The sequence below is a fragment of the Esox lucius genome, chromosome 19, assembly GCF_011004845.1.
Source record: "Esox lucius isolate fEsoLuc1 chromosome 19, fEsoLuc1.pri, whole genome shotgun sequence".
NCBI classification, from domain to species: domain Eukaryota; kingdom Metazoa; phylum Chordata; class Actinopteri; order Esociformes; family Esocidae; genus Esox; species Esox lucius.
Window position 1 is genome coordinate 13,530,460 of NC_047587.1, and position 144,179 is coordinate 13,674,638.

A 144,179-nucleotide genomic window follows, 5' to 3' on the forward strand; every position below is an offset into this window, starting at 1 on the left:
GAAAGAGATTAGAGACCCTAATTGACAGACAAAACAAAAGAAGATGAGAGCTTTGTTAATTTCATAAAAGCTTTTGACTCAGTTTAGTGTGATGGTGCGTTGAACAGATTAATGGAAAGCGGTATCATTGACAAATACAAAATATGTTGTTAAGAAGTCAGGGTGTTCCCAACGTGCAGCTACAATTAGGAACAAACATTTCTCCCTTCGCGGCGTGGAGGTGAGAGAGGGAGGCGGCTAGAGCCCCACTCTTATTTACCATGAATCCATCTTTTGGAAAGTGCACTAGAGAGTGCACTGGAGTCTGCAGCCCTCTGCCTCACCCGGCTGGACTCGGAAAACAAATATCTGGTGCTCACAAAACGGGATATACTTCCACCTGAGACTCTGCACGTAGAACCTTTCAAACGTATTCTCTGAATACAAGGCAGAACACAAAAGAGCTGAATTTCAAGCTGTTTATACTTTCTATGAACACTTAAGCTCATCTCAAACCATGTATAGCAAAACCCCCATCTACAGAGAGATAAACCCAAATAACCTGTTGATTTTGAGGCTCTGTTCACAAACCCAAACAGAACCCATATTGCAACGGAACTGATAGCCAACCAAAAAATAAGAAAACAAATAGATAACATCTCACAGGCTGGAAAGAAGCAACAATTCTACTGTGCGCTGAATAGCGTCTGAAAACCTGTGACTGACCAAAAATCAACAGCCAAATGCTAATTATAGATTCTAACCATGAAGCTCAACCACGAAGCCCAAGGTAAAGATGATACAAATTGCTGCACCCAATATTAAAATGGCAGTGTTTCTCTCATCTTTCTAAAACTCTGTGAAAATTAAGCAGGTTAAGGGGGCTGTGCTTTTTCATGAACATACAAACAGGAAATAAATACTCAGAGGCCCAAGTACCACAGGAATGAAAGTCTTGTAATTCAATGTATTTCACATCACAACATTCACATCATTCATCATGTGACAGCTTCTACTAATCTCAAATCATATTGAATGTATACTATACACTGATCTCAAATCATATTGAATGCATAATATACACTGATCTCAAATCACAATGAATGTATAATATACACTGATCTCAAATCATATGGAATGTATAATATACACTGATCTCAGATCATATTGAATGTATAATATACACTGATCTCAAATCATATTGAATGCATAATATACACTGATCTCAAATCACAATGAATGTATACTATACACTGATCTCAAATCATATGGAATGTATAATATACACAGATCTCAGATCATATTGAATGTATAATATACACTGATCTCAAATCATATTGAATGTATAATATTCATGACACCAATAGGCACTTCCAGTAATTCTGGCAATAGAGGAGTTACAGTATAGTGTCTACATTACAAAATGGTAAAAATAAATAATGTATATCTAAAAGAGTTGTTTGTTTTTATATTTCTTTACTATACAGCATATATATATATATATATATATATATATATATATATATATATACACTCACCTAAAGGATTATTAGGAACACCATACTAATACTGTGTATGACCCAATTTCGCCTTCAGAACTGCCTTAATTCAACAAGGTGCCGAAAGCATTCTTTAGAAATGTTGGCCCATATTGATAGGATAGCATCTTGCAGTTGATGGAGATTTGTTGGATGCACATCCAGGGCACGAAGCTCCCGTTCCACCACATCCCAAAGATGCTCTATTGGGATGAGATCAGGTGACTGTGGGGGCCTTTTCAGTTCAGTGAACTCATTGTCATGTTCAAGAAACCAGTTTGAAATGATTCGAGCTTTGTGACATGGTGCATTATCCTGCTGGATGGGTACATGGTGGTGATAAAGGGATGGACATGGTCAGAAACAATGCTCAGGTAGGCCGTGGCATTTAAACGATGCCCCCCACACCATTACACCACCACCACCAGCCTGCACAGTGGTAACAAGGCATGATGGATCTCATTCTGTTTACGCCAAATTCTGACTCTACCATCTGAATGTCTCAACAGAAATCGAGACTCATCAGACCAGGCAACATTCTTCCAGTCTTCAACTGTCCAATTTTGGTGAGCTTGTGCAAATTGTAGCCTCTTTTTCCTATTTGTAGTGGAGATGAGTGGTACCCAGTGGGGTCTTCTGCTGTTGTAGCCCATCCGCCTCAAGGTTGTGCGTGTTGTGGCTTCACAAATGCTTTGCTGCATACCTCGGCTGTAACAAGTGGTTATTTCAGTCAAAGTTGCTCTTCTATCAGCTTGAATCAGTCGGCCCATTCTCCTCTGACCACTATCATCAACAAGGCATTTTCGCCCACAGGACTGCCGCATAATGGATGTTTTTCCCTTTTCACACCATTCTTTGTAAACCCTAGAAATGGTTGTGCGTGAAAATCCCAGTAACTGAGCAGATTGTGAAATACTCAGACCGGCCTGTCTGGCACCAACAACCATGCCACGTTCAAAATTGCTTAAATCACCTTTCTTTCCCATTATGACATTCAGTTTGGAGTTCAGGAGATTGTCTTGACCAGGACCACACCCCTAAATGCATTAAAGCAACTGCCATGTGATTGGTTGATTTGATAATTGCATTAATGAGAAATTGAACAGGTGTTCCTAATAATCCTTTAGGTGAGTGTATGTATATATATATATATATATATATATATAGTACAAAAATGGAGCATAAAACAGGAAGGAAATTAAGTTTTACTTAACAAATACTGTGAATTGTTTATTAATATTATGACATATCTTCCTTGTGTACGTATTGCTACATGTGGTAAGTGCAAGGTACTGGTGAGAGAAAAAAACTACCATTAGTCGTATAATCATCATGAAGTGTCAACTATATAAAAAATACAAGTCTCATTTTCATGTTTATAGGATTGTTAAGCTTGTTTGGTTCTCATTATAAATGATAAAACATGTTGTTTACAATAATCATGGCAAATAAAAATCATTTAAGACAGAGGAGTATAATAACACACTGGAACATTCTAGAAACGGGTCTTTTGGTATTGGGGCTGGAATGGTCCGACAGACATAGTAAAAGAAAAGATTGACCGATCAGTGATCACCGTATGATCGCGAACCAACACGAGCAATGACACAGTCACCAAAACAGGACAGGTTTTTCAAAATAAGAAAGAAAACTCTACAGTTTTACGTGTCGAATGTCTCTTAGTTTTTCTGCTTATCCGTCAATCTGGCGGGTCATGCTGACAGAGAAACAGAGCGTTATATGTTCAACACACCTGTCTTTCAAGACCTTTTACTCCGAACAGCAGGGACCACCTGAGAGGCAACATGACAGGGAATTAATTGAAAAGGGACCCGTCTGCGTCACCTGCCCGTCTTACCCCACGGACACCTTGGACTCACAGAGAGTCTCTGGGTATCAGTACCTGATTCCCTGATTAGAAGGAAAGGATGAAAACCAGAAGGGGTTTTGACCTATGGGGATTGGGCAGCTGTGCTCCACATCAACAGGCAAAGTACAAGCGTTAAAGATGTGCATAGGTTAATAAATCCAAATAGCTCACTGAATGGACTGTCCGTCCAATTAAGCCTCTGCAGATCGACCTTGCTCTTCATGAGAGAGAGAGAGAGAAAAAGAGAGGCACACTTTTACAGGAGTGTGCCAGGAATTTATCAACCGAGACACACCTTCAATATCTGTTGTTATTCCTCTCTAAGTTCACAGAAAAATTGGCATAATTCCAAAATATTGCATTTGGAAGGCCGGAAGCACTGGGAAGTATTAGAAAATGCGGAGTTTCAATTGATAATACTCTCTTTAGAAGTGACATAGCATCATAGTAGGGCTGCAGACAAGTGCACGCACACACAAACACTCAAATACACACACACACACAAACGCGCACACACACATACTAGAATCTTCAATGAAGTCACGTCTATCTTATTTATCATGGTCATTTTGCTATATGGAAGGCGGTGGATTAAACTACATAAACCTGGATTTTAACCAAAAGATACATTTCAAAAGTTCCCTAACACAACTTAAACCTGTAAAAGCTACATATAGCATACACATAATTTTATAAGCTTTACATACACCTTCTCCAAGTACTGTGATTACAGCATGAGATCTCATGTGTTAGTGCCCTGAACAGCTTATCCCATCAAAAATGAGTAAAAGAAAAAATTACAAATAAACCTGATTGAGGAAGGTCATATAAAAGAACCACGTCAAATTTGGAATGAGATGAGAGGGAACCCAGAATGTCCAATGAGCGTGGGCTACCGTTGGTCTCACCCGGCAGGCTGCACACCTAGCCTCAATCATTCACAGTGGTAGTGTAGTTAGCACGGTGTCTGATAGAGCTACACATGGAGGAGCTTTGTCATTGATCAGTTCTGTGTACTCATATTTACAGTGGTAGAGGAGGGTGTCGGCCTGCTAATAATTAAAGTCTCCAGGTGGGAGGTTGGGGAAGGGCTGGGTTGTTTATACAACCTTTATTTTACATGGGAATCAGGCAGAGGTCACCGAGGCCACTTTTGCAGATTATCCCTGCATCAAGACATCAGTGTCAGCACACCCAATTAGGAGGGGACACCCAAGGGGAAGGGGACACCCAATTATCAGGAAGCCCCCAATATGAATTGGCCACCCAATAACGCTGGGACATCCAATTAGGAGAGGACACCCAATGTTCCCGTCTCAGAAAATCGCCAGAGGCCAGAGGGACAATCCCAGGCTGTTCACTGATGACGGAGGCCTGAGCTCTCCAACTGCATCACGAGGTGGCCTCAATTTACATGGAAACCACTACTATTCCTTATATAGTGTACTAATTCTGAGCATAGCTCTTGACAAAAGTAGTGCCCTATGAAGTGAATAGTGTGCCATTAGAACACTCCTTGTCTGTGAAAGCTAGGACCACTATGTGCCATTCCACTCTCTCCCTGGAAACAGTCTCTACAGATGTCTTAATTTGAGGGTAGTATGAATTGTTAGCTATGTGGATTTCAATTGGAGGACATACATGTAAATACATGTAGCTTTGTGTGTGTGTGTGTATGGGGAGGCCTGAAACAATAATAATAAGTACAATAAGTACAAATATCTTGTCTCCTGGTGAACAATGTAATCAGCCAATCTGTGTGTTAGTAGACAGAATAATCCTGATTAGTGGCTACTGATTTTAGTGTTTAGTTGGGGGATTCTAATCTCTGAACAAAGCCACTGTTCAAATGTACACATGTGGAGTAAAGTGGCACAAGCATGTCCTGATCGGTCAAGTACGCCAGGTGAAGTGATAGCTACTCGAGGGTCCTTAATATGGATACAGGAACAGTTTTAGTTTTTCAGTAAAACACAAGACAAAAAGACTTGAGGACTACAGGACAGGATGAATAAAGGACTAAAGAATTGGATGGATAGAGGACAGGAGAATACAGGACAAAAGGACTAAAGGACAGCGTGACTAGATGACAGGAGGACATGGGGATATGTTGACTAGAGGAAAGGAGGACTAGAGGACAGGAGGACATGGGGATATGCTGACTAGAGGACAGGAGGACATGGGGATATGTTGACTAGAGGAAAGGAGGACTAGAGGACAGGAGGACATGGGGATATGCTGACTAGAGGACAGGAGGACATGGGGATATGCTGACTAGAGGACAGGAGGACATGGGGATATGCTGACTAGAGGACAGGAGGACATGGGGATATGATGACTAGAGGACAGGAGGACATGTGGATATAATGACTAGAGGACTGGAGGACAGAAGGACAAGATACTTGGAGGACAGGAGGACCAGAGGAGAGGAGGACCTGGGGATATGATGACTAGAGGACAGAAGGACATTGGGATATGACTAGAGGACAGGCGGATCGGAGGACAAATGACATGATGAATAGAATAAATAGAAATTCCAGAGGACGTGAAGAATAGAGGACAGAGGGACAGGATGACTAGAGGCCAAGATGACTAGAGAAGGTTAGTATTAGAGGAAAGAATGACTAGAGGACATTAAAACCAGAAGAGAGGAGGACTAGAGGACATTAGGACTAGATGAAAGGAGAACTAGAGGACATTAGGACTAGATGAAAGGAGAACTAGAGGACATTAGGACTAGATGAAAGGAGAACTAGAGGACATTAGGACTAGATAAAAGGAGGACTAGAAGACATAAAGACTAGATCAGAGGAGGTTTAAAGGACATAAAGCCTAGATGAGAGAAATACATTAGGACTAGATGAGAGGAGGACTTGAAGACATTAGGACTAGATGAAAGGAGGACTAAAGGATATTAGGACTAGATGAGAGGAGGACTAGAGGACATTAGAACTAGATGAGAGGAGGACTAGATGAAATTAGGACTAGGTGAGAGGAGGACTAGAGGACATATTTGCTATTGTGATTTACAGTAAAAGTGTAAGATACGCCGAGGGATCAATGAGACATTTTGTTTTTATGATGGAAAAAAATTATTTTAGAAAGACGATTTGAGCTTCATTGTTTAGATTCACTTATCAATCCACAAAGTTAACCAGTCAAATGTTTGTGATCTCATTTCAGAGAAAAAAATAAAACAGTTTTACTAAGACTTATTAGACACAGAAAAAAATACTTAAAATACCCCACCTAAATTAAACACAGGTGAGTCCAGTTGAACGTGAAATTTGAGTATAATTGCATTCAGAAAATATTTCTTTAATATAAATTTGCAGCAGTCTCTGCAGTCCGTGTTTTTCTACAACGGGTTTTCATGACCAAGTCTCCAACCACTCTTGACGGTAGCAAAACGCATTTGGTAATCTGGTTGTAGTTAGGTATATCCTGTATTGCAACAATGGACAGTTCTTCCAGAGGCCAGATGACTGAGTTCTCTGAACCTGAAAGGTATTCTTTTGTTTTATATATAAAATGTGTAAAACACCAGTAGATATCCCCCTCCCTGTGTTATATTTTCATTAGGCACAAATTTCCCATACTTCTACAGTGTTGTGTCTAAGTGAATGTGCTGGCAACAAAAAATATCAGTCAAAGTTTATATGTCTATAGGATAGAAAAGTTCCTTTCACGTTCTTGCAAGGGTCAATGGCTGCCATAAATCTATCCTATGACTGTTTGGGGCCCTCACTCAAGCCCCGCTTCTTCCTTCAATTATATTCACTCTGGCCCTGGCTCTTTCTGTAGTCCTTCCTCTGCAGTTTCAGACTCTTCCTGCGGGGGTGCTGGCCACTCCTCAGTGTCTTCCTCATCCGGCCCCTCCCTTTCCTCTTCTGGCTCCTCCCCCTCCACCACATCCTCCCTGCTCCCTGGCTCCTCCTCCTCTTCATGGATGGATAGGATTGGCTCAGCTACATTACTTTGCTTGGCGGTTTCTTCAGCAATAACCTTCTTCCACATCTCATGGTTGTCCATCAGGTGTTGGGTGATCTGACAGAACACTTTCCTCCTCTTCTTGGGAGTGGTTTTCTTCTTCTCTATACAAAGGTTTTTGAAAACATTACATATTTACAGTACCTATTCATGCATTGAGTTGAACAGTTGATAGATAATTCCTATAAAAATATAAATTAGGCTAAGTCTGCCACATTAGAATCTATTGCTCCTCTCAAGCAGGTAAAAGACGTAACATTCTTACGCGATGCCTCAGAGCTAGTTGACCGATCCTCATCCTCTGCCGTGTCCTCCTCCTCCTGCTCCTCTTCCTCGTGCTCGTCGTCATCCTCCTCCTCTGGGTCTGGCTCCACCCAGCGTCCGGGCATGAGAGCTGCGGAGTCATAGGAGTTACAAAGTGGTCCCACGATGTGGGTGATGAAGGACTCCTGGAGCTTGGCCAGCTGGGGAGCAGACCGGTCCATGAAGGGGCTGATGGGGAGACCCTGACTGGCCTCGTCGTCACCCTGTCGAACCAACAGCCGCGTTAGTATTCCAGTAAAACTACATTCATGTGTTCAGTGAATCATTTGTTCATTGGTTCATCATTCATTTGGTAATCATGAACTCCTCCATTTGTTCATTCATGTCAGGGCGGTTGGGGGAGGACCTAACTGGACTCTGTGTCAACACGTGCATCTCTGCATCAACACAACATTCTCTACATCTGGAAGAAACTAGAGACCCATGATTTCCTCAAGGAGCTTCACTAGACTCACAGCCAGGAGGGCCACATGCTGATATCACCAAACCTGTCAGTTCAATGTTCTCCTGTCCTGGAAATGACTTTCAAATCAAGTTGAAATGTAGCTTGGGACTGTCTAGTGGTCCAAACCACTGCTTCTGGAACTCCTCTATCTGATGTCACACATCTCCATGGCAACATGGAATACAGACAACAAAAAGAGAGCAAGGACTCGTGGCTTGTTGCCACAGAAACAGGCCATGTCAGTGTCAATGCCAATGGCGTCAGTGTACCAGACAGCCTGTACAGTCAGGTGCTGGTTTCATATGAAGGCACAAAGAGAGAGATGGCATGAAGGAGGAGATCTTGGGGATTATCTGGGATTTGATTTTCATGGGTTGAGACAGTTCCTTCCTCTAAGGTTCATCCAACAAAGTCCCTCCCATTGTTGGCTGAGCAATAATAGGAGAAAAAAAGAAATTGGACCAAAAGCTCTGGGAACTGGCTAATAAAACCAGACAGTAGAAACAGCTCCCTTACTGTGGAAGTAGAATAAGACAGTAGAAAATTCTGACTGACCTGGTTAGTAGAACAATAAAACAGCATAAACAGCTCTGTGACTAGGCTATCAAAACCAGAAGACAGCACAAACCTTTCTGGTGGTCAGACTTTTGAGGGAGAGGAGAAAGCAAACAACCCACAAGCATATCTAATCATTACTGACACTTTCATTTGTCTATTATGGAATGTTAAAAAGCATGGCAACAGAGACAGTGAGAGGGACATGGTTTTCATGCACATGCACACACACACACACACACACACACACCCTTGTTTTACTATATTTGTGAGGACTGTTTTGGGACCAACATGTATTTCCATAAAAAATCTTGACCCAAACACTACACCTCATTATAACCTTAACACACAAACACATCCACACGTTCAGATCATATTAAAAATAAATAGAGGAAAAGGTGGGAAGTTTTAAACTAGCACAAAAAGCTATTCATATAAGTGATGACCAGCAAAATCACTTATCATCTGCTCCACACAAGTAAAGTAATACACACACTCACCAACACACACACAGAGAGATGCTCCTCCACTTGAATGTGAGAGCCTGTTACCAGGCATCCTAAGAGCATCAACATTTCAATATTGCCTCCTATCCACCATATTGCCTCCTATCCACCATATTGCCTCCTATCCACCATATTGCCTCCTATCCACCATATTGCCTCCTATCCACCATATTGCCTCTTATCCACCATATTGCCTCCTATCCACCATATTGCCTCCTATCCACCATATTGCCTCCTATCCACCATATTGCCACCTATCCACCATATTGCCTCCTATCCACCATATTACCATATTGCCTCCTATCCACCATATTGCCTCCTAGCCACCATATTGCCTCCTATCCACCATATTACCTCCTATCCACCATATTGCCTCATATCCACCATATTGCCGCCTATCCACCATTGTCAGTGTCTTTGAAAGAGCATTTTGCCAGGCTTCCCTAACACAGACTCCATTCCCATTCAAAATTGTAATTGTTCAAAGTTGTCTATAAAGGTCGTGTAACCTCAGCAGTTGACATAAAGTGCTTTTACAAAACACCTAGCCTGAAACCCCAAGGAGCAAGCAACAAGTGTTGAAGCACAGTGGCTAGGAAAAACTCCCTCTACCAGAAGAACCATGGTTCTAAACGTTGGCTTCATTAGACAGCCGAGATGCCTGAACAGCTTTGGTTATCAATTTATACTTGAAATCCTAATATTCTGGAGCCTGGGCCCTGTTAAGAGGCTGACAGTATACTGCCTTCAGATTGCAGGCCTACGAAAGGCGTGGGCAAGGAAGCTCCTCCGTGAACTGCATTCCAAGGGTTCCAATATATCTGACCACATGCGTGAATACAAAATGCCACCAAATAAATAAATAAAATTATTATGCTTACTGCTTTTAACATCATAATGGCCAAAAGACTGGATATAACTTGTAATTTCAGTCATACGAGACATGATAGTCCAACAAGCACAATGCAATCTGCAATCTGCAGAGAGGGAATACTTGTTTCACTCATTAAAACGCAAATCAATTTATAACATTTTTTACATGTGTTTTTCTGGATTTTGTTGTTGTTATTCTGTCTCTCACTATTCAAATAAACCTACCATTAAAATTATAGACTGATCATTTCTTTGTCAGTGGGCAAACATACAAAATCAACAGGGGATCAAATATTTTCCCCCCTCACTGTAACAGGTGTGAATCTGATTGGCTATGGATACACACAGCTTATGAATAAACATCAACATTGCAGAAAAACCCATTGCAGGCGTATCACCTGTTCTATTGACGGTGACAATTTGTTTGAAATCTGTAACAGATATCTGGGAAATTGCAGGCATAAGTGAGGAGAATGAAAGAATGTCGTCGTAACGAGGTCTAATATTGAACAATTACATTTAAGTATTACATTTGATGCTCTTATCTAAAGCTAATAAAAATTGTTAATGCATTAATTTTATTACTGCACTGGGTTGTTGTTGGACTCAATCCCAACTCTACAAGCGCTACAGTCTTTTATGCAAATAGTTTTTTCTGTTTGCCTTGTACCTTTACAATATATATTAATGTTTAACACTTAAAAAAGTTCCACTGTAGTTCAGTATCAGATAAGCCGTGTAATTACTACTACTAGCACTACTACAGTACTACTAATACCACTACTATTACTACTGCCACTACTACTACTACCACTACTACTACCACTACCGCCACTACCACAACCGCCACTACTACTACTACCACTACTACCACTACCACTACCACTACTGCCACTACTACAACTACCACTACTACTACCACCACTACTACTACTACCACTACTGCCACTACTACTACTACTACCACTACTACTACCACTACTACCACTACTACCACTACTACTACCACTACTGCCACAACTACTACTACCACTACTTCTACCATTACTACTACTATTACGACTATTACTACTACTATTACAACTATTATTACTACTATTGTCAGTAATAATATTAACAGTGTACACATTCTATCAGCACATACAGAACAGCCCTCTAGTCTTGTGAATCTACCTTGTGTTTTATCATTGCTCAGTTATTCCATTGGTTGTTAGTTCTGAGAAACGGCCAGAGAGTTCTGAGAAACCTAAATATTTCCTCAGGAATTAATGCGTGTGACAAAGTTCACTTGAAAATTCATGTGTCCGTGGATTTTCTTTGTAGTCGACATGCTGAGACGGTTGCATCAAGGAGACAAGCATCACTTGCATTTGTCTTGAAAGGCGCTGGTAAGCCGGGGCTGGTCTGCAGACATCGACAGACTAAAAAACTGTGTTTGCCAGTGTATGTGTGTGTCTGTGTTTATGTGATAAAGAATGTATTGAACCTGTTCATAGAACTCGTCCACGATGCCCTGGGTCCATTGTAAATGCAGGTCCTTGTGCTTCAATGGGCCGTTGATGTCAGCCAATTTGATGCACATCTGACAAACCAGCAGCCGGTCATTCTCATTGGACCAATCAATGCCCCGTGTCACGTCATCCACCACCTGTAGCAACAGACAGAAATCATTTATTCTTCAGATACATTTAATGTCTTATTGTTGCTTTAAAAGTGAAATATAATTTGTGTGGGTTGGAAAAGAGATATATGTACTGGCATTGTATCAATATGAAGTATGTCTGATGGGAAAATGTGAGACGTGAATAACTCTGACGGGAATATGCCTGACGGAATGTCTGACGGGAATGTCTGACAGGAATATCACTGATGGCAATATGTCTGACGGGAATATCACTGATGGGAATATGTAAGACTGGAATATAGTTGTGCTCAAAAGTTTGCATACCCTTGGAGAATTGGTAATATACAGCAAAAAAGTCGAAAAGGAAGGTTTTGTGTGAGGAACAGAGGAGTTAAAATTGAGAGACCACAGCAAATTGAACGCTTCTGTTCCTCACTCAAAACTGTTCTTTTCAACCTTTTTGGAAAGGAAAGAAAAAGGTGAAGTGGACTCTTAATATAATATATATACAGCTCCGGAAAAGATTAACACATACAACCCAAATAGATGGCCTTAGTTTGATACTCAGATGCCTAAGACCTTCACACAGTACTGTACATGGGAAAACCATGGAAACAACATCAAATTGTAATGAGACATTTGAAACAGTGTCTCTAGAACACATTGTATGCACGAAAGTCAAGAACACATCATGTGACACATTCTGAGTCACTTCACTCAGAATGAAACATAAAGTTTTTAAGAAGTACGCTTCAGTATTCTCTATGTTGGACTCCTATAATCCACACTGCCAATATGTAGCTTCTCTGCTGTGTGCAATTGCTCTGATAACTTCTAACACTTGAAACAAGTTGAATAATTCTCTGCCCAAAACCCGATCCTCAACCCTCCTAATATGTTTTGGGTTAATTTGATGTTCAATGTCTCTAAATATTTTAATTTTTCTAATTTAATGACCTAAATAAGAAGCAAACTGGGTATAAATAAAATTAACATCATATGTTTTCAACGTCCTGTACACAATTTGTAGCATCAGTGTTCTTTGGGATCCCCGGGCTGTTTTCGCTGTATAAAACACATAATATTGATTTTTTTGGTTGTTTTGGATGATACTGAGGTCACTATAACATGCAATTTTATAACCATCAAACAACTGCACACTGCTTTAGGGCCTGAAACTTACAGAACTATACCTGTAGTATCGTGAGAGGGAGGGGAAAACATAATTCCCACGAGAACTTTGATAGTTCACCCAACACAGGGGAGGAGCTTACATATAAAAGCTTGCACAGCAGCCTTCTAAACCATTTCTCTTGGTGCTCAGTGGACTCTTTACCTTTAATGAGACTGAACCTCAGGTTGTCCAACAACCACCAACAGAAAAGTGGAATAATATAATGGAATAAAACAATAATAATGGAAGGTTATTATGGTCCGTCTCCCCACTTTAACGACAGCGTAGACTTAGTGCTGCTAATGTAATCAAAATGGTTCGAAGCCCCACCAGACATGCTGTCAGCCATGTCCAAGACAGAAAATCTGCATTTGAGATCTTTGTAACTCCATCAAAGGATATACTTGAGATGACAAACTGGTAGTACTCAGAGGTGCGTGTATGGAGACAGTTGGAAAGGCTTGGATGTGACCCACTTGCAGGCATACATTGGGTTGCTCATTTTGGCAGGAGTGTATAAGTCAAAAGGAGAAACAAAAGCAAGGCTTTGGAATGCTTTGACACTGGATGGGTAATGTTCCCAGCCACCATGTCTCTAAACGTGGCAGGTGAAAGGTCTGTCCTAGCAGATATAACTCCAAGACCAGCATCACCTGTGTGAAATGCAAGAAATGTCATGTGCACAGACAAACTGGAATATACCTCCTGATGGGCTGTGGGAAAAATAATATGCTGTTCATATTCTGTCTATGCTGTTCGTATCCTGTCAAACCCATTTTTGGAGAAAAAATAACTTTTTATACTATCTCACACAGTATACACATTCGCATACAGTAGCATAGAACAATCCCTGACACAAGGCTCAAAGTTTTTATAGTTGTTTTTTGTAAATAAAGAACTGTTATGTGTTCCTCACTGATGTTCTGATGATGATGATGATGTTCTGTTTTACAAATAAAATCCTTCTAAATGTTTGTAAATTGTGTTTGTTTTTCCTGGGGTCAAATTGACCCCAAGGATAAAAGACGTTAGGAAATTTGAGGCTACCAGGAGGGTTAACTGAACAGATTCCTCATTTCTAGGTGCACTTAAGGGGCTTTGGTGTATAAGAGGCAATCTAGAGTCCTCTTGTCCTAACGCAATAACCCCTAAGTTAAATACACACACATGGGCAGAGAAGACCGCTATCATCTCAGCGTCCTATGACCTACAACCCGTGAAACTGGCAGCAGCTACATCAGCAGCTAATCCAACAGGGATTTGAACAAGAGCTTGATTCGGTTTCTAGGATTTAAAGGGAGAGGAGTTAGCTGAGTGTGTGTTTGTGTTGCGTAGCATTGTGGTAGCTTTAATCCCACAGACATTATCACACACACACACACACACACACACAGTTAATAGGCATATCACTGCTACCTTTGGTGGCAGGCCAGTAATGTGCTGTGTGAACTGGCAGTGATCACCCACCCCTAAGCAGTGCTTCTACACACCACAGTGGAGAGACTCAGCCCACCACCAACCAATCACAGCAGCAGAATTCTGTCCGCAAATATGATTTCCTGAAAAGCTGCAGGGTGGATGCCTCTATTATCCTATGTCAGCTTAGGTAATAATAATACAAGGACAGTTGAGGTCCAGATATGTACTGGGACGCATAATACTGTTCCTCAAAAGCCTTCTGAAATGACATCTAATGGATTTCCTGGAACCACTGGGTCTGACTGTGGGATTTATTGCTATTGGGTGACATGCTAATGTGTAGAGGAGGGGATAGAGGCTTATGGGCTCTTGCAGAGACAGTATACTGCCCATATCACCAAAATTCAGGGTAGACAGTAGTACTTTCACATTCAACATTCTACAAAACCTAGAAAATTCTTAAGCTACATTCATCATAGATCAGTGAGGAATCATTCATTGATCAGTTGATTTATTCATTTTTACCTTGGCATTAAACTCTGCCAGGAAGTCAAAATGTTTCTTGAGGTCAGTGGCGAGGATGGCCTCGATGACCAGGAAGCGGAAGCGTTTGAACTCCACATGGTCCAGGTTGACCAGGAAGTTATACTCCGGACGGGACATGAACAGGTTCCAGGCTGAAGCGGCGTGGTGGTTCTCCAGGACCGACCGGTCGTTATACAACACCGCCTGAAGAGGGAATGAGACAGAGGGACAGGGCAACGAAAGAGAGGGAGGGGCAGGCGGAATTGGAGGAAGAATTAATGTGACCTTGTGGCACTGAGAACGTACAGCTAGACTTACAAGACTCAGAAAAATGACGTAAGTGTAAAAAACACAACTAACATTTGAACACGAAATTCCCTGGCCATCAACTGTTTCTACCCCCCCCACACAGTGGTCTTGAGCCACCCATCTGGGCACACCCTGACAAGTTTCCATGCCAGTCACTCAGTGTTGAACGGCCCTGAGGGAGGGGATTCACCTGGGGGGCACTGGTGGCCACCAGAAAGGCGTTGGTGCGTCCCGGGTGGTCGTAGTCGTGCATGGCCGCCGCCACGTACAGAGCCATGAGCTCCAGGGCCGGGATGAGCCCCGACAGGCAGCCGTAGCCATCCTCTGACACAGCGTAAGTCTTTGACACCAGGAAACCCATGTGACTGTGCGTGATGCCGCTGTCAGAGTCTGTCAGTGAGGGAGAGAGGGATGAGGAAACAAGCCCTGAGCACTGCCAATAAACTGTCATGAGTACTACCGGAACACTGATGAGTTCCACCGGAACACTGATGAGTTCTACCGGAACACTGATGAGTTCTACCGGAACACTGATGAGTACTGCCGGAACACTGATGAGTACTACCGGAACACTGATGAGTACTACCGGAACACTGATGAGTACTACTGGAACACTGACCAGTACTACCGGAACACAGACAAATACTATCGGAACACTGATGAGTACTATCGGAACACGGACTAGTACTACCGGAACACGGACCAGTACTACCCGGAACACGGATCAGTCCTACCGGAACACGGACCAGTACTACTGGAACACGGACCAGTACTATCGGAAAACACGGACCAGTACTGTCGGAACACGGACCAATACTATCGGGACACCGACCAGTACTACCAGAACACGGACCAGTACTACCGGAACACTAACCAGTACTATCGGAACACGGACCAATACTATAGAGACACGGACCAGTACTACTGGAACACAGATCAGTACTACCAGAACACGGACCAATACTATAGAAACACGGACCAGTACTACTGGAACACAGATCAGTACTACCAGAACACGGACCAATACTATCGAAACACGGACCAGTACTACCGGAACACTAACCAGTACTATCGGAACACTGACGAGTATTGCCAGAACACTGACCTGTACTATCAGTACAGGTACCTTCCTGATTCCCACTATTCTAACAAAACATTAGTTATCTATACAGTGGTTGCTAGGCGAGATTGGTACACCCAGTTTGGCTCATTAGTGTAAAAAAGGATCCTGGCCAGCTTACCACAAAATGCCCTTATGAAGATCTCAGGCGGAATTAGGGTGGCAATTTCACGCTTGCTCTTGCACTGCTGAACTTCAAATAGGATATTGTACACAAGGGGTGCATACTGTACCAAAGGAAAACCTGTTTTATTTTTAAGTGCACTACATGTTGGCCTTAGTTCTCCTAAAAAGGTAGTGGCCTATATTATAAGGATCAGGGTGCCATTTGAATGCACACAGATGCTGGAGTCACACCTCTACTCTCGTAAGAATAGCTGAGAGCATTGATCTAGCGGTGCCGGTATTTTTAGACTTCAGAAAGATATGATCTAAATAGTCCTTAACTGTAATAACATTTCACATGGGTTTAAATCTAGAATCTGGAGCCATGAATCTGACAGGTCTGTCTGTGATTTTACCACTAGAGACAATACTTTAAATGACAAAAAACCTTTCTCTCCAGTGTAGGACATCAATCCAACAATGCTTTTTTTTTTTACCCCAATGCTGAACTGTCATCTCTTCACAAATGTTTTAAACCGCAGGGCGACAAGTCAGGCTGACTTAACAAATTAGTTTGTTTACCTTTTCTTTTTTTTACGTGTAAACCTACTAAGAGTCCAAGCAAATGTAGCATTGTTTTACTGGACTACACCTACTATCTGGTTCTAGTGCACATTATATAAACACACATCTCTCAATGTGAGAATGAATTAACTGCCCAGTGAGATTGTTACTTCTTAGATGTTAATAGTCTGTTATCCCCAGCATTATGTCGTTGACTTGTTGCCATATTTGTGGCCAATACCACAACCAATTGAAGGGGAAAACCACTCATTAAAAACCCTTCTTTTAACAGCCCATTAGAAACAATGCTCAATAACAGACATTGATTTTGATCATGATATAAGTAACCACGCCACTAACTGTAGAAATCTGGAAACGTTCAAGTAGTTCCTTTAAGCAGGAGCCAAACACGTCTCCATGGTTCACATTGGCCTGCATTAAGTGTCGTGGAATGAAGCCCCTGGCACTCACCCGAGTCGCTGGTGGAGCCGTGGTCAGAGATCAGGTTGGGCAGGCCAGGCACTGCCTGTGTGGTGAGGTACCACACGGCGTGGAGAACGTCGGTGGCGTGGATCCTGTTGTGATCTGGTCAGAGGGGCAGGCTATTTGTTATTGTTAGCTGTAAATGTACCTTTTTTCAATCATTTATACACAGCTACCAAGACCAGAGGGAGTAAGAACGAGAGATGGAGAGAAGTTTCAGTAGTCTCCACTAGGGTGCACCATTGTGTCATTTGGGTTTTTACAGTAATATAACAATGAATGGAGAGCGTAGAGTGTACTCTTGACTATATGAATGAACATTTGGAAAGAAAAGGAGTGAAACACTGCCCTCTAATGGGTGGTGTCTTTTAATATACTGTACATATAATACTGTATATATTACATTTAAAAACATACAATAAACATTTAAACTCCAGTTTCCCAGCCACAGATTAAGCCTAGTCCTGGATCCTCCACTGAATGACTATGTGGCCTAGGACTAGGTTTGTAACCTCTGCAAAGCTGTGGATAAACTGAGTTCTTACAGGGTATGTCTCTGTAGCCATTCTCCAAAGCATGGAAGTAGTTCATGAATTCCTGAACAGGGATCTTGAAGGTCTCAAACAGGCCCGTGTCTTCAAATAACCTGTGAGAGACCTTAATAACACAAATATCACACGAACAATCACTGCCCTGCTCTCATACATACAATCACATTACACACTGTTTACTGACACTAGGACTGCTCCAGTGGTCTGACACATGGCTGGCTATCAGCCCATCCAATTGGCTCACCTGGCTGAGGATCCGCCCACACTGGCCCTGGGTCTTCTCCACCAAGCTGAAGATGGGGAAGTTCCAGTTGTTGAGTTGGCTCATCAGAGGCTCTAAGCCCTCCATCACTAAGGGCTCCGGGGCCAGGAGGGGCTGGTCCTAAAATAAACACGTTATGATACATCGTAAGGAGGTCATTCACCCGTATCACATGTCTCTTAGCTGCATTGACCACATCACAAATACTTTCCGTCCGTGTCCTCCAGAGATCATACTACATGCATGTTATAAAGGGGTCACGGATTGTCATTACACTGAACACTCTGGCTTTGTAAAACTGATTGCCTGCCGACATGCCCCCCTCGCGAGAGAATTCATGTCTGTTCAACTTGTCAATGTTTAAGACGTTGTTTTCTTTAGGTGGTTGTGCCTCTGCTTCAACTTCATTCTTCACATCCACGTCATTCTCAAAACCCATTGGATGCCTCCTCTTTCACCATCTGATCCAATTGGCTTTGAGAAGGAGACGAGTTGGCGAGGAGAGAGAGGACGTAAGGAATCAAGGGAATGCTAGTAAAGTCCTCCGCCATGGAAGGAGTATCCTCTGCGGTCCTTACCTCAGGAGGTAGCATGAGGAGGCTTTGGGGGGTGCTTTTGGCCCCCTCCGCGTCCCCCTCCTCCGCCTGCACTACGTCACTGCTGTCACTGTGATTGGCCTCGTGGGTACTGTCGTAGTCGGACGACGCCACCGCCTGATCCTCTGATGGTGGGACAGAGGGAGACTGTTACCGTGGAGTCAGGACTCCTCTGGGGTAGCCCGACATCAGATGTGTTAATATCGTGTTTTCTTCCTTCGCCACGGAGACATGGCAAAGCAGTTGAGCACTGCCGCAAATCATGACACACTGCTGCAAACTGTGTAACACACCTTATTACATCCACTCAGGAGTCATCATTTCACACAATGACTACCCTCTCCAGCTCAATTCCTCTGGTGGTTGCATAGCCAGCCCAGCACAGAACAAGCTCAGGAGTGTTGAAATGGAGTGTGTTTGTGTGCTGAGTAAGTCTGGCATCGATGACCATCTTAGCCAGAGGAGGTATACAGCCTGCTGGACATACCTGTCCGGTGAACCCGCTCCCCTTTCTCTGTGGAGGCGTCTCCATGGCCTGGCTTGATGAACGGCCTCCCACAGCTGTGAAGACAGGAGGATAGGTCTGAAGCCTGCTTTCTGAAGCCTGCTGTCTGAAGCTCTGTCTGAATCTCTCTGTCTGATGCCCTCTGTCTGAAGCTCTGTCTGAATCTCTCTGTCTGATGCCATCTGTCTGAAGCTCTGTCTGAATCTCTGTCTGATGCCATCTGTCTGAAGCTCTTTCTGAAGCTCTCTGTCTGAAGCTCTCTGTCTGAAGGAGGCTATAGTACATGCGTGTCTTTATTAAGTGACAGGCCAAAAACATGGCCTGTGGCTTCGATCAACACAACCTTTTTAATAAAAAATGTTGATTAAAATACAACAACAAACAGCACACACACACACACAAATGCACAAAGACATTCTGACCAACACTGACACACAATGGACACAAGGAAGAAGTGTGTTCAGAGAAATACAGTGTTAGGCTGTGGACAGGCCAGCAGGCACTGCGTTAATGGACACCAGAGCAACGGCCAATAGGAGTGTTAATGGACCCCAGGGTAACGGCCAATAGGAGGGACAGCGAGGAGGAGGGTCTCCCTCTGTAACGGCTGAAAGATCAAAGAGATCCCTTCCTAATGGCACCGTTGCAGCTCTGGCGTCTACTCTGTTCCATGACCCAGATTCTAGTCTATTCTAACCAGTTAATTGGAAGACATGTGAGTATCACTTCATGCCAGAGGGAGGTGTTTTACCAATCGTTTCATCATGCGATCTGAAATCAAGTTCATCTCTCTAGCTCTCCTGTTCTCTGTCTACCAGACTGTCTGTCTGTCCCTCTGTCTGTCTCTCTGTTTCTTTTTCTCAGGTTTCTCATTCAGTTCAAATTTGATAAGCTTTAATATGGCAGGAATAACATGGTCACTGTTGAGGAAAGAACACAGATAGTTGTAGCTATAAGAACAATAATGGTTCAAGTAGATATAATGAATGTAGATATGACACAATGTATAACTACTATATACAGTATCCAAACTACACACACTACATAATACTAAATATCACTACGTACACATACACACATAAAACCAAATACACAACATAAAACATACACACATAAAACCAAATACACAACAGGAATTCCATTAACTGTATTTTTGGACATGAAAAAAACAGAAGCATGTAAATTTGTTGGATTTAAATTATTAAATACACACAAACACACACACCCACACATACACACTTCTGCTAATAAGTTTGCATACCCTGGCAGAAATTGAGAAATATTGGCATTGATTTTGAAACTATGACTGATCATGCAAAACAAATCTTATTTAAGGATAGTGATCATATTAATCCATTTATTATTATTTATTATAGAAGAATTATTCGGGATACAAAGAAAAACCCACAGGTAACCTCAGGAGAAATACAGGCTGCTCTGGAAAAAGACGGTGTGGTTGTTTCAAGGAACACAATACAAAGATACTTGAAAAAAAATGAGTTGCATGGTCGGGTTGCCAGAAAGAAGCCTTTACTGCACCAATGCCACAAAAAAGCCTGGTTACAATATGCCTGACAGCTTCTGGCACACTGTAATTTGGAGTGACGAGACCAAAATAGAGCTTTATGGTCACAACCATAAGCGCTATGTTTGGAGAGGGTTAGGGTTAGGGGGGGTGAGCTCTAAAGGCACGGGGAAAAATGTGAAAATTGATGGCAAGATGAATGCAGCATGTTATCAGAAAATACTGCCAGACAATTTGCATCTTTCTGCATGAAAGCTACGTATTGGACGCTCTTGGACTTTCCAGCACGACAATGACCCTAAGCACAAGGCCAAGTTAACCCTCCAGTGGTTACAGCAGAAAAAGGTGAAGGTTCTGGAGTGGCCATCACAGTCTCCTGACTTTAATATGATCGAGCCACTCTGGGAAGATCTCAAACATGTGGTTCATGCAAGACGACCAAAGACTTTGCATGACCTGGAGGCATTTTGCTGAGACGAATGGGCAGCTATACCACCTGCAAGAATTTGGGGGCCTCACAGACAACTATTACAAAAGACTGCACGCTGTCATTTATGCTAAAGGGAGCAATACACAGTATTAAGAACTAAGGGTATGCAGACTTTTGAACAGGGGTCAGTTCATTTTGTTCTTTGTTGCCATTTTTTGTTTTATGATTGTGCTATTCTGTTCTGACCTACACTAGAGTGTGAATCCCATAAGACATAGGTCTTCAACCCTTTCCTGGGGACCCTCCAGCCCTTCCATCTATTAGATGAATCCCAGAGCTAGCACTTTAATTAATTAACAAACCCTTACCTGTTGAATCAGGTGTGCTATTTCAGGGCAAAAACGAAACTGTGAGATGGCTGGGGGGTCCCCAGGAGAGGGTTGAAGACCTATGCTATAAGAAATGGCCTGCTCACCCATGTTTTCTTTACAAATGGTACATATATTACCAATTCTCCAAGGGTATGCAAACTTCTGAGCACAACTGTATACATAAAGCTCCAGAAAGAATTAAGAGACCACTGCACCTTTGTCTTTCCTTTCCAAAAAAGTCGAAAAGGAAGGTTTTGAGTGAGGAACAGAAGGCTTAAAATTAAGAGACCACTGCAAATTGAACGCTTCTGTTCCTCACTCAAAACGTTCCTTTTTAACTTTTTTGAAAAGGAAAGAAAAAGTGCAGTGGTCTCTTAATTTTTTCCAGAGCTGTATATATACAATATATGCACATATATCTTTTGTTTGCTTTTTTAGTCAATTAATCCATCAATCACAGGTCACAAAATCTTTGATCTCTGATTAGCAGCATTTTTACAGTAGACTTCTCTTTAAAAATGTTGTGTGATTACCCGTGGTTGCAGCAGTCAGTAACTGCTGTGTGTGTTCGTGAGAGTGTTACAGTTTCTCGCTGCGCGTACAGAAAACCAAACTCAGTTCTTCAACTTTCATTAAAAACAGTGAAATCCGTTTGAAACCTTTTCAGCCGACCAACAGCCTTTTTGGCCAACTACCTGGACCCCCCTGAGAATAATGGGGTTATTATTCTGTTACAACTGTCCTCCCTGCCAAACTATCAAACCTTTTTATATTCCACACCTGCTAGACATTACACACACACACACACACACACACAAACACAAACACACACACACTCGCTCATGCTGGCCTGACCTTCCTGTGCCAACTGAAAACACAACAGCCCTGTCTGTGTAAAAGGCCAGGGACCATTAGGTTGAGGGGTGGATACCTACCTACCGATGCACCAACTTAAAAATGCACCAGAGCCATTTTCTCGGAACCAGATCCACTATGGGCCTTTGACTCAGTGTGAGACCTTGGTTTAAAGTGGCAATCCGCAGTTGAAGGGACAACAACGCCCATTGTGGGGCTGGAGAAATGTACCCACTGAAAGTCTTGGACGGAGCTAGATTTAGTCAGAATTGCGGCTAAATCACACGTTTAAGATTCTGAAGAGTTTGCTGTGTAACTTATAACACTCTCACTATCTCTGTTGTTCATTCAGTAAACCGGATCTTGTTTGGACTGCAGATTTAACTGTTTGGCAACGGTTGGCATTTCCTCTACCTTTGGCCCCAGGTTCTACAACATTTGGGAGGAGGAATGTTAATTAACACCTGAAATGCGTCAGAAGGTTACAAGATACAAAGGAGAGCTGCTGAGAACAGCTGAACTTGTGGAGTTGAGAGGTTGCCGCTGTCCTTAAAATAACCGCCATCTGAGGCTGGATGGGTTATCTGGAAATCCCTGAAGGGTTGCATTGTTATTTGATTGTTTCAGAGGGGGTACATGTGAAGGTGGAGGCAAGTTAAAATAGGGGTGGAGGAGGACAGTTAAAAGGGTGGTGGTGTGGAGGAATAAACAGAAGAGTCTGTAACTTGTTTTATATTCAGTCTTTAATCCTCAAATCTCTTAATTATGATATTATTACCAAGAGAGTTTTTCCATTCAGTTAATCCAAGTCACCGTTCAGTGACGTACCGACAAAAGCAGAAGTTGGAAAGCTTCGTAGTTGGAAAGGTATCGTCTCCTTATCGGTCCAACCAATCTGGATAAAGATCTGCATCTGGAGGGCCTTCAACTTCAATCAATTTCAATAGCCTACATCTCTGCCACTGCACTGCATGTTACCACGCACACACACACACACACACACACACACTGGCTGTTGTTATCTTCCCCACATCTGGAGTCGGAGTAGATTACTGGAAGCAGAAAATAATGGTTGGTCTGTTTACCATGGCACCAGGGTCCTGTTCATTTGGGCTCCCCACCAATGCTAATCTGTAAGCCTGCTGAGAAACAGAGAAAGCTGCCTGTCTGCTGGAACGGAGGGGGATTGCTGGGGCAGACTGCAGCCGAGAGAGACAGGGGGTGAGTGTGTGTGTGCGCATGTGTGTGTAAGCTTGTCCAGGTGGGGAAGAATTGAAAGCCAAGGACTTAAGGTCAATGGTAATCGCTATTTGGAGTTTAACAGATGCAAGTCTGACTCCAAGTGTTGCGTGTTCGATCACAGTGCCAGATAAAGTAGTTCCGGTCATTTCTGTTTAAAGACTTTTCCTAATCTTAACCCTTAACATTACCACTCAGAATTTATATGTAAACTTAACCCCAAACTCAACCACTCTGAACAAGTACATAAACCTAACTCTAACCTGAAGATTTCAAGGGTGCCTAGACTGTCTCATCCTCCTGCAGCAGGTATCTCACAGTTGAGTGCCACCCCACGGTGGGTGTGGTTAGTGTTGAGTCCAGCAGGGTTACAGTAGCTGGGAAGAAGCGGTTCCCGAGCCTGCTGGTGCGGGAACAAATAGACCTGTATCTTATTGCTTTATTATTTTTTTTCTTAATTCTTACTACGTAGATGTTGGGAGCCATGTCATAAGAACTTCATTGTGCAGGATGACGCTGTGTTATTCGGTGCATTTGACAAATGAACTTTGAAACAATGCAGACATTGCTTGTGCTGGAGGTCTACAATGCCTGGGAGCTGGGCACCAGTGATGTGCTGGGCGGTTTTCACCACCTGTTGCTGGGCCATCCAGTCGGCCACAGAGCATCTGCCAAACCGCACTGTGGCGCAGTTAGTCAGCATGCTCTCGATTGTGGAGCGGTAAAAGTTCACAAGCATCTTGGAAGACAGGCGGGCGTTCTTCAGCCTCCTCCAAAACTACAAGCGCTGCTGCAGCTTTTTGACCAGAGCTGAGGTGTTGATGGTCGAAGAGAGGTCCTCAGAGATGTGGACAACCAGGAATTAGAAGATCGACACATGCTCCACCTCAGTGCCATTGATGAGAATTGGGGCCTGACTGCAGCCTTTAGAGTTTCTGTAATCCACAATGAGCTCCTTGGTTTTCTTTGCATTGAGGGCCAGGTTGTCATCAGTGCATCATGCCACCAGGCGCTTGATCTCCTCCCTGTAGGCTGACTCATCATAGTCACTGATCAGGCCTACTACCGTTGTGCAGTCTTCATACTTGACAATGGTGTTTGAACTGTGTTCAGAAACGCAGTCGTAAGTGAAGAGGGAGTACAGGAGGGGTCTCAGCACACAGCCTTGTGGAACACCAGTGTTCAGTATCAGGGAGGAGGTGATGTTGCCTATCCTGACAGACTGGGGTCTGTTGGTTAGGAAGTCCAAAGTCTAGTTACAGAGAGAGGGGCTTAAGGTGGTCCAGGACCAGTCTTTCGAAGAACTTCATGATTTTGGGGGTGAGAGCGACAGGTTGGAAGTCATGAGCCCTGGAACAACATGGTATATGGTTCTGAATTGAATATGTGTTATCTGGGAGAGCTTATTTCATACCTCCGATCATTATTGCGGTATTTTTGGTCATGGGTTGTAAATAGGGTGATTTATTTTTCTACTTTGGGTGATTTAATGTTCTACTTTGTGTGTCTAGATGTGCCTTATGTCATCAAAGTCACTCACCTTCAAACTTAGAATTTCATCATGTATACTGTAAACAACATATGACATATACAGATCAAAGGGGAAGGTTTGAAAAAATCTATTCACAAAACTATTTCCTGACTGCAGATTTAAGATCAGGAAAACAATTGGAAGTTATGAGAAATTACCCATAACATAAAGATGTCACAAAGGGTCATGAGTGAAAGCATGTGAGATAATGCAGTCATATTTTTTCACTTCCTAATATTATCCCTTGTCTTGCCTTTCTCTATCTAGTCTACTCCATGGCTTGGTTACCTTGTGAATTCAATCAAGTTAGACGGCTGAGGAGTGTGTTCCTTCCGGCGTGTAAAGATTCCAGTATAGACTTCCTGATTGAGAGGGAAGTGTGACAACAACCAGTAGACCATTAGCTGCGGCTCAGAAGATATACACTGTGCCTTCGGAAAGTATTCAGACCCCTTCATATTGGCCGGATATTTTTTAACAATGCAAATAGCATTTGGCAAATGAAAGGTGTTATATATCTGTGATATAAATGTATTAAAGTTTAATGAAAATACATGTGTGTTCCTGCATGTGTTTTCGTCTGAGAAGCCTTTGTGTCTGTTACAAGCATGTTGAGGGTCAAAGAAAAAAATGAACATGAGAACATGAAAGAAAATACGTTCTCTGTTCTGTCACAGTGAATATTTTACAGACAATTACAACCACAAGACACTCTCTCATCAATTATTTTCAATGTAGATGCAGTACTCTCTCACACACACATTCTACATCATCTTTTTCTGTCTCTTTTGTCCAACACACACACACTCAATCAGGCTTAAAGGGGAAGTTCAAACTCCCAGACTAACAGTGATAAGGTCAGTCATGCCTTTTATATTTGTATTTTGTGGTGATATAAATATACAACTGTTCTTGTCTAAAAAAAGAGCATTTCAGTTTGTTTTGTAGTTTTTCCCTGTTTGCGATTTTCACTGGACCCTGGAAGAGCTCTGCTGCGTGGGCAAAAGTCAATGGGGATACAAATAAATTAACCCATTTATAAACAAACTACGAACACAGAACAAGCGAACAAAAGGCCACATGTAAAAATGGGTGCTTAACTCATTTATATTTAACTCTTCAGATCAACTAATCGTTCAAACACAGGCAATGTTGCAGTAACAAATCCCTGGGAAACGTTGTCCGTGTACTGCACAACACCATGACAACGTCTTCTATTTAGGGAACACCGACTCACACACTCTCACTCTTCCAGGATGCATGTGAACTACAGTACGAGGAATAACACCAAAACATCATGACAGAGAGAAGAGAGCACTGTGTTTTCTTGGCATCATGTGTAACTCTTCCTCATACGACCCCGCACACACACACACACACACAAATAACTGTTTTACCTAACCCCTAACCCCAACTGTAACCATAACCTAACTAGAACCTCAATAACCAAACTGTGCCTTATTTTAACCTAATCCAAAATCTAATTCTAACTCTAATTCTGACCTTAACCGCAAGAATAAGGTTCTTGTTAAAGTAAGAACCAGACAAATGTCCTCACCTTGCATGATTTTCCTTGTGTTACTGTCTCAGTGAGGACACACACACACCTAACGCATTCTTCAATGGAAAATGGTTTTGCCTTTAACCCCCCCAAGACACAAACAAAATAAAGGTGGTCCGACAGGAGCAGCCCACATACCCTTTTGAGTGTTTTTTCAGGGAATGTACCCTGAAAAAGAATTGAGAATTAATCAACACGGCCAGGTAGGTCACCGAGCACAGACCTGACATCTGTCTCTCCACTGCTACTGCATTACAGACTGTCTTCCATGTCTTAGTTATTCAGGTTAATGTCTTCAGCTGGGGGCAGGGGACATGCTCCATTTCCCTGAGTGACAATCTGCTGGCCTAAGCCGATTCTTGGATGCTGACAAGCAGAATACGATACCGGGTTTAACACAATATGACGCTGGGCTTGGGGTTTAACATTCCCACAATGATGCTGGGCTTAACATGACAACAATATGATGCTGGGTTTAACACGACCACAATATGACGCTGGGTATAACACGACCACAATATGACGCTGGGTTTAACACGACCACAATATGACGCTGGGTATAACACGACCACAATATGACGCTGGGTTTAACACGGCCACAATATGACGCTGGGTATAACACAACCACAATATGACGCTGGGTTTAACATTACCATAATATGACGCTGGGTTTAGAATGACCACAATATGATGCTGGGTATAACACGACCACAATATGACGCTGGGTTTAACATTACCATAATATGACACTGGGTTTAGAATGACCACAATATGATGCTGGGTATAACACGACCCCAATATGACGCAGAGTACAACATGACCACAATATGACGCCGGGTTTTACACAACCACAATATGATGCTGGGTTTAAGACAACTACAATATGACCCTGGGTTTTACACGACCACAATATGACGCTGGGTTTAACATTACCATAATATGATGCTGGGTTTAGAATGACCACAATATGATGCTGGGTATAACACGACCCCAATATGACGCAGAGTACAACATGACCACAATATGACGCCGGGTTTTACACAACCACAATATGATGCTGGGTTTAAGACAACTACAATATGACCCTGGGTTTTACACGACCACAATATGACGCTGGGTTTAACATGACCACAATATGACGCTGGGTTTAACACAACCACAATATGACGCTGGGTTTATCATGACCACAATATGACGCTGGGTTTAACATGACCACAATATGACGCTGGGTATAACACGACCACAATATGATGCTGGGTTTAACATTACCATAATATGACACTGGGTTTAGAATGACCACAATATGATGCTGGGTATAACACGACCACAATATGACGCTGGGTTTAACATTACCATAATATGACGCTGGGTTTAGAATGACCACAATATGATGCTGGGTATAACACGACCACAATATGACGCTGGGTTTAACATTACCATAATATGACGCTGGGTTTAGAATGACCACAATATGATGCTGGGTATAACACGACCCCAATATGACGCAGAGTACAACATGACCACAATATGACGCCGGGTTTTACACAACCACAATATGATGCTGGGTTTAAGACAACTACAATATGACCCTGGGTTTTACACGACCACAATATGACGCATAGTTTAACACAAACACAATATCACGTTGGGTATAACATTAAAGTGAAGTGAACCGATTGAACTCCAGTATCGTACTAACTAAAGGACTCAACACCGCAAAAGAGAATTAGAGCTAAGGTAATTATTAGCAGAAGAGACACAGCTACAGTTATTATTACACCCTTACAAAATAAAGTCATAGTTATTCTTACAAATACTATTTCAAAGTTTCTTTATTACCCTAAATAGTATGGTTCTTCAAAAAAACTTAAATGTGTCAGCCCTCCAGGACTGGAATTAAACAGCAATTGGGTTTAAAACCCTTATTGGCATATTGCCCAAGGTGCTTTTCCTGTGAATTTTTGAGGAAGCAGTACCATCTATGTTGTTTGCTAGGGACATAGAAACAGCTGTTGCATTCATTCATGACCTTTTAACAATTCACTTAGTGGGATTCTAAGTGAATAGTTAAAGTAAATTATTCAAGACTATGTAATACAGTGGGGAGAACATGTATTTGATACACTGCCAATTTTGCAGGTTTTCCCACTTACAAAGTATGTAGAAGTCTGTCATTTTTACTATAGGTACTCCTCAAGTGTGAGTGATGGAATCTAAAACAAAAATCCAGAAAATCACATTGTGTGATTTTTAAGTAATTAATTAGAATTGTATTGCATGACATAAGTATTTGATACATCAGAAAAGCATAACTTAATATTTGGTACAGAAACCTTTGTTTGCAATTACAGAGATCATACGTTTCATGTAGTTCTTGACCAGGTTTGCACACACTGCAGATGGCCCACTCCTCCATACAGACCTTCTCCAGATCCTTCAGGTTTCGGGGCTGTCGCTGGGCAATACAGACTTTCAGCTCCCTCCAAAGATTTTCTATTGGCTTCAGGTCTGGAGACGGGCTAGGCCACTCCAGGACCTTGAGATGCTTCTTACGGGAGCCACTCGTTAGTTGCCCTGGTTGTGTGTTTCGGGTCGTTGTCATGCAGGAAGACCCAGCCACAACCCATCTTCAATGCTCTTACTGAGGGAAGGAGGTTGTTGGCCAAGATCTCGCGATACATGGCCCCATCCATCCTCCCCTCAATACGGTGCAGTCGTCCTGTCCTTGCATGGAGCCCTAGACCGAGGGAGAATGACCGTCATCTTGAACTTCTTCCATTTTCTAATAATTGCGCCAACAGTTGTTGCCTTCTCACCAAGCTGCTTGCCTATTGTCCTGTAGCCCATCCCAGCCTTGTGCAGGTCTACAATTTTATCCCTGATGTCCTTACACAGCTATCTGGTCTTGGCCATTGTGGAGAGGATGGAGTCTGTTTGATTGAGTGTGTGGACAGGTGACTTTTATACAGGTAACGAGTTCAAACAGGTGCAGTTAATACAGGGAATGAGTGGAGAACAGGATGGCTTTTTAAAAAAAAACTAACAGGTCTGTGAGAGCCGGAATTCTTACTGGTTGGTAGGAGATTCAAAATATTTATGTCATGCAATAAAATGCTAATTAATTATTTAAAAATCATACAATGTGAATATAAAAATTACAGACCTCTACATGCTTTGTGAGTAGTAAAACCTGAAAAATAGGCAGTGTATCAAATACTTGTTCTCCCCACTGTACATATTTCATAAAGCTTTTTTGTACCATCAATCTTCCAAAATGAAGTTTATTTTACTCTAGTGAATGACACATCTTTACAGTGCTAATATACTTCTTGAAATAACACAAAATGTTTCCTAAAAATATTAGACTAGTTAACACTATACACTCACCTAAAGGATTATTAGGAACACCTGTTCAATGTCTCATTAGTGCAATTATCTAATCAACCAATCACATGGCAGTTGCTTCAATGCATTTAGGGGTGTGGTCCTGGTCAAGACAATCTCCTGAACTCCAAACTGAATGTCAGAATGGGAAAGAAAGGTGATTTAAGCAATTTTGAGCGTGGCATGGTTGTTGGTGCCATACGGGCCGGTCTGAGTATTTCACAATCTGCTCAGTTACTGGGATTTTCACGCACAACCATTCCTAGGGTTTACAAAGAATGGTGTGAAAAGGGGGTGAAAATGCCTTGTTGATGCTAGAGGTCAGAGGAGAATGGGCCGACTGATTCAAGCTGATAGAAGAGCAACTTTGACTGAAATAACCACTCATTACAACCGAGATATGCAGCAAAGCATTTGTGAAGCCACAACACGCACAACCTTGAGGCGGATGGGCTACAACAGCAGAAGACCCCACCGGGTACCACTCATCTCCACTACAAATAGGAAAAAGAGGCTACAATTTGCACCAGCTCACCAAAACTGGACAGTTGAAGACTGGAAGAATGTTGCCTGGTCTGATGAGTCTCGATTTCTGTTGAGACATTCAGATGGTAGAGTCAGAATTTGGCGTAAACAGAATGAGAACATGGATCCATCATGCCTTGTTACCACTGTGCAGGCTGGTGGTGGTGGTGTAATGGTGTGGGGGGCATCGTTTAAATGCCACGGCCTACCTGAGCATTGTTTCTGACCATGTCCATCCCTTTATGACCACCATGTACCCATCCTCTGATGGCTACAAATTGGTTTCTTGAACATGACAATGAGTTCACTGTACTGAAAAGGCCCCCCACAGTCACCAGATCTCAACCCAATAGAGCATCTTTGGGATGTGGTGGAACAGGAGCTTCGTGCCCTGGATGTGCATCCCACAAATCTCCATCAACTGCAAGATGCTATCAATATGGGCCAACATTTCTAAAGAATGCTTTCAGCACCTTGTTGAATCAATGCCACATAGAATTAAGGCAGTTCTGAAGGCGAAAAGGGGTCAAACACAGTATTAGTATAGTGTTCCTAGTAATCCTTTAGGTGAGAGTATACTGTGTGCTAAAAAATTACACGTCTGCAGGCTTGAGATGGCAATATCCCATTTAGATAACCACAGACCCTACATAAAGGACCACACATTTTATTGTAAAGGTTCTTAATAAGATTTTCCTTAAACAAAGTTGTGTACACAAAAAAGGTTTTTGGTAGGGATGTTTGGCTGTTCCTCTAGGAGAACCCTTCTGGGGATTCCTGTTTGAATCCAATTTCGGTTCCTGGTTGAACCGATGAAAAAACATCATGGCGTCATGAAGAGGGTAGAGGTCAGAACCATAGCCTACCTGCAGGTGAGTGGTTCGTGGAAGGGTTTGATGCTAATGCTGGACCTGCGTACTGGTCCAGGCTCGATGGTGGGCAGACCCGTAGCTGAGGTGGTGGTGGTCCACGAAGAAGAGATCCTTCTCAGGCCAGGGTGAAGGCCACGACGCAGACGCTGCAACACACAGCATTATAAAGTCAGATACATGTTAGATAAGACATGCAACACACAGCATTGTACAATCAGATACATGTTAGATAAGACATACAATACCTCAACATTATATAGTTAGATACATGTTAGATAAAAAATACAACACTAAATTTTATATAGTTAGATCCATGTCAGATAAGACATACAACATACAAATGATATACTTTGATACATGTTAGATAAGACTTACAACACACAACGTTATACAGTAAGATACATATTAGATAAAACATATAACACACAGCGTTATATAGTTAGATACATGTTAGATAAGACATAAAACACCAATGTTATACAGTCAGATACGTTAGATAAAACACACAACACAAAATGTTATATAGTTACAAACAAGTTGAGACACTGTACAAATTGTGAATAAAAAAAGGGAAAGGAATAATTTACAAATCTCATAAACTTATATTTAATTCACAATAAAATATAGATAACATATCGAATGTTGAAAGTGAGACATTTTTTTATGTCATGCCAAACATTGGCTCATTTTGGATTTCATGAGAGCGCACATTCCAAAGAAAGTTGGGCCAGGTAGCAATAAGAGGCCAGAAAAGTTAAATGTACAGATAAGGAACAGCTGGAGGACCAATTTGCAACTTATCATGTCTATTGGCAACATGATTGGGTATAAAAAGAGCCTCTCAGAGTGGCAGTATCTCTCAGAAGTCAAGATAGGGCAGAGGATTACCAATTCCCCCAATGCTGCTGCGGAAAATAGTGGAGCAAAATCAGAAAGAAGTTTCTCAGAGAAAAACTGCAAAGAGTTTGAAGTTATCATCATCTACAGTGCATAATATCATCCAGAGATTCAGATAATCTGGAACAATCTCTGTGCATAAGGGTCAAGACCGGAAATCCATACTGGATGCCTGTGATCTTCGGGCCCTCAGACGGCACTGCATCACATACAGGAATGATGCTGTAATGGAAATCACAACATGGGCTCAGGAATACTTTCAGAAAACATTGTCGGTGAACACAATCCACCGTGCCATTCGCCGTTGCCAGCTAAAGCTCTATAGGTCAAAAAATAAGCCGTATCTAAGCAGGATCCAGAAGCGCAGGCGTTTTCTCTGGGCCAAGGATAATTTAAAATGGACTGTGGCAAAGTGGAAAAGTGTTCTGTGGTCAGACAAATCAAAATTTGAAGTTCATCTTGAAAAACTGGGACGCCATGTCATCCGGACTAAAGAGGACAAGGACAACCCAAGTTGTTATCAGCGCTCAGTTCAGAAGCCTGCATCTCTGATGGTATGGGGTTGCATGAGTGCATGTGGCATGGGCAGCCTACACATCTGGAAAGGCACCATCAATGCTGACAGTTATATCCAAGTTCTAGAACAACATATGCTCCCATCCAGACGTCGTTTCTTTCAGGGAAGACCTTGCATTTTCCAACATGACAATGCCAGACCACATACTGCATCAATTACAATATCATGGCTGCATAGAAGAATCCAGGTACTGAAATGGCCAGCCTGCAGTCCAGATCTTTCACCCTTAGAAAACATTTGGCGCATCATAAAGAGGAAGGTGCGACAAAGAAGACCTAAGACAGTTGAGCAACTAGAAGCCTGTATTAGATAAGAATGGGACAACAATCCTATTCATAAACTTGAGCAACTTCTCTCCTCAGTCCCCAGACGTTTGCAGTCTGTTATAAAAAGAAGAGGGGATGCCACACAGTGGTAAACATGGCCTTGTCCCCACTTTTTTGAGATGTGTTGATGCCATGAAATTTTAAATCAACTTATTTTTCCCTTAAAGTGATACTTTTTCTCAGTTTAAACATTTGATATGTCTGTGTTGTATTCTGAATAAAATATTGAAATTTGAAACTTCTACATCATTGCATTCTGTTTTTATTCACAATTGTACAGTGTCCCAACTTTTTTGGAATCGGGTTTGTAGATATATATGTTAGATAAGACATACAAATATATACTTAAATACATGTTAGATAAGACTCACAACACACAACGTTATACAGTAAGATACATGTTAGAAAAAACATACAACACACAACATTATATAGTTAGATACATGTTAGATAAGACTAGCAACAACACAATATTATACAGTTAGATAAGACATACAAGACACAACTTTATATACTGTAGTTAGATACTTGTTAGATAAGATATGATTATATAGTAAAACATTTTCAGCAGTGCTCAACAGATTCAAGACTCAGTTGTGTGAGGACGGCTTGGAAGAGGCTGATTAAAAATGTATTACTGTATAGCATTACTGTATGACAATCAATTGTATTTTCCAATACATTTTCCAATGATCCAATGTCCTTAAGTACATTAGTTATTCTTTAAATGTGGATAATGGGACAAAGAGGATTGTTGTTTCTTTCCAGATACATACACTACTGTTCAAAAGTTTGGGGTCACCTAGAAATGTCAATTTTTCCATGAAAACAAACATGAAATTAGTTTGAATAAGAAATAGAGCAAAATAAAAAGGAAATTCAGTAATTGACAAGGTTGAAATAATAATTGTGTCCTTCAGACCTTGCTTTTGTCAAATAATCCTCTATTTGCAGCAATTATTACAACCTTGCAGACCTTTGACATTATACAACCCTGTTTCCAAAACTGTTGTGATGCTGTGTAAAATGGAAAGAAGAATAGAATGCAATGATGTGCAAATCATTAAATCCGTAGATTCAATAGAAAAAAGTACAAACACAACATGTTGAAACAGAGAAATGTTATTGTTTCTTGAAAAAGGGAAACAAAAGTCTGGAAAAGTAATGTAAGGCAAAGAAAATCCTGGTGGAACATCTTACAACTAATTAGGTCAATTGGCAACAGGTCAGTAACATGATTGGGTATAAAAAGAACATCCCAGAGAGGATGAGTCTTTCAGAAGTAAAGATGGGGTGGGGTTCACCACTCTGTGAAAGACTGCACAGGCAAATAGTGCAACAGTTTTTCAATGCAAAATTGCAAATAATTTGTGGATATTATCATTTACGGCACATAATATCATTAAAAGATTCAGAGAATCCGGATAAATCTCTGTACGCAAGGGACAAGGCCAAAAACCAATATTGGACAGATGTGATATTCGGGCCCTGAGGCAACACTGGATTAAAAACAGACACGATTCTGGAGCGGACATTACTACACGGGCTCAGGAATACTTCCGGAAACTATTGTGAACACAGTACAGTGCTGCATCCACAAATGCAAGATAAAACTCTACCACGCAAAGAGGAAACCATATATAAACAAGATCCAGAAATGCAGCTGCCTTCTCTGGGCCTGAGCTAATTTAAGATGGACTGAGGCAAAGTGGAAAAATGTCCAGTTGTCATACAAATCAACATTTAAAATAATCTTTGGGAATCATAGACGCCGCATCCTCCGGACTAAAGAGGAGAGGGGCCATCCAGCTTCTTATCAGCACACAGTTCAAAAGCCAGTATCCGTGATGGTATGGGGGTGCATTAGTGCACGTGGCATGGGTGACTTGCACATCTGTGAAGGTACCATTAAATGCTGAACAATATATACAGGATTTGGAGCAACATATGCTGTCATTCACTTGACATACACAATTGACTCATCTTTTCAGGGAAGGCCTTGCTTATTTCAGCAAGACAATACCAAACCACATTCTGCACATATTACAACAACATGGCTCCATAGCAAAAAAGTCTGAGTGCTAAACTGGTCAGCCTGCAGTACAGACCTGCCACCAATGGAAAAATGTGTGGCATTAAGAAATGAAAAACACGACAAAGGAGACCCCAAACTTTTCAGCAGTTGAAATGAAATGTATCAAGCAAGAACTTTCAAAACTCCAGCAATTGGTTTGCTCAGTTCCTAAACACAGAGTATTGTTAAAAGAAGAGATGATGCAACACAGTGGTAAACATGCCTCACTCCCAACCTTTAAAATGTGTTACTGGAATCTAATTCAAAATGGGCATGAACTTTTTTTAGCATTTGATATTGTTGTCTTTGAACTATTTTCAATTAAACATAGGGATAAATGATTTGCACATCATTGTATTCTTTTTTTTTTTTTACATTTTCCGCAGCATCACACAATTTTTGGAAACTGGGTGGTAGTTTGTTAAGGAAATCTGAAGAAGTAGTATACCACATTGTACAAGGTCTTCAGTTTCTTGGCAATTCTTTGCATGCAACAGCCTTCACTTCTCAGAATGAAGAATAGACTGACGAACTGAAGAAGAAAGTTCTTTGTTTCTAAACATTTTGAGCCTGTAATCAGCCGATACTCAACTAGTCTATAGAAGGACAGTTTTATTGCTTCTTTAATCAGCACAACAGTTTTCAGCTGTGTTAACATAATTGCATATGGATTTTCTAATGATAAAGAGCATTCTGATATGTCTTTTAAAATGATGAACTTGGATTAGCAAACACAACGTGCCATTGGAACACACGACTGGTGGTTGCTGATAATGGGCCTCTGTACACCTAGGTAGATAGCATTAAAATCAGCTGTTTCCAGCTACAATAGTCACCTACTGTACAACATTAACAATGGCTACAGATCAATTTGATGTTATTTTTAATGGACATAAAAAAAATCTCTAGAAAACAAGGACATTTCGAAGTGACCCCAAACCTTTGAGCTGTAGCGTACATACAGATGTGTTGAGATCTGAGAGATCAAAGAGTGTGCTCACTCTGGGGACGGTTGTGGGAGTTAACGGTTCGCCATCATGGCTTTGTGCCATGGGCCACATTTTAATGAGATTCTCTGTCTCTGCACAACCCCCCATCCAGCAACCCAAACCATTCCTATAAGCAGCCCCCTTACTTCATCCAGCACCCACTCCCTTATCCAGCCCCCCTTCTAATCCCTGGGATTCCCAATAGCTACGCTGCCATCTGTTCTGCGACAGTCGGTATTATGTTGGCAGAGCTCTCTCATGTTGCTTCCTGCACCTTCTGCCTGTCTGTCTGTGTCTGTCCGCCCAATGCCTGTCTGTCTGTCTGACAGCCAGTCCGCCTGTCTGTCTGTCTGACAGCCAGTCCGCCTGTCTGTCTGTCAGACAGCCAGTCCGCCTGTCTGTCTGTCTGACAGTCGGTCCGCCTGCCAGTCAGTTTGCATGACTGTCTAGCTGTAAGCTTGTCTGTCTGTCTGCTCAGCCGGCTCAACTTGAAAAGTCATGCAGTCAAATACAGCAAACACAGGAGTTCTATGATGTTCTCGGATAGTTGTTAGATTTTTTGGTTAATTTAGATGTTTCTCGTTATGTGTTAATGGTTCCTGTGTAGAGCGTGTTTAGTTGGAGTTTCAAACAGTTTTGTTAATGATGATGTGTTTGATATTCATGTTATTCACGGTGGAGATTCTTCTCCGTGGTCATGAACTCAAGCCAGACAGTTTTCGGTGCCTCAGCATATTACAAACACATTAGAGCATTCAGCATTTTGGAGTTGTGTGTGTGTGTGGGGAGGGGGCTTGTGAATGTGTGTTAGCCTGTGTACTGTATATTCACGCATACATGTGTGTATGTTGCCTGCGTGTGTCTGTAAATGCGTGCCTTACGTGCATTTAGAATTTCACACGAGTTTCGCTCCATAGAAATACATTACTATGCACCACAGTGGATGTTAAAACTTTTTTTAAAAGCAAGCACAGCAGCAGAGGACTTTCCACCACACACACAAGAAACACACTCATACACACACAAGACACGCAAACCAATACACAGCACCACCACTAACCACGCTCCCGTCCTCCAGTTCTCACCCCCAGGCACTTAACGTTCTCCGCCAGCCCGCTCTCCTGGCTCTCCCTGGAGTGGTGGTACCTAATGAGGACAACCCAGTGTGTGTGTGAATGTGTGTGTGTGTGTGAGCGTGTGCGTGTGTATCTGTAGAGTAGCCTCCCCAAACTTATTTTTGCTGAGGCGATGCTGAAATTTACAGTTGGTCTTAGCTTTCCTTTTAAGAAAGGGTCATGTCTCAATGTTTCAGACAGACAAGCTAAAAATATCAATGTTTCAGCGCAGAGACAGGTTTGAACAGAGAACAGCTGCACAGTGTGGTCAGGGAGTAAGAGAGGTATGGGGAACAGTAATTAACAAATCAATGTCATAAACAAATTATCTGCAAATACACAGACTTCTACCTAACCTCTCCCACTCCCCCAGTCTCTCTATGTATATAAAGTTGTGCTCATAAGTTTGCATACCCTGGCAGAAATTGCCAAAGTGAAGTTTTGGCATTGATTTTGAAAATATGACTGATCATGCAAAAACACTGTTGAGTTGCCAGAAAGAAGCCTTTACGGCGCCAAAGCCACAAAAAAGCCTGGTTACAATATGCCCGACAAAACCTTGACATGGCTCAAAGCTTCTGGCACACTTTAATTTGGAGTGATGTGACCAAAATAGAGCTTTATGGTCACAACCATAAGCGCTATGTTTGGAGAGGGTTCAACAAGGCCTATAGTGAACAGAATACCAATCTTGCAGCATGTTATCAGTAAATACTGGCCGACAATTTGCATTCTTCTGCACGAAAGATGCACATGGGACCCTCTTGGACTTTCCAGCACAACAATGAACCTAAGCACAAGGCCAAATTGACCCTCCAGTGGTTGCAAACTTAACACTGCCCATGCCTCAAGACACACCATCCACAGAGTGAAGTATGGAGGTGGCAACATCATGCTGTGAGGATAAAGAAGACAATGAAGAAAGGATTTTATTTCAAGACCTGTCAAGACCCCAACTGCAGAAATATAATTATATTGCCTGTGCATTGCTTAAATTATTTGTTAATATCATTACTGTGATTGGATGTAAAACGTCAAGCTTCAAATGCAACCAATAACTTCACTCATTTCTAATTTGAAATTACCCATCACCTCTCCCCACACCCCAAAAGTGAATGAGAGAGATATGTGAAGCAGTGGCTGTCTAAAAGATGTTAACCAAATCAGCTATAATTATATTTGGTTACCTGAACCACAAAGAGTTTACAATAGCATCCAAAAGAAAACACACAGCAGTGTGTACATTCTGCAAAGAGACTTTCACTGAAACAACACTCAAATACACAGTTACAGATTAAATCAACATTTCACCTAGTCAAACTGCTTGTGTGTTTTGAGTGTCATGAGCTCCTCTCTCTCTGGCTCGCTCAATCATTCAACCTTTCCCACACTGGGTGTTACTTAAATGAGAAAGATGCCCTTTTCGTGGTTTAATCACCTGAAAGATCATTATTTCAGTGTTATTATTACAGAATGGTCTGGTCTTGACCCGGTCTTGCCCTGCCTTGGTCTTGGCCTTGACTCGGTTTTGAACCCTCATAGTCTTGGTCTTGACTCGATCTGGACCCCTCAAAGTCTTGGTCTTGTCTCGGCCTCGATACACTCTGGTCTTGGTCATAACTTTGTCTCGGTTTAGGTGGTCTTGACTACAACACTGTCAAATGAAATGAATTGTCAATGTTCCATTTGTAATTGAGAATTAGTCTGTTTGAGCAAGAGAGTTAACCTTTAATTGCTCCTGCTTCCCCATAACATTCCCTCAAGGTTGTAGCTGAAAATAAGAATACATTCTTAATCAACTTACATGAATAAATAACTGTAAAATAAATAAAATACTTTTACAAGACATTTTCCATCATGAACTACCTGGCACAGTAAATAAAGGTTATGTAACTATATTATCACTCTGCCAGACACCATAGAAGAGATACAATCAATTTTAATTTGTTTAACTGTGACTTAAGGCCATTCAATATAATATAGAAAAATAAAATACATATTGTTAGTTAGATTTTATAACACTATAAATTGTGCCACTCGAGGCTAATTTCATTAGCATTTTGGCAAGATTATTTCTAAGAATAATAAAACAGTTATTAATAAAGGTGCAGCTTGCAGACAATTCCAAACCAATTGTTTGAATTAAATGTTGCCAATTCATTATAAAAATTCACATTCCTAACAGTGAACTCATTAGGGGGTTAAAACATCAGAGTTGGAGCTGAGAGCCCACTGAAACCCACGGACCAGATCGTGTCCATCCACTTGATTAACAACACATTTACCATAAATGTGTAAGGAAAAACCTTTGGCATAGCAAAAAATAAATAAATAAATAAAACGACGGAAAAATCTAACTTAGATTTTTACCCGGTACATGACAATACTGGTGGAAAAAGTATAATTTGTGTGCAATGTGTTCTTACACACTGCTTTTAATGTGCAAAGAACGTATGCCTGGTGGGAACACACACACTGACTCCTAAAGCACAATTAGAATTAGCACATGAAAATCTGTCGCCCCACTGGATGGAAACATAGTGAGTGTCTACTGTAGACCTACATCTTTGCCCCTCTTTTTTTCTCTTACTCCCTCTCGTTTTCTCCCTCTCCTTGTCTCTCTATCCCTCTCACTGTCTGTCTGCTTCTGAACATCTGTCGTGTTGACACAGCTGCTGAAATGAAAGAGAAAACGAAAGATCGAGAGCCTGTACCCCACTAAGCACTAGACACAAGCTGTATTTTTCTTCACTCAAACTCTATGAAAATAAAGTCCTTTCTTTGACAGTGGAAGCATGAAATCCCTCCTACTCATTAGGCTACACAGCCGCTAAAACGTGAACATATGTCTAAGCTGCACAGTGTGGCACTGTACGAAAGCTGTGAGGAGTGATGGGGCGGCCAGAAACAATAATAAAGTTGAGTTATAAAGTTGAAAATGCAATGTCGTATTTCACATTGCGGCATCAGGGTACCACGTGTCATGACAGTGTTGCCTTCATTTGGGAAGATCCATTCTTGCAGGGTGTAAAACCCACTATGGCAAGAATGTATATGGCTTACGTCACTTTGACATGAGTGGGGTACCAGTGGGGGTGCTTCGTAAGAGGCCCAATAACGTGTGGAATAGCACGCAACCTCAAATGCACACACAGAAACACACACCATCACACACATGTCAAACAAACCATGTCATCGATGTCCTAAAACAATGCTCTGCACCATTATCAGCATCCTGGGCTTATGAATAAAAAATATATATTCTTGATGCCAATTTATTTTTTTACAATTTTCACGGTAAGATACAGTAGGTTTTTTGTGTATCATTAACAAAAACAAAATCTAAGCATTTTTGTTCCTTTTCCTAGGGTGCCCATAATTATGTCATGGAGTATGTCATCCAATCCACAATCTTTCAAACTTGAAATGATGTGGCTGACTGAGGTATGATAGTGATTCTACTAACAGATTATGCCGACATACAAACAACTCCTCCAGACCAATATGTAAATGGTTAAAAAACTGTTATTGACAGTAAGAACCAGACCGCATATTATTTAATATCCTCTGATGGGTGTCATTGTATGGTATGATATGTATTGATGATACTGTGTTGGCCATACAATTGGTTGCATGGTTTGGTTGGCATCTGTTCAATGTGTTGGAAGGTGTGTTTCCAATCTGAAGGTCAGAGTTCATAGACTTGCCAGTGGCTACTATCAATAACCATTCACCTTAGGTGGGTCAGGTCCCTCCAGACCCCCAGTCCCATGATGCACATGCCCTCACCTTAGGTAAGGAATTGGTCCTCTCCCCCTTCTCCGGCCCTTCCTCTGAGTCAGAGCAGGTGTATGCGTCTCCTAGGTTCATGCCCATCAGAGCGAGGCGTGGCCGATGCAGGGGCTGGACGAACACATGAATACATTTATTTATTTGACAAACGTATAACACTTGGCCTCAGCAAAGTGAGCCAACATTCGATAAACCATTAATGTAAAAGATTTAAAAAAGCACAACAAAGTCCACTGACTCATTGCCAAGGGTTCTGAGGATTGTAATAGTTAGTACGATAAAGAGTGGCCAGGAGGGTGGGACCATATGGCCTAAAAGTAATATCTAGATTTTATTCAGAATTCACAATATATTTCTAGATTTTCCATGTTTTTCTCAACAACAAAAATGTATAGGCCAAGACATAATTCAATTAATAATTGTCTTTATTTAAATAAATAAAAAATATACAAGGCCTCAATATGAACTAGGCTTATATGTGCAAAACAAATGAGCAACACTTCTTGCCAGGCTGTCATTATATTACACAAATCAAACAAATAATGCATTTGCATAATAATAAATACAAATATAAGATTCTGTCAAACAAGATATTTTCCTTTAAAAAAGAAAAATCACAAGTTTCTTGAGAGGAACACAAGCCTGTCTACTGACTATGGTATGAGGCCCTGTGACATGTAACAATGTTTCCACCTGTCTACTGACTCTAGTTAGAGGCCATGTGGCACATCACACTGTTTCCACCTGTCTACTGACTCTAATTAGAGGCCTTGTGACATGTCACAATGTTCCCACCTGTGCTAAAGTTCCTCTCCAATGGGGTACCTGTAGCAGGAATGCACAGGTACTTTTTAACCATCTTACTCAGTCTTGGGAAGTTGGCGTCATGGAGCCTCCACCACTCAAGTGGGACTTGATCTGGGGACATCAAGTAACTTGACAACTCAGTTTTGATGTTGTCCTCTGTGGGCCAGACATAACTGTTTTCTAGAAGAAACACAGTGACACAGGTTCACTGTGCTTTCATCCGCTAGCAAAGACTTCAGCTCAAAAGCAACTCTTTGTTTGATGTTCTCAATCTTGTCATCTGCTATACATGTTGTCCTGAACCGGGGATCCACAAGCGAGGCCATATCCCAACTATGTCAGGATCTTCATATTTGTCTTTGAGGAACTGTAATGTGGCACTCTTGATTTTCTTTGTGACCTCATTCTCACCTTCATCTGGCTGCAGGATGCTGCTGTTGAACAGGTTTACAGTAGCACAGGCTTGAGGTATGAGATGCTAATGCAGTTCTACGCAGACAGCGTGTCAGTGAATTCCGGTAGTGAGTCTATGGCTCTGTTCACTGACTCCAATATGTCGATATCCTGCCAGCTGGTCATCTTCTGTCTTGACCCCCACCAGGTTGGGGACTCTGTGATGAGCTGGTGGGTAGAGTGAGCTCAGCCTGTACTACAGACAAGTCTCTCCTCCCCTTCCAGTTGAAGGAAAAGGTGCTAACCACCTTGTTCACAACCTAATGGCACAGTCAATTTGTGGGTGTTTCACACCATTCTCTGAAAAGAATGAAGAAAAGATTCAAAGAATGGCAACAGTTTCAAGTACAGCATTCCCACATAACATGTAACATTTCTTGATAAGCCTTATTTCTATTTGGAAAAGAAAACACATGGGCAAACATTTATCACCCTGCATACACTAGAAGGAACACACCCACCCACACTATGTTTCCTGACACTCCCATTAACACTAACCATAACCTAACCTTAATCAAAAAAATATATACATTTATAGCTACACTTAACCTAGCATATCTAATCCTAAACCTAACCAGTGAAGCCCTGATTATGCCTGAACCTAACCACTAAATTAGAAACTGACTATGTCTTCACAGGGACTGGCCAAATGTCCTAATAAGGGCATTTCTTTCTTGACTTCTAATTCAATCTGTCAAACCAACACCAACCCTTTCCCCCTCCCACCCACACGTCTATTCTATTGTTTAGGAATGTTTGACCACTAACTGTTTGAATATGTAATTTATATCATTATTTTGATTGAAAATGTATTAATTTAGTTAATTGTTTGTTATAATTAAAACAGCCGGTGGTTATTTGGCAGAATGATACAACCACTAACACATTAGCCTACAGCTGGCCTGAACACACATTAGCCTACAGCTGCCTGAACACACATTAGCCTACAGCTGGCCTGAACACACATTAGCCTACAGCTGCCTGAACACACATTAGCCTACAGCTGGCCTGAACACACATTAGCCTACAGCTGGCCTAAACACACATTAGCCTACAGCTGGCCTAAACACACATTAGCCTACAGCTGCCTGAACACACATTAGCCTACAGCTGGCCTGAACACACATTAGCCTACAGCTGCCTGAACACACATTAGCCTACAGCTGCCCTGAACACACATTAGCATACAGCTGCCCTGAACACACATCAGCATACAGCTGCTGAACACACATTAGCATACAGCTGGCATTTTTTAATGCACTTTATCCAATGTCACACTTACCGATGGCGAGGTGAAGCCTGTGCACGTTCCATTGTTCAAGCGCAATGCATTTATCATGTTGCTCCTGCTGTCAGTCTTCATGCACACTTGTTGGTCTTCACTGTCAGTTGTCATGCACACCTGTTGGTCTTCGCTGTCAGTCGTCATGCACCCTTGTTGCACTTCGCTGTCAGTTGTCATGCACACCTGTCAGTCTTCGCTGTCAGTTGTCATGCACATCTGTCGTCTTCGCTCATCTTCCACGATGCCAGAGGAAGTAAGACGTCTGGAGGCAGAAATGTTGCATTTTCCAGTACATCCAGTACATTTATGTAGTGGACTGTCAAACTTAGGTTCTTCTCTGACGTTCTGTTCGACCATAGATTGTGTGTGGTGGGAAAATAAGAAACACTAGTCAGCTTCTCTGCGACTTTTTCGCGGGTAGCAGTGTATAATTGTGGCAGGGCTTCTTCCGTGAAATATTTGCGGCTTGGCAGCTGATATGTGTGGTCAACTGCACCTAGCAACTTTTTAAAGCCGGGCTTTTCAACTGTAAATATTTGGACCATATCTTTACTATGTAATAGGTCACTGCGTCCGTTATCTCCTTCCACCTCAAACTTTTCTTGTCATAAGGGATGAGGTTTGAAAAGGGTGCAGCTATGGTAATGTCTTTTAGCAGCCATTTTGGGAATCAAGTGAGTGAAAGTATCGGCATTGCGTAGTTTCAGGCATTCTTCCCATTCCGCATGTTTCTGTTTCAAGTGACGGAGGTGCTTGGTTGTGCTGCTACGTCTCACAACAAACTTTACACAGGGCATTTGTTTGCTGAATATTAGACCTCTTAAACCTGAACCACTTCCGCATTACAGAAAAAACATTGCTGCCCTTTTTCGGGATGATTTCATCCTCATGAGAGACTGAAGTGGCTACCTCACTTACCTTCTTGGTAGAACTCTTACGAGGTTACAATTTGTGAATGGCTGTCTAGGGTTGTGATTTGTGGATAACCTCTGTGCATGTGTTGTCACGCAATTGGGGCATGATTCGAAATTGGGCTGATATAGCAGAGACTGTGATATGCTGCATTTGTAAAATGTTACAATATAACAGAATCTTGATTCTTGGGAGGCATTTTATTTTTTACAGGCATTTTAGAATTTGTGCTAAAACTCGAATATAATTCCATATATTGCCCAGCCCAGGTGGACAGCTCAGGAAAGACTGGGCACCACAAAGAGAAGTAACATCTGTTCTTAGGGCTGATCTCCAGCAGGGTTGAGTCCTTTCCTACTCCTTTGTTTGTCTTTGTTAAGCCAAACATTGTTAAGGAAAGGCAATGAGTGACAGACTAGCATCCCTCCCACCCCCTTTCCCCTACACACAAACACCCACACTTCATACCTGGAAAGTGAGCTGGGTGGTGAGCAGGTTGCTGACAGCCCGGAGGGAAGTGCAGGTGTGGGACGGCAGCGAAGGATCGGCCAGCAGGTCTGAGATCAGCCCGTGGGCCTCTCCCATCACAGCTATATCCACCACCACACTGGTGCCCGACGACTGCCACGGCCGGAGGGATGGAGAGAGAGAAGAGATAAGGCATGTTTGTCATGTGAGGAACACTATGTACTTCTCCTTGTGTACAAGAAGTTGAAAAGACCTCTTCCAAATTATTTTGCTTACTGGGTTGCTTACTCCCTACAGACAAATGGTAACGTTGTTACATATAAAGTAGGGCAGAAAGACAAGCCGACTGAATGGAAGCCATGAAAGACAACCTTATGTAAGACATGAAAGACAAGCCTAAAGGTTGTGTCCAACATGTTTTCGGACTTAAGCATTTCCACAATACTAGCTTGGACTTAGTTTTGTCCCGTGGAACAGATATTGTGGATGTACGTTTTTTCTCGTAATCCTGGAATACCGTACCACCATCGTATTATGTTTACCATCACAACAACTAATCCAACTGCACTCCGAACAAGGACATTTAAAAGCCGTAGTATAAATTCTCAGACAACCCAAAGATTTTTGGATACTCTTCCAGACTCCCTTCACCAACCCAAGGATGTCAGAGTAAATAAATCTGTATCAGAGTCCTTAAGCAAGCCTCCAGACAATTAGAACTGAAATGGCTCTGTACCAATTTGGACTACACTGGAAAGACAGTATAATGCAATGTCAAAAGCGTTCATATCTGCCAACATTTCAAACCTGGCAGGGGAGAACAAAAACAATTCTAAATATATTTTTGATACAGTTGAGGAGTTAACTAAAAAGCAATATTCCACAAGAGAAGTAGGACCTAAATAAGAATCCATTCTAAAACGTAGTTGTCCTGAGATGGCACAGAAATTTAGATCAATGGGGACATTTAAGTTTCATCTTTTAAATATCACTTGATATGTTCACTAAAACAGTAATGAGCTCTAAACCCACCAGCTGTCTCCAGGATGCTATTCCAACTAAACTACTTCGGAGCTACTTCCTGTGCTTGGTCCAACTATGTTGAACGTAATAAATTGCTCCCTGTCCTCCAATGTGTACCAAAGTCGCTAAAAGTGGCAGTAATAAAGCCTCTATTTAAAAAAACCTTGATCCGGATATTATTTAAAGAATGTTCCAGTCCGGTTTTAGACCTGATCAATGTACTGAGACGGCATTCATCAAGGTGATAAATGACCTTATAATGCCATTACACAAAAGTTCTGTCTGTCCACCTGTTCTTGACCTTAGTGCTGCCTAAGAAATCATTGATTATTCCCTTCTTTTGGATACTTTAGAAATCCACATTGGTCTACACAGACATGTTCTTGCCTGGTTTAGATTATGTCTATCAGAAATAAATTAGTTTCATATGTCTTGATGGCCTGTCCTCCGACGAATCAAAATGTATGCTTTGGTGTTCCTCAAGGCTCTGTTTGTGGACCACTTTGGTTTTCACTGTAAGTCCTGCATCTTGGTGTCAACCCGGAAACACAATGTCAATTTTCATTGCTATCAAGAACAAATATTATCACATTACTCCAGAACCAACTTATCTACACTGACTATGGCTTGTTTTAAGGTTTTACTGTTAAGCCACAAAGGGTTACATGGACTTGCTTCTAATTATCTCCCTGAATTGGTCCTGCAGTACATACTTACATGTAAACTACAGTCATAAGACCATTGTGGGATTGTTGAGATTGCGGATTGTTGACGTGCTGTATGCTGCCTGCTGTTACCTACCTGGCTACCTGCCAAACTTTTTTTGAATTTACTCTATATAAACTAATTGGTAAAAATTATATTTTAAGAGTTTTACCAACGCAATATTTTTATCTGTTGACCTCTTACCCAACTTTACAACACCGGGACTCTTTTTGCACAAAATTAACGGAACTACTCACCCCTGAACACCCGAGGCTAAGTATCATTAAAATGCCTTATCAAATGTCAGGCAAGGATTATGCTCTGTAGAAATAGAAAAAACTGTGTCAGTGCCACCAGGAAGAAACGATAGTCTTGTTAGCCCCCCGGCACAGCTCCTGCAGCCGGGCAAGAACTTTCTCTTGGTCACTGGGAAGAAATGCCGCCGACCAGTTAAACCAGAATCATTGCTAAATCCAACTGAGACTTTCAACAGGTTTTCCCCACTGGAGTCGGAGTCAAAGCCTGAGCCGTCTTCGGAGGGGAATGATCGGCAGGCATTTTCTACCGGTGGCCTTGAAAAACTGAAAACTTTGTTCATTGGCGATTCCATTACACGCAGTATTAGACTAAAGAATCAGCCGGCAATCGTACACTGTTTACCCGGGGACAGAGCCACCGACGTAGCTGCAAATCTGGGGTTGGTGCTAGCGAATTATTGGCAAGTATAGAGAGTACAGAGATATTGTTATTCACGTTGGCACCAACAACGTTAGGATGAAACAGTCAGAGGTTACGAAGCCTGATCTGCTGAGGAGCGACGGACTCCATCCTAGCTGGAGTGGTGCTCTTCTTTTATCTAGGAACATTGACAGGAGTCTCACTCCTATAGCCTTAAGATGAGAAAGGGTGCAGGTCAGGCCGCAGGCTGTTAGCCAGCCTGCTAGCATAGTGGAGTCTGTCGATAGCATAGCCAGAGTAGTTAGTACAGCTTTACCTATTGCCACTGTGACTCGTTCCAGGCTGAGAAAAGCTAACAAAAACAACCTTATTTAGATAAAGTAAATAAAATGTACTCTCAAACATATCACTGAGTTTCATTCTTTTGAAGTTTTACTAATGAAAATTAACCTGGCCGATTAAGCTACTATTTATTGGCCCCCCGGGCCATACACAATGTTCCTCAATGAGTTTCCAGAATTCTTGTCTAACCTTGTAGTCATGGCAGATAGTATTCTAATTTTTGGCGATCCCATATTCATTCATATACCTTAGCAAGTGAAGGGTCTTCACTTTAATACATGAACTACTTTGATGAAAAGATCATCACCATTAGAAAACAAATAACTGACTCCTCCTTAAATAGTTATGGTCCTCAATATCTCAGTTGTCCTAAAAATGTCCTGAACCTCCCTGACCAGGTGTCAATGTGGACACTTGAATTTTTTGATACCGTATCGCTCGACACATTTACTAAATTTGTAATGAGTTCTAAACCCACAAACTCTCAGCTAAACCCGATTCCAACAAAATTACTTAAGGAGCTATTTCCTGTGCTAGGTCAGCCAATGCTGAACAAAATAAATTGCTCTCTTTCCTCCGGATGTGTACCAAACTCATTAAAAATAGCGGGAATTAAGCCTCTTCTAAAAAAATCTCATCTGGATCCTGACATATTAAACAATTATAGGCCAATATCTAACCTCCTGTTCCTCTCAAACATCTTAGAAAAATCTGTTTTCCAACAACTGAATGCCTTCCTAAAGACAAATAACATTTATGAAATACTCCAGTACGGTTTCAGATCCCATCATAATACTGAGACTGCACTCGTGAAGGTAACAAATGACCTTCTAATGGCCTCAGACAAAGGTTCCGCATCCGTCCTGTTGCTTCTTGATCTTAGTGCTGCTTTTGTCACTATTGATCACTCCCTTCTCTTAGAGAGAGTGGAAACCCATATTGGGCTACGTGGACATGTTCTAGCCTGGTTTAAATCATATTTATCTGAAAGATATCAGTTTGTTAGTGTGGATAGCATATCCTCTGACAAGTCAAAGGTATGCTTTGGTGTTCCTCAAGGCTCGGTTCTGGGCCCATTATTGTTCTCACTATATATGACCCCTCTGGGCGATATAATCCGAAATCACAATGTAAACTTTCACTGTTACGGTGATGACACACAGTTATATATTTAAATGAAGCATGGAGAAGTCCCTAAATTAGCTACTTTGGAAGCATGCGTTTCAGATATTAGGAAGTGGATGACAGAGAATTTCTTGCTCTTAAACTCAAGGAAAACAGAAATGCTCGTTTCAGGACCCAAGAAACAAAGAGCGTTGTTAGCAGATCTCACTGTGAACCTCGACGGCTGCATGGTCGTATCCCAAAAAACTGTAAAAAAAACCTTGGCGTTACCCTTGACCCTGACCTCTCCTTTGAAGAACATATAAAATGTGTCTCAAGAGTTGCTTATTTTCATCTTCGAAACATTGCAAAAATTTGAAACTTTCTATCATAAACTGATGCAGAAAAATTTATCCATGCTTTCGTTACTTCTAGACTCGATTACTGCAATGCTCTTCTTTCTGGTTATCCAGACAAATTAATAAATAAACTTCAATTAGTGCTGCACACGGCTGCTAGAATCCTAACTAGAACAAAAAAAATTTAACACATTACTCCAGTCCTAGTGTCCTTACATTGGCTGCCTGTTAGGGTTAGGGCTGATTTTAAGGTTTTACTGTTAACCTAAACATCAATACATGGACTTGCTCCTACTTACCTTGCTGAAATGATCCAGCCATACATACCTACACATAACCTACGATCGCAAGATGCAGGCCTTTTAATTGTACCTAGAATTTATAAACAAACAGCTGGCGGCAGGGCCTTTTCTCATAGAGCTCCACTACTGTGGAATGATCTGCCAATTAAGGTTAGAAATGCAAACTGAGTGCAAACTTTCAAGTGTCTACTAAAAACTCATCTATACAGCATGGTTTATAATTAGGTGTAGCCTGGCCTGGCGTGAAGGTGACCAGTAGGCTTGATACTGTCCACCCTTGCTGTCTTGCCCGGTGGGCTCTCATCGCCACTGGGATGCCCTCCCTTCAATGCCTTTTGCGGGTAGAGTCACTGGCTTGTTGTTAAAATTTTTGGAGGAAATGAGGTCCTGGTCCACACCTGCAGAGTACCTGGTTTGGGGGGCCCGTTGCTGTCCCTGTCCTTGTCCACCTGGTCATACTTCTGACCTAGTCTAAAATCAAATAGACTCAGGATTTAGCCCAGAGAAATGTATAAATTATTCCAATTGGACTCTTAATATCTCACCCGGCACAGCCAGAAGAGGACTGGTCACCCCTCTGAGCCTGGGTCCTCTCTAGGTTTCTTCCTAAAATTTGGCCTTCTTAGGGAGTTTTTCCTAGCCACTGAAATCCAACACTACTGTTGTTTGCTCCTTGGGGTTTAAGGCCGGGTGTCTCTGTAAAGCACTTTGTGACAACTGCTGTTGTAAAAATGGCTTTATAAATAAATTAGATTGATTGATTGAAGACCCAGGCCTCCTAACTATATCTAGAATTTATAAACAAACAGCTGAAGGCAGAGTAGCCTCTTGCAAAGCAACTCTATTGTGGAATGATCGTCCAGTTAATGAGAGACTCAAACTAAGTCTCAACATAAAGGTGTGTACTAAAGTCTCATCTATTCACTAAGTAGTATGATTACGTGTATCCTGGACCAGGGGTGTCGGGAGGAACAGCAAGACACTGAACATACATGCCCTTGTCCACCTGGGTGTGCATGTAATCTGGATTCTGCCTAAAGACTCAAGACACTGTCGACCTGCATTTACTGACCTGCTGGTCACTGGAACAAGCAAAAAAAATTATGTGGCCCGGAAAGGTCATTTAAACCTTATGATATTGACCTGGCACAGCCAGAAGAAGAATGGCCGTCCTTCTGAGTCTCTGGCTCCCTTCTAGTTTTCTTTCTAGGTTCTGACCCTACTATGGAGTTTTTCCTAGCCACTGTGCATCAATTATTCTTGTTAATGCTTGCTTTTTGGGGTTTCAGGCTGGGGATCTGCTGACGTAAAAAGGCTTTAAATTTCATTGATCGATGTAATACAATTGAATGTTTTTAATTACAGTAATTTAGCAAAAGCTGTTCCCAGAGCGACTAACCGGGGCAATTGGCTGTCTCACTCAGCGATTTTTCAGGGTATCAACTCACCTAGCATCCTTACTGGTTCCTGGTCAGACATCTTAAACACTAAGATATCCTCAGCCTACGTCTGGGGTTTCCCACTGTGATTCTGGAAGGACCGGATAGGATAGACTGATGTGAACTGACAGATGTCTGCCTGTGAAGAGGACTGTTTGGGTGCAGGTGTGGAGCTGTGTGAGGAACCTGTCGGTCTGATGGATGTCTGACTGCGTCAGGTTGGGCTCTGTAGAAGTCTGGGGTGGATGTCAGACTGTCAAGTTGTGTTCTGTATCAGTTGGGGTGGATGTATGACTGTGTTAGGCTGGGTTCTGTATCAGTCTGGGGTGGATGTATGACTGTGTCAGGCTGGGTTCTGTATCAGTCTAGGGTGAATGTCTGACTGTGTCTGGTTGGGTTCTGTATCAGTCTGGGGTGGATGTCTGACTGTGTCAGGTTGGGTTCTGTATCGGTCTAGTTTCTATGTTTGCTGGAATTGAAGAAAATATATGTTTGTTGTTCTAGTGTGAGGCAATGCAGTCTTTAGTAGTTGAATAGTGGTGACACTGAAGTAATATAGTAGGCTCTCTTGTTTCTGGGGCAAACAAACACATAGCCACACACACACACAATCTTAAACTGTGCCGTATAAGGCTACACAGCACCCAGGCGAGAAAAACACTTCAGATGCAGCATCAGTGTGACTAAACAAAGTTGTATTTCAAACTGATGTTTTACACACAAGGACAGATCACTTAGATGAAACATCAATAAAATTCCGCTGGATATAACTTGGTAGAAAGTTAGTGTTAAGCTCAGTAGGAATATCTCAGAGGGAGTCTAACTTTTCACCTCATTCAACTTTCTCAACCTGCTGACCCCTTATGTTTTCAGACATGAAGCTTGTGTGTGTGTGTGTGTGTATGTGTTCGTGTGGGATGGAGGGATAACATTTTGTAACAGGAGAGAACCTAAAGGTTCACCACCTTCCCTTATTTGCCTTGGCAGAGACCACTGATACTTAACACAGATGACTCCTCCTGCCCACGGCAGAGACCACTGATACTTAACACGGATGACTCCTCTTGCCCACGGCAGAGACCATTGATACTTAACACAGATGACCCCTGCCCACGGCAGAGACCACTGATACTTAACACAGATGACCCCTGCCCACAGCAGAGACCACTGATACTTAACACAGATGACTCCTCCTGCCCACGGCAGAGACCACTGATACTTAACACAGATGACCCCTGCCCACGGCAGAGACTACTGATACTTAACACAGATGACCCCTGCCCACGGCAGAGACCACTGATACTTAACACAGATGACTCCTCCTGCCCACGGCAGAGACCATTGATACTTAACACAGATGACCCCTGCCCACGGCAGAGACCACTGATACTTAACACAGATGACCCCTGCCCACAGCAGAGACCACTGATACTTAACACAGATGACTACTCCTGCCCACGGCAGAGACCACTGATACTTAACACAGATGACCCCTGCCCACGGCAGAGACTACTGATACTTAACACAGATGACCCCTGCCCACGGCAGAGACCACTGATACTTAACACAGATGACTCCTCCTGCCCACGGCAGAGACCATTGATACTTAACACAGATGACCCCTGCCCACGGCAGAGACCACTGATACTTAACACAGATGACTCCCCCTGCCCACGGCAGAGACCACAGATACTTAACACAGATGACTCCTTCCACCCTATCCCCTTAATACTGTGTATAATGCACCATATAGAAAATAAAGAGGTATTTGGAATGTAGCCTGTGACACACCCCCCCTACACACACACACTAAAGAATGTTATCTGATTGCTCTTTCTCTCCCACCAAACTCCCATTAAATGTTAAAGCAGCGAGCTGCCAGGCACCATGAATGATGTTGCTTATATTGGCAACCTGGCCATGTGTTGGTCTTGAAGGTTTCACAACAGAACACGTGTGTGTAAAGGACTTCACTGCTATTCAGCTCCGTTTGAGGAAACAGAGGTTTGTTTTCATTCTCGATCATGTCAATCGTTCCACTCCCATTCTCCTCCCATACTCCCACCCCTCCCTCCCCCCCCCCACCCCCTCTCTGCGCTCTTCCCTTCCTCTAGAAGTGAGCTAAACAAGATACATATTTGTGAAGAGGGAAGTGCTTCCAGAGAACAGCTGGCTGGACAGGCTCTGTCCTGACCCTCAGGGAATGCTGCCAAGCGCACGCACGCACGCACGCACACACACACATTTACAAATAAACACAGACTTACACAAACAGAGAAATGAGTGAGAACATAACACCACTGAACAGGAAATCCACGCCGTGGGAGGAGGATGGTGATGTCCCATCCAATGGTAGGATCACCACAAACACAACCAGGAAGAGAGGATTGTGGACAATGACACATGGGTTGTGTTGTCCTAATGCCATACACATGTCATGTTGAAAAATCCCCTGTGGTCCAACCAGACGTGGTGCAAGTGCCCATGGGTAAGTCTGTAACTGTTAGAGAACTATTAGTGGGAAATCTCAGGGAATGCTGACATTGCACAAGGATAGTGTTAGTCTTATGTCCTACATGACCTCCTGAGTACTCCTCTGTATGACCTCCAGGACCAGTATGCTTTTCTGCATGAAACCTCGAACTTGAAAGCTCTTCTACCTGGCCTTTGGGTTTGGTTTGCCTGGACAATAAAGAAGAAACTCTGAGTAGCTTTGTAAAAGCAAAACCTGAACTGTTGTCTGGCAGACATGACCAGGGGCTGACCTAGGGGCTGTCCTAGGGGTTGACCTAGGGGCTGTCCTAGGGGCTGTCCTAGGGGCTGACCTAGGGGCTGTCCTAGGGGTTGACCTAGGGGCTGTCCTAGGGGCTGTCCTAGGGGCTGTCCTAGGGGCTGACCTAGGGGCTGTCCAGGGGCTGTATATGGGCTGTCCCACTCCTGTAAATAAAAAGCACTCCACAAATGCAGTATATTTAATGCTCTCCAAGTCTCTGACCCTCTGCACTCCCAGCAGGACAGGCTAGCCTGGCTGTGCTCACGTAACGACAGACTGATAACAACCAGGTGGACGATATTACAGAAGTAAAGGATGTAAAGTGGTGAATATCACTTCAAACAGGATCCCAAATGACTTTCAGCCTCATACTGACTATTAAATGCATGTTAAAAGCAAGAAAATAAACATTTCTGTGGTGATCAATAAAGAAAACTGAAAAGTAGTCAACAGAAAAGTCACATTTAATATGCAGTATGGTCAGGATTCAGGGTTTGAACTGGATGGCACAGGACTGGAACCAGATAAAAAACAGGCTAGCCTGGTTCCTGATGCGGTCGCGTCGTCAAGCCAACTTCTGCATGATCATTCCATTTCGTCATAACAACCATGGCTACATAAATGACACAAACAAGTCTGGGAGCAGGCTGTTTCAGATCTACTTCACGTAAACATGTCCTCGCCACTGACCCAGACAGAGCAGTGAACAAACCTCACAGATGCACTGACACATTTCAACATGTTTAATCTGCTCAGATCTGTGTCAGAACGATGTGTGTGTGTTTATTCTCTTTACATCTCCTCCAACAATGTATATCCCAAACAAAACCTTGATCATCTGCAGGGCATGAGCACTCCTCTGAAATACAGCTCCGGAAAAAAATAAGAGACCACTGCACCTTTTTCTTTCCTTTGCAGTTGTCTCTTAATTTTTTCCAGAGCTGTACATCATGTCGTGAATGAAGTTACATAACTTTATGTGGGATTACATAATCAAACTCTGCCAGGCCAAAGGATCACTTTAATTCCTTTTATTCACCTGGCCACGTGTCTACTTCACATTGTTTCCAATTAAAAGAATCTGACAGCTAACAACAAAAGCCTCACACACCCAACTTAGTAGTCAGTAATTAGTTACACGAAAATGGATCGCTCCTACAGAGAGTGAGTCATTTGGACATGGCGTAAAGTAGGAAGAAAGACATCGGGACATTTAGTTAGTTTGATTCAGCATTTTAATCTTCTAGAGAAGGCAGTCTGAGACCCAGGTCTTGTTTTGCCCTGCGTTACAGCAAATAAAAAGTGCTTACCAATTCCAAAAACACAATAAGAAAAGCAGTCATGTTGAACAATAAAAACAGAATTTCATTATTATTGACCAAATAATTGAGAAACCTCCCTACCATTCCATGTTCAAAATCACGATCAGTTCAGATGCAGCTTCGAGTCCCTATCTGCCAATCAACCTCCTCCCAGATCAGACGTTTAAATGAAGGCCCTGGCACGAATGACGCGGAATTACAGTGGTCTGCTTGGTCACCTTGAAATGTATACGTATGCGCGTAAAGACACAGTCCTCGAAATAGCATGTCGAACACAGCGTTGCGCGTGCCTGTGCGTCCGCATGGAGACGATACCGACTCAGCTGGTCGCACATTAGAGAGACCAGGAAACACAATGCATCTACGTGGGCAAGCAGGAGGCAGCAAGGTGATTGGTCGCACAATAGAGAGACCAGGAAACACAATGCATCTACGTGGGCAAGCAGGAGGCGGCAAGGTGATTGGTCGCACATTAGAGAGACCAGGAAACACAATGCATCTACGTGGGCAAGCAGGAGGCAGCAAGGCGATTGGTCATACATTAGAGAGACCAGGAAACACAATGGATCTACGTGGGCAAGCAGGAGGCAGCAAGGTGATTGGTCGCACAATAGAGAGACCAGGAAACACAATGCATCTACGTGGGCAAGCAGGAGGCAGCAAGGTGATTGGTCGCACATTAGAGAGACCAGGAAACACAATGCATCTACGTGGGCAAGCAGGAGAGAGACCACAAAACACAATTAATCTCTGTGGGCAGCAGGAGGCAGAGCTTTGATTGGTGGTAAATTAGAAGAGACAAGGAAACGCAATTCAGCACCGTGGGCAGCAAGAAGCTGCGCCGTGATTGGTTGTATATAAGAGAGACCAGGAAACACAGTTCAGCACCATGGGCAGCAGGAAGCTGGGCCGTGATTGGTCATACATTAGAGAGACCAGGAAACACAATTAATCTCCATGGGCAGCAGGAGGCAGCGCAGTGATTGTCCAGGGATCGGCTGCATCCTCTGAGCCCAATTTGAGTATGCTATTTGATACACCGTGCCAACACACACAGCATAACACACACACATCTACAAAATACATACATAAATTCACACGCATGCAAGCACATACACACACACACACACCTGAACACAATGCAAATCTCCTGTATAAGCAACTTTCACTTGTGACCACAGTTATAAATGCAAATAATTAAAACATGATTAAACAGAAATACACTGATCCATTGTACATAGCTAATTTTTTCATGCTATTGTGAGATGTTTCCCATTGAATCCCTCATCCTGCATATGAACCATATCAGGCTACTACATCCGCCTGTTTGCGTTTGCAAACACTATCTTTTTACACAGAAGCACACTTACACACACGCCAAAACGGAAATACACACTCACCGATAAAAAAAACAGGCACAAACAGGCCTGCACACATGTCGGCGCGCACGCACACACACACACACACACACACACACAATTTAACTTTGACAGTACTATGTTACACAGAGGAATTTGCTGAGTTCACGAGTCTTGAAAATGTTCCATTGTTTTTGTTCTATAAGAGGTTATTTCGTTGGTAAGAAAAATCTCATCATGTTTTAAGCAATCGTTAGTGTGTCGTTTTATGTTTCAGCCATTCTGTTACCGTAATGGCGCTGATTTTATCTGTCTGAATAGTTTGGTTTTAAGAGGAGCAGGAGCTGAGGCATTCCCTGGCAGACGTGGGTTCAAATGTACTATTTTTACCTAATTTTGAATACTTAAGTTGTGCTTCACTGAGATGGAACGATCTGCGCAGTATCAAAGGCGAAAACCCCGCCCCACTTTACAGGTAGCTAAAAGCTAATGCAGAAAATATTTAAATATTTCAAATAGTATCTGGACCCAGTTGTTCTGGTTAGAATAACAGCATGGTGATTTAGTGTAAATCTAAGCAGAACCGCTGTAACACTGCACCCCAGAGAGACACACTCCTCGGCTCTCACGGCCTGCGGTAGTCTACAGTTAAAAACATCTAGTTCTTTATTTCCCTCCTTCTCTCTCTCCTCTGTTACGGTCTCTCTCTCCTGGACCATAGGTCGCTCCTAGCGGAGCATCAGTGGTGGAACCAGACACCTCAGAACAGAGAAGGAAAACGGGCCTCTCCTCCAGGCAGTGGGATAGGTGCCGTGTTGGCTGCATGCTCAGGGTCAACGGACCTGCCCTCTACCAGTAAAACTTTAATGAGCCGATTATTCCATTGTTTTGTTTTGATTTTCTTCCTTTTAATAAAATATGGCGCAGCGTGTAATTGTATCCCGTCTTAGTTTAAAAGGGGTCTGGCTCGACACCACCTCAGACAGAGCACAAACAGGGGTGATGGAGTGAGAAGGGGGGGTGGAGGGAAAGAGAGGGACAGAGAGAGAGACAGACAGACAGAAGAAAACAAAGGAGAGCGAGGGAGTGACTGCAGACAGAGAATGCAGGGAGAACAAAAGAAGGAGCTTATTATGAGTAATGTGCTCTAATGGGAGGCTCATATTGTAGAGTGGGATGTGCAGTTTGTTGTTCCAGAGGTGATTGAGTACCAGATACTGGCACGGGATGTGTAATAACAATGATGGAGTGGGCCTGCTGATTGCCGCCAGGCAGACAGAGAATAGTGTAAGAAGATGGATGTGATAACGGTGTGTTCAAGATGTGCAACATGAGTGGTTACCATGGCTTGTCAGCTATGCTCCATTAGAACGTCAGGTATTCCATGAATTCCGAATATGTGTGTGTATATATATACACACTCACCTAAAGCATTATTAGGAACACCTGTTCAATTTCTCATTAATGCAATTATCTAATCAACCAATCACATGGCAGTTGCTTCAATGTATTTAGGGGTGTGGTCCTGGTCAAGACAATCTCCTGAACTCCAAACTGAATGTCAGAATGGGAAAGAAAGGTGATTTAAGCAATTTTGAGCGTGGCATGGTTGTTGGTGCCAGACGGGCCGGTCTGAGTATTTCAGTTACTGGGATTTTCACGCACAACCATTTCTAGGGTTTACAAAGAATGGTGTGAAAAGGGAAAAACATCCAGAATGCGGCAGTCCTGTGGGCGACAATGCCTTGTTGATGCTAGAGGTCAGAGGAGAATGGGCCGACTGATTCAAGCTGATAAAAGAGCAACTTTGACTGAAATAACCACTCGTTACAACCGAGGTATGCAGCAAAGCATTTGTGAAGCCACAACACGCACAACCTTGAGGTGGATGGGCTACAACAGCAGAAGACCCCACCGGGTACCACTCATCTACACTACAAATAGGAAAAAGAGGCTACAATTTGCACAAGCTCACCAAAATTGGACAGTTGAAGACTGGAAGAATGTTGCCTGGTCTGATGAGTCTTGATTTCTGTTTAGACATTCAGATGGTAGAGTCAGAATCTGGCGTAAACAGAATGAGAACATGGATCCATCATGCCTTGTTACCACTGTGCAGGCTGGTGGTGGTGGTGTAATGGTGTGGGGGATGTTTTCTTGGCACACTTTAGGCCTCTTAGTGCCAATTGGGCATCGTTTATATGCCACGGCCTACCTGAGCATTGTTTCTGACCATGTCCATCCCTTTATGACCACCATGTACCCATCCTCTGATGGCTACTTCCAGCAGGATAATGCACCATGTCACAAAGCTCGAATCATTTCAAATTGGTTTCTTGAACATGACAATGAGTTCACTGTACTGAAATGGCCCCCACAGTCACCAGATCTCAACCCAATAGAGCATCTTTGGGATGTGGTGGAACGGGAGCTTCTTACCCTGGATATGCATCCCACAAATCTCCATCAACTGCAAGATGCTATCCTATCAATATGAGCCAACATTTCTAAAGAATGCTTTCAGCACCTTGTTGAATCAATGTCACGTAGAATTAAGGCAGTTCTGAGGGCGAAAGGGGGTCAAACACAGTATTAGTATGGTGTTCCTAATAATCCTTTAGGTGAGTGTATATATATATATGAATAGTATGTCTGAATAGTATGAATAGTACTTTCCATATTTACATGTTACAACCAAGTCACTGAGTTTAAAACATCTCTCAAAAGCTTAAAAGGGAAAATGTTGCGGTGGGGAAAACAAATTCTCTAATGTGTTCCTGTTGGCCAAAACGGCACGGCAGAAATCAATAAATGGCCTTGGTGAACAGCTTAACGCTGCCTGTGTGATCAACACGCTCCATGGGTCCTGCTGGTGTTATGTGGTGTTATGCTGCTACAGGCCTCTCTCTCCTTCTTTCATTTGTTCAATCCCTCTCTCCCCTCTCTCTTGGCCATCGATAGATAAGAGAGAAAAGGTGAGAGAGCTGAAAGAATAAACAAGAGAGAGAGAGAGAGAGACGTTCCACATCACATACATAAGCAATAACCTGAATAGGTGTCCACATTCAAATGAAGTGTAAATAAGAAATCATCAGATCCCTGAGGGTCATTGGAGGGAAAAGATCAATCACAAAAAAATGGTTTCCCTCTCTTCGTTACCCTCAAAATACATTGTACTTTAATAATAACAATAAATACCAAATTAATATGTTTCCACATAGCTATGATCACGTGTAAAAACACAGTGTCAAGGCTGCGCTCATGGTGGATGGCAGCACCATGACAAATGGAGGACACATCTAAAGGTGCCGAAGAAAAGCCGAAGTTGGATCGAAAAAGGACAGCTTTCCAGCTATGACTGAATTGCACTCTGAAAGGCAATTTTGTGACTTGGTTTATACCAAAGACAGATGTTTAACAGAACATCACATTGTACAACAGTGTTGGTTTTCTCAGTTTTCCCAGCCCAGAGTCTTGTGCACATGGTTCCTTAGCAGCAGGTAAAAGCCCCCTAATCAATCCAGGCAAGCAACGAGTTGAGGAGGATATCCTTCTGATTACTAGAGAACGTAGCGTTCAGAACAGGACAGAATAGTCTCATACAGATGGCATATCTTGATTTGATCATCCTGTTGTTGCAGGGATTTTCCCTAAAATGTTAGTCTGGATTGGGCCTAATGGAAAATGCATTAACAAAAAAGAACAATTGATTATAATTCATGTAACAATTCACATTTCCCACTGGTGACAGATCACTTTCCGGGAGTAGCAAACTGGAAAAAATTTAAATGTGGCATCTGTAGGCCATGCCAGGACTGGGGCCAGTGCTACTGTAGTTCTAATGCACTCTGCACTGGTGTTGTGCGGGGATCCTTGGTGCCATAGCTGCAGACCAATATATCTTCGCCCTGTCATGCCACACAATATAGCAGAACCACTGGGAGGAAGTGGCACTTAGCTAGCCACAGGGACGCCGGCAGGTTTTCACCCTCTTATCGGTTTATTTCTAGGTCAAAATCTTCCAAAAGTACCTACTTCATTGTAATACTCAACATACTGACCTGTGATGATCTTGAGCTTCTTTTGTGGTCCCATTCTAGCATCTGTGGGAAAAACCGAGGGAGGAAAACTATTAATATGTTGTACGTTAACATAGCTGAACACTAACCAAGAGCAATACAACATCACTTGATTCTGCACTGAACAAAGATATCTACAATGTCCCAGGCTACAGTGCTACTTTACCGGGCTCCACAGTGTCCCAGGCTACAGTGCTACCTTACCGGGCTCCACAATGTCCCAGACTACATTGCTACCTTACCGGGCTCCACAATGTCCCATGCTACAGTGCTACCTTACCGGGCTCCACAATGTCCCAGGCTACAGTGCTACCTTACCGGGCTCCACAATGTCCCAGGCTACAGTGCTACCTTAACGGGCTCCACAATGTCCCAGGCTACAGTGCTACCTTACCGGGCTCCACAATGTCCCAGGCTACAGTGCTACCTTACCAGGCTCCACAATGTCCCAGGCTACAGTGCTACCTTACCGGGCTCCACAATGTCCCAGGCTACAGCGCTACCTTACCAGGCTCCACAACGTCCCACGCTACAGTGCTACCTTAACGGGCTCCACAATGTCCCATGCTACAGTGCTACCTTACCGGGCTCCACAATGTCCCAGGCTACAGTGCTACCATAACGGGCTCCACAATGTCCCAGGCTACAGTGCTACCATAACGGGCTCCACAATGCCCCACGCTACAGTGCTACCTTAACGGGCTCCACAATGTCCCAGGCCACAGTGCTGCTCACCATGGCCCAGTAATGACAGTCAGGGAATGTAAAGAGAGGGAGGGTACGGAATCATTAAACGCTTGAGGGTTTGTCTATTTTTCACTTTCCATTAAGCACAAGGCTCTCTAATTCAATTTCACAGTCAAGTTTAGGTTTACTTGGGTTCCTTTCACAGCCTTAATGGCCGGGTGGACCCTGGTGTTCATTTTATTTACTTTAATGAACAGGGAGTGTGTGTGTGTGTGTGTGTGTTTGTGAGTGCGTTGTGTGCCTAGCATAGGCCTCATAAAAGCCATGTTCCTCTTCCCTAGGAGTCACACAAGCTGCCTCTACCGGTCTGTTCAACAGAACAGACACGTAAAAGAGAAGCACTACGACCACCGAACGAACAACTGTACATAAACACTGCTTGCATTTCCAAATTCGTCAGTTCATGGTGACATGGTGGGAGCGGATAGTGGTAGACTGAGGTAGTTACAAGCGTCACTTTATTTGGGATGGGAAGATGTTCACTGAGCAAAAGTTTGCTAGTTTTGATCCCTGATTGGACAATGTCATTTACAGCTGCTTTACTGTAACCCATTACAGAACTGTGCCACAGTGTGAAGTAGCTAACGTAATGTACTCTTAGCTAGCTGGAATATGCATTGTAGCATTAGCTAACAAACATGAATGTGTACTGTTACATTAACCAAGGATCACTGTGTACCCTACACAAGGCTAAAAACACTTTGTATATAAACGTTACCTAGGAACATTGTGTAAACCACTGTACTGTATTAAATAGTAACAATGTACAGTTACCTAGATGTATTATGTTAGCTAGAAAAACAGGTACAGTTGTGCTCAAAAGTTTGCATACCCTTGGAGAATTAGTAACATATGTACCATTTGTAAAGAAAACATGAGTGAGCAGGCAAAACACATATTTTATGTCTTATGGGATTCACATTCAACTCTAGGTCATAGTAGAATGGCACAATCATAAAACAAAACATGGCAACAAAGAAAAACTGACCCCTGTTCAAAAGTCAGCATACCCTTAGTTCTTAATATTGTGTATTGCCCCCTTTAGCATCAATGACAGCATGCAGTCTTTTGTAATAGTTTTCTATGAGGCCCAGGATCCTTGCAGGTGGCATAGCTGCCCATTCATCTAAGCCATATGCCATAAAGTGCTATTTTTGTCCCATCACTCAGTGTGCCAGAAGCTGTGAGGCATGTCAAGGTGTTGTCTGGCATATTGTAACCAGGCTATTTTGTGGCATTGGCGCAGTAAAGGCTTCTTTCTGGCAACTCGACCATGCAACTCATTTTTGTTCAAGTATCGTCGTATTGTGCTTCTTAAAACAACCACATCATCTTTTTCCAGAGCAACCTGTATTTCTCCTGAGGTTACTTGTGGGTTTTTCTTTGTATCCCAAACAATTCTTCTGGCAGTTTTGGCTGAAATCTTTCTTGGTCTACCTGACCTCGGCTTGGTATCAAGAGATCCCCAAATTGTCCACTTAATAAATGATTGAACAGTACTGGCTGGCATTTGCAAGGCTTTGGATATCTTTTTCATATTTATAAAGTTCCATTACCTTGTTATGCAGGTCTTTTGACAGTTATTTTCTGTTCCCCATGGCTCAGTACCTAGCCTGATCAGTGCATCCACATTAGAGCTAACAAACTAATTGACTATTTATACACAGACACAGGTGTGGGAAATTCACCTTTAATTGTCATTTTCACCTGTGTGTGTCACCTTGTGTGTCTGTAACAAGGTCAAACATTCAAGGGTATGTAAACTTTTGATCAGGGCCATTTGGGTGATTTCTGTTATCATTATGATTTAAAAAGGAACCAAACAACTATGTGATAATGAATGGCTTCATATGATCACTATTCTTAAATAAAATAATGTATTTTTGAATGATCAGTAATATTTTCTAAATCAATGCCAAAATGTCTCAATTTCTGCCAGGGCATGCAAACTTGTGAGCACAACTGTATAGGCTGCAGTTAACACTAGCTATACTGTGTTACCTACAGTAACTCTATAGGCCACAGTTAACTAGCTATATCTTGTTATCTAGGAACACTGTATTCAATAAGCTTGCTGTAAGCTATGAACACTGTACAGACTGCATTTAGCTAGGTGTGCTGTTTCGTTAGGGACACTTTATAGGCTGCAGTTAGCTAGCTGTACCGTGTAAGACAACTGTAGGCCACAGAAGCCACTGTTATTATGTGGAGTGTTCTTTCCCACAGTGGAGCAGAGTTGTAAACAAAGCATATCTCCACTTCCTGTGGCCTGTCACCAGTTCAGAATTTTATCAGCTGCACTAAATCAAGAGAGGCCAGTGTGTGTGTGTGTGTGTGTGTGTGTGTGTGTGTGTGTGTGTGTGGTGTGTGTGCATGCGTGTGTGTGTGTGTGTGTGTGTTGGCATGCGTGTCTCTGTGATGTCATTACAATGCTGATCAGTGGAGAAAGAAAGAAATGCATTAATTTTGGTCAAGAACACACCATTGAGAAAGCTTTGAAAATCACAGATAGGTAGTGCCGAAAACATGAACAATGAAAGGGAGAGTTGAAACAGGACTGTAATAAATTATTGATGAGCCGGATAGCTAGCTGCGTCATCATGCACAGTGAGCTATAAAAAGACTGTGACGTTTTTATCCCCTTGTAACACACTGTTAGAAGTGGAGAAAAGCCTCAACAGAGTGTATTAGAGCGACCAATTATGGACATAATAGTCAAGTCAGTATACGTTTTCAACTTGATAAGCTACTGCTGCTTGATTGCTGCTGGGACAGTGTGAACCATCACACCTCAACCCAAGGCCCTTAAAGCAGTATCAATATCTACGCTGGTTTTATTCAATTCAGTTGCAACACGTTTAGTCAAACTTCATTTCCAATGAACTAATAGGAGCCCTTGTTTTGTTTGACAAAATGGGAGGGGCCTATCTGCATTTCCCATTAGAAAACCTGCTTGATGAAATGCTTCACAACCTAAACATTTGTTTCGCCGGCGTAAACACACACTGGCTGCAACAGTGACAGCGGCGTTTGAGTCCACTTTTCAAGCCGTTCATGTTCACACATCACCCCTCCTGTGGCTAAGCTGAACTGCTTGCTGTGGCTAAGAGCCATGGTGTTGGTGGTGGTAGAGAGAGAGTTTTTCTGTGGCTGGCTGGTTAGGCTGTGTTATTCTCACTGCTCTGGTCAGGGCTGAAGGAAACCTCTAGGAAACCATCATTCCGGGCAAAGTTTGGGAAGTGGTGTAAATGGTTTGACTGTGTACCAATAACAAAGTCTTGCAAGGTTGGCAAGGTTGGCCTGCTACGGAGGGGGCTGGAGGAGAGCTACTGTAAGCTCTCCCTTGCATTAATATTAGTTAGGGCAAAGGTCATGTTTGTGAAGCCAAAATAGCAGAGTTATTTAGGCATACAAAAATTAATCATCGGGATGTCCTTGGGACCTCAAACTGTTATGTCAGGGTCCTCTGGAGGTCACCGGCTAGGACCTCCAAAGGATAAAGTATGTTTAAAGTGGTCCATTTGTTGTTATGTGTATATTTATTTCGGCATTAATAAGCTCCACTTTCTGTCAGTGATGAGTCTTTATAAGTTTGAGATTTTGTTAATGTGACTGGAACATACGACAGCAGACAGCCTGAAGTAGCAGAAAGAAGAAATGAAGGTTTTCCGGGAAAAAAAAGTGTCCTGGAGTAAGAGTTCAAGAGTTGGATTAAAGAAGTATATGGAATGAAGGAAGTGTCCTGGAGGAAGAAACTCTCTTGAAGCAAGGAAGTGCCCTGAAGGAAGGAAGTGTCCTGGAGGAAGAAGTGTCCTGATGGAAGAAAGTCTCCTGGAAGAAGTGTCCTGAAGGAAGAAAGTCTCCTGGAGGAAGAATTGTCCTGAAGGAAGAAGTGTCCTGAAGGAAGAAAGTGTCTTACTGAGTGTAAAGTGTCTTACTCAGTGTTACTTGCTCAGTCTGATGTATGCTGGTCTTGCTAGCATGCAGATGCAACCCACCATCACCCATTTGGTTCTGTGTTCTTTTAATAGGGCGTATAAGTATTCCACGCCATCCCATCTGCTATGGGGGTGGATATTTATGATGTTATGGTGTTGATATTGTTATTAGTAGTATTGAAAACATGATCACGTGATGGCAGTGAGTTGCCCCAGAGAAGCAGAACCAAATGCCAAGACTTATTTATTGTTGGGCATTATTCTCCAATAAAGGGTTTAACTAATATGTGGGATTTTCTAATGGTCCATTTGAATGAAAAGTACCTTTTGACTGGGCAGGCATGTTTCTCAGTGAAAAACATAGCAAGGGAATAATAACATGCTTGTAATAACGATTATGATTAAAAAAAAAGTAAACTAGTGTCACTCGTGCCTTCATTTTAAGTTTGGGTGGCCACAGTGAGAATCAAACCCCCGGCCTGTGTCTTTACAAACACAACGTTCATTCGTAATGAGCAAGCCAGTGTATGTCAAAGCCGTTAGCGCGTGTTCGATTGAACCCATCCCTGAACTTTTGACATGTTCCCACCTACTGTCACCCTCTGAGATTTTACATAAGCGGATCATAAGGAGATAACACACCTCCTAATATCTTTCACAGTGCCGCTCCGGCCTCATGAAAACACCTTATTGAGTGTCATGTTCTGCACACATTGTTGCTGACACTGGTACTGACATGCATCGCCAGGGTCCCAAATGGGTCCCTACTTAGGGCACCTTGTCTGACCAGGGGTCTATAGGGAATCGGGTTCGATTCGGACTGCAGGCATGTATTTCTAAGCTTCCACCTCTCAGGACACAAACGTTTGTGTTTGATTAAAGTTGGTCTCAATTCCCCACCAATATCTCCTATTGCTATAAACACTAAAGGAAAGGCACTGCCTGACCGGGCTCATGTCTGAACCATCAGTGCCCATAAAGACTCTACCAGAGCAGTGAAGGAGATAGCTGGGGATCCGTAGGGGGTGACTGAGCTGATAGGCCTACTGGTAAATGCACACAAGGAGGTACTTTACGGGTACTCAGAGAAGAACTACATTCTGTTAGTTGGTTGGGACCAGTGACATACACCGTTGGTGTTGCCACTCCCTCAACTTTACCAGAGAGACCGAACACACAGTGTTACATAATCCTCAGTGGCTTGTAACAGTCCTTCAATCTGGTGTGTCCGTATTATGATCTCCTTAGACTGAGTGGCGCTCCATGTCATCTTTTTAGCCAGAGTCTCAGCCCAGACAACTAGATGAAAGGGCTGTTAATGTGTCTGCTTGTGAGTCTGGAGTAACTCACTGATACTACAAAGCCTTAATGGGCCAACATAACACATTCTTACCGTACCCCAACAGAACACATTCTTACCGTACCCCAACAGAATACATTCTTACTCTACCCCAACAGAACACATTCTTACCATACCCCAATAGTACACATTCTTACCGTACCCCAACAGAACACATTCTTACCGTACCCCAACAGAACACATTCTTTCCGTACCCCAACAGAACACGTTCTTACCGTACCCCAACAGTACACATTCTTATCGTACCCCAACAGAACACATTCTTACCGTACCCCAAGAGAATACATTCTAACCGCACACCAACAGTACACATTCTTACCCCAACAGAATACATTCTTTTTGTACCCCAACAGAACACATTCTAACCGCACACCAACAGTACACATTCTTACCGCACCCCAACAGAATACATTCTTACTGTACCCCAACAGAACACATTCTAACCGCACCCCAACAGTACACATTCTTACCACACCCCAACAGTACACATTTTTCCGTACTCCAACTGAACACATTCTTACTGCACTTAACTGAGTGCTAAAGAATTGGTGGAAAACTATTGTAGACACAGACACACACACACACACACACACATTTGAGCATGCAGTAGCTCACACACACACACCCACACCCACATTAGTGTAATTTAGATCAGCGTAATGGTTCCTTCAAATCATTAGCCTACTTCCAGAAGTACAGCCATACAAATAGATTCTCATTCTGGTTATATTCACATGTAGCACACAGAGATGACTGAAACGTGCTAAATCCAGTGTCCAAGCTGGCGCACCCAGCCTGAATGGCCTGATTCGTGAATGAGAGAGGACCACCACAAATGTTGGTGAAGAAGCCAGGCGTGTGCTGAATTGTGAGAAATTGGTCCTCGCTAAGCGAGCAGTGTCACGTCATAATAGATAGTCATTAGGGTTGAATCAGCCGCAATGTTGTTGTTTACCTGTAGGTGGGGATGTCACCATGACTAGTGGAGGAAGACAGCTGCAAGCACCAGGGCCTTTGGTTAAGGCAGGACTATGAAATGTGTTGCTTGAGTAAACCCTCATGTGTCTTCAACTATTTATAATTCTGTTTTTCAACCTGTCAAAAATGCATCAACAGCAACCATCACAACAACCTCTACACCAACCTAAACCGCAACATCAACAACCACTTCAAAAACGACATCCACAACAACCTCTACAGCAACAACAACATCAACAACCACCTCAAAAACAACATCCACAACAACCTCTACAGCAACATCAACAACAACATCAACACTACCTCAACAACCATATAAAAAAATCAACACAAAAACATCTACAACCTCAACAAACACATCCACCAAAATATCAACAAGAACTTCAACAACCACATTGAAACAAAATATTTATAACAGGACAGGGACAACCAACATTCAAACATGAAAAAAAAAAAAGGGAAGACAAGTCAGATGACACAATTGACACTGACCCATCTCTCTCCATCACACTCACACACAATGAAACACACACTGTCTCTCACACACAATGAAACACACACTGTCTCTCACACACAATGAAACACACACTGTCTCTCACACACAATGAAACACACACTGTCTCTCACACACGTTGAAACACACACTGTCTCTCACACACAATGAAACACACACTGTCTCTCACACACGATGAAACACACACTGTCTCTCACACACAATGAAACACACACTGTCTCTCACACACAATGAAACACACACTGTCCCTCACTCACAATGAAACACACACTGTCCCTCACACACAATGAAACACAAACTGTCACAATCACCATTCACACTGGGAAGACTTCTGAAGCCAAAGGAATGATAGTATTTATGTATTCACTGTTGAATAATGATTCACTACTGCATGTGTGTGTGTGTGTGTGTGTGTGTGTGTTTGCCTACCTGTGTCTGCATGCATGTGTGTGTGTGTCCTATTCTAGGTAATGTTTTACAGGTTGTTCTGAGGGGATCAGGCTGTAAAGGGTCATTTGCGTCATCGCTTGAGGGGCTGGGTTGAGGGCTGCTCTCTCACACTCTCCCGATGCACACACACAGACACTCACACACACACACACACACACACGCGCACACACACACACACATACACACACACACACACACATGCTATTTTTGTACTTGTAGTGTTATTTAACCATTATTACTATAATATTTACAAGGAAGGTCACAATCTGTTTTCACAGTCTACATGTCATGTATTATATATTTTATGGTTCATAAAAAGCTGTTTTATTGTATTGTATTGTATTTTATTTAATCCCACCCATTGTTCTATTAAATTTGCTGAAATCATGTATTATTGAAAACCGACTGAAAGACAAGGTCCCAGGCTAACACCTAGCACAGGCTGGGCAGGGGGGTGCAGAGCCAACCAACCCCCAGTCCCAGCTATCTATTCCAGACTATCACCCTCTGGATCGGCCACATACCCCAGAGCCATTATGAAATAATGCTCAGTCTGACGTGCCATTGCCTTCTGAGTCTACAGGCTAAGTGCAGGGGAGGAGAGGAAATGAGCGAGAGAGGAGAGAAGCCATGCGAACGTCTTGCACAGAACACAGCACTCGTTTGTTTGCTTTTACGAGACTCCCCTGTTCTCTTCCTAAGGTGCCAATTGTTTTGTTTCACAGATTCAATTAAAAGACTGCTAAAACAACAGCTCAGTAGTTCCCAGCCAATTGGACTTTGTTTGTTAAAATTATTTATATCCAAATTAATAGGATACAACACTATGAATTTCACCTCATAGTTCATAACTTCTAAACCATTGCATTTTATCATGGGAAGTACTGAGACACACACACACACACATTTTCTTGTCAAAAACAAATAAGAATATATATATATACATATACATAAATGTCTTATTCTAAGGGGACTGACAACAAAAATGGTGCTCTTCTGCTTATAGATCTTTAAAAAAAAAAATCTCTGAGAAAGTGCTATTAGATGTTCTATCTCATTCCATGGCCATATGCTCAGATAAAAGTGTGTCTCTTCCCTAATCTCCATCATATTTTGTGACACAGTTGGTAAGGCTGCAGTTAGTTATTCTCCAAATATACCCATGTCGGGAGATTATTATTGGGTATTTGGGGACTCAGGAGACCATAGGCTTACTGGTGAAAATGACAATGCACAGACTTCAGAAGAAGTCTGGGCAGAGCACAATTCAGTTGGTGGTACTGTAACCAAAAAGTCCTGGTTTAAAAGGTGTAATTCAAACCATGTAAAGTTAAACAGACATGTGCTTTGTGAGAACGTTGCTTGGTGTAGCACTCAATAAGAAGAATGGTGAGACTGCCTCAAAGTAAAAGGTTTCACCACGCAGTAAGTCTGTATTTGGCTATATTTTATTTTGAAGGACACAACCTGCTTAATGAAAAGCTATCTGAAGTTAATGGTTAACATGGTTTGGTTGAACAAGAGAAAAGGGTCAATCGATTACATGATTTGTTTTATTGCATTTCAAAGTTGTTTTATGGATGAACGATGAAGTGTCGCTGACAAAAGTTTGTAATGTACAGCATATTTTAAAGAGATCTGAAAGCATTGCTGGCTCCAATGCAATGTTTATATTTCAGGGACGATCAAAACGTCAACATTCGCTGAAATTCAGTTAAACTGTACCAGAAGATTCTAAGAATGTTTAGATTGCAACTGGGATTTCCGATGTCTGTTTTGAGAATTTACTGTGACCTGCCTCATTAAGGTCACACCGCGGATCAGCTGAGTTCCATCCACTGAATCCATCGGAAGACCACACACCTAATCTCAAACACTTACAACACCATCAAAAACACCACAGATCAACCATAAACCAACAGCCAGTGTGTCGCTGCTGATGTAATGGACGGTTTTAAATCACCTTCCTCCTGGTCCTAGAGCGCTATCAAATTTATAGTCCAGACACAGACACTTTCGGGAGTGTAGAGTTGAAGTCGAGGCCGGTGAGTGTGTCTGAATTCCCTGTCAGACTAGTTCTAATGAGCTGCATGTGTTCCTCCACCGAAAGAGATAAATCACTGTTTTTGTCGTAAACTTTCATCCCTCTTTTCTCATATTTTCCTCCTCTCTTTCTCTCCTCAACTCCCAGGACATGGTTCTGGTAGGTCACCGATTAATGCAGGTTATATCAATCAAATCAATCAATCAAATGTATTTATAAAGCCCTTTTTACATCAGGAGTTGTCACAAAGTGCTTTTACAAAACAACCTGCCTGAAACCCCAAGGAGCAAACAACAACAGCGTTGAAGCAAAGTGGCTAGGAAAAACTCCCTAAAAGGGGCCGAACATTAGGGAGAAACCTAGAGAGGAACCAGGCTCGGAGGGGCGGCCAGTCCTCTTCTGGCTGTGCTGGGTGAACATTTTAAGAGTACAAGTTGCATTAATTAATAAATGCATGCGGGTTGTGTCCAGAGTCTATAAAACCTAATCCTGGTCAGAAGCATGACCGGATGGACAAGGACAGGGACAACCCAGGGGGAGTGGGGGCGGTTGATCAGCAGAGGTGATGTGGTGATTAACGCCTATAAGTGGTAAATGTTTTATGCGTGAATTATTGACTTGAGGTGTTGAGTTGAGGTTCGAACAGCACAAAAGTGAAACAGTAATGAAGGTTCACAGTAATGGCTTAACTCCAACACAAAAAAGCTCTTCCATTACTGGTATAACTAGAGGCTAGAGCTGGGATTGAATTGGCACACAAGTCCTTGTATAAGGCCCACCTGAATCCTTCTGTTTTATTGCTTACCCCTGCCCTGCAGTCTCACAAAAAATATTGACATCCTGGGGACCTTGACGAACGTTGAAATTACAACTGAGGACTGTGGCAGCTTCTCCGATCAAATGGCCATCAGGAGGTAAAACGACAGCTTCGCAAAGAGTAGCTCCCCCCGGACCACAGCGGTCCCTCGGCTACCAGGCAAAGAACGCAGAACATTGTGTGCCATCTACAGGGACGTGAGAACGGTGTGTGTGTGTGTCCATGTGTGTTCAAGCATTCATTGTTCATCTGTGGGGTCACAGGGGAGTATGAAGCAGCAAGCCAAGCGTTGTCTCAGACATGGTGGGTTGGTCTGTCCTAGTTGTAGAGGATCACATCTACCTTTAGTTAATGAGTGACCATTCAGGAGAGCTTACTTTATAGTCTCTGCAATATTTAAAGTGATTTTTATTTATATGGTTAAAATAAATAAATAAAAACTATTATGTGGATTTCCTAGATTCACTTTCCTCAAATCCATTTCTTGTTCTGCAGCAATTTTTTAGAGGTTACATTTCTCCAGCCTATCTAATCCCTCCCTCAAGTGGTTAGTGAGATAATATTGAGGAGACAAGAGACAATGTCCTCCACCCTAAGCAACCTGCACAATGTCTTCGACCCAACACCACCAGCACAAAGTCCTCCACTTCATGCCACCCACCCAATGCCACCGCACAATGTCCCCCACCCCACACCTCCCACCCAATGTTCCTGACCCAACGCCACTTGCCCAATATCCTGCATCCAACACCACCCATCCAACTCAGCCTGTCCAATGTACCCCACCCAACACCATCTGACCAATGACCTCCACACCACATGCCCAATGTCCCCACCCAACACCATCTGACCAATGACCTCCACACCACATGCCCAATGCCCCCACCCAACACCATCTGACCAATGACCTCCCCACCACATGCCCAATGTCCCCACCCCACACCATCTGACCAATGACCTCCCCACCACATGCCCAATGTCCCCACCCCACACCATCTGACCAATGACCTCCCCACCACATGCCCAATGTCCCCACCCCACACCATCTGACCAATGACCTCCACACCACATGCCCAATGTCCCTGACCCAACACCACCCGCCCAATGTCCCTGACCCAATGCCACCATCCTAATGCCCCCCCCCCCAGCTCCACTCACTCATTGGTAACCTATCCAGTGCCCCCCGACCAATATCCCACCACCTGACCAATGCCACCAACAAAATGTGTGTGTGTGAGAGGTGTGCGTGTTTGTGGAGTAGCGTTATGTAAATTAAAATAATAAGCAAAATGACTTTGTTACAGTTCAGATCCAACATGGAATTCAAGCTAAAAAAAATTACTAAATCACACATAATAAAAAAAATCCCATCACACCAAACATCACAGAGGGCGCATCAAGACCCTGGCTTCAACATCTGAGGCCCTGTCGCCACCCACGCACCTGGAGGAGACTAGGAGACTATGTTTACCTAGCCATGCGACTGCAACTACCATACATGCTGAGACGGCGGTAGTATGGATTCCATTCATTCACAGATACCCCCCCCCAACACACACACACACACACACACACATGCACTGTATCGGCTACTACAACAGCCCTGAAATAGGTTATATCGCGGAAAAGAACATGTACAAGCACATTGTATATTTTGAAGCAGAGAAATGTTATTCAACAAAGAATAAACTGTATCTACACAGTCATGTGCACAGTGGTTGAATTTGTATAAAAAAGGAACAGCACAAATGTCAAATAAACTGCAAATAAATCTCAAAAAGAGGTCTTAGTGTTTATGTAGCAAATTCTGCTCTTGAACAGCAAATGTTTTATGTCGGTTATTACACAACTCAGGGGTAAAATAACATCACATTTGAGACGGGTGTTTTGAGGGTACCATTTAAACTTAAACACAATGTGCCCTTGGAACACAGGGGTGATGTTTGCTGATAATGGGCCACTATCTGCGTATGTAGATATTCCATTAATAATCAGTTGTTTCCAGCTACAATAGACCTTTACAACATTAACAATGTCTACACTGTATTTCTGATCAATTTGATGTTATTTTAATGGACAACAAAATGTGCTTTTCTTTAAAAAACAAGGGACATTTCGATGTGAGGCCAAACTTCTGAACGGTGGTGTATAAACACAGCAGATGGAGAAAATCCACTCGTTGCTGTATCATAATCTACACATAATCGGTGTACAAACTGCTGCTTTCTTTATCACAGGCCCAGTTTTATGAACACAGTGTAGCACATGTAGTTGGGGCGCTGTGAAACTGCACAAACACATAGGGCTCCGTCCCCCCGTTATTTTGTTGAACGAAATGGTGGTTTCCTTATCAAAGCCTGTTAAATCTAGATTAAAAAGGACTGACATATGATCTTATCGAAAGCATTCAGGATAACAAACCCTAAAAGCCTTTTTTATCTACTGAGTACGTCTAAAACTGCATCCTCTCCTCTCTCTCTCTCTCTCTCTGAGTCTCAGGCTGCAGCTAAGGAAACATTCATGGGCAGTAGGAGACCCTCGCCTCTTAATTCTCCCCCCTGCAACATGGTTCAACGACATCAAAGAACCACTGAGAGCTTGATTATATCCATCTCACATTGCAGCATTCATGCATTTCATACAGCACCCAAAAACACGGCCAGGCTTTGAGTACAGTATAACAAAATGAAATAAGCAGGTGCCACACAATGAGTACTGTAAATAACTACTATTGACCCAATGTTGCTTTGCATTGTAATGCAGGTTTCAATGAACGTCACAAACATTTGTGACATTTATTTTAAAAAAAATTACATTCCTCTGTGGTCAGGGCAGAGATTGTTGCCAGGGGCTTCCCTAAATAACTGGGGAACGATAGAAGGTTGGAACATTAGAACGTCAGAATGTAAAAATATAAGACCTTGGGCAGTATAAGCGACTGCTGCCTGGAAGCTCAGCTGCTTTTACTGACAGAGATGACAGATCTTATCCCAGCCCAGACAATCATGCTGCAATACAGCAAGAGCCATGATGAGTTCAGATCACAGAATGGAAGACTCTATTTACATGGGAAACACCATTGACGGCATTCGCCATAACTGCTTGAGACTTCCTACCTGTTAAGGAATGGATCACAGAACTTCCAGCAGCAGAAAAATAACAATGCATCATAGCAGGAATTACGTGCATATGTCAATATTTCGGAAAACTTTGTGGTTGGGATGGATTAAACTCAGTATTATGATGCTTTACTTTAACCGAAACCTAACTAAACTCAGTACTGTGATTCCTAACCTTAACCGAAACCTAACCCTAACCTCAGTACTGTGATGCCTTACCTTAACCGAAACCTAACCCTAACCTCAGTAATGTGATGCCTTACCTCAACCGTATCCTAACCCTCGAACTTTCATTCTAACCCTAACACCAGTACTTTGACACCTAACCTTAACCGTAACCTGACCTTCATCCTAACCCTAACCTCAGTACTGTGCTGCCTAACCTTAACCGTAACCTCACCCTAACCTTCCCCTTAACCCTAACCTCAGTACTGTGATGCCTAACCGTAACCCCAAATTAGTCATATCCGGTTACTGTAAATGTTATTCATAACATCATTCATAGTAGTGGAACGTTAAAAGAGTCAATGAGCAGCGAGTCATTAAGGACCAACAGCACTGGGGATGTGTTAAAAACCAGCATAATTGCACCGATATATGTTCACATTGAACTGTAAATAACTGTTTACCAAACAGTTCCATACAAATGTAATTCCAGAGTGGTACGGTTGCATGAGAAACCTAGGGCTTATGGTTAATCAGGCCATAGACATTCCTGCAGGGTAAAAAACGTGTATAACGAAGAAGAAGAGGGAATGGAGCTACTCCAAATCGAGACAGTCCTCAAAGAGAGGTTAATAAAAGTCACAATCAATGCCACAGACAGAAAGGTGTGCCCTCTTACCATGTTTATGCCATTAATGGAACAATTGAGTGACTGACTAATCTTAGATCTTAGCTTACTCAATGCATTGATTCACGTCATCACTCGCTCGTGTTGCTCTTATGTGACCTACCATTAATGTTGGCATTGCTATTAATCAACCAATGGATGGAAAGATTACTGGATTCATCAACCAATGGAAAGGAAATATTACTACACACTTGATGCAGACTCCCATTTCAGCGTGTAACAGAGAGGGCTTTATGATCCATGAGGCCAATATGGTTTTTATTGCTGGCTAAAGCCACCTATCCAGGCCTTAAAGAGCAAAAGAACAACCCCAGAACAAAGAATGTCTGTTGCAGCTTGAACTATGAACAAAGACCTTTAACCATCTTCTGGAACATCTGCTTCTTTCCACTTTAAACAAAAAATACAGAAATAAACATGTCTCAATAGGAAATACTAATTCACGGTAAGTGGATGTGGTCCAATTAGTGACTACGATTCTGGATTCATTCGGGTAGGTACCATAAAACCAGGCTGTAAACCACTCAAAATCCACATGATAACATTGTTACCAACATTAAGCCCGACACAAGGCCACCCTGACGTTTAAACATGGGTCAGAATGGCGTCCTATCCCTTAACTAGCACTGTGGATGCTGGTCAAATGTAGTGCACTGTGAAGGGAATAGTGTGCCGTTTGGGTTAAAAACAACCGGGCAGTTGGTGATCTTTTTTCCAAGGTCTGAGGAGAACAGTGTTTATTGCATAGCTCACATTAATCTAATGGAAAACAGACCCCCCCCCCCCCCCCCCCCCCAAACAAATGGGCCACCCCTCCGTATGTAAACTGATTATAAGTGCCACCGGGCTAAACCAAGTGGATCTGGAGCACAGGTCCCGGGAGGGTTTGGCTCACGTACGCAGCTGACTGGCAGCCAGGCAGCCTCCTTCTCCCGGGGACATGTCACACTGTGAGAAGCCAGAGCTCAGATCAGAGAGGTATTATGTAGAATTAGAACACCACAGGGCTCCCAGGTGGCGCAGGGGTCCTTCGGTAATGTTCTGAAGTGCTGAGCTGTCCGCTACAGTCTTGACCCGAGCCTCGGCATTGCCACTGGCTGATGCGTGGCCACGAGTACACAAAGCATGGGAAATAAAGCATGAGGGCTCGGCACAGGTGATTAGGAGGAAGCTATACACTGATCTTCAACTGTATTGAGGAGTGTCTTAGTGTACTCAGACTCAGTGCTGTATTGAGGAGTGTATTTGTGTACTCAGACTCAGTGCACACACCCACACAAACACACACACACAGACACACACACGTCATGTTTTGCACGGAAATCTAATTGACTGAGAATGGAAGACAGACACCCCTGTTAGCCATTTTTAGTTGATTAGAGAGGGTCAACATGCCTGTTTGACTGACGCAAATCATCTGGAACTACCAGCACGCACGACCCTAATCACCCCCTTAGACCCTAATCACTCCCTTACACCCGTAATCACTCCCTTACACCCGTAATCACTCCCTTACACCCGTAATCACTCCCTTAGACCCTAATCACTCCCTTACACCCGTAATCACTCCCTTAGACCCTAATCACTCCCTTACACCCGTAATCACTCCCTTACACCCGTAATCACTCCCTTAGACCCTAATCACCCCCTTACACCAGTAATCACTCACTTACACCAGTAATCACTCCCTTTCACCCGTAATCACTCCCTTACACCCGTAATCACTCCCTTAGACCCATAATCACCCCCTTAGACCCTAATCACCCCCTTACACCCTAATCACCCCCTTACACCCTAATCACTCCCTTAGACCCTAATCACCCCCTTAGACCCTAATCACCCCTTTAGCCAAAACTGCAGCGTCAGAATTACGGCATCAGTTAATTCCTGTTTTCCTCAGCCGTCGGTCAAACTCAGGACAGGATTGCAGTTTGGGACAAGGTAGAAATATGGGTTAATTTTAGGTGTTCATTCTGAATGGTTAAACTGAGTATTTAGCATCGGATGGCCCAACACGCCCACCCACTTCTCGGCAGCAATCGACTAGCCCGCTGAAAGGTACCAGGCCCTCGGGTCGGATCGAGTTGGCTACAGATCATATTCAGCCAGGTCCAAATTCGGTACCCGTGCAGCCGGCACGTCTGCAAGAGAATGGGCGGCGCTTTGCAAACACACACAAAGACACACACACACACAAACACACACACAAACACACACAAACACAAACACACAAACACACACAAACACATACCACAGAGAGCAGACAGACTTGCCGACACCACTAGCACGACAGACGTGTGGAGCGGACAGACAGCGTTCTGAGAGAAGGCCGGTCATCCCATGACTGTACTGTCCTTGTCACGCTCCGCTGGCCCTTTCCATCCTAGGAACCGTACAGTGCTTTGACCAAGCCGACTTCCTATTACGCTCTGCGGTCAGGGAGTTAGCTGTCCACTTTGCCGTAAAAGAGAGCGGGTGAGGGAGAGGGGGGAGAGAGGGGGGGAGAGAGAGAGACTATTTTCATAGATGAAATGGGTTGGAAATGGTTCTGGGTAATGGGATGAGCTCCAGCCTCCATCCCATCTCTCTCTCTGCCCTCACAGCTCAATGACAATACCCACGACACAGAGCCATTAGCTGGGTGACCAGGGTCTAAAGGTTTGGCTGAAAAAACTCTGGGTGGGAGAAAAAGAGACGGAGCGAGTTAGGAAGGGAGTGGGCCAGGGAGGGATGAAGGGGGCCCCGGCAGAGAATGATAGCATCGCTACGGAACAGAAGAGTGGGGCTATTGACAACGCCAGGTCTCATTTGTCAGACTGTTGAGGAAAAGGTTATTGACAGTAGGAATCCTGCTATTGTAGCATATCCCGGTATATTGGCAAGCTTTCACAATTTTAACAATCAGGCTGTCCTTGAAGGAGCACAACCGTGTCTCAGAAGTATCAGTCTGCTTTAAAACGCAAGAGCCAAGAGGGCAGATAGAAGGGAAGAGGACAGAGAAAGGTAGAATTGAGTTGAAGTAAACAAAGAGAGAGAGAGAAAATGAGAGGTTGGTCATTAAACAACATACAACAGGACGCAAAAGACAGAGAGAAAGGGAGAAAAATAATATAATCCATTTGGTGAGGAAATGGGAGAGGGTGGTGTGTAGGGCATCAGACAGTTTGAGGAGGGAGGGATGGGGTGGGAGAGAGGCATTGCAAGAGAGGGAGGCAAGAGGCAGACTAATCATAAAAAGATAGAGTTTTGGAATGAGAGAAGAGAGAAGAGGAGGAGAAATGAGAGATGGAGAGGCTCACTAATAACAGAGAAAGGAGAAGGAGAGAGGGGGCAGGAAAAGTAACGGGGGCAGACACACGCAAGCACGCACGCACACACACCCAGGCGCGCGCAAGCACACACACAAACACACACACAAACACACACACAGACACACACATTCTCTCTCAGCCTCTCTCTCACACACACCTCCCTGGAGCGTAGGGCGTGCAGCAAGGTAACCATGGAGATGGCTACTGACGTCAGAGCAGGCTTTATGTGATTACTCATAGAGGTCTGTGGAGGAGCTGGCCGATAGAACAGAGACCATTACTCACACACACATACAAACATACACACACACACACACACAGACACACACAGACGTACGCACACTCACAAGCACACACATACACTTATATTAATGCACATACAGTTTATTAGCACACACACACTAAGACAAATGAACGTATGCACACACACGCGCGCTCGCACGCATGCGAACACACACACACACTGCGAGTGCGATGGCCAGGCAGGCCAGGTCTCGGGTTACCGGGAGAGACAGTAGGAAACTATTCATTGTAGCACTTCAACAAAGACAGAAGGGAAAGTTTAGTTACCACAGTGTTGCTGCTTCCCGTCAAATACTGAATATTATTTATTTTTAATGATCCCTGTGAGACAGACTGTATGTTTAACTAATTTACTCCATGTATGATGACATTTATTTCCTTTTGAGGACAGAATAAAGGACATGTGATTCAATCCCATAATACTGTGATTTTTCACAGTAAGGTTGGAGAACACATGTAAATGTGACCCAAACCTTTAACATGTGGAGTCTTCATGGCTTTTATCCACATTTTAAACAATAATGCAAAATAGGAGCATTTCACATGCAGTGTTCAGCAAACCAAAAGCCTCAAGATTACATGCAGGGAATTTCCCAATTCAATCCTTAACACTGCTGTCCCCTCTGTGACAGAAAACCACATATACGCACACACACACACACACACACACAGACACAGACACACACACGCACCCACACATACACACACACATGCACACACACACACACACACACACACACAGTGAACCACAAGTACAGCTTTATTCATGTCTCTGAACAGCACAACCTCATCACCATCACGACCACAGAGAAGGTATCCATGTCAACGGCAGCAGGCATTCAGCAGCATTCCACATTCCAAACACTTAACAGAAAGTTAGGGAAAAAGTTACCCGCCCCTTTTCTCTCTACTTCTCTGCCTCTCTCTCTTACCCTTTCTCTCTCTGTCTCTCTCTCCGCCTCTATTTCTTACTCTCTCTCTCTATTTCTCTCTCCCCCTCGCTCTAACTCTCTGTCTGTCTCTCCCTCTCAAGATAACAGGACAGCTCTGGGTAACAGGATGGGAATGTGCATTCCCAGAACATCAGACAGCCTCGTTTACACTGACGAGCATCATAATACCACTCCCACACACACACACACACACACACACTTTGTCGCCTACTCCCTCTGAGCATTCTTTCTGTGGGTTAAAACATGTTGTGATGCAGATAAGAATCCAAGCAAACTGTGTCAGATAAACAGTCACCCAGGCCATTCGGACCTCTACCCAATCGCAGGCAAGTGTCTGGGCTTTCAGCCAATCAAAACGCTGCATCCGGCAAACATGTGACCCAGACTTCATCACCGTCTGAGACCAATAGGTGAGTCCAAAAGAACCCACTTCCTCAACTAAGTGCACTTCTTCCGACCCAAGATCAACAGTCAATGGTCAACATTAGAGCTCCATGTCCGGAGGCAACGGGGTGTGAGTTGGTACTCCGGCCGTAGGACTTCCTGCCATGCAGACAGCACTGGCCTTGAAGAAACATGTCTAGTCTGCAAAAAAACCACAGAGGAGGAATGACTCAGAGTCTATGACACTGTGGACTAACGAGGAGCTGTGACGATGTCTAGCCAAGGGTACTGCCCTTCCTTTACACTGGCAGGCAAAGGCTTTATTTCCCCCTAATTGGTATTTCCAACAGTCAGATCAGCTACACCAATAAAAGAATAAAATTATGTATATAAAAATATTTGATTATATATTTTCAGATGACAATACTGAAGAAATTTGAAGTAAAGTAGTAAAGTAGTGAGTGTACAGTTTGTATAACAGTGCAAATTTGCTGTCCCCTCAAAATAACTCAACACACAGCCATTTATGTCTAAACTGATGGCAACAAAAGTGAGTACACCCCTAAGTGAAAATGTCCAATTTTGGCCCAATTAACCATTTTCTCTCCCCAGTGTCATGTGACTCGTTAGTGTTACAAGGTCTCAGGTGTGAATGGGAAGCAGGTGTGTTAGATTTGGTGTTATCGCTCTCAGACTCCCCCATACTGGTCACTGAAAGTTCAACCTGGCACCTCATGGCAAAGAACTCTCTGAGGATCTGAAAGAAAAATGTGTTGCTCTACATAAAGATGGCTTAGGCTATAAGAAGATTGCCAAGACCCTGAAACTGAGCTGCAACATGGTGGCCAAAACCATACAGAGATTTAACAGGACAGGTTCCACTCAGAACGGGCCTCGCCATGGTCGACCAAAGAAGTTGAGTGCATGTGCTCAGCATCATATCCAGAGGTTGTCTTTGGGAAACAGACTTATGAGTGCTGCCAGCATTGCTGCAGAGGTTGAAGGGGTGGGGTGTCAGCCTGTCAGTGCTCAGACCATACACTGCACACTGCATCAAATTGGTCTGCATGGCTGTTGTCCCAGAAGGAAGCCTCTTCTAAAGATGTTGCACAAGAAAGCCCGCAAACAGTTTGCTGAAGACAAGCAGACTAAGGACATGGATTACTGGAACCATGTCCTGTGGTCTGAAAAGACCAAGATAGACTTGTTTATCTTATGTGTGGCAGCAACCAGGTGAGGAGTACAAAGACAAGTGTGTCTTGCCAACAGTCAAGCATGGTGGTGGGAGTGTCATGGTCTGGGGCTGCATGAGTACTGAGCCATGTACCATGTACCAACATGTACTGTGACATACTGAAGCAGAGCATGATCCCCTCCTTCGGAAACTGGGTCACAGGGCAGTATTCCAACATGATAACGACCCCAAACACACCTCCAAGACGACCACTGCCTTGTTAAAGAAGCTGAGGGTAAAGGTGATGGACTGGCCAAGCATGTCTCCGGACCTAAACCCTATTCAGCATCTGTGGGGCATCCTCAAACGGAAGGTGGAGGAGCGCAAGGTCTCTAACATCCACCCAAACACAAGCTCAATAATGTGGTCTTTCTGCAGGAGTACATCGAGTAATGTGTTCTTTAGATTGTTTTATTTATTTTTGGCATTTTATGCTTTATTGATGGGACAATGGTTAAGAAAGTGCCGGATCCTTTCAAACATATGGTTCATCAGTGAATAAGCAGCGCGGAGGTACAGTAGTGATTTTTTTAACTGTCGATGTTATCACCGTCTGGACCCCGTGAAAACATTTTCTTCAGGTTGCGTCAAACACAAAAGGGGTTCATTTTGGTCCACAGCCTGCATGATCGTACAAAACATTTACCTGACGACATATTCGTCTCAACTCACCTGAGCTTCTCATCCATTAAACCATAAGGACATTGGATGACCTTATGGTAGAACCGACAAGGCGGCTGGGCCTAATTAATAAAACAAGTCTGTTCAAACCTTTGCCGGAGAGGTGTAATTCTGAAGGCTGTCATTCTTAACCTAGCATTCACCATTTGCTGCCACTTCAACTACTTTAATAATTGTCTGGTGAAAAGCGGAGTCAGGTGGCCTGGGGTATAGAGTAGTGGTCTGGGCCTCCGTGTACTGCTGCAGCATGGGTTTGAGTCCAGCATGCTGCTCTTCCTCATTTTCCTGTCCAATAAAGCATTAAATGCTCGAAGCAATCTATAAAAATAAAAAAAGCTGAATCAGATTAGTTAAAACTGGGGTTGGGGCAATAACCTAAATAATGGTAGCTTTCCAGCAACAGGGTTGGAGTTGTATCAGGAGTGCTGGATCTGGGAAAGATCAAATACACCCAACAACTAGGGGTCATCAGGGAGAGGTTTGACCTCCACGGGTCTACTGCTCCACAGACCCGCTGACTAAATGATCGGATTACAGCTTTATTATCCCAGCATGTGGTTTGAATGAGCAGTATTGGCTAGTAGATAGCTGTGTGTGTGTGTGTGTGTGTGTGTTTTCACCGTCTCAGGCAAGCTGTAGTCCACCTGGCAGCGGTGTAATAAGTCTCTAACTCCTGGAAACATCCAAGCCTCAGGGACGGCCTCAGGTACTGTCCAGGTGCACTGACAGACCACACAAAGCAGCTGGAATCCTCATGAGTAACTACCACCCTGTGTGTGTGTGTGTGTGTGTGTGTGTGTGTGTGTGTGTGTGTGTGTACCACCCAGAGGGGAATACCCCTCATGATATCCCCAGGACTAACTGCTACCTAGGATGAACATGGCGTTTAACATGAAACACACACACCCTCACACACACAGACACACACAAACAATCTATCAGTTACACACAGCACAAACCCGGATGCATCCCAACACACTGCAAAATACTCTCACCTCTCCCGCTGTCCAGCCTTCTCACTGTCCGCTTGCCTGAGAGAATCAATCTATCAGATGTATTTATAAAGCCCTTTTTACATCAGCAGTTTTACAAAACCCGGCCTTAAAACAAACAACAACAGTGTTGAATTTCAGTGGCTAGGAAAAACTCCCTGAGAAGGCCGAAATTTAGGAAGAAACCTAGAGAGGACCCAGGCTCAGAGGGGTGACCAGTCCTCTTCTGGCTGTGCCGGTTGAACATATTAAGAGTACAAATTATAATCATTAATAAATGCATGTGAGTCTATTTAAATTAGACCAGGTCGGAAGCCTGACCAGATGGACAAGGACAGCGACAACACAGGGGAGGGGGGAGGTATCAAGCCTTTCTGGTCACCTTCACACCCCTGGGCCAGGCTACACCTAATCATAGACCATGCTGTAGAGATGAGTCTTTAGTAGACACTTAAAAGTTTGCACTGAGTTTGCATTTCTAACCTTAATTGGCAAATCATTCCACAGTAGTGGAGCTCTATGAGAGAAGGCCCTGCCTCCGGCTGTTTGTTTAGAAATTCTAGGTACAATTAAAAGGCCTGCAGAAGAACAGCACTGAAGCATGAATACAATCACCACCCTGCCTCCAGCAACACACACCCATGACCACAACCACCACCCTGCCTCCAACAACACACAACTACAACCAAAACCACCACCCTGCCTTCAGCAACACACAACTACAACCAAAACCACCACCCTGCCTTCAGCAACACACACGACCACAACCACCACCCTGCCTCCAACAACACACAACCACGACCACAACCACCACCCTGCCTCCAACAACACACATCCACAACTACAACCACCACCCTGCCTCCAACAACACACATCCAAAACTACAACCACCACCCTGCCTCCAACAACACACATCCACAACTACAACCACCACTCTGCCTCCAACAACAACACACACACGACCACAACCCTGCCTCCAACAACACACACACACGACCACAACCACCACCCTGCCTCCAACAACAACACACACGACCACAACCACCACCCTGCCTCCAACAACACACACACGACCACAACCACCACCCTGCCTCCAACAACACACACACGACCACAACCACCACCCTGCCTCCAACAACACACACACGACCACAACCACCACCCTGCCTCCAACAACACACACACAACAACACACTCCGTTGTTTTTATCGAAAGGCTTGATAATGAGCTGACAAGTTCAATCGGGCGTGTGCTGGTCCAGGGATTTTTTGCAAATTGAAACAAAGGTGCACTGTTGTGTTCTTGAGGACTGAATTGGGAAACACGGCACTGTCCTCTTTCTAACGTGAAATTAACTTACATCTTGACTATCATTTATTCAGCGTTGCCATTAAAATATTTTGACTATGCGGTTTATGCCGGAGTCAAACCCACATCCCTGATACTGTTTATCTCCCTCTCTATCTCTTTTTCCATTTCTCTCAGGACAGAGTCAGAGGGACACAGCATCACCAACATGCTAATGAAAGACAGCTGTTCTGCAGCGCAGGTTCTTCTCCTACACCCTCTCATCAGTATCACTCACTTCACATAGCTTCTAAAATCCTTCACAGAACATTATCACACTCCTTCCATCCACCGGTTTTACTCTCGTTCTCCACCTCTCAATCTGTCTTTGTTTCTATTTTTCACTGTCTTTTAGCTCTCTTGCTCGTTCGCCTGTTCACTGAGTGTCTCACTCCCTAACCCGCTTGTTTGTTCTACTTATTCCCCTGAACTGTCTTTTGGTCACTCTCTCTTTCTTTTCTCTCGCTCTTTCTTCTCTCTGTTCCCCTTTCTCTCTTTCTAGTTCCTTAACACAAAACGTTGAGTGGCTGAGCAGGAAACCATGTCATCAACCGTTGCAGTAAGGTGGACTTCTTTCTACAGTAATAATACGAGTGCAGCCGATTAACCCCGTCCACTTCCCTCACCAACTCAGTGTGTGCTGATAATTTGAATGCAGACCCAATACAGTTTTTATAAAACGCTCACACAGACACACGCGCTCTTAAAAAACAAGCCCTGAAAGTAATGTAGTATTTGGAAGCAATTGCTGAACAGGGTTAATTCAGCAGAATGTGTTTGGTGAATGGAGTTCATTTGGGCAGCAGTGGGTATTATCTATTATCTATTGTGCGTATTTTATATCAGGAGCATGCTGCATCTTTTTTTTTTTTACATCCGCAGTCTTCCCTAAGTCCTTTCAAGACACTCCAACACAAAAACTCCCAAAAGGCAGATGAAACAGTGGCAAGAGAAAATGGTGGGCACTTTTGTGGAGTGTGGAGTTAGTACAGTAAACAAGATATCATGATTTCACTTCGACACTGATGTTTTCTTTACCGGGTGAAGTGGTTAAGTTGAGGTATACTGTTACCTCAACTGTATGAAACTGAAACCAAAAAACAAAACTCAGACGCTCTCAGTCAAGCTGTGAACCTGAACCGACATTCAACTCTCGCTTTTCTTGCACTTTTGGTCAACCAGCTTTCCAAAACAATATTTAGAGACGTATATTTTAGAGAAGTTATTTCAAATTTTCGCAACCAGGAAATGATTTGCTTGCTGCCGTGTACCATTGCTCATTGAAGGTGTGATAATGTTGTGTCTTAGTGATGCCGAAGGAAAAGCACTGGAATTGCTCCAATCAGAATGGAACCAGTGATTTATACTCATCCAGCAACATCCTGTACCCTAATATACCTACAGTACTTGACTGAAACAGCACTCACTCACCTAGTGATCTCTTTGGAATGTGTCAGGAATTTGGGCATTCTTTCAACAAACACCTTGGAAAGCATACCCAAACCGTGTTCAGGGTTTCATCACTCTAAGGAAGGTAAAAAGTGTTTACAACATTTTCTTAAAAGCAACATCTCAAAGCTTTGTAACCTTTTACGGACAGTACTGCAATGACAAAGTGCCAAACTGAAACATTTTCATTTTGGTCACAATCTCCTTCATACTGAAAGAAAGCCTTTGATATCACAGCCTGCCCAGACATATTTTGGCGAGACATGACTGCTTGTCCCAAAGAAGATAGCTAGCTTACGCCACTACAACATCACCTCAAAGTGGGATCCGGGATTTCTACCAGTGAAGCATGGTAAAAGAAAAAATTGTGGAGTGTGGGGTCACATCAGGATGTGTAGGAGTGTGGGGTCACTTCAGGATGTGTAGGAGTGTGGGGTCACATCAGGATGTGTAGGAGTGTGGGGTCACTTCAGGATGTGTAGGAGTGTGGGGTCACTTCAGGATGTGTAGGAGTGTGGGGTCACTTCAGGATGTGTAGGAGTGTGGGGTCACATCAGGATGTGTAGGAGTGTGGGGTCAATTCAGGATGTGTAGGAGTGTGGGGTTAGATCAGGATGTGTAGGAGTGTGGGGTCACATCAGGATGTATATGAGTGTGGGGTCAGTTCAGGATGTATATGAGTGTGGGGTCAGTTCAGGATGTATATGAGTGTGGGGTCAGTTCAGGATGTATATGAGTGTGGGGTTAGATCAGGATGTATGTGAGTGTGGGGTCAGTTCAGGATGTATATGAGTGTGGGGTCAGTTCAGGATGTGTAAGAGGATGGGGTTTGTTCCGAATGTGTAAGAGGGTGGAGTTAATGCAGGATGTGTGAGAGTGAGACAGTATTTGCTCTCTGACCACTCCAAATCCCAGCCAAGCCCTGCGGACACCATTTGGCTGGTTAGCAATAACACAACCGGCTAGTGGTGAAAGCCCACAAGAGACCTACAGAAGGTTAGTGGTTGTCAGAGGACTAAACAACCAGGCTTCACCGGATCAGAGTGTGTTTGCACATGCGTGTGGGTGTGTGTTGATCTTGCCCCTTGGGTTTTTTTTCAGTCTGTAATGACCTCTGTCTCCAGTCCCCCTCCAACCCAACAGGCGCGCGCGCGCACGCGCACACACACACACACACACACACACTGTGTAATGGCCTGACCAGATGCCACATTCCTGGAACACTCTCCATGTGTCTCTCATACGAAGGGAGGCTAACACTAATGGTCCATGGAGCTGTCTGTGAGTCCACACAACTAGCTAATGCACAATGGAAGGGGATGAAAGAGAATGAGAGTAGCAGAGATAAACCGAGACGGTTCAGAAGCAAGTGAAGGAAAGAAGCAAAGGACACGTCCTTGTGGAGAATGAATGAAGGAGAATGTTGGAGGGAGGGAGGTAGAGGCAGTCCGTAAAGCATGAGCAGGTCAGTTGTACTCACGGTATAGGGGAATGCCATTTGTGTGTGTTTAGCAAATGTCCTGTTTTTATCCACTTCGTCGTGTTTTCTTTTCTTCCACTAAGACCCCAGACGGTTTGGCAGCGAATACATATGCAAATTACAGTCTTTAATATGGTTTTAGAGAAATTCAAGAAAGGATGACCTAAAAGTTTTAGTGTGTGTGTGTGTGTGTGTGTGTGTGTGTGTGTGTGCGTTTGCGTGTTTGTGCGTATTAATGCATTAATATCAGTAACCAGGCTGTCAAGGATTCAGACATAGTGTTTGTTAGACTTGGCCGGTACCAAGAAAGCGGATGAAAAATCTGACACTCATTCTAAATGAGAACCAATGAGTTTTTCATCCAACAGCCCTGACCGAATCCCTCAAGACACACTACCAAACTGGAAACTAACGCGCGATCACATCGACAGTAACATCACAGGCTATACTGTTCATATGGCTCTTGGGGCGGTGTGTTGTTCTGAGCAATGTGAGTTTGTTTGTAAACTTTGTTTGTATATTTTTCTCTCTAATCTACAAATGCAAAAATGAAGGTGCCGTTTGTTAGTCTAAAACATGTCATTAACATAATTGGGAATGGCTTTATAGCTGGCCTCTGCATTGATGTGAAATGGAAGGGGTCTATTGACTGGAAAACATTCGTGCCTCAGTCAGTCACATTAACCTGACTGGGCTCTTGAATGTAACCAATCTTCATTACCGACCTTGCCAGTGATGTAAGTGGCATTCTGAAGGAATGAGCTCATAATACAGACCCGTTTCCAAAAAAGTTTAATAAAATATAAGTCAAATGTAAATAAAAACAAAATGCAATGATGCGCAAATCATTTAAACCCAATTATTCAATAGACGATAGTACAAAGACAACATATCGAATGCTAAAGCTGAGACATTTTATTGTTTCTTTAGAAGTATATGCCCACTTTGAATTTGATGCCAGCAACACATATCAAAAATATTGGAACAGAGGCAACAAAAGACTGGAAAAGCTGTGTAATGCAACATTTTAAACCTGGTAGAATATCACAACTAATTAGGTAAATTGGCAACAGGTCAGTAACATGATTGGGGACAAAAAGTTAATTCCAGAGAGGATGGGTCTGTCAGAAATGGTGGGGTTCACCACTCTATAAAAGACTGCATGGGCAAATAATGCAAGAATAACGTTTCTCAATGTAAAATTGCAAAGAGTTTGGGGATCCCATCTACTACGGTACATAATACCACTTAAACATTTAGAGAATCCAGAGAAATTGCTTTACTGTATGCAAAGGACAAGGCCAAAAACCAATATTGGATGGATGTGATCTTTGGGACCACAGGCGGCACTGCATTAAAAACAGACAATTCTGTAGTGGAAATCACTGCATGGGCTCTGGAACACTTGTGAAAACCATTGTCTGTGAACACAGTACGTCACAGCATCCACAACTGTAAGTTAAAACAAGTTTAAAAAGAAGAAACCACACACAAACAAGATCTAGAACTGCTGCTGTCTTCTCTGTGGTATGACTAATCAAAATGTGAAATTATTTTGGGAATCATGGACGTCGCGTCCTCCGGACTAAAGAGGTAAGGGACCATCTAGCTTCTTATCAGCACACAGTTCAAAAGCCAGCATCCATGATGGTATGGGGGTGCATTAGTGCACGTGGCATGGTGACATCTGTGAAGGCACCATTAATGTTGAACAATATACAGCATACAGGTTTTGGAGCAATATACGCTGCCATCCAGACAATATCTTTTTCAGGGAAGGCCTTGCTTATTTCAGCAAAACAATGCCAAACCACATTCTGCACGTACTGTATTACAGCAGTATGGTTCTATAATAAAAAGTTTTGGGTGCTAAACTGGCCACCCTGCAGTCCAGACCTGTCACCCGTTGAAAACATTTGTGGCAAAATGAAATGAAAAACACGACAGAGGAGACCCTGAACTGCTGAGCAGCTGAAATCCCATATCAAGCAAGAATGTGAATACATTTCACTTTCAAAACTACAGCAATTGGTCTCCTCAGTTCCAAAACACTTACAGAGTGTTGTTAAAAGAAGAGATGATTCAACACAGTGGTAAACATGCTACTGTCCCAACTATTTTGAAACATGTTGCTGGCATTAAATTAAAAATGGGCAATTATTTTTCCAAAAACAATAACATTTCGTAGTTTCAACATTTGTCATGTTGTCTTTGTACTATTTTAAATTACATACAGGGATAAATGATTTTCATATTATTGCATTCTGTTTTTATTTGCATTTTACGCAGTGTCCCAACTTTTTTGGAAACAGGGTTGTATAAAGATTGAAAGTTGGTGAATTGAGTCACAGGGAGGATAGAGAAATTGGCAGAATTCTAAATACAACCTTGCACATATTCTAAACCTCTCAATGTTCAACCTTTTAATTTACACCTCCCACACATTCTAAACATTCTAGATGTTTAGCCATTTATTTTAAACCTGCTCAACCCTTTCAATTTAAACCTTCTTCTTAATCTTCTGCCTTTATCCTAAATTTTCCACACATTCTAAACATTCTTAATCTTATAATATTAATTTAAACTTGCCAAACAAATCATTCTAAAACGTAAACATTTTCATCTAGAACATCTACGCATTCTACAGCTCCTCAGAACGTGTGTCATAATAACACATTCCCAAAATGATTGACGTTTTCCAACCTTCTAAAATCTCTACCTTCCAGACAAAGAAATGAGTACCTTGCAGATGTAGTTCGGATATACTGTACACGTGCCACAAGAACATGTGCCTGAGAAAATAGGACAAATCATCTTACATCAACTATCAATAAAACCATCAAGCATGGAAGGTCATTTTTGTCAAACAAATGGCATCCAACACAAATGAAAACCTATTCCATATGGGGTCAGATCAGAATGTGTAGGAGTGTGGGGTCACATCAGGATGTGTAGGAGTGTGGGGTCACATCAGGATGTGTAGGAGTGTTGGGTCACTTCAGGATGTGTAGGAGTGTGCTACATAGGGTATAGGATGGTATTTGTACACATTCAGAAGTATCTACTGTGGCTTTGGATTCTTAGGCAGTATTTTCTTCTCTTTTTTTTAACAAATTGCCAACTGAGGCTTGGCGGAGAGCACAGCAAAACACATTTCAGAAAATGAGAAAAGGTTTTGACCCCATTACGAATAAAACATGAAAGGTAGCTATGATTTTGAAAGTGATCCAAAGGCAAAACTAATGTACACCTGTGTGTTTACGACACATTAATCATCTACCAATCATTCTTCCCATCTGAAAGCCTATACATTTGGTATATATCTTTCTCAGACATTTCATCTATTGGCTCTTATTGGGACACATCATGTCCGGCAGCAGTGACCCAACACAGACCCACAACGCCCTTACATAAGAGATAGGGGCTGGAGCCATTAAACTAGCAGTGATGGCAATGTAGAGGACATGCATAAACATATGCACACACACACACATACATAGATAAATATATCTGTGTGCAAAGTTGTATTTACAATAAATATAAATATATATACATATATTTAAAAATACAACTTTGCACACAGATATACAGCTCCGGAAAAAATGAAGACACCACTGCACCTTTTTCTTTCCTTTCCAAAAAAGTTGAAAAGGACAGAAAAATGTGCAGTGGTCTCAAAATTTCTTCCGGAGCTGTATATATATATATATATTCATTTGTGTGTGTGTGTGTGTGTGTGTGTGTGTTTGTTTGTGTGGGTGCTCTTGTCACATGTATGAACCTCCCTCATCTCCGTTCCACCTCCCTCATTTCCATTCCACCTCCCTCATCTCCGTTCCACCTCCCTCATCTCCCTCATCTCATTATTTTCTCCATCCTTTAATCCCTAGGAACAGTGCTGAGATTCGACTAGTCCGCAGGTCCAGACCTTATCAACCGGCCCAGACCTTCACCTGCCCAGACCTTCTCCACCGGCCCAGACCTCCACCGGCCCAGACCTTCACCGGTCCGGACCTTCTCCACCTGCCCGGACCTTCTCCACTGAAAATACACACTCATTCTGACTGATATGAAACCAACCACCAGATAGATAAGATAGAAGATAGACAGAACATGACCGAAGATAGAACAAGAAAGAAGATCTATAGAAAATCAAAGATAGGTGGAAAAAGATAGAAGATATAAAAAGATAGAAGATGGAACAAGATATAAAAGATATGACTAGAAAGTAGAACAAGAAACTGTGAAGAGATTAAACCGGGCCGGGTGGTACATCTCTGCCTGTGGCAGAGATATATCTCTGCCTGTTCAGATCCGTGAAGATAAATAGAACATAAAAACAAAAATGCCAGATATTTCGATTGTTCTACAGTGATTTTGTGGTTCGGGACATAAAATAAGAAAGAATGGGCTTTGGAGCGGAGTAGGGCACGTGTGTACAGTACATCAGTCTGCATATGCATGGGTCTGAGAAGAAAGTGTGGGTGTGTCCTTGTGTGTGTGTGTGTGTCTATGCTTCTGCTAGTATCTGGGTGTGTGTGTGTGTGTGTGTCCATGCTTGTCCGTGTGTGTCTGTGTGTGTGTGTGTCCGTGTGTGTGTGTGTGTGTCTGTGTGTGTGTGCATACCACATCTGCTCTGCTAGCCCGGGGCTCCTTGCCTCTCGTGAAGTGGGTCACGTTTCCCTGCTGACGTCAAAGACCTTCTGCCTCTGTCTATGAAAGCACGCTAAACCACCACACACACATTCTGTCACACAGTGTCAATGGTGGAAGGCCCGAATCACCTCATGACATTACAATGGAAGGAGTCTTTAAGCTGTAAATGGCTGTCTTGACAGATTACTGACTGATGGTAAACATTTTCCTGGTCGGCTTTCCTGTTCTAATATTGGAGAAATTAATTACAATTATTGGAGAAATTAATTAAAATTAATTAAAGTTAATTGTTGTTTTGCAAATAAATGATTATGTAAATGTACAATATAGCTCCTTTCCAAAAAAGTCAAAAAGGAAGGTTTTGAGTGCTTCTGTTCCTTACTCAAAACTTTCCTTTTCAACTATTTTGGAAAGGAAAGAAAAAGGTGCAGTGGTTTCTTAATTTTTTTCAGAGCTGTATATACATTTCAGAGGATATTCCATTCCTTTCTATAGTGTGGTCACAGAATACACTGACCTCTTATTATTAAACATACTGACCTCTTATTACTGACATCTTATCACTGAGCCTACAGACTTCTTATTACTGACCTCTTATTACTGACCATACTGACCACTTATGACTGACGTCTTATTACTGACCATACTACCTCTTATTACTGACATCTTATTACTGACCATGTTAACCTCTTATTACTGACGTCTTATTACTGACCATACTGACCTCTTATTACTGACGTCTTATTACTGACCATACTGACCTCTTATTACTGACGTCTTATTACTGACCATACTGACCTCTTATGACTGACGTCTTATTACTGACCATACCGACCTCTTATGACTGATATCATATTACTATGATACTAACCATTCATCACCAGCTTTACTACCACTTATCATTGAACATACCTACAACTTATCAGTAGTTGTCATACTAACTATTTACTTACCTAGATGAATCTGAAGATTTAAATTAAATAAGTTTGTTTATATGGGTGATTGTAAATAATAAAATGTATGGCAACAAGTAAATATACTGGAACTCAAGCTAAAAGAACTATAAGATGTACTTTTTTTATAACTGGATAATTAATATTATCATATTTACTCACAATAGAGAATTTGCTAAATTTCGTGGACCGATCAGCCCTGTGTTCCCAGACCAACGCATAGACACAATTTAAAAGCCTGTATAAACTTGGGTCAACTTCCCCTTTAAGCTAGTTGACCCAACTATGACTAAGAGAAAGAGGTCTTTCATCAATTCTATGAAATGTTTAGAACTACAAGCCCAAATGGGGACAACGTTGGGAACTACAAACCCAATGTTTTCAACAACAAGCCCAATGTTCAGAACTACAAGCCCGATGTTTAGAACTACAAGCCCAAATGGGGCAACGTTGGGAACTACAAACCCAATGTTTTCAACAACAAGCCCAATGTTCAGAACTGCAAGCCCGATGTTTAGAACTACAAGCCCAAATCGGGACAACGTTGAGAACTACAAACCCAATGTTTAGAACTACAAGCCTAAATGGTGACAATGTTTAGAACCACAAACCCAACCGGGACAATGTTTAGAACTACAAGCCCAATGTTTAGAACTACAAACCCAAACAGGGACAATGTTTAAAACAACAAACCCAACTGGGGTCAGTGTTAAGAACCACAAGCCCTGTGTTTAGAACTACAAACCCAACCAGGGACAAGGTTTAGAACTACAAGCCCAATGTTTAGAACTATAAACCCCACCGGGGACAATGTTTAAAACTACAAACCCAAAGTATAGAATTACAAACCCAATTGGGCACAACACATCTACATTTGACTAATGCAACAAAAGGCTGATGGCGCTGAGCCAGAGAAAATAAATTATTCATGCTGATAGGCCAGAAAATCACAGCTAGCACTCCCTATGCAAATTACATCAGTGGGAGTAGAATGAGGAGACTCTACCCAGAAATGTTGGCCAGAACCAGTTCAGAACCAGTTCAAAGTCCCTGAAGAGTAGTCTTTTCAACAGATTGGTTAAAGAATAGGATGTAAAAAAGCTGAAGGGGGATTTTAACATATCATTGTATTTATTCAAATCTCATCAATTCAGTCAGTTATTGCAACATGGATGTATGCCTACATTGCCAGCTCTCTATACAAGCAATGCACAGGATAAAATGGTGTCGTAACCATTTTACTATGCACTTTCTAAATCGATGCCATATCATTCCTGCCATTTCAAAAAACACACTATGTCACTCTTTACTGTGAAGTAGCCAGAACATCACAGTAAACACAGAAATATTATGCAGACCAGAGAATTCATGTGCAAAAAACCCTCCTTGCAAACATCTCTCTTCAGACACACAAACCCACAAACAAATGCTCTTGAAGGGAGCCGGGTGCAGGAGGAATCTGCAGTGTCTATCCCACTTCCTCTGAGCCTTGCCTTCACTCTGAGATCAGAGGATCGCTGATACTGAACCCAAGCATCACAGTCCCAGACCACCAACCATAAATTCTCTCCACGACAACAGACACTTCAGAGTGAGACTAAGATTGAGGGAACGAGAAAGACAGAGAGAGAGCGGAAGAGAGACAGACAAACAGAGCGGGGGAGAAGGAGAGGCAGAAAAAGAAACAGTGAAAGATGCTGCCCAGGACTAAAAAACATTAAAGTAAAGGCAAGATTTAATCTCATCAGCATCAAATTGCTCTGGGTTGGATTTTCAATCTTGGCTTCTAGCGATGCACACATAGTTGCATACAGTCATAATAATTCTGTATATCACAAACATACAGCATGTCGGCCTTGGTCCTGGAGGAAGATACTGACCTATGGGAGACTGGTTACACCTCTGCAGACGCCATGTCAGAAATCAAGCCCGTTCCACAGAGCAGGTAAAGAATCCGGCAATGGGTGAAGTAAATGTGGGCTATAAGCAATGGACATTTTCTGTAGGTGTTGATAATACAGTTTTATTATCTGTGCAAATCTAGTCAGCTGCAGTAAAAGAAAAGGTCATAAGAAAACAGACAGAACGATACATTTATACCGTTTCTTTTTCACATTCGGCTTCGATGGCGGAGATCCTATGAAGAGGGGACTGTTTACCCCGAGTTACCCCGGGTATTGAGCTACCCCGGGTAATGAGCTACCCCGGGTATTGAGCTACCCCGGGTAATGAGCTACCCCGGGTAATGAGCTACCCCCGGGTATTGAGCTACCCCGGGTAATGAGCTACCCCGGGTATTGAGCTACCCCGGGTAATGAGCTACCCCGGGTATTGAGCTACCCCGTGTATTGAGCTACCCCGGGTATGGTAGCTACACCTCTCCAGAGTTTGCATTACCAATAAACCACGGCTAAGCACCGCGTCATGCCTGAGAACAGCTCTTAGCCGTGGTATGTTGGCCCCTCATGCAATATTGCTTAATTATACAGCACTTCATTAAATGTGTCAGTCCGTGTTCCAACCCACTTCTGTGAGGGTTTAACTCCTAACTGCGCCAACGGGTCACGGTTCTGTCACCAGCAACCAGCTTGTTGGGTCTGCTTTCGGCACACACCGGTTTCGTAGGGAACCAGACACTGACCCAAGCAAGAGACCAGCAACATCCCCGGGGAGGCTGGCATCTTTCTCCAAACCACTGAACCACTAGAAGCCCAAGCGCCAGCTTGTAGTCTGATTACCGGCAGGCACTTCAGACAGACAGGGGTGCCTGAATTCACTGTGCCCTATCTGGGTTCCACACGGCCGGGCCCGGCATTGAACGGCAGACACCAGGACTGGCCTGTGGCTGGGAAATATCTGTCCGGGTCATGTTTACGGTCACTGTGGTCTAGGTTTAGCTTCCACACTGAAGTGAGGTGCCAGTAGAAACATTACGACTTTATATACATTGTATCCTGGCGACCATGAGAGGCGAAACTGACTACAGCTCCTATCAAAGTCCCACAGCATCGAGCTGGCCAGCCAATCACAGATATTTGTAGTCCACCCTAGTTCTTATTTGACTTGAATTGGAATATTCTTTCTATCAAATGAATGGAGGGCACCTGATTGGCTGGCTGACCCCCTCATCCCAGTCTCACTTCACCTGATTGGCTGGCTCACCCCCCCACTCCTGTCTCACCGCACCTGATTGGCTGGCTGATCCCCCCATCCCAGTGTCAACGCACCTGAGTGGCTGGCTGACCCCCCTCATCCCAGTCTCACAGCACCTGGCTGGCTGACTGACCGCCCCCATCCCCATCTCACAGCACCCGAGTGGCTGACTGACCCCCCCATCCAAGTCTCACAGCACCTGATTGGCTGACAGACTGGCCGGGCAACACAGAGACGCATTCAGGCTTGTCGAGACAGTGATTGTCTCGGTGTACTGACGAATGTCAACAAAACAAGGAGCACGTCGCGCCAGACACACACAAACACACTCACACACTCACACACACACGGACACGCACCCTGTTGGTCCCAGTAGGTCTCCCGGGCAACGCACAGGGACAGAGGGCAGATCAACAAATCAATGTGCCAGAGGACAGATGGAGGGAGGAAGAGGGCGGTAGAGGGATAGAGGGAAGATGAGGGGGTGGTTTGGAGAGAAGGGTGGAGGTCCTTTGGGATGGATGCACGGATGGACGGGTGGTGCTGGGACATGTGTGCTAGGGGTGTAGATAAAGGGTGGAGCCGGGTTCTGAGCGAGAGACAACGCTGTAAGAGACGGTGACTGTGTACGTAGGGACCCGTTAACACGACCCTGGTAATCCCCGGGCCAACACAGACTAGTGAATATAGACATGCTGTGGATTTTCTGACAAGATACAATGTGTTCTGCAAAACTCGTAATACATGCACACACAAATCTGCACCAAAGCGTGGCTCGGTCACTGTGGCTTTAATAGTGGACTAATTGAAAGTGACTCTGGGAAAACAGCCTCTAACCCCAAAGCTGAGGCCCTGCCCAAGTCCCAAACGGCACCCCATCCCCTATGTAGTGCACCATGTTTGAAGAGTGCTCATGAGACATTGGTCAAAAGAAGGGCACTTCATAGGGATTGTGGTGCCATTTGGGAAACAAGCCTTTCCCCCTCAGAAGAGAGAAGCAGTCCTGTTGACGGACAGATGTACAGACAGTTTCTTCCTCATGAGCATATTTTCAGGCTAACACCTACCAGGGTACGGGAGAAACACCTCCACCCCTGCTTTCTCCAGTTTTGATTACTTCTCCATTTCCTGTTAGCTGCCTCGCTGTGTGAGTAGCTCATAGCTAGAAGTTGTGTGTGTGTGTGTGTGTGTGTGTGTGTGCGTGTGTACAGCTAACAGCTTGAGGGGGCCCACTGGACGAAGGCTGCAGCCTGAACCAGGCCAGGGTTACTGGGGTTACGATAACAAGGTTCCTCTGGCCAAGTCGCCCGGGCTACCTGGTTTGTTATGGTAACCCTGGTAACAGTGGTAACACTGGCCTGGTTCGGGCCACCAGCCTCCGTCCATTGGGCTACCTCTGCAGCCCGAACTCACACTCTCATACCGCTGTTTAACATTTGTCCTGGGGGGGATACTGTGTTCAACATCGATTTGTTCTCACTACTTCCTGAGTCAAAGTCAGTGAGTTACCACCATTCTACCATCCACTGCTGCAATGCTGAATTTTTTTTAAACCTAATTTAAAAGCTTCCACCGTTGTCCCAAATGGATGGTTTTTAAGTCATAAATAGATGTTTTGCCTGCCTGGAAGAAAATCTACTAAGATCAGACTCCACTCTGAGCTAAACATGTACATACACACACACTTAAACACACCCAAACACACACACTTAAACACACTGACAGAAGTGTTTCTGGTTGAAAAAGTGGTCCAATATGTTCCAGTCTACATGTCCCCTGTAGACAGCAGTCCAATATGTTCCATTCTACATGTCCCCGGTTGACAGAGCAGTCGAATATGTTCCAGTCTACATGTCCCCTGTAGACAGCAGTCCAATATGTTCCATTCTACATGTCCCCGGTTGACAGAGCAGTCGAATATGTTCCAGTCTATATGTCCCCGGTTGACAGAGCAGTCGAATATGTTCCAGTCTATATGTCCCCGGTTGACAGAGCAGTCGAATATGTTCCAGTCTATATGTCCCCTGTTGACAGAGCAGTCAAATATGTTCCAGTCTACATGTCCCCGGTTGACAGAGCAGTCGAATATGTTCCAGTCTATATGTCCCCTGTTGACAGAGCAGTCAAATATGTTCCAGTCTACATGTCCCCTGTAGACAGCAGTCCAATATGTTCCATTCTACATGTCTCCAGTTGACAGAGCAGTCGAATATGTTCAAGTCTATATGTCCCCTGTTGACAGAGCAGTCAAATATGTTCCAGTCTATATGTCCCCTGTTGACAGAGCAGTCGAATATCTTCCAGTCTATATGTCCCCTGTTGACAGAGCAGTCAAATATGTTCCAGTCTACATGTCCCCTGTAGACAGTAGTCCAATATGGTCCAGTCTACATGTCCCCTGTTGACAGAGCAGTCAAATATGTTCCAGTCTACATGTCCCCTGTAGACAGCAGTCCAATATGGTCCAGTCTACATGTCCTCTGTTGACAGAGCAATCCAATATGTTCCATTCTACATGTCCCCTGTTGAAAGAGCAGTCCAAAATGTTCCAGTCTACATGTCCCCTGTTGACAGAGCAGGCCAATATGTTAGAATATAGACTGGGAGGACAGGGGAATAGCCTTCCGTAAGACTGTATCAGGAGGACCGGGGAATAGTCTACAAGACGATGTCTTTGACCCAGGACTGTGTCCCACCATATATGAGAATTTGACCTGGTTAACGTTAGGTTGTTGGACAGCTTCTTGCAGCCTGACACAGAGTCCCAAAACGTCCCGTTAATTTACTGGTCCATGGTCGGATGAACGAGCACCCACCGAAGCATGAACAAAAAGTCTTCTGGGACAGGAAAATTATGAGAATAGTTTTCAGTCAGACAGCATCAATGAACCTGGAAATATGTCATACCACACCCCCGAGAAGTCAGGGGTGAAGGGTCAGAGTTCGCAGACATCAGTAGCAGCAGGGCACCATATGGGAACACAGGACTGAGTTCCACTGTTGCCAAGGGGTTGTGTGGTTGTTTTTGTTATTTATTTACTCCAGTTGTGATAACACGTCATTGAAATGTAAATGTTTCTTGTTCTCTCTAATCTGTATGTGAAACCGTTTCAATACTTTCTCTGTCTCTCACACACAGTTCATACACACACACACACACACAGACACACATACACATTGTCCATTAATTTGCTTAGGCTAGCTGAACACCTGGAGAAAGCAGAGGAAGGTGGTTTTGGCTTTAGGTTGTGTGTGAGGGCTCTCAGGGGAGGTTTGGGCCTGACAGAGTAAAAGACAGAGAGAGAGAGAGACAGAGAGAGGGAAAGAGAGAAAGAAAAGGGGCGGGTGAATGAGACTGAGCTGGCCTTCAGGCAGCTGAACCTGCACATTCCTCAGTCCTTTCAGCAGTGGAGGGAGGACAGGAAGAGATCACTGTCTTGAAGACAGGCGAGCGGGCAGACAAGCAGACTAGGGCACTCGCAGACTGGCTCTCCTCTGCTCTGTGGAAGGACAGAAGGGCCAAACAGACAGCACCGGAAAGTGATGGACTGTCAGCTGTGTTCTGTCCTGTGGCACCCTTCAGGCAGGTTATTAGTCCTCTAGAAGGATGGGGGGGGGCGAGTTACCGCACCTCACCCATTCATTACAACTTCACTTAGCAACACAGTTACCACAGTTCATGTTTTGTGCGTGTCTATACAGTAGTATTTGTCTTCAGGCATTTAGTAGACACTTCTCCGGGGCCACATAATTCTTTACAGTCCGTGCGTTCATGAGCAAAGTGCTGGGCGCTGCCAGAAGCGAAGCCAGGACACTACAGTGAGTAGCTGAGCTCTGCCTCTTGGGTACAACCTCCCAGACCTCTCCGTCCGACCGCTGAATCTGCAGCTGGGACCCATCATTCTGCTGGCTCTGCTCAGGCTTCACCGGACCCTGTTCTGCCCTACTAACGATTAGAAACAGGACCAGGATGTAGACGAAGAAGGTTGTTTCTATTTTCTGACCAGGAAGTTGATTTAGTTTATTAGGATCCTCATTAGGTATATACATACACCTCCCCTAAAACAAACACCTGACAGAGTAAATGAAACAGATTACATTACATTAAATTAAAAAAGACCGGCATAACGAATCTCCAGGCGGTGGCTATATGTCAGTCAACTAATTCTAATAATAACAGCAATGTAATGGACACCAGGACAAAGCTGCATTATTATGTACAGAGCAAACACACACAACGATGGGCCAAATCATTATCATATCATAATATCATAACACTCAACATCTCCTAAAAAGGGCACATGTCAGGTCTGGGTAGATTAGATGGTAAGCGAACAATCCGTTCTCGTAGTCAATGTGTTGGATGCAGGAGAAATGGGCAGAAGTAAAGTCCTGCCTCTGCATAGTCACGGACAAGTCAGAGTGCCCATGACGACCCCTGTCCGCCATCGAAAGCGTCTACAATGGGTACTCAAGCGTCAGGACTGGACCTTGGAGCGCTGGAAGGTTGCCTGGTCTGATGAGTCAACTTTCTTCTCCATCACGCGGAAGGCCATGTACCTGGGGAAGTGAAGGCACCAGCATGCACTGTGGGAAGACAACAAGCAGGTGGAGGGAGTAGGATGCTCTGGGCAATGTTCTGCTGGGAAACCCAGGGTCTGAGCACCAAGTACACTCCTTCGTGGCAATGGTATTCATTCAGGGCAGTGGCCCCTTTCAGCAAGATAATGTGCCCTGCCACACAACACGGATGGTTCGAGAATGGTTTGAGGAACAAAACCGATGAAGAGTTCAAGGTGTTGCCCTGGTCTCCAAATACCCCAGATCTCAATCTGATGATCTGTGGGATGTGCTGAACCAACAAGTCCAATCCACAACAGCTCAACCTCACAACTTACAGGATCTGCAGCTAATGTCTTGGTGCCAGATACCACAGGACACCGTCAGGGTGTAGAGTCCCTGCCTCAGTGGGTCGGCAGCATGCAGATGACCAACAGCATATTAGACAGCTGGTCATAATGTTTTGGCTCATTAGTGTATATTCATATTCTTATTTTTGAATAAAATAATAAGAGGAGATTGTTTGATTGATTACAAAGAAGGGTCAATTTAGAGATAGCCTGGTGCCAAATCTGTTTGTGTTGTTTTAGGCAATAAGGGACAGGGATAACTAAATGGACAGTCCGGGCAGGGATAACTAAATGGACAGTCCGGGGCAGGGATAACTTAATGGAGAGTCCGGAGCAGGAATAACTTAATGGACAGTCAGGGTCAGGGATAACTTAATGGACAGTCAGGGGCAGGGATAACTTGATGGACAGTGCGGGGCAGGGATAACTTAATGGATAGTCTGGGGTAGGGATAACACAATGGACAGTCCAGGGCAGGGATAACTTAATGGACAGTCCAGGGCTGGGATAACTTAACGGACAGTCCAGGGCAGGGATAACTTAACGGAAAGTCCAGGGCAGGGATAACTTAATGGACAGTCCAGGGCAGGGATAACTTAACGGAGAGTCCGGGCAGGGATAACTTAATGGACAGTCCGGGCAGGGATAACGTATTGGACAGTCCGGGGCAGGGATAACTTAATGGACAGTCCGGGGCAGGGATAACTTAATGGACAGTCCGGGGCAGGGATTACTTAATGGACAGTCCGGGGCAGGGATAACTTAATGGACAGTCCGGGGCAGGGATAACTTAATGGACAGTCCGGGGCAGGGATTACTTAATGGACAGTCCAGGGCAGGGATAACTTAATGGACAGTCCGGGGCAGGGATAACTTAATGGACAGTCCGGGGCAGGGATAACTTAATGGATAGTCTGGGGTAGGGATAATAGACTTAAAGGACAGTTGAAAAGTGGCCAGATATTTGAGTTAAGCACCACAACACCTTAGATACGTCTCTACGTTTGGACATAATAAATGTTCCAAACAACACACAACTACCTATACAGTGCCCTACATTTGTGCCCTACCCTATAGGCCTCAGTCAAAACTAGTGCACCATGCAGGGAATAGGGGTAGCATTTGAAACGCAGCCTAAGTATGTCAGTGTTTATGTTACGGCCCTGCTAGCCCAGACCAGACAGGTTCTAATGGAGCTCCAAGTTTGGCTGCCAACTGGCTTGGGCAGCAGTGTATTAATGGGGTGTGTGTGTGTGTCTGTGTGTGTGTGTGTGTGTGTACGTGTGGATCTGAGCATACGTGCATGTGTGTGTGCGCATCTGTGCATGTGAGGTGAGGTGACACATCAAACTCCAGAGGAAAATCAACAGACATTTTAGCCACCGCTCGTCAAACACACTGCCTGTCTCCTCTCGGCTCTCCCCCTGCCTGTCCGCTGGGGGGTAAGAGAAGCTAGGCCTGCTGATGTCCCTGGCTGCAAAATCAACCCTCACATGACCTACTTTTAATCCCCCTCCTGCTCCTCCCTCTCGCCTACCCCCAATCCCCCCGTCACTACAGCGTTCCGGGGTTGTGATGGAGATGAAAAACTTTGAAGTTCATCACCCAATCACACACAAGGACAAGCGAGCCAATGTTGGTATCAGCTTCCTCTCTCCAGATGGCCATGTTTTGAATGAGTTCATCGGTCCCAAGAACCCACAGGCGACTGAGGCACGAGAGCAAGAGTCATTCGTTCCAAAAAATAAATAAAGGAAAAGATCACTACCCACGAGGCTTTGCACAAACACAGTAAATGTTTGTAAATGGAGGGGAGCAGTTGCCCAGTGCTTAATCACTATCTCTATTGGATATCCAAAGATAATACCCATGATAATGCTACAAAACAAAACAACAAAAAAAGACATTCAAGTAGACTTACTGAAAAAGTAAGCATTTAAAAACATTTTAAACTTTTGAAAATAATGCCTTAATGGCACCAATTATTGAGCACGGATAGTTTTTATACAGGAAGTAATTATCAAACAGTTCAAGAATATCGTTATCATCCAAGTTAAGAAATAATTTCCTGCTAGTTCTACTGGTTGGAATAATATTGGTGCTGGTGTCAGAGAGAGGACAGGGCTCTGAATGAAGAGGGCAGGATAACTCCAGCAGGGGTTCCCAAACTGTTTGGCTCTCTGACCCCCAATTGAGGTCTCATCTTTTGAGTCAGGACCCAGCAGGGTTCAGTAGGAAAAAACATACACAGACCAAAGAATAAGTAAAATAATAAAATGTTCTTCAAGCAATGTAACTTTGTGTATATTTGAGTATGGGATCTTCTGAAAAATGATTAAGATGTGCTATTTTTGTGCCTTTTATTTAATACTATTATTCTAAATGAAATCACTTCCGGCAATTCTCAAATGATAGATAATCAAAGGGAGTCCGATTTTCACGATTATTACAGTGATCATTTTCAGTTCCCTCAAAGAACACCTGTAATGTTGCATGTACAAGCCCAGAAAAATAACTAAGATAAAAATAACTGAAACTAAGAGACAAAAACAGAAACACTGTGACATAGTAACAAAACCCAAATCCAAACACCAACAAGATACACTCAGAAAGGAGGAACTTTAATGGTGATCAGGAACACAGGTGAGGCAACAACTACAGACAGGTGTCTGTGCTCTAATTGAGTGTGAGAGGGCGTGGGATCTCACTGGCAAGGCAGGCCTGCCAGGACAAGACAGTTATATACAGTTGTGCTAAAAATGTTGCATACCCTTGGAGAATTGATAATATATGTACCATTTGTAAAGAAAACATGAGTGAGCAGGCAAAACATGTCTTTTATGTCTTATGGGATTCACATTCAAAAGTCTGCTTACCCTTAGTTCTTAATATTGTGTATTGCCCCCTTCAGCATTAATGACAGCATGTATTCTTTTGTAATAGTTGTCTATGAGGCTCCCGAATTCTTGCAGGTGGTATAGCTGCCCATTCATCTTGGCAAAATGCCTCCAGGTCATGCAAAAGTCTTTGGTCATCTTGCATGAACCACATGTTTGAGATCTCCCCAGAGTAGCTCGATTATATTAAGGTCAGGAGACTGTGATGGCCACTCCAGAACCTTCACCTTTTTCTGCTGTAACCACTGGAGGATCAACTCGGCCTTGTGCTTAGGGTTATTGTCGTGCTGGAAAGTCCAAGAGCGTCCCAGGCGCAACTTTCATGCAGAAGAATGCAAATTGTCTGCCAGAATTTTCTGATAACATGCTGCATTCATCTTGCCATCAATTTTCACAAGATTCCCAGTAACTTTAGAGCTTACACCCCCCCCAAAACCACCAACATGCTTCACAGTGGGGATGGTAATTCTGTTCACTATAGGCCTTGTTGACACCTCTCCAAACATAACACTTATGGTTGTGACCATAAAGCGCTATTTTGGTCTCTTCACCAAAATTGCTGTGCCAGAAGCTGTGAGGGTTGTCAAGGTGTTGTCGGGCATATTGTAACCAGGCTTTTTTGTGGCATTGGCGCAGTAAAGGCTTCTTTCTGGCAACTCAACCATGCAGCTCATTTCGTCGTATTGTGCTCCTTGAAACAACCACACCGTCTTTTTCCAGAGCAGCCTGTATTTCACCTGAGGTTACCTCTGGGTTTTTATTTGTATCCTGAACAATTCTTCCGGGAAGTTTTGGTCTACCTGACCTTGGCTTGGTATCAAGAAATCCCAGAATTTTCCACTTCTTAATAAGTGAATGAACAGTACTGACTGGCATTTGCAAGGCTTTGGATATCTTTTTATATCCTTTTCCATCTTCATAAAGTTCCATTACCTTGTTACGCAGGTCTTTTGACAGTTCTTTTCTACTCCCCATGGCTCAGTATCTAGCCTGCTCAGTGCATCCATGTGAGAGCTAACAAACTCATTGACTATTTATACACAGACATGAATTGCAATTTAAAAATCCACAGGGGTGGGAAATTCACCTTCAATTGCCATTTTCACCTGTGTGTGTCACCTTGTGTGTCCGTAACAAGGCCAAACATTCAACGGTATGTCAACCTTTGATCAGGGCCATCTGGGTGATTTCTGTTATCATTATGATTTAGAAATGAGCCAAACAACTATGTGATAAAAAAATGGCTTCATATGATCACTGTCCTTCAATAAAAAATTTTTTGCAAGATCAGTCATATTTTCAAAATCAATGCCAACGTTTCTCAATTTCTGTCAGGGTATGCAAACTTATGAGCACAACCGTACATAGGTCCTTTTCTGCTTACTGTTTATGTGGTTTCGGTCATTTAAGTGAACAATGAACGCCTTCACTGAAAGAGAAAGGTATCCATTGAACTTTTATTTGAAAATGTCACTCATTAAAATGTAACCATTGTTACCCACTTTGAAAACCTGATTTGAGAATCCTTGGACTGCGGTTGCGTTCGCACCTCGTCATGCTGAGCAATGCTGTCAATCAAACACTGGGATGATCCAATCAGCACCTGGAACCATGAAATGACGGCCCCTCAATCACACCACATAGCTCAACAAGACACCAGCAGAAACAAAACTGGCTCAACAATACATCGATATACAATATACCATAATCTGGAATACAAACTGCGTGTGTGTGTGTGTGTGTGTGGGGGGGGGGGGGGGGGGGGGGGGTAAACTTCAAACTGGTGACAGCAGCCCTGATGTTTCGACTCAGACCCGTACTCCCGGGACTCACATTTCCTCACAAGCTGTGAAAAGTGATCCAAAGTCTACACCTCACCCTTCCTCCTCCAGCTCATTCTCCTTCAAGAACCCGGGCTGTAGCCCAGAACACTGGCCCGGCCTGTCAGGTTCTATTATCATGCGGAACACAGGACATCCCAGGGACCAAGAGAGGGGCCAAACTGAACTGCCTTCCTTCCACTAGATATGCTCATTACTACAGTTTTTCGCAACGTCTTTTTGAGCCTGGTTCCAGCCCCTCCGACGGACGTAAGACTAACCAGGCCAGCTCAGTGCAGTTTGGTTTGGCCTCCGCTTGGTTCATCTCAACAGTGGGAACAAACCCTAATGTCTTTCTGACTTTATTATAAAAGGCAAAACGTATTTCATTTTCAGACTGCAGTTCCTACTCTGGCAATTATGAAGTCAGGTCCCACACAGAGCTTCTCAGAGCAGGAACTGATCTGGGATCAGGTCTCTCATGGCCATATTATTTACAATGATCTAGAAGGAAACACCAACTGCAGATCAGCAGTCCTACTCTGAAGCTAAACAACCAGATTAGAATATGTTTATTTTATTATGACGCCCAGAAACTTGGCTCGGGAACTGGAGGCGGAACGACCTATAGCGGCTTTGGGAATCGCTGGGAAACACCACTACTTAGAGAGCTGATTGATTCTGGCAGGCAATACATAATCATAAAAGAAAAAAAATTCTGTTTATTAAATCTGCACTGCAGTTCTTCACTAAAGGAAAAAAAACACTGCCTGAGGACTGATGATGGGGTCTGCTGTCCTCACCGTGTAGAGCACTCACCAGTGAGAGGAGAAGAAAAGAGAGGAGGAGACAAGAGAAGAGGAGAGAGGGAAGAAGAGAGCAGAGAAAACAAGAGAGAAGAACAAATTATAGGAGGGGAGGAGAGGAGAGGAGTTTGGGTAGAAGAAGAGAAGAAAGGATATGGGAGAAGATAGGAGATGAGGGAGGTAGGGGAGGAGAGGAAAGAGAAAGAAGAGAAGAGAGAAAATAAGAGAAGAAGAGGGGAGTGGAAGATTGGAGGACAGAAGAGAAATGAGAAGACAAAAGAGGAGAAAAGAAGACATGCTTGAAGGGCCCAGAGAACAGAAGGAATCCTCTTCTGCTCTATTTATCTAGTGAATATACAGTTTTAGTGAATATGAATCAAAATGGCTTTATATAAGACACTCAGAGACTGAGTCTTGGAAAGACAAAAATATGTGTTGATCATTATCTCAACGCCATCCTCATACAAGTCTTAATAAATAGCTACTAATGTGAAACCACATCAAGTTAACACAGTCCAGTTGAGTATTTTAGATTTATGACACCCTAGCTCTAAAAGGTCAAACACATAAATATGTACTCGAATGAATGGAAAAGGTGCCACCTGGGGTTGTTATGAATACATCTTTACGTAAGAATGGATGATATTCTCCCATTGTTTATTGAAGAATATTACTCACACTGCCCTCTGCATGCACTGTGACAGTGAAGCATGTTTTCTCCTTTTGGCTCTTTACTCTAAAATGTATTTGTCAATACATAAGCGTTTCACCTTCATTAGGAGATAACAATATAATGTTCAAATTCAACGCTTTTCTTTTGCTCACATATTTTTTGCATGCAATATGCGCCTGAAGTCTCCAACCAAAGGACATTGCCAGGCACTGTGTATGTTCCCTGGTGATGCTCTGCCAGGCCTGAAGGGCAGCCATGTCGTTTGTTTTAAGGTATCTTTGGCAAAGGCATGTTGAATTTATCTGGAACTTTCCACTCTGGGACGTTTCCTCTCTGTTTGAGGTCAACGTCTGTCTTTCTGGCGTTTGAAGGCATTGCTTTTACTTAAGACGACAATGTTTCTGTAAATTTCAGAAATCATTCAGCTGCCGCCCTCACGAGTTACATCATCAATGAAGACAAGTGAGCCAGTTCCAGTGTCAGCCATGCATGGCTAGGCCATAACACACCCTCCACCATATTCACTGATGAAGTGGAGTGCTGAGTACCTTTTTTTCTGTCTTCTATAGTGGAGGACTCTTTTGGCCTAGCAGGCCATTTGCGATTGCTGAGCTAACCAGTGTGTTCCTTATTTTTTATGATATTTCAAATAACTGCTTTTGCACATCATAGAGTTTTGGCTATTTCTTACATAGCAACGAAGACACCAAGGCCTTCCACACAGATGGAGAGAACTTAACCACATCACAGATCCAATCACCATGCGACAGATACCGTGCGATGACTAGCCCATGCTGTGTCTGACCCTTGTTAGAAAGGCCACGTTGGGTGTGTGCGTGTGTCTAAAGTGAGGTGAGCACTAGTGCAGGACAGCCTGGACCACACAGAGAGGGCAGAGGTCACAGGTCACGGACAGGGGTCAGGCCCAGCATGTGTAGACCACGTGTGCCTCATGGAGTTAGGTGGTGTCATCGTTGCTCAACTGTTTCCTGCCCCCTCCCCCTGTTTCTATACAATAACTGTGTTGTCCACACAATGTATTAAAGATGTGTTGTGTTTGACGACAAGCTGGCACAGGGAATTTATACAGCGCACCCTGGTGTACTTTTACAAGACGGTCTCTAATATTGTAACAGTCTTGGTGCCATTTTAAGAACTTCCAATTCTGACACCCTCAAATCAAAGATGAATTGTTAAAAGCATAAATCATTTGTGGTTTTGGCACTGAGTCCCTTTATCTACAGTACTTCAGGGCGTGATGAAGTCTTGGATACCTGACTAGCATTTCTGCAACTGTACATTTGCACTAGACCAATGACTACAAGCATGCAAGCTGGTCCTGTGGACTTACAATCTGGGTGATGAACTAACTTAACCATTCCTTGCAAAACTATTTCTAAAAACCTTTACTGGGTGAACAGATGAAGGTCTTCAATGTCAAATAACCAAAGTATATCTTTCAGGTAAGGGATAAGATAAGTTATTGTTAGGGTTGGGTTGGTGCAAAGCAAGGGGTAAAGGTAAGGATTAAGATTTAGAGACATCCCATGGATCCCAGATAGCCCTAACCATATTGTGTCCCTTCTTCAGATGTCCTGTAGTTTAGGTAGCATCCCACTTAATGGCTCTACACATGACAAGTCTTAATTTAATCCTGTCTGCAACAGCAGGAAAATGGGCAGCAATAGGAAATGTGAATAGCTACGTTCCTTTCGATTGTTGGTCCATACTTGCAAGATAATTGGAAGAGGAGCAGTTGAATGTGTGTCCTTTTTCAGCAGCTCAAACTGTGGTAAAGGAGCATAAAGATGACATCACACATGTTTCTTAATTGAACAGATGTGATGTGTGCAGATGGTTACCCGCTCCTGTTAAGACAACATGCTTAGTTAAACCAGAAAGAGACTTCCGTAGCCACCAGGTTTTTATTTCTGCTTTCCAGAAATGAATCAAAGAAAAAAAGGAAGGAAGTTGGAGGTTGAGTAGCAGATCAACAAAAGGTTAGGGGAGAGCAAGGGCGCGAGAAGCAAAAAGAGCATATACAGAAAAAATGCATGTGCAGACCATGATGAACACATGCCCAGAAGCATATAGATCTAGAGCAAGGGAGTTACGCATTTCAAGACAGACAAACTGCCACGTCCATATTAATAGAAAAGATTTCCGGGCGTTCATGAATTGTTTGTTGAACTAAATCAAGTGTGACATTTTAAATGGCATTTAAAAACGTAAGCCTTTTTAAAACTTAACTACGCTTGAGGTTTTTATTTCCTGCCGCACAAGAGAATTCCTGCAACAATGGGGGAATTAAATTAAAGGATGACATCTGTTAGATCAGGGTGCCGGTAGAAATAATAGAGTGAAGTATCACACTAATCATAAAATAAAGGTATTCATAGACATCTTCATCAATTCAGATTAACATTGAACAAGCGTTTTATTTAACGAGGATCATCATGTATTTCTTTTAACGCAATTCGTTTGATGAATGGAATTTAATTCCAAAACTTGAATTCCAAACTATATCATGCGTCATAGCAGTTGCTACGAGATAAATGTGAAAAAGAACATAATCTAGATTCTAATGTCTCTTTTACTGTTGATTCTCCATCAACTTCTGATTTTGTGTTCATGGAAATAATAGAATTGAAATGCTCATTGACTGGTAGAACATGAAATTCTGTGTTGCATAAAATACTAAAATAGATTACATTTGATGTCCTTGCTACAATACAATCATATGACTACAGGCTTCCAGGGCAAACAAAGCTTATGGCAAAATATTTTATTTTATAAGTCTTCCCCACCTCTCCAGTGAATATTGCCACAGCTATTTCAATCCTTAGCTGACAGTGAGGAATGACTGAGTGGAATTGAGAAAGATGAAACCTGAAATAACAGTTATCATTTTGCAGGCCCTTCCGCACACAACAACCAGAACAGAAGAGATTCCATTACTCATGCTTTAATTCATATATTCACATATTCACTTATAAAGCATTGCACTTTATCTTTTCGGGCTTCCTTTCTCTGATTTCAATTTGAATTACATTGGCCCATCAGAAAAAAAGAACAATACTTTAAATGGTTAAATTAAAGTTCTATTACTCATGTCCATGTGTGTTGCTGAAGATGACCAGAATGCAGATAAGCCGATCAAGCCAATCCCTATGGGCCAGGAGTTTTTCTCGTTCTAATTTGGGCCTAGTTTCACGTGTTTGTGGAGGAGGGGCACCTGGAGCCACAGTGTCCTCACCTGTCCCCTACTCCTTGCTCAAAACTGCTCCCGATCAGAACTGGGTCGGAAAATAGGTGCATCTAACGTGGTACCTTATTCCTTATACAGTTCAGTATATTTGACCAAGGAGGGGGGTAGGGGGGGGGGGGACTGCAGAGCCCTGGTCTGTAGTAGAGCAAGTACAGCACTACATAGTAAATAGGGTGTAATGTTGTATGACACATGTCCCACTGAGTGTTTTTCCACAGGTCCAGACATGAGTTGTGCATGCCCCCTTTGACCCTGTGTCTATGCTAGCAGGCTTTCCTGTGGTTTCTGGGCCACTAGCGCGAACAAAGCAAAACTGTAATTGGGACCAAGGTATAGAAGCATATGTACGAGAAAGTAAACATGGGACCCTGTAAAAGTCTGAGATGACTGAGCAACCAGGAACTAGAATGACAAAATGCTCCAAGAACACCAAATACAAAATCCTTAATTTAACATTTTAAATTGAATGACAGTGATTTAATAACACAATCCTTGCAGACATAAATTATTTAAAATGATAATTCATTAGAATAAAAAAATAAGGTGCCATCACGACACCGTGTTACAATGAGATGACCCAGTAGTTGTTACTTTCAGCTACTTCAAATGACAAAACATCAAGACACTGTTCCTTGAACTAATATCCCAACTGTTGTCGACTCTAATACAAGAGGGAGAGAAATAACACATACTATTAAATAAAATATACTATCCTAACAGGATATGTTATTTAATATATAAGCTTCAGGACACTGTCCGGCTTTGGAGCTAAAAATAAATGAAAACAAAAATTTACCAATTTATTGGAGGATATAAATGTAACTTATATTCAAAATTCAGAACAAATGGTGTGTTCTTAAATATTGCAGAAAAACAAAATCAGTCAAATATTCCAAATCTATTGCACTACAGAGAATGTTGGTTTAAGAACAAACATAATTCATTGTTAAGAGCTTTCTCATTATTGCACGGTTCTCATAAAGGGATACAACGAAATGTCTTCCAAGTAGAATCAATCCGCATATCAAGCAAAAAATAATAATACGTACTTAAAAGTCTTCTAAAAATACCTATAATGAATTATCAACAAAACAAGAAGCACGGGTATTTCCAAATTCACATTTGAATAGAAAAATTACTAAATAATAATAAGAACATGCTATTATTATTATCCTGTTTAAATATACAGCCAGAATACATTAATTCAGCAACACTTCGCAATTTACTGATGCATTAAAAACGAATAATTACAATAACCATACTTATAAAATGAAAAGCAATAATGATAATATAATATAAGAACATGGTATAAAATGTTATTTCATGTTGTTGAATAAACTTCTATTCCTAGAAACAACAGGGGACCGTCCTGATCCAAGACCCCCAAAATTTGCCGAAAGAAAACCAGCCTAACAATTAGCGCCAAGTTCCACTCATCACGGAAGAAAAGGGCTCCTTACCTGGTCCCTCTGAATGCATGGCAGCGAGGTCCTCCTGTGTGACTTGCTGTTGGATTGACTGTGTGCCATGTCTGAGGAAATCACAGAACTGGACCTCCTTCGCCTTTTAAACACAGGGGTCTCGTTTTCCCCTTCCTTCGCTCCAGTCACAGAGGGGGTACAGCCCTCCCCGTGAATCCCTTGGTTCGGTAGGAGACAATCAGCATACCTTGCCAGTAGGATGCCCAGGACCCCGACGAGGTACGCGGCGTACGGTCTCCAGGTGGCCCGCACTTTGTACAGCGAGAGTAGCGAGATAGTCCGGACGACGCTAACGAACACTATGACTGGGATGCCGTGCTTCAGCCGCGCTACCATGAGTGCGCCGGTGGCCAGGCAGGCGAGCACGACCGCGGCCGCTGACGCGCTGAGGGAAAACAGCTGTTGTTCATCCGTCCCGGTCCCACCGTGCACGAGAGCCCAAGCCGCAGTCTCGCCCAGGTGGCAAAGCGTGAGGAGGAAAAGTGCGGTCTGGATAAGCACTCCGCAGCGGATCAAATACAAACCCAGCCAAAAGAAGGCACATAGGAGGGTAAATACAGGCGAGATCAAATGCCAAAGAGTTAGTAACAGCTCCCCTAAGCAGCCTGGCACAAAATGAACAGGGGAGCTGGAGTGCTGACTGCTGTTGTTAGTGCTAGTGCTACTGAGATCGGTCCTCCAGTCGGCTAGTTTAACCAACAAGGCGAGAAGAACCGAAAGCGAGCCCACACACACCGCACATCGGAGTTTCTGGGCACCCCATATCTTTGTGAACGCAAGCCTCACCACGCAAGAATCAGAATGTGAGCCATCCCGTTTGTATCTGTCGCACAGTGGCTGGGCGACACACGTTTTCACATAACCATTACGCCCCGGCGCTCGGAAGGTTTTGTCTTGAGCGCTGCTGCTGTTACAGTTCCGTAGGTCTACTACAACACTGACGCGACGGTCAGATTCTACTGGCATTGCCATCACTCATGTAGGCCTAGCAGGGCTAGACGTATGTATAAACGAGGAATTGTATCGCCTACCTCTAGACCGGCGGGTCTATCGGGTCATGGGACAGGGCATACAGGGCAATATTGTCGATGCTGGGAGTTGTTACCGCAACAAAACCATCCCCTCCACACCTCACCACACAACTTAAAACAAATAGAGCGATGAGTTAACTAATGGCCAAATAGGTCGAATGATTAAAAAAAATTCGGTTTGCGCACTGGGTGACAATGTCGTTTTCCTCTTTGTTCCTTTTTCGTGTGAGTTAATGAAAGGCTATTTACTGAGACAGACTGACAGTGTAGTCACAGACCTAGTCTTGACGAGTTGCAGAGAGCAGATCTAGGCCATTGTTTCCTTCCCTCACACCACATTATCATCCACACACGCCGCACGCTTGCAGCCCTTTGTGCACCGTCACACTTCTTTTTGTGTTTTTCCCCCCTCTTCTCACTTCCAGTTAGAGTTTCCACACACTTTACAGGCGCCTTCCTATTTGCAAAACACGAACGGTATTCCGGGTTGTTAAAACAATCCACTCACGCAATCCTGCTCATATACTTAACACTTCTCTGTTGACTTAAACGTAACGGAAATATGGCACAGGCAAAAAGACCCGGTTGCCTCGGATGATTCCAATGTTCGTTGCGGTGATAACGCGCACAGGTCTTCTATGTCCTGGTGGCGTGGTCTGGTGAAGAGAGTAGGGGATTCCTTCTCCATGTCATTCATCAACTCTGAAACCGCCCGCGCGTGAAGGTGTTTGTTGGCATGCACTGAAGCTCTTTTACAAAGCGAGGAGGTGGGATAGGGGGTGCACGCGCAGTGCAACCCCTATCTAGAATGCTAGAAAATCCTGTCCGGATATAATCCAAATAAATGCATGAATATTTCCAACAATGCACCGCCGATAAAAATAATTTAGAAATCCTGTTAATTAGGAATGCCTATTTAATTAATGCCACGCATGCATCTGTTCAATAAAAAAGTCTGAATAATAGATAACGACTAAAAGTACATTTGTTTAGCTCTCATTTATTGAGTCACTCCAAGACACTCTTTAGGAGTGACTCCATATTTCTAAGACATTCTTGTAGTCACACTGATAATGGCTATTTTCACTAGAGTTGTCTTTCAAATTACAAATACCCAAAGTGTTAGTGAAGATCGCTAGTGTGTGTTCCTGTGTGCGTGCGTGTGTTTCTGTGTGTGTTTTGTCATTAATTATTCAGAATACATCAGTGAACAGTGCAAATGTGCCTTTGCGTGCACGTGGTCACCAGTACACATGCGCGTACGATATGCTGTGTTTACGAAAAACATGGACACGCGCCAAAAAGGCACACCGACAGAAAAACGAGCGCGCACACAAATGCACACGCAAACACCCCCCACCACACACACAAACACACACACACACAGAGCCAAACACAAAAAAAATCCATGTCTATTCATCCTCTGATCAACCCAGTATGTTGTCAGATTTAGACAACACTGCTGAAAGGATAGGAGATGAAGAGAGCAAGAGAGTGAGGGTGTGAAACAGAGAGGTGAAGATGGGCCTCATCTGTCCAGGGACCCGACAGTCCATCTTCTCACAGCTTGTTCACAGTTTACAAGTTTGTCCAACAAACAGAAGAGATTAGTTAAACCAATGGAAATTACTTGAACTACTATATAGGCTACCAGTGGATATAACATCAACTACATACAGAATATGCTTCAACAATGATCTGACATCAACAATTTTATTAGGGTTAGTCCAGTAGATCTGAAATCCACTACTGTGTATATATTATATGCTACATGAGTAGATCTACATCAACAACTGTCTATATATTATATTTTACACGAGTAGATCTGACATCAACTACTGTCTATATATTATATGCTACACAAGTAGATCTGACATCAACTATTGTCTATATATTACAGTGGGGAGAACAAATATTTGATACACTGCCGATTTTGCAGGTTTTCCCACTTACAAAGCATGTTTTTGGCCCACACCTCCATACAGACCTTCTCCAGATCCTTCAGGTTTCGGGGCTGTCGCTAGGCAATACGGGCTTTCAGCTCCCTCCAAAGATTTTCTATTGGGTTCAGGTCTGGAGACTGGCTAGGCCACTCCAGGACCTTGAGATGCTTCTTACAAAACCACTCCTTAATTGCCCTGGCTGTGTGTTTCGGGTCGTTGTCATGCTGGAAGACCCAGCCACGACCCATCTTCAATGCTCTTACTGAGGGAAGGAGGTTGTTGGCCAAGATCTCGCGATACATGGCCCCATACATCCTCCCCTCAATAAGGGGCAGTCGTCCTGTCCCGTTTGCAGAAAAGCATCCCCAAATAATGATGTTTCCACCTCCATGCTTCACAGACTTTTTGGTCTAAACGGAGTTTAGACCAAAAAGCTCTATTTTTGTCTTATCAGACCACATGACCTTCTTCCATTCCTCCTCTGGATCATCCAGATGGTCATTGGCTAACTTCAGACGGGCCTGGACATGCGCTGGCTTGAGCAGGGGGACCTTTCGTACGCTGCAGGATTATAATCCATGATGGCGTAGTGTGTTACTAATGGTTTTCTTTGAGACTGTGGTCCTAGATGTCTTCAGGTCATTGACAAGGTCCTGCCATGTCGTTCTGGGCTGATCCCACACCTTCCTCATGATCATTGATGCCCCACGAGGTGAGATCTTGCATGGAGCCCCAGACCGAGGGAGATTGACCGTCATCTTGAACGTCTTCCATTTTTAATTATTGCACCAACATTTGTTGCCTTCTCACCAAGCTGCTTGCCTATTGTCCTGTAGCCTATTCCAGCCTTGTGCAGGTCTACAATTTTTTTGCTACAGCAGTAGAGCTGACATCAACTACATTATATATATTATATGCTACACCAGTAGATCTGACATAAATTACAGTCTATATATTATATGCTACTCCAGTAGATCTGACATAAATTACAGTCTATATTTTATATGCTACACCAGTAGATCTGACATAAATTACAGTCTATATATTATATGCTACTCCAGTAGATCTGACATAAATTACAGTCTATATTTTATATGCTACACCAGTAGATCTGACATAAATTACAGTCTATATATTATATGCTACTCCAGTAGATCTGACATAAATTACAGTCTATATTTTATATGCTACACCAGTAGATCTGACATAAATTACAGTCTATATATTATATGCTACTCCAGTAGATCTGACATAAATTACAGTTTATATTTTATATGCTACACCAGTAGATCTGACATAAATTACAGTCTATATATTATATGCTACTCCAGTAGATCTGACATAAATTACAGTCTATATATTATATGCTACTCCAGTAGATCTGACATAAATTACAGTCTATATATTATATGCTACTCCAGTAGATCTGACATAAATTACAGTCTATATATTATATGCTACTCCAGTAGATCTGACATAAATTACAGTCTATATATTATATGCTACTCCAGTAGATCTGACATAAATTACAGTCTATATATTATATGCTACTCCAGTAGATCTGACATAAATTACAGTCTATATATTATATGCTACTCCAGTAGATCTGACATAAATTACAGTCTATATATTATATGCTACTCCAGTAGATCTGACATAAATTACAGTCTATATATTATATGCTACTCCAGTAGATCTGACATAAATTACAGTCTATATATTATATGCTACTCCAGTAGATCTGACATAAATTACAGTCTATATATTATATGCTACTCCAGTAGATCTGACATAAATTACAGTCTATATATTATATGCTACTCCAGTAGATCTGACATCAACTACTGTATATTCCCGGTGCGTGGGCATGTGTGGACGTGGGTGATCGCCCACCCAGGCACTGGAGAAACTTGGTGCAACAACAGTTTTTACATTATGAAAAACATGCAAATGTAAACCTCTGTTATGACATTTAACTATTCTAGATTTTTTTGGCTAACTTCGGATGAAAACAAATGTCAGAAGAAGTTTACGCAGAATGAAAGTTAGGCAACTTGAGTGTGGGTCCTATATCTATCATCACCATTGAAGGTGCATGAGACCTGTCTTCACTGTCAATATAGAATATAGGTAGAATAGGACACCCACGCTGCCATGGCGTGTGAACAACGTACCACTGGCGGGGTATGTGCCAGGAGTTGAGACATAAGGAGTGAGGAGCAACGTGTGTAATTTCATAGAGTAGGGAGTGGGTTTAAAATTTGTTGGAGTGGACGTCTGTTCAAATTCAGTCCCATACCACTAAACCACGAGCTCAGAGTATTTCATTTCCTTCATTACCATTCTTTTGATTTAGTTACAACCTACACAATGGGATATCAAATAGTTTAAAAGGAAATATTGTTGGCGTTCTAATGCTGTTAACTACTTCTCAACGCTCACTACTAAGGAATTACATTGTGTGCAATAGTCAGGGCTGGCTCCAGGCATAAGAGACATAAACGGTAGCTTAGGGCCCCTGACCGCTAGGGGGCCTCTGACTGCTAAGGAGCCCCCGACCAATAGGGGGGGGGGGGCAAATAAAATGTTGCTAAGGGCCCCCAAAAAGGCTAGAGCTGGCACTGGGAATAGTAGTAAAAATGTAATAGCGATATTGGGGATTTATTGATGACATCTGCTCCGACGCAACTCAGGAAAGTGGAGCCAAAGAAATATGAATATCTTTATGTAACCCAGCAAAATATATCCCCAAATCCCTTTGAAAAACAATGTGAATTACACAACAACTGCTTAATAAACCATGGGTCTACCCACTGCTGCAGGGCCAGGTGCATTGGCAGAAACTCCAAAAGTCTCATCAGGGCCAACAACACCAGGTGGGCCAGCACCCCTACTTCCTGGGGCAGTGTTTTGTGTACTGAAACCAATGTTACATTGTGAAATGGAAGAGCAACACAGGTACATTGTATAAATGAATAACATTGCAGCACTATTATGCCCAAAACTGTTTCCATGCAACTTTAACACTTCTGCCCTTAATTTCTGCTGGACCCCCATCCACACATTTCTGGTTATGGCTCATTTATATACATTATGCTACACCAATAGATATGATGTCAACTATGTACTAGATCAATGAATCAGACATCAACTATAACCTACACTAATGGATCATACATCAACTATAAACTACGCCAATGGATCTGACATCAACTATATTCTACGCCAGTGAATCTGACATCAACTATGTTCTGTGCCAATGGATCTGACATCAACTATGTTCTGTGCCAATGGATCTGACATCAACTATGTTCTATGCCAATGGATGTGACATCAACTATATACTACACCAATCGATCTAGCATCTAGGAAGTTGGGAAGTGAGTGGTTTAGACGTTATGGGTCACATATCACATTGTTTTCAGGGGCTCATAATGCATTTACAAAACAAGGCCAAAATTCATTCAGTAATTCATTAAGCCATTTTAACTGGGATAATTGTTGTGATGGGTGCAATACATTTTTTTTTTTTAAATTAAATTAAGTAAGTAGAAGATATTTCATTTATCTTTGAATAACAGGAAAAATAACAGGAAAAATATACAGTAGATGCAGAAATACCGATGTTACAAGAAATCAGAAAAAAAAACGATCTACTACAGAGCATGCTGAGAAATATTAATATTATTGTTGTGAGTATGGTTAAAGGGAACATTACATTTTACCCAGAGTAGAAATTATACAATCAACCTGTCAGACTTAACACCGATCACAACCTGTCTAGCACTGTTCAAGGTGCTCTAACGGAGTTGATTAACTCCTAGGCCAATTTAGCCAATTTTTATGAGTAAATAAAGCAACTAATTACGTCATCACAACTGATGGCCAAACAGCTGGCTGTCTTTTCTATTACGTGGCAAAAAAGAAAGAGTTCCAAATGACGACATATGCCGAATACAGTGCACTACTTTGGACCAGAATCTACAACAAGTGCACGTTATAAGGGATAGGGTGCTATTTGGTAGGCAGCCATCAATATCCGTAATAGGGGTTGTGAGGTTCGCTGGTTTTTCCCAGGAATAAGAGCATTACAGTGTTCTTAGCTCACACCAACCTGGGAGATCACATTGGAATGAATCACAGAGTTTTCAGCTCAGCAGGCGTTATTCACTCTGAATGTGTTAGCGTGTGACTTTGTGTGTGTTTGTGCAGGCGTATATTCGTTTGTGTGTGTGTGTGTTTCCGCCTAGCCTGCAGGAGAAGATCATTGTGAAACTCTGTTATCAATTGTCCCAGCAACGTGTCTGGAAGTCATTATACATTTTCAAACTAGGTGCATCGAATCCTTAATGCTAATTGGATGATAGCTGTGGGGTATGTACGCAACAAGGTATGAGGGTGTGTGTTATATGGTCAGTATACCACGGCTAAGAGTTGGTCTTAGGCATGTGGCATAGCAGAATGCCTGGACAAACTCTGAAATGCCTTATTGCAAATTTAAATTGGTTATCAACACAATTAGAGCAGTCTCATACAGTCCTATATACCATGGATGTAAACCAATCAGCATTCAGGATTCATACCACCCGGTTCATATGGTTATGACATCACAATTTCGAATTGCGTTTGTGACCAGTATAGCCCTATTTGACTTATCTTAGCCCTATTTTGGCTTGTTTATTTACGCTACATTTTCCAGGAAAATGAAGAGATGCTAGATGATTTTGTTGCGTAATCTTGCAGATGTCGATAGATGCCACCATCCGATTTAACGTGTGCCACATATTTGAAAGAGCCCCCATGGAGTCTAACAAGTGTGAGATCAATTGTGTCAGAACTGTATCAAGTTTCTTTGCCAAGTGCATGCATATCGCTCGATTTTCCCACGACTGACAAGTGCAATCCTTCCTGGTACGTCTCGAACATGCCAGTGTAAATTCAAAGGCTATGGAAATTATAATGCAAACTAAGATACGTTTATTTAGTGTTGTTATTCTGTCTTGTTGTGTAAACAAGAGCCTGGAACTTCTGGATAGTGAGTTGTAAAACAGAAGGAAAGAGAAAAAACTGAGAAGACATATAAGAGCGAAAAGAGAAGATAAAGTAGAAGAGAAAAAATATTGCCACAAACTTTTTCTATGGAACCAATCTGACATCTGGTTTGGGTCAGCGATCTGACCTGCCCAAATACACACAAACACAGGAATGCACACAAGAACAGGCATGTGCACAGACAGGAACATACACACACACACACACACAGGACATTCAATGGGCTGGTTATGGCTGTCCCCTGGGGAAAGAAACATCTACAGTGCCCTCCACAATTTTTGGCACCCATAGTGAAGATGAGTAAAAAAGGATTATACATTTTTTTACTTTTGGTGAATCAGCTTATTGTCACATTGAAGAAAAATTAGGAAACCTTTAATTTAAGTAAATTTATTTTGAGGGAAAAAAGTCTGTCATCAAGAAATCATTATTTCTAATAAAACCATGTGTGCCACGATTATTGGCACCCCTAGAAATTCATATGAACAAAATGTAACTGAAGCATTATCCCCATTTAGATTTTACTTTTTTAAGCTGATCAGAGTGTTGAGGAACTGTCAAGCAGTTATCCATGACTTCCTGTTTCACTGGGGTATAAATATGAGGTGACACATAGGCCATATTCCCTTATTCATACATCAACATGGCAAAGAGAGGGAAAAATAAGTCCCAAAGATTACTGTTGGAGATATACAGAGGAGAGTAGCATCTTGGGGTCACAAAGTCTCCAAAACTGCAACCATATGCCACCTCCATGCATTACACCACAAACATAAACACCTGGATGTTAAACACTACTGGAATTCTGACTGGAACTGAGTGCTATGGTCAGATGAAACAAAAATGTAGCTTTTTGACAACAAACACTCAAAGTGGGTTTGACGTATACAGAAGGGTGGCTATACCAAAAAGAACCTGATCTCCACAGTTAAGTAAGGTGAAGGCTCTTGGATGTTGTAAGGTTGTTTTGCCTCCTGAATCTGGCTGTTTCTGCCAGAAAACTAAAACTTGGTCGTCACTGGATTTTTCAGCAGGACAATAATCCTTGACATACATCCAAATCAACACAAATGTGGTTCACTGAACACAAAGTCAAGTTTCTGCCATGGTCATCTCAGTCCCCTAACCTAAACCCCATTGAAAACCTGTGGGCTGAGCTGAAGATGAGAGTGCATAAGAGAGGACCAAGGACCCTGGATGATCTGGAGAAATTCTGTAAAGAGGAATGATTTCAGATTCCTTGCTCTGTATTCTCCAACCTTATTAGATGTTACAGGAGAAGACTCAGTGTTGTTTTATTGGCAAAGGGAGGTTGTACAAATTATTAAATGCAAGGGTGCCAATAAACATGGCAATCCGTGGTTTTGTTAGAAATAATGATTATTGATGACAGATTTTTTTTCTCAGAATTAAAGGTTGGATGTTACAAATTTTCTTTAGTGTGACATTAAGCTGTGTGCCCTTTATAATGGCACAGTGCCCTTCATCATGGCGTCCCGGTAAAACACATCTTGGATAGCGGTGGATGACCTCCTTAGAAAGAGGATCAGCATTTAGGGTTTTGCTGCAGTTTACAGTTTGTTGTCTAGCTACTGGCTAGCCCGGTTTAGTGTGCAAAGGACATGCCATGGTCATTCAGGAAAATTCATAGCACAGACATCCGGTTTTGACGGGCTAGCCAATAGACCTGGTGCTCTCACTGGTTGTGAAATTATTGGAGAGGATTGTTCCATTACACTCCCTTCTACCGGGTACCCGATGGACTCTCTCTAGCTAGTAGACTTTCTGTCCAGCAGAAAATTGTGTATGTAGACATTTAATAAACACATGTGGATGTGTTTATTTAATTTTTACATATACCATTTTGGGGAGAGGGGAGCAAAAACCCCTCACTACTGCTAAATGTCATAAAAAAGGTAACAATCATCAACTTCTGAGGAAAAGTGGAGAATTTGGAAGCAGACCAACACAGACAACATTGACAGTAGAGGACAGCTTTTAACTGGGAAAAACAACTGAGTCTAACCCACATGGGAATCATACACAATCAACATACAAAGGACCTCAAAAACCCTCTACTCCATGAACTCCTCTGGCCAACTCAGAAAATGAAATGCTGGCTGTGGTATACATCAACATTCATTAAACCTATTCTCACCTTCTCTCCTCTTGGCTGCTGCGATACCAACATGATTTAGTCAACAGAACTAGTAAAGGACAGTGTAGCATCAAGTACTGAAGCCTCTCGCCACTGTAGAAATGCAGAACTATAAACTGAGCCCAACACATCTGCAAAGACACGTCCAGTGAACGAACAGTGCCATATGAAAAACTCTTGCAAAACATATATGCACATATATGTAGAGGATTTTTCAACATATTCACATATATGCATATATATGTAGAGGCATTCTCAACATATTCACATATATGCCCTGAATATCTTTATGACATACACTCACCTAAAGGATTATTAGGAACACCTGTTCAATTTCTTATTAATGCAATTATCTAATCAACCAATCACATGGCAGTTGTGTCAATGCATTTAGGGGTGTGGTCCTGGCCAAGACAATCTCCTGAAATCCAAACTGAATGTCAAATGGGAAAGTAAGGTGATTTGTGCAATTTTGAGCGTGGCATGGTTGTTGGTGCCAGACGGGCCGGTCTGAGTATTTCACAATCTGCTCAGTTACTTGGATCTTCACGCACAACCATTTCTAGGGTTTACAAAGAATGGTGTGAAAAGGGAAAAACATCCAGTATGCGGCATTCCTGTGGGTGAAAATGCCTTGTTGATGCTAGAGGTCAGAGGAGAATGGGCCGACTGATTCAAGCTGATAGAAGAGCAACTTTGACTGAAATAACAACTCGTTACAACTGAGGTATGCAGCAAAGCATTTGTGAAGCCACAACACGCACAACCTTGAGGCGGATGGGCTACAACAGCAGAAGACCCCACCGGGTACCACTCATCTCCACTACAAATAGGAAAAAGAGGCTACAATTTGCACAAGCTCACCAAAATTGGACAGTTGAAGACTGGAAGAATGTTGCCTGGTCTGATGAGTCTCGATTTCTGTTGAGACTTTCAGATGGTAGAGCCAGAATTTGGCGTAAACAGAATGAGAACATGGATCCATCATGCCTTGTTACCACTGTGCAGGCTGGTGGTGGTGGTGTAATGGTGTGGGGGATGTTATCTTGGCACACTTTAGGCCACTTGGTGCCAATTGGGCATCGTTTAAATGCCACGGCCTACCTGAGCATTGTTTCTGACCATGTCCATCCCGTTATGACCACCATGTACCCATCCTCTGATGGCTACTTCCAGCAGGATAATGCACCATTAAATTGGTTTCTTGAACATGACAATGAGTTCACTGTACTGAAATGGCCCCCACAGTCACCAGATCTCAACCCAATAGAGCATCTTTGGGATGTGGTGGAACAGGAGCTTCGTGCCCTGGATGTGCATCCCACAAATCTCCATCAACTGCAAGATGCTATCCTATCAATATGGGCCAACATTTCTAAAGAATGCTTTCAGCATCTTGTTGAATCAATGCCACGTAGAATTAAGGCAGTTCTGAAGGCGAAAGGAGGTCAAACACAGTATTAGTATGGTGTTCCTAATAATCCTTTAGGTGAGTGTATATAACTTGTGTTTCTCACAATATCATAATACAGTGCATGTCATGTATTGTAACGTTGAATAAAATAATGAAATATATGAATATGCAATACTTTAACCATTTCTCATCAACACACGTAATTAACATTCAAGATATTCTTTTTCAGAGAATCTCTTTGTTAAAGTACATTTTACTAATTATCGTTGGCAGAATGGGGAGCAAACAAACACAACCACCAGTCTACAGTGGGGAGAACAAGTATTTGATACATTGGTGATTTTGCAGGTTTTCCTACTTACAAAGCATATAGAGGTCTGTAATTTTTAACTTAGGTACACTTCAACTGTGAGAGACGGAATCTACAACAAAAATCCACAAAATTACATTGTATCATTTTTCAATAATTTATTAGCATTTTATTGCATGACATAAGTATTTGATCACCTACCAACCAGTAATAATTCCGGCTCTCACAGACCTGTTAGTTTTTCTTAAAGAAGGCCTCCTGTTCTCCACTCATTACCTGTATTAACTGCACCTGTTTGAACTCATTACCTGTTTAAAAAACATCTGTCCACACACTCAATCAAACAGACTCCAACCTCTCCACAATGGCCAAGACCAGAGAGCTGTGTAAGGATATTAGGGATAAAATTGTAGACCTGCACAAGGCTGGGATGGGCTACAGGACAATAGACAAGCAGCTTAATGAGAAGGAAACAACTGTTGGCACAATTATTAGAAAATGGAAGAAGTTCAAGATGACGGTCAATCTCCCTTGGTCTGGAGCTCCATGCAAGATCTCACCTTGTGGGGCATCAATGATCATGAGGAAGGTGAGGGATCAGTCCAGAACTACATGTCAGGACCTGGTCAATGACCTGAAGAGAGCTAGGACCACAGTCTCAAAGAAAACCATTAGTAACACACTACGCCATCATGGATTAAAATCCTGCAGCGCACGCAAGGTCCCACGGCTCAAGCCAGCGCATGTCCAGGCCCGTCTGAAGTTTGCCAATGACCATCTGGATGATCCAGAGGAGGAATGGGAGAAGGTCATGAGGTCTGATGAGACAAAAATAGAGCTTTTTGGTCTAAACTCCACTCGCCATGTTTTGAGGAAGAAGGATGAGTACAACCTCAAGAACACCATCCCAACCGTGAAGCATGGAGGTGGAAACATCATTCTATGGGGATGATTTTCTGCAAAGGGGACAGGACGACTGCACCGTATTGAGGGGAGGATGGATGGGGCCATGTATCGCGAGATCTTGGCCAACAACTTCCTTCCCTCAGTAAGAGCATTGAAGATGGGTTGTGGCTGGGTCTTCCAACATGACAATGACCCGAAACACATAGCCAGGGTAACTAAGGAGTGGCTCCGTAAGAAGCATCTCAAGGTCCTGGAGTGGCCTAGCCAGTCTCCAGACCTGAACCCAATAGAAAATCTTTGGAGGGAGCTGAATATCCGTATTGCCCAGCGACAGCCCTGAAACCTGAAGGATCTGGAGAAGGTCTGTATGGAGGAGTGGCCCAAAATCCCTGCTGCAGTGTGTGCAAACCTGGTCAAGAACTATGGAAACGTATGATCTCTGTAATTGCGAACAAAGGTTTCTGAACCAAATATTAAGTTCTGCTTTTCTGATGTGTCAAATACTTATGTCATGCAATTAAATGGAAATTAATTACTTAAAAATCATACAATGTCATTTTCTGGATTTTTGTTTTAGATTCAGTCACTCACAGTTGAAGAGTACCTATGATAAAAATTACAGACTTCTACATGCTTTGTAAGTGGGAAAACCTGCAAAATCGGTAATGTATCAAATACTTGTTCTCCCCACTGTGAGTGTTATTGTATTTCAATAATTACTGTGAAAAGACAATTATTATATTTTACAAACAAGAGCTGATTTATAAATTGTTCATTTTAATTACATTTTAATTTAATAAGGACCTTTATTCACAGTATCATACATCTGACTTTCTGTCACAATTTAATTATAAATGTTTAGTATATACACTAAAGTTTTGACTTTAGTAACTGTCAAGCAGCATATAGCATCATTTTCAGTTTCAATATAATGAATTACTTTGTACTCTAAGTTTACATTTAAAATAGAAATACATTCATGAAAACAATATGCATACATTTTAACACCGTTTCATGAATCTCTGTAAAAGTACTTCAAAGAAACGACTAGGTAACATAAACACATGACAGGAAAAAATACAAATATGGAAATATATGAGTTGGATGTAAATACTAAAGGGATATTACCAACTATATTTTTGTAATTTAGGTAAATCTATTTACATGTATTTAAGACATATTAAATCATATTTGAAAACATCCAAAATCGAATATGTAAATGCATGTATGAAATATATGGCCATATATTAGTAATACATATAATACATATATTAGTATATGTTTAAAAAAAAATATAGGCACATATAAAAAATATATTTGTTTGAAATATTTGTCAATATATAATACTTCCGTGTGGGGTATTGACTGATACGTTCCGGTATGAGATTCAAAACCCAACTTTGCAAAACAAACAAGAGCAGGAAGGTCTTCATCCACCATCAGAATTCTAAATATAGATGAACTAGAAGTTTCAACATAAGATCCACAGTGTTGATCTATGCTTGTGGTAGGGTTGTAAATAATTGTTTTGAGTGTTTTGATTTTGAATGTTATTTATGCCTGGAATTCCTGTACTGTTGCCTTACAGAGTTCCCCTCAAGGGACGGTGAAGTATTCAATCCATCAAAAGGGAGAGAAAGAACGAGGCAGAGAGAAAGAGAGGCAGTGTACAAAGTGATAGAATAGCGTTTACATTGTATTTGACACTTGAGTGTGGTGTTTGAGATCTAGGGCAGTGTACTTGCAGGCAGCTATAGGCAGCCTCTGGGCTTAAAGCCATGTTTCCACCACAGTACAGGAGACAGCATGCCCTCTTCTCCTTCACTGCCTCTCTAATAGTTTCTGTGGATGGCTGAGGCATTTTTAATGAAACTGGGTTTCAGGTGATCTACATCATAACAACAGTATTTCTTTTTTTTTCAACACGAGAAGTGATATCCTAAGACCAATTTCCAAGTTTTTAAAGATTTAGTCAGGGTGAATAACTGTAAACTGTGGCTGCACAGAATTAGATTACGTTCAGTTCAACAAACCTGACTCCACCTATGACATATGTGCTATCATCTATGTACATTCCATAGATGTGAGCCACTTTGCACTTTTCAAAATGACAATGTTATTAATTATTTTGCATTTACTTTATCAGACAAAGTGAAGCTTTCTCATTTACAGTAACACACTGGTGGCTTTAGTGTTAACAGCCTTGCTCAAGGACAGTGCCACAGGCCTTGCAAGTTCTCAGAATGGCACTCATTACAGAACCAGAAAAAACAAGGATGTGATGAGGAACAATGACTGACAAGGTCACAGGCTGAATCTCAAATCGCGTACTATATCAATCAATCAAAATTATTTATGAAGCCTTTTTACATCAGCAGTTGTCACAAAGTGCTTTTACAAAACACCCAGCCTGAAATCAAAAAGAGCAAGCCACAACAGCGTTTAAGCACAAGTTTCTAGGAAAAAATCCCCAAAAGGGGCCATGATTTAGGAAGAAACCTGGAGAGGAACCAGGCTAGGAGGGGTGACCCGTCCTCTTCTGGCTGTGCCTGTGAACAATTTAAGAGTACATGTTGTAATCATTAATAAATGCATGGGGGCTGTGTCCAGATTCTATAAAACTTAATCCAAGTCACAAGCATGACCAGATGGACAAGGACAGGGACAACCCAGGGGGGAATGATCAGCAGAGTGGCAACTGGAATCCACCCACAACCCAGGGGGAATGGTCAGCAGAGTGGCAGCTGGAATCGTCAGGCATCGTCTTGATCTGCAACACAACCAGGTAGACTTTGGACAGGGACAGCAACGAGCCTTTCGAGCCTGGAATTCGAAAGGCTTGAATATTATGTGTTAAAATAACCTTCAAGACATTATTTTCCAGAGAATCTCTTTGTTACAGTGGGTTTTACTGACTATCATTGTCAAAATGGGGAGCAAACCAACATAACCACCAGTCTAAGCCATATTGCATTACATTAATTACTGTGAAAAGACAATTATTATCTTTTACAAACGAGTCGATTTGCAAATTATACAGTATCTATTCACCATCATTTCTATTAAATATATTGTAAGTAAAGAAACAACTGATTAGAGTCAGGCATCTTAATTTAACAAGGACCTTTATTTACAGTATCATACAACTGCCATTGTGTCACATTATAATGATACATGTTTAGTAAATGCACTAAAGTTTTGACTTCAGTCACTACATAAAGCACCTTTTTCAGTTTCAATATAATGAAATACTTTGTACTCCAAGTTTACATTTCAAAAGAGACTCATTATGAAAACAATATGCATACATTTTAACACAGTATCATGAATGCTATTCCTTTCTGTAAATGTACTTCAAAGAAAGAGATAACATAATAAACACATGACAGGTAAGAAACCAAATATGGAAATATATCAGTTAGATGTACTGTATCTCACACAAGTGAGTACCGGTACACCCCTCACATTTTTGTAAATATTTGATTATATCTTTTCACGTGACAACACTGAAGAAATGACACTTTGCTACAATGTAAAGAAGTGAGTGTACAGCTTGTATAACAATGTAAATTTGCTGTCCATTCAAAATAACACAACTCACAGCCATTAATGTCTAAACCCCTGGCAACAAAAGTGAGTACACCCCTAAGTGTTAATATTTTGTGTGGCCACCATTATTTTCCAGCACTGCCTTAACCCTTGTCGTGGAAATCACTAAATGGGAAAGGCACAGAGACTGTAGATTATATTCACAAGTAAAGCTTTATTCAAGATTTGCAAACTGGAGCCGTTAACAACACTCAGCAGAGTCAGGTCAAAAGTTCTCCTCTGAAGGTTCAGCTCAGGCCTATATACATTCAGTAGAGCCCAATGTGTCCCCCTCCTTTGCAGGGTTAGTCTACATGTCTTTGGCTTAGAAATATAACAAGATGTTTACAGCCCTTGACAAGTTTAACCAAAACTATAGCTATCTGTTGTAGGCACATCCTGTACAAGTGAGTGGAGTCGAAACACATAATGGGCTTACTAAGTTACTGGATTATATTTAGAATAAGCAATATGATATTAATGTACTATAGAATATGATAAATGTCTACAACAATCCCTCCTTTTGAGACTAAGTCTCAACAAAAATAAATGCTAACAGTAGAAGTAATAAAAAACAAAGTACATCATACATTCCAGCAAAAGCAACAGATTATTGTCAAAAAAAACTATGTCCTACCATTACCCATCATTAAACTAATATTGATCAGATTAAAAACAATCAACAAACTTTTAATAATGCATAAAAATGTATTCCCATATCCTAAGGAATGGGAGGCGACAAATACTTTATTATTCACGTTACCATCACAAAAATAATTGCAGAAAGCAACGATTATAAAAACAGTCATGTTTACTTGGTTTCGTTACAGTTGTCATCCATGTCCTCCACATTGATCCCCTGTACAAACGTACAACATTCATGTGCCAGTTGTATAGAACAGTGTCAGTGAAAGTGAGGTCAAGTGGGAGAACTGCGTGTGGTTCATCAGCATTGTCATTGTGGCGTTTCCCATGGGCTGTTGCCCAATCATGCAGTTGGGCGGTCCTCCTGTAATGGCTGGGGCGGCTGTTATTTGCTTGACTCCAGTCTTGAGTCCGCCGTGGGCTCACGCTGAGACGGCTATTATTTAAGTCCTGTCGTTGGACTATTCCGCTGCTGTTGGTCCCTTGATGTTCTCCGTTGTTCCCCGCAGCCTCCAAGGTCCAGATAATGGCGGAAACACCAATACCAATGATGAAGGCAATGAACGTGACCTTCGGTAAGCTCATCCTCGCTCCTCTATGGCCATCGTGGTGGTCATCATCCTGGCATCAGCGAATACATCGTCATCAGGTTCATATGGCACCTACCTGCATTGGCTGGCGTGGACCCAAGATCAGTAGCACCTGGTCTGGTCCCAACCACCTATGCTGATGCCAGTACTTCCTACGGAGGTCCCTCACGACAACCCAGTCACCTGGTTGGATCTTGTAGAGTGGTCCTCCTTTTTGGCTCAGGCAGGGCTGCTTTCACCCTAGAAAAACAGACTTCAACACATTGTTAAGTGCAATGCAATAACTCACCATCTCGTCGTCGCAGCCCTGCAACGTCAGTCTATTCTGTGGGAAAGGAGTGGTGATCATCCTCATTGTTCTGCCTGTAAGCACTTCATGAGGAGAAAGACCTGTAGTGCGATGCTCTCTGCCTCGCATGTACAACCCCGTCTCAGCCATTCATTTGGTCAATTTGGTTTTTAGAGTCTGATTAGCTCTCTCAACCAAGCCATCACTGGCTGGATGATAGCTACAATGTGTGCACAGATCAATCTTCAGACTAGTGGAGATGCACTCAATTATACTATTTACAAAATGGGAGCCAATGTCTGATGTAAACTTTGATGGTAGGCCCCACCTGGGAATAATTTCCTGCATCAAATTCTTTGCGACAGCGATGGCTGTGGCATGTTTGCATGGAAATGCTTCTACCCACTTAGAGAATACATCCACCATTACCAGGCAATATTTGTATCCCTGGCATGGAGTCAACTCAATGAAATCCATCATTAAGGGCTCAAACGGACCCTCAGGCCTTGGGTGGGCCAACATAGGCATCAGTGTGCCCCTACCCACATTGTTTGTCGTACAAATCACATTCAGCACAGAAGCTTTCAGCATATAGGGAAAATCCTGGTGCAAACCAAAAGTTATGTACAATATTCACAACCCCACCCTTGGAAACATGGTCTTGGCCATGTCCCAACTTAGCATCGTAGGGATAACAGGAGCGAGGAAGGACAGGGAGGCCATTAGGACCAAGCCAAAGCTTCAGCTTCAGGTCAAAGGAGCATTTCAACCGCTTCCAACGAGAGACCTCCACAGTGTCAGTGCCTGATTGTAAGTCAGAAATGTCATTAAGAGAGAAAACATCAGTTGGAGGCGGAGAAACCATCTGCAAAATGGGGGAGACAGGAGACGTGACAGCTGCTTTATTAGCCATGTCAGCTACAGCATTACCTTTAGAGACGGGATCAGAGGCTTTAGTATGAGCCTGACATTTGCACACAGAAATGGAGTCCAGCAGTAAGATAGTCCAGTAGATTAGCAACTAACCGAGAGTGACAGATTGTCTTACCAGATGCTGTTAGGAACCTGCGCTGGTTCCACAGAGTACCAAAATAATGCACGACCCCAAAGGCATATCTGCTGTCTGTGTAGATATTAACAGACTGATGTTGGGCTAGAATACAGGCTCTAGTGAGTGCAAGAGAGGTGTGAGTGTAATCTAGCACTTTCAACAACCTCTAATGCTGAAGTAATGGCATATGCTACCAAGGGCTCCCCTTTGGGGGAACGCTGGGCTGAGCCATCCACAAAAAACTCAAGATCAGCATTATCAATGTCTGAGATGTCGGGTCGTGGCTTACTGACTTCTTCCACTATGGCAGCAGAGCTGTGAGGGTCACCGTCATCATCTGTAGGCAAAAGAGTAGGAGGGTTCAGATCAGTGCATTTTATAGCGTAACATGAGACATTGTCAGGACAATGTTTTGGTAGTGCAGTAACCTAGCAGGGTGCAACTGTGCTGTCTTAGCCTGTGAGATGGGAGAATGAATAGCATGTGGTACATGAACAGTGAGAGGGCACATGGCAACAATATCTGCACAAGCCAGAACAGCCTCAGTAGCTGCGGCAACTGCCCATAGGCAGCAGACCAGAGCCTGAAAGACTAGATCCAAATGCTAGGAGTAGTACGCCACTGGCCGCGGCTTCCCACCGTGGTCCTGTGTCAAAACAGAAGACATGAACCCATTTTTTTCTCAGACAAAGAGGTTGAACAACTTCACATGATCCGCTAAACCTAAACAGGGAGAGGTAGACAGAGAGTGTTTGAGATGATCCAGGGAAGTCAGTTCGTCAGTGGTCCAAACAATTTTGTCCTTCATGGCTATTTTGTGGCCATGAATGAGATCAGACAGAAGCTGTAGGATTTCAAGCAAAGTCTGGAAGCCAGGCTCTGCAGTAGCCGACCACACAAAAGGATCATCGTATGGGCTTTGGTTATTGGTTTGGGGAGTTCCGGCACTGCTTTAACGCGTTCTAGACCCAACGATCTATCGTTAGGCGTGATGTCATGGCCTAGGTACCTAACAGATTGTTGGACACGTTGCAATTTTGTTTTGGAAACTTTGTGGCCATTCTCAGCTAAGAATTCCAACAACGCTCTTGTATCAGTTTCACAATCCTTCTGAGTCTCAGAGCACAAGAGTAAATCATCAACATATAGAATGAGCTTACTTCCTGCCGGAGGTACGAACCCTTCCAAATTCTGAGCAAGCGTTGCAGAGAGAACAGCCGGAGACCAGGTCCATCGCTACCCAGGAAACGTAAAAGCAAACCAATAGAGATTCCTTTGCCACAGGAATACTGAAAAATGCGTTAGCCAAATCAATAACTGAAAACCTATTTGCGGTGGGTGGAACATCAGATAAGACAGTCACAGGGTTGGGAATGACAGGGGAAAGAGCATGTACAGTGGGGAGAACAAGTATTTGATATACTGCCGATTTTGCTACTTACAAAGCATGTAGAGGTCTGTAATTTTTATCATAGTTACACTTAAACTGTGAGAGACGGAACCTAAAACATAAAAAACATAAACACACAAAAATTCCGAAAATCACACTGTATGATTTTTAAATAATTAATTAGCATTTTATTGCATGACATAAGTATTTGATCACCTACCAACCAGTAAGAATTCCGGCTCTCACAGACCTGTTAGTTTTTCTTTAAGAAGCCCTTCTGTTTTCCACTCATTACATGTATTAACTGCACCGGTTTGAACGCTTTACCTGTATAAAAGACACCTGTCCACACACTCAATCCAAGACTGCATCCTCTCCACAATGGCCAAGACCAGAGAGCTGTGTAAGGAAATCAGGGATAAAATGTAGACCTGCATAAGGCTGGGATGGGCTACAGGACAATAGGCAAGCAGCTTGGTGAGAAAGCAACAACTGTTGGCGCAATTATTAGAAAATGGAAGAAGTTCAAAATGACTGTATATTTCCCTCGGTCTGGGGCTCTATGCAAGATCTCACCTCGTGGGGCATCAATGATCATGAGGAAGGTGAGGGATCAGTCCAGAACTACACGGCATGACCTGGTCAATGACCTGAAGAGAGCTGGGACCATAGTCCCAAAGAAAACCATTAGTAACACACTACGCCGTCAAGGATTAAAATCCTGCAGCGCACGCAAGGTCCCCCTGATCAATCCAGCACATGTCCAGGCCCGTCTGAAGTTTTCCAATGACCATCTGGATGATGCAGAGGAGGAATGGGAGAAGGTCATGAGGTCTGATGAGACAAAAATATAACTTTTTGGTCTAAACTCCATGTGTTTGGAGGAAGAAGAAGAATGAGTACAAGCCCAAGAACACCATCCCAACCTTGAAGCATGGAGGTGGAAACATCATTCTATGGGGATGATTTTCTGCAAAGGGGACAGGACGACTGCACCGTATTGAGGGGAGGATGGATGGGGCCTTGTATCGCAAGATCTTGGCCAACAACCTCCTTCCCTCAGTAAGAGCATTGAAGATGGGTCGTGGCTGGGTCTTCCAGCATGACAACGACCCGAAACACACAGCCAGGGCAACTAAGGAGTGGCTCCGTAAGAAGCATCTCAAGGTCCTGGAGTGGCCTAGCCAGTCTCCAGACCTGAACCTGAAGGGAGCTGAAAGTCTGTTTGCCCAGCGACAGCCCTGAAACCTGAAGGATCTGGAGAAGGTCTGCATGGAGGAGTGGGCCAAAATCCCTGCTGCAGTGTGTGCAAACCTGGTCAAGAACTACAGGAAACGTATGATCTCTTTAATTGCAAACAAAGGTTTCTGTACCAAATATTAAGTTCTGCTTTTCTGATGTATCAAATACTTATGTCATGCAATAAAATGCAAATTAATTACTTAAAAATCATACAATGTGATTTTCTGGATTTTTGTTTTCCGTCACTCACAGTTGAAGAGAACCTATGATAAAAATGACAGACTTCTACATGCTTTGTAAGTGGGAAAACCTGCAAAATCGGCAGTGTATCAAATACTTGTTCTCCCCACTGTACACATTCCTGCATATCACATTCTCAGAACCTGGTTTGACTAGCCATTTCTTCTTGTAGTTTAAGTCCCTAACCAATGGGGAGAAATGAGAAGTGCAATGCAATCCCGCTTCAGGCATGACCGAACCATTTTGCTCCCAGAAAGAGCACAGCATGGAGTAGATTTCACCAAGGCGCATACGGTCTACATCTGGTCGTAAATCCCATGCATAATGCCAATCTGGACCTGTCTGAATGTCAGACAGCATCAATCTCTGACAGTCCGCTTGTGTAATTAGAAGACCATCCAGTTCACAGGTAACTTTCATGCCCAATTTGCACATATTGCAGGGACAACATGTAGATAAAATGAATTGGTGCCAATACCATCTACAGATATAGGCATTGTTAAAGACTTATTCATCTCTACACCAGAAGCACCTACAGTGCACATAGTTTCACTTGACATGGGAAAAATTCAACATGGAGTCATGCATGATAACAGACATTGCAGCACCAGTATCTACTAGAAATCTTAAAAGCATACCTTTGATCAGAAGGGTAACATAAGGGGTATCTTTGGACTTGGTAAATCTCTTAAGGAACTGCTTCTGTGAAAATGTGTCAGCTGTCTCCGCTACACTTCAGTCATCCTTAGGTTTATTGAGTGTGACATTGTGTGGTTGTCCCGTCTGCCATCCGCCATCCGCCACCCACAACTTCCTGTCTCTCCGGTTCAGGGCACCCTCTATAAAAGTGACCATATTTACCGCAATTGTAACATGACTGATCTCTTGTCTGATCCCCGCTCCGTCTCTGTCCACCTCTCCCTCAGCCTCATCCTCCCCTCTGATTTCTTCTACTCTTCCAAAAACCAACAGTTCCTTTCCTCCGATTTGCTGACCTTGTCCCTGATAATACGTGAGCTGAGCAGCTTGAGCTTGGTGTTTTCCTTTTCTTGTTTGGATATTGCCTAGTTATCAGTGGACTGCTGCTGCCGTTCTGCCTGTTTTCAATGTTCAATCATTCTGTAAAGGTATTGTCTCCCACCCAATGCAAGTGAGTTTCACAGTTTTGCTCAAAGCAGTCTGGAGGCCATGCACCAGGGCAGCCTTTAGCAGGCTGTTAAAGTTCTCAGAGCTGGTCAGGCCACTGTATTTCCTGAACCACTTCTCCAACCTGTCTCTGTAGTCTTCCAGGGATTCTTTAGGACCCTGTACACAACTGTGGATTGCAGCCCAATCAGTCACTGTGGGGTAGGCAGTCTTTATTCTCTCCAGGAGAAGAGTGAGTTGAGTTTGGTATGCCCCCTCTGCGGACCAGAGAAGGTCCTCATTGAACCCCTCCTGGACGTCTGCCCAGTGTAGTTTCATCCCGGAACGCGTGATGTGTGCAATCTCTGCTCCCAACGGCTTGTACAGGCGCACCATGTGAATCCCAAACTCAACCGAGTACTTGGTGGGATCTGGCATTTCATTAGCATTGTCCTTCAGTAGATCCTGTCTACAAGTGTTTTGGATGCTGACCTCAGGCCTCCATTCGTAATGGCCAACCTGTCCTTGGCCTGGCCGTGGCTTTGGGTTAGGGTAAGCCACCAATGGAGCCTGAAGGAAAGCCTGGTCAGGGTCGGCTGATTGTCCAGACCTAGTAATCATGGGAGCTGGTTCAGGAGAAGGAATGAAGGCGGTGTGGGAAGAGGGAGTGGAGGCAGACAGAGGGTTAAACCCTGTAGGGGAGACCATGAGGTTTTCCAGCTTCGGGTAGAGGAGTGGCAGGGGCGGCGCCTGGGTTGGAGATAGAGATGGGCCCGGGACCGGTTCTGGTACAGGAGCTGGTAGAGGAGTGGCAGGGGCGGATCCTGGGTTGGAGATAGAGATGGGCCCGGGACCGGTGCTGGTACTGGAGCTGCAGGGATTGGAGTACAGTAAGCAGGTGGAATGCAACGCTCATCATCCTCTCTATTCCTATTCCGTTTCTTCACTTTCTCATCACCCTCTGTCACACTTTCCTTTACCATTATCGTTTTACTCCCACTCTATCCTTCTCTCAGCCTCTCTCTCCCATTTACCATAGTTATCCCACTTTACTTTATCTTTCTTTCCTTTCTTACACTTCTCAAACTTAAACTTCTTCTAACTTCCTTCTACATTCTTTTAACTTAGCCTTGCTAAATGTTCCCTTTAATGGAAAATCAGATACTTTGTGCCACAATACCACTTGTCCAGTGACATCCATGCCCCACTTATCCACCATTATCTTTACTGGTCCGATCAGTGGATCCGGCATGCAGACTTTGTTTTTACTGCTGCGAGTCCCCATGGCATCCACTCCCCCGTCACTTGTACTCAAAACAGATGATAACACACACACAAAAATGTTTTAGTTCAGGGAGATATCGCTATTTCCACACTTGTCAACAAACCATACAATCAATTTGGCAATTCTTCTCTCTTTTTATTTATTATTTTCTAAGTTTTTATAATTTTTTTGTTTATTTTAGGTTTTTGAATATTTTGTTTTTGTTATCTTTCATGTATACATCTAGGCAATGTCATAGCAATTCTCTTGTCTATACATGCATTTTATATTCATCCTCGATGAATTACACCAAAACCGTTTACTGCGCAGCCTGTTCCATGCGGGGCCCCATGGGCCCGAACAGGTTTTATCAAAAGGTCTTTAGAACCTTTCCCTGAACAGTTCTTATTAAAAGGTCTTTAGAACCTTTCCCCCATTGGAGTTATGGTAGGAAGAAATTCAGTCTCTCCCTTTAGTTTTAATGTTCAGGATGGCGTATCCATCCACTGACGCTCCCTGCCAGGTTTGAGGCGAGTCCCTTCTGCTCCGGCCTAGACAGAGTGTGAGCTCCCTGAACCATACTGTTGTGGTCTCTGTGCGCAGTTAACCTTGGAGTCCCCGGGAAGGATCAGTGTACGGAGTTAGCCATCCCATCTTCGTCACCAAATTGTTGTGGAAATCACTAAATGGGAAAGGCACAGAGACTGTAGATTATATTCAGTAAAGCTTTATCCAAGATTTGCAAACCTGGAGCCGTTAACAACACTCAGTAGAGTCAGGTCAAAAGCTCTCCTCTGAAGGTTGAGCTCAGGCCTATATACATTCAGTAGAGCCCAATGTGTGCCCCTCCTTTGCATGGTTAGTCTACATGTCTTTGGCTTAGAACGATAACAAGATGTTTACAGCCCTTGACAAGTTTAACCAAAACTATAGCTATCTGTTGTAGGCACATCCTGTACAAGTGAGCAGAGTCGAAACATATAATGGCCTTGCTAAATGACTGGATTATACACTCACCTAAAGGATTATTAGGAACACCTGTTCAATTTCTTATTAATGCAATTATCTAATCAACCAATCACATGGCAGTTGCTTCAATGCATTTGGGGGTGTGGTCCTGGTCAAGACAATCTCCTGAACTCCAAACTGAATGTCAGAATGGGAAAGAAAGGTCATTTAAGCAATTTTAGGCGTGGCATGGTTGTTGGTGCCAGACGGGCAGGTCTGAGTATTTCACAATCTGCTCAGTTACTGGCATTTTCACACACAACCATTTCTAGGGTTTACAAAGAATGGTGTGAAAAGGGAAAAACATCCAGTATGCGGCAGTCCTGTGGGCGAAAATGCCTTGTTGATGCTAGAGGTCAGAGGAGAATGGGCCGACTGATTCAAGCTGATAGAAGAGCAACTTTGACTCAAATAACCACTCGTTACAACCGAGGTATGCAGCAAAGCATTTGTGAAGCCACAACACGCACAAACTTGAGGCGGATGGGCAACAACAGCAGAAGACCCCACCGGGTACCACTACAAATCGGAAAAAGAGGCTACTATTTGCACGAGCTCACCAAAATTGGACAGTTGAAGACTGGAAGAATGTTGCCTGGTCTGATGAGTCTTGATTTCTGTTGAGACATTCAGATGGTAGAGTCAGAATTTGCCGTAAAACAGAATGAGAACATGGATCCATCATGCCTTGTTACCACTGTGCAGGCTGGTGGTGGTGGTGTAATGGTGTGGGGGATGTTTTCTTGGCACACTTTAGGCCACTTAGTGCCAATTGGGCATTGTTTAAATGCCACGGCCTACCTGAGCATTGTTTCTGACCATGTCCATCCCTTTATGACCACCATGTACCCATCCTCTGATGGCTACTTCCAGCAGGATAATGCATCATGTCACAAAGCTCGAATCATTTCAAATTGGTTTCTTGAACATGACAATGAGTTCACTGTACTGAAAAGGCCCCCACAGTCACCAGGTCTCAACCCAATAGAGCATCTTTGGGATGTGGTGGAACGGGAGCTTCGTACCCTGGATGTGCATCCCACAAATCTCCATAAACTGCAAGATGCTATCCTATCAGTATGTGCCAACATTTCTAAAGAATGCTTTCAGCCCCTTGTTGAATCAATGCCACGTAGAATTAAGGCAGTTCTGAATGCGAAAGTGGGTCAAACACAGTATCAGTATGGTGTTCCTAATAATCCTTCAGGAGAGTGTATATAGAATAAGCAATATGATATTAATGTACTATAGAATAAGAACATCACCAAAGCTTCACAGGTTGCCACTGGGGTCCTCCTCCACGACGACATCATGGAGCTGGTGGATGTTAGAGACCTTGTGCCCCTCCACCTTCCGTTTGATGATGCTCCACAGATGCTCAATAGGGTTTAGGTCTGGAGACATGCTTGGCCAGTCCATCACCTTTACCCACAGCTTCTTTAGCAAGGCAATGGTCATCTTGGATGTACGTTTGGGGTTGTTATCAAGTTGGAATATTGCCCTGCAGCCCAGTCTCCCAAGGGAGGGGATCATGCTCTGCTTCAGTATGTCACAGTACATGTTGGCATTCATGGTTCCCTCAATGAACTGTAGCTCCCCAGTGCCGGCAGCACTCATGCAGCCCCAGACCATGACTCTCCCACCACCATGCCTGACTGTAGGCAAGACACACTTGTCTGTGTACTCCTCACCTGGTTGCTGCCACACACGCTTGACACCATCTGAACCAAATAAGTTTATCTTGGTCTCATCAAACCACAGGACATGGTTCCAGTAATCCATGTCCTTAGTCTGCTTGTCTTCAGCAAACTGTTTGCGGGCTTTCTTGTGCATCATCTTTAGAAGAGGCTTCCTTCTGGGACAACAGCCATGTAGACCAATTTGATTCAGCGTGCTGAGTATTGTCTGAGCACTGACAGGCTGACCCCCCACCCCTTCAACCTCTGCAGCAATGCTGTCAGCACTCATATGTCTATTTCCCAAAGACAACCTCTGGATATGATGCTGAACACATGCACTCAACTTGTTTGGTCGACCATGGCGAGGCCTGTTCTGAGTGGAAACTTTCCTGTTAAACTGCTGAATGGTCTTGGCCACCATGCTGCAGCTCAGTTTCAGGGTCTTGGCAATCTTCTTATAGCCTATGCCATTTTTATGTAGAGCAACAGTTCTTTTTTTCAGATCCTCAGAGAGTTCTTTGCCATGAAGTGCCATGTTGAACTTCCAGTGACCAGTATGAGGGAGTGTGAGAGCGATAACACCAAATGTAACTCCCCATTCACACCAGAAACCTTTTAACACTAACGAGTGACATGACACCGGGGAGGGAAAATGTCTAATTGGGCCAAATTTTTACATTTTCACTTAGGGATGTACTCACTATTGTTGCCAGCGGTTTACACTGTTATACAAGCTGTACACTCACTACTTTACATTGTAGCAAAGTGTAATTTCTTCAGTGTTGTCACATGAAATGGTATAATCAAATTTTTAAGAAATATTAAATCATATTTGAAAACGTCAATTTAATATGTAAATGGATATATGAAATATATGGCCATACATTAGTAATACATATAATACATATATTAGTATATGGTTAAAAAAATATATAGGCGGATATTAAAAATATATGTTTTCGATTGATAGGCCAATATATAATACATCTGTGTGGGTTTGTTTAGAAATTCTATGTACAATTAGAAGGCCTGCATCCTGGGATCCTAGGTTACATGTGTAAATATGTATGGCTGGATGATTTCAGTCAGGTAAGTAGGAGCAAGTCCATGTATTGCTTTATAGGTTAACAATAAAACCTTAAATTCATGCCCAGCCCTATCAGGCAGCCAGTGTAAAGAGGCTAGTACTGGAGTAATGTGTACAAAAAAAAATTCTAGTTAGGTTTCTAGCCGTCGTGTTCAACATTAATTTAAGTTTATTTATTATTTTTCAGGGGAACCAGAGAGAAGAGCATTACAGTTATCTAATCTAGAAGTAACAAAAGCATGAATTCGTTTTTCTGCATCAGTTTCTGATTCTTTCAATGTTCCCGAAGATGGAAGAAAGTAGCTCTTGAGATATGTTTTATATGTTCATCAAAGGAGAAATCAGGATCAAGGGTAATGCAGAGCATTCTCACAGTTTTTTGGGATAAGACCATACAACCGTCAAGGTTAACTGTAACGTCTGCAAACAAAACTTTTTGTTTCTTGGGTCCTAAAACGAGCATTTCTGTTTTTACTGAGTTTTAATAGCAAGAAGTTCTCCATTATTTCCACAGTTTTTGTGAATTTTATACACATCCGGAGGAAAGGGAGCACTTTATTTTGTTCAGCATTAGCTGACCTAGCACAAGAAATACCTCCTTAAGTAGTTTTGTTGGAATCGGGTCGAACTGACAATTTGTGGATTTAGAACTAATTTAGTCAAAGTGTTGAGCGATACAGGGTCAACAAATTCAAGTGTCCCCATTGACACCAGGTCAGAGAAGTTCTGGGCATACTCAGTACAACAAATGTCCTATTTAAGGAGGAGTCCGTTATTTGTTTTCTAATTGTGATGATCTTTTCATCAAAGAAGTTAATGTTTTCATTACTGCTGAAGTGAAGACCCACTTCACTTGTTGAGCATAGCTTTTTTGTTAACTTTGGAACTGTATCAAATAGATATTTTGGAGTGATTTTGTTCACCTCAATTAGGTTGGAGAAATAAGCTGATCAAGCAAATGTGAGTGCTTTTCGGTTTTGTAGTGAATTGTCTATCCAGGCTAATCTAAATACTTCCAACTTGGTAGAGCGCCACTTTCGCTCCAATTTTCTGGAGGCATGCTTGAGTGCTCTAGTGTTGTCTGTTTCCCAGGGAGCGAGTTTCATGTTGCATATTTCTTGTTTTTAGTGGTGCAACCATATCTAAAGTATTTTGCAGTGTTTAGTTTAGATCCTTGATTTGATCGTTGACAGATTTATTCACTCTTGTTATCGATGAGCGAGCCTGGAAGAATATCAAGGAATCTATTAACAGTTCAAGTATGTGTATTACATCTTTTGAAAGTAATTGTTTGGGGTGCAAGTGGGTTTCTTGTTTTAATGGTAAATGTAATAAGACAGTGATCCAATATTCCAGGATTATGGAGAAAAATTATTAGATCTGCCGTATCTATTTCTCGTGACAGGACTAAGACTAAGGTATGATTGTGGCAATGCGTTGGACCTGAGACATGTTGGAGAAAACCCACTGAGTCAATTATGGCTTCAAATGATTTTTGTAGAGGGTCATTGGACTTTTCCACATGAATATTGAAATTGCCAAAAATGTGAATAGTATCTGCCATGACTACAAAGTTAGACACATAGTAGCTATGAAAAATTATTTATCATCCTGGTTTAGCTTTCATTATTAAAATTTTAAAAGAATAAAAACCAGTGATGTGACCGTGAATTTATATTAGCAACACATCATTAGCAACATACTAATACTCTTGTATACAAATCTGGCATACTATACAGTATGCATAATATGCAATTTGAGATTCATCCAGGGATCTAGGAAAACTAAATAGAGATGTGATTAATGGAAAACCAGACAGGTGAGAAGACAAAGGACACAGGAGAAAGAAATGACCACAAGGAATGCAAAAGTAAACATAGAAAAGGAATAACTGGGACTTAAATACTTTGAACATAGAAATGACACCTAGCACTCGCCATTCTTAGGTGTCACCAAAGGTAAGGTCGAAAGATAGAAATCCAATTAGTGTTATTCAAAATACACAAACACCTGATTGATGTAATTATTCAAAGACTCATTGAATGTATATAAACATTACTAAACACAAAATAGGGAATTACTCAAATCAAACATGGTCACACATCAGTTGAGAATTAAATAGTTTATTCAGCCAAAACAATTAAACAAATCACAAGAAACCTCTCATATATTGTGTGTCAACAATATCTTTGAATGATACCGTCATCTGTTAGAATGTTCCACTCAACATCGCTATAAAAAGATTTTATCTCGAAACACAAATTATTTCTATGGGCAATTCCTCAAACCTAACACAACATATTAGTTAAATTCTTATAACATTTCATCCATTAACTGGAGTGCAGTAAACAGAAAACATGCTAATACTTTTATTTATTTATTGTAAAAGGAAAACATTTCCATAACATATCTGCCATGGTGGGTGAATTAGGTTATTAAATAGTATTACTTATCCACCAGTACAGTGATTGGCTTTGTTGCCAAAATGAGAACACACTCTAGATTATTAATGTACCAGGTTAAGGGTTCAGGTTAAGAAAGGCAACAGTTTGAAGCAGATGTGTTGGCTGATCAGAACTTATGAAGAAGTGCCTTATGCAATTGTTCAGAACACCAACTTTGAAGATCCCACCTCTTTTCGGATCATAACTAAGCTTTCGCATGTATATTTATTGATCACCGTCAGTGTTAGGATTGTAGGGAGATTACATATGATTAAAAGACCGGCTCTGGGTTGGTCTAAGCGGTGAGAGGTACTAATCTTTCTCTCCTCCTCTGGGAATCAGGATCAGGGGGCCGGATGATATTGCCAGGAATTCCCTTCAGATGATCCTCTGGAACTGCTGTCAGTCGAATGCTTCTGGTTCACACCGTCTCATCCTGAGTTGTCGGCAGATCCCTCCAGACACTGTGGAACTGGACCTTCTGGAGCTGGATTGTTTGGACTCATACCCAATGAACCAGGAACCTCTGGAGGAGGAACTCTCTTGCAGTAGTAGACATGGATTGATATTCTGGAACAATCAGTTGTTAGAATCACCCAGGATGGACTGCTGCAGCCAGCAGAAGGTAGAGAGGAATTACAATTAAGATGGTTCACTTCCACATAGTCTCCGGCCATTGTGTCACAGCCTAATCACTAAGACTCCAGTCACACCACTCGGTCCCTGGCATTACTCCATCTACTTTTGTCTACTCCAATAAAGACTCCACCTGTGAAAGAGATGGAATCAGTGTTAGAGGCAAGCACCCGGGGTGGGCCGTAAGTGGCTCATCAGGAGACACACCAGTACCCCTTGGTGAGAATTTCAATTAGACTCCAATGGCTTTCCCTATATGTTCATCAAATTTGGCAACAAAGGCCTTAGCTACATTCAATGCATCAACTTTTCTGTTCAGAAAAAACACTCTACCTGCTTGGAGACCCCTCTACCCACTTGGAAACTCCTCTAGCCGCTTGTAAACCCCTCTACCCATTTGAAAACCCCTGTACCCTATTGGAATACATTTCAACTACCACCATGTACTTCTTGCACCCACAGCTGGGAGGCATTGACCCAAAGTCAATCTGGTTTTCTTCAAACAGTCCCCATGGGTAAGGCAAATTACCTATCCCATTGGCTCAGTCTTCCCCATATTCTGTAATTAGCAAGTTCTCTTTTCCAAAGTCCGCTGCATTGGTTGTAAACCCTGGGGCACACCAATCTTTGTCAATCTATTTCACCATCACCCCGTTTGCGGTATGGGTCAAGCCATGAGACATAATTGCACATAGAGGAAACAGAGAACAGGGCAGAACCAATGAGC

The 144,179-nt window shown here is 42.8% G+C and overlaps 1 protein-coding gene across 4 annotated transcripts; it reads right to left on the minus strand.

The window, feature by feature from the left end:
• Positions 1–2,671: 2,671 nt before the first annotated feature.
• On the minus strand, positions 2,672–114,092 carry LOC105031085 (cGMP-inhibited 3',5'-cyclic phosphodiesterase A). 4 transcript variants are annotated; one of them, XM_013138941.4, is made up of 16 exons: positions 112,340–114,092; positions 60,772–60,813; positions 45,306–45,458; positions 41,378–41,491; positions 31,605–31,756; positions 30,749–30,805; positions 19,300–19,373; positions 18,795–18,937; positions 18,199–18,336; positions 17,949–18,060; positions 17,392–17,505; positions 15,322–15,521; positions 14,823–15,026; positions 11,567–11,728; positions 7,643–7,904; positions 2,672–7,481 (listed from the first exon to the last, which is right to left on the minus strand). In XM_013138941.4, exons 1-16 carry the CDS (start codon positions 113,330–113,332, stop codon positions 7,165–7,167), a joined length of 3,237 nt encoding a protein of 1,078 aa, XP_012994395.3. In that variant the 5' UTR covers positions 113,333–114,092; the 3' UTR covers positions 2,672–7,164. The 4 variants fall into 4 exon arrangements, with proteins under 4 accessions (XP_012994395.3, XP_034144231.1, XP_012994396.3 ...); XM_034288340.1 differs by lacking the exon at positions 112,340–114,092 and adding an exon at positions 61,374–61,383; XM_013138942.4 differs by lacking the exon at positions 60,772–60,813.
• Between the last annotated feature and the right edge of the window lie 30,087 nt (positions 114,093–144,179).

What these genes read in the sequence shown, in the direction of transcription:
- LOC105031085 (XM_013138941.4), bottom strand. Translation starts at nt 113,332, where the DNA reads ATGGCAATGCCAGTAGAATCTGACCGTCGCGTCAGTGTTGTAGTAGAC. An exon ending in TGGCAGAGTTTAATGCCAAG is followed by an intron (nt 11,729 to 14,822) that starts GTAAAAATGAAT and finishes CTGTTGCTACAG; the next exon opens with GTGGTGGATGACGTGACACG. An exon ending in TGGACGAGTTCTATGAACAG is followed by an intron (nt 7,905 to 11,566) that starts GTTCAATACATT and finishes TTGGTTCGACAG; the next exon opens with GGTGACGACGAGGCCAGTCA.